This window comes from Ochotona curzoniae, unplaced genomic scaffold (genome assembly GCF_017591425.1).
Source record: "Ochotona curzoniae isolate NIBS_2020 unplaced genomic scaffold, NIBS_Ocur_1.0 contig_291, whole genome shotgun sequence".
In the NCBI taxonomy this organism is placed as follows: domain Eukaryota; kingdom Metazoa; phylum Chordata; class Mammalia; order Lagomorpha; family Ochotonidae; genus Ochotona; species Ochotona curzoniae.
Window position 1 is genome coordinate 955,162 of NW_024465649.1, and position 144,179 is coordinate 1,099,340.

A 144,179-nucleotide genomic window follows, 5' to 3' on the forward strand; every position below is an offset into this window, starting at 1 on the left:
CTAGGAAAAGTGCACTTTTATGTTGTCAGGTAGAACTAAAGAATGGGGGCAGGTCGGGGTTTATCCCCAAAGGCAGACACAGAGTGAGGCAGACAGCAAAGCCAGAGCAACGCTATCCCTCCTAGTGACAGTAGGCAAGGTGTTCAGTGGGATGTCTGTGGGCTAAGAGGCACTGTGCTTGGGTCTCGGAGCAGCCTGGCGAAGCCCCTTCCCCTCATGCACCTTACTGTCAGGATGTACTGCTCATGCAAAAACCCCAACAGCACCTGTGCTTACTAGATTTCGTTAACAGAACTGTCAGACCACAGTAATTCTACCACTCAGAAATCACAATCACTTTGGGGCTATGTCCTTCATTATTCTCAAAAATATTCTCCGTTACTCAAAACAGGCATCATCTTGCTCTTTCCTTAACAGTATTACCACAACTTTGATCTACCACAACCTTAAGTGGGCTTATTTTTTTTTAAACTCAGTATTAGCATTAGCCCTTTAAGTTTTATAGACAGCACAAGTGTAACCTCAGTGTTTTTTATTTATCTTTTTTTTTTTTAATTATTGGAAAGGCGGATATACAGAGAGGAGAGACAGAGAGGAAGATTTTTCGTCTGATGATTCACTCCCCAGGCGGCCGCAACGACCAGAGCTGAGCCAATCCGAAGCCAGGAGCTTCTTCCAGGTCTCCCATACAGGCACAGGGTCCCAAAGCTTTGGGCCGTCCTGGACTGCTTTCCCAGGCCACAGGCAGGGAGCTGGAAGGGAAGCGGGGCTGCCGGGATAGAACCATAGAACCGGCGCCCATATGGGATCCTGGGCGTGCAAGGCGAGCACCTTAACCACTTGCACCACCGCGCCGGGCCCCACAGTGTTTTTTAAATGAGAACTTCTATTAAACACTGGAAGAGCGAGGAGTAGACCAAAAGGTCACATGGTAAGTCAAGTTATGAAACTAATTCAAACTGCTTGAAAGCTCAGAACCACCAGCCAACCAAAATTCCCTCAGCTACATTCTCACATGGAATTAATCGAGCATTTATTTCTGCCTGTGTAAGAGCACTCAGAATTCTGAACAAAACTATACCTGCAAGTTCCCACTCCTACCAAGAAACAGCCTTTATGAAACTCCCACAACCAAGGCACAGCTGGCAAGAGGGGCAGACCAAGAACCGCAAAAGTCGCTATTTTTAAAACAATTCACTTCCTTAGATTTTCTGGTGAGCAATTTTAAATGGCTCATGTTAAGGTTACCCGGATGCCATTCACTTCTTGATCTCCCTCAGTTTCTGAAGAAACCATTTCTAACTCTGGAATCGAATCTTTTTTTCTCATGGAAAGGCCTGCTGCTCACTACATGGCCAATGAGAAGATACAGGGGCAGTTCTGACAGCTGCTCTGATATCATAAGTTTCACAGTAAATGTTAGAAATGTGACGTTTAAGGAAAATTACGTTGTTTAATTTTTCAACAAATGAGAAAAATTTTTAGAATTTAGAATTACATGCCTGAATTAAAAAAAATCCTCTTACTTGATGCCTCTCAAAGAGAACATGTAACATTTCTAAACCCACAGTCAAGCACAGTAATTGTGAAAATAGAGGTCCAAGTATTTAATGGCCAACAGGCATATAAAAACATAAGGAAAATATCTAAACTTCAAGCAAATCTCAGTGTCAATAGGATGAGTTAAGTATTTAGAATTTGATCAAGTTTCTATAGCAAGTTTTCCACAGGACAGGTCTTAAGTGTTAAATCAATATCCGAGATCCCCGTATCCCATCAGAGTACTTGGCTTCGTCTTGCCTTCACTTCTGATCCAGCTCCCTGCTGGTGTGCACCCAGGAGAAAACAGGTGATGGGTCTAATTTTGCACTTCTAGAACTAACCCAGAAAACCTGGATTCAATTCTGGGATTTGGCATGACCCAGCTCTGCCTGGTGTGGTCATCTGAAAAGGCACAAGACATCTCTATCTACCTTTCATGGAAAATCAATATAAACAAACTAAAAAAGGTCAAGACAATAATGAAGAAACGAGTATTGAATAAATGAGCTTATGGAAAATAGGATTAACTCAAATACATGAGATCAGCCTCCTCTTACAGGAACTTATTATTATTTTAAAGATTTATTTTTATTATTTTTTCATTGGAAAGGCGCATATACAGAGAGAAGAGACAGAGAGGAAGGTCTTCCGTCCGATGATTCACTCCCCAAGTGAGCGCAACGGGCCGATACTATGCTGATCCGAAGCCAGGAGCCTCTTCCGGGTCTCCCACGCGGGTGCAGGCTCCCAAAGCTTTGGGCCGTCCTTGACTGCTTTCCCAGGCCACAGGCAGGGAGCTGGAAGGGAAACGGGGCTGCCGGGATTAGAACCGGCGCCCATATGGGATCCCGGGTGTGCAAGGCGAGGACCTTTAACCACTTGCGCCACCGCGCCAGGCCCGAACTTATTATTATCTTAAAGATTTATTTTATTTTTATTGGAAAGGCAGATATACAGAGAGGAGAGACAGAGAGGAAGATCTTCCGTCCAATGATTCACTCCCCAAGTGAGCACAACGGGCCGAAACTATGCCAATCCGAAGCCAGGAGCCTCTTCCGGGTCTCCCACGCGGGTGCAGGGTCCCAAAGCTTTGGGCCGTCCTCCACTGCTTTCCCGGGCCACAAGCAGGGAGCTGGATGGGAAGCGGGGCTGCCGGGATAGAACTGGCGCCCATTTGGGATCCCGGGCGTGCAAGGTGAGGACCTTAACCACTGTGCCACCACGCCGGGCCCAGAAATTTGATTTTTAAAGAGTCGATTTCTGTGATTTAAATCTCTGTCTCTCTCTCTCTATATATATATACATACATACACATTAGAAGTCTGTCATGCAAAAAAGTCGTTTTAGAGAGCAATATGCTAAAATTTGGAAATCCCTGTCCCTACACTATGAATTATAACTGGGAAAACATTACCTGATTGATACTCAGTGATGACACACAGCCATTAGCACACATCTAACTACTGCCTACAATTTCATCAACCTTCAGTTACTTAAAGTTCAAAAGGAAGAGGAACAGTGTGAATGGAAGGCTAGAAACTGAAGGATCTTTTGAGTGGAAAAAAGATGAAAAAATACATCATCCAACATGAGGTGAAGGGGACCAAGAACTACCAGAAACTACTCAGAGACATGTGCAAGAGGAGGGAACAGAAATGGTACATATCTGTGTTATAATTAATGTGCATCACACAAATTTAAAAGCCTAGAATTAAAATCTAGCGTGTGGGGAGCAGTGCGCTGGGAGCCGACCCCATGTGTATGAGGGGCTGCCGCAAGATGGCGGCTGGTCCAGGGCCAGGTGGTGGGATTTGTCCCACCAGCAGGTAAACAGGAAGTCACAGGGATAGGCTAGCGATTATGTCATTGCTACTGGCCTATCAGGTAACACCAAGTGGACCCACGGGGAGAAGTGATTGGTGGAGAACTGTATATAAGCAACCCGTTTTTCAGCAATAAACTCTTTTCGTTCGCCTGCCCCTTTTCGTTTGTCTCTCCTTTCTTGTTCGCCTGTTCGTTTGTGTGTGTGTATGTGTGTCCATTCAGTGTGTTTGTGCCGGTTGTGGTGGCTGTTCCAGGCCCTCGAGATTCATTTTAGTGCGGCGACACTAGTGGTTTAATCTAATGAAAAACATTCACACAGTATAATGTAGGCAAATTTATTTAGAAAAATATTTTAATAAGCATATTCAGAATGGCAGACAAGGAATGGGAGAAGGGAATTATTTTACAGTGCAAAATTAGTATGCATAAATTTAAAAACATCTAATTCATAATTTTAAATGCCTATTTAAATATTATTTCAAATACATTTTAAAGGTCAAGAGATTTGTATTAAACTGAAGTGCAGATTCTGAACTGTTGGAAAATGATAGTGCCTAGCCTAGGGTTGCAAATGGGGTGGCAGTCTCTGGAACTATTAACAAAAGCTCATTTCCCCAATACAATTTGACAAGTTACGAAGTGTATTAAATGTTAAGCAAGTTAAATTCATGATATTACTAAACATTTCAAAATAGTGCAATGACTTATCAAGTTCTAGTGGCTGCATTATGAACAAAGTACTATGTAAAATATCGGTATAAACAAAATACAATTAAATATTTCTTTCTGAAAAGCTCAAAAGCATAATAATGTATAATAGTGGAATGTCTTTAGGCATACTTTAAAAAGATAACAAAGTAAAATTTCCTAACATTTATACATGTGCCATATTTGCAAACATGCCTGAGAATTTACTTAAAACATTCCTATAATAGTTTGCAACAATTTCAAAACCTGCAAACAAAATGCATCTTTTAATGAAAGTTGAAAATGGCATTTGTAATATTGCAACAGTCTGAAAAGTACAGCATCACCATTCTTTTGAAACATTTCTGTAGCTATCTTTGACAAGAGCTAGGATGCTTTGGATTCATTTAATAAAATTCAATTTAAAAAATGGACTGTGACCATCTGCTAAAACTACTGCCATTCTGGATAAATTAATGTTTTAAGTAAAACAAAACAACAAAAACTCAAACTTCTCAACACTTCAAACACTTCCACCCCAAACCTGGATTCACTTGGATATGCATGTAATAACAGTGAATGTACACCTTACAAAGTCAAGTGTTACACAAGTGGATTTTAACACTGCTTTGGAAAAATAGTTGTTCACATCGTGAAGGGAAGCAGTCTGAATGTATGTTAACAGTAATACTTCATGGGGGGGGGGGTAGGTCTTAACAATAACTTCTCAGTGCAAAAAAATCCTCTACTAAGTTGAATTACATAGTTGAGCCATTAAAAATAAGACCAGCAAAGATTTATTTCAAAAAGGTAGTGGCTCTTGAGTTTGTAGCCAAAAGCAAATCAAATAAGCATTAGGGTAGGTCTGTGTGAGAAAAACAGGGGCTAATAATCTTTTACACGTTTGGATGTAGATCGGTCTTTCAGCTGTGTACAACTAGATTTTTTTTCAACAAGAATTCTATGCTAGAAATAAAATGGCATTATTATAGGGCTATAAAGATGGACAATCCTATTCATAATCACACAGAGCAATGGTTGCTGTAAATCTTATTTTTGGAAAAACAAATCTGAAAAACTGGATTGTAACAAACAGCAAAGTCTGCACACTCTTCAAACGTCATCCCATTTTCTTCATAAAAATCAGTGTTATCTGCCAACAGTTACTCTTTGTGCCAATATCTAAATATCACTTGACCTGGTACCTTTGTCTAATGCAAAAAGTCGGGAGATTTTATAATGAATATAAAAATAACTGAACAGGATCATGGTGTGACACATTTAACTTCTTAAAGCTGACAAGAAACTCTTGTTTCAAACATGACTGAAAATTATGGCAAATGCAAAAGAAAAGCTGCAATCTAAGCATCATGCTCAATTTCCAAATTCTCAAATTATTTGTCTTTACATACAAATTAAAAAAAATTCACAATCCTTTATGAATGCTTTTACCACCTGGATAAGAAACATGACTTATTTACTACACAAACACTTAAAAATTCATTAGAAAAACCTTAGCAAAATAAAATGAAAGCTGACAGACTCAGAGTATCAATTCCTCTCATAAAAGTTTACCAACTGTACAAGTTAAGAAAATTATACAAGCTTTGTATTAAGAAAGGACAGCTCAGTCAAGACATATGTACTGTAAAAATCTTTCAAAGGCTACAAAGAATCTGGAAAAATACAGAATGTATTTCTTAAGCCCAGATAAGAATATGGAAAGACATCATTGATGTCAACAATTTTACATATACAAACCTGACTTGGTTTATTTTTAAACTTCTATATATAAAAAAATCATGCTAGCATAACTTTCAGGATTCATAAGGGTTTCCTTAAATAATAATGATCATTTTGTATGGTGAGAAAAATGTCTATGAAGACATTTTAAGAAACTCAAGAGAAGTTGGTGTTATGAAGAAATTTGAACTTGGCTTTTGCCCACTTCGTATCAAAATAAGAAATTATCATACAGCAAAATTTTAAAATATATCAAATTAGAATATACAGATAAATTTTTGGTTCAAATACCCTAAACTATTTTTGATATGCTTAAAAGCTTCTTGACTGTTTTTAGATGAAAAATTCAAAAAAGGCAAAATGATGAAATCTTATTTTCTAAAGTTAGTACTTAATTCAAATTTTTCTATTTTAAAATAACTGCTTCAAGGAAATCAACTTTTTAAGGTAACCCATAAACCCTGAAAATTTTAGTCACACCAGAATTTACTCCAAAGAAAGTAGAACAGATTTAAAATTTAGTCATCTGTGTTTTCAAGTTCTTCAAATTTTCCATGTGAGATCGCTTCTTGGAAAAATTCAGAAGAACCTGGACTTTCTTTTCCATTGCTGTTTATCCTTCGCCTTTTGGCGGGTCTCTCACTTTTCTCATCAAAATCATTTTCATTTTTTGCAGTTACATGAGCAAGTTTGGGGTCAGTGGTAAGATTATCTGTTTCATAACCATTAGTATCCACATCTGTGTGAAGTGGCTTTTTATTTCCACCTGTTGGTCCATTAATGTGTAACCCTTCCACTTTTACTTCTTCTTTGTTTAGTATTTCACCTGGTCCATTAGATGACAACCCTAAATTGGAAAGAAGGTAAATAAAATTGCTTAACATAAAACTGTTTAATTGCAAACTGTTACAAAATAACTACTGCAAAAGAGCTTTCAAAAGAAACTTCAAAAGAGCTAACAAAGCAGTCACAAATTTGCGCATACATAATACATTCAATGTGAATTTTGCCCTGTTAGCTCTGACGCTCAATTTCATTACACACATAATGAGGACAATAAGATATTTATCCTGCAGGGATAAATATAAGTTGCTAAATGGAAAGAACAGAATTTGGCAAATATAAAAGCAGTATTAGGTATTATGTGACAACAAGAATTCAAAAACAGACAGGCATAAATTATTCAGATTTAGCCAAAGATCTGTGCCTTTTAAAACCATACAGAAACAAAATATCTCAAGTTTTTTACTGCCAAATAAAATCAATGCCATGACTTTACTCTTAATGTAAATATATAGGTACAATGCTTTTAAAAGATCACTCTATATTTACCTACCTAAGTGGACTTCAGTCATCTGTTATGGCATTAAAAAGTTAATGCTGCAGTGTCCAAAAATAAATTTCAAAGTGATGAAAGTGAATACAAATTCATCCAGGTGAGCAAAATAAAAGTGATTTACAATAACTAACAAGGAGGGAGGCAGTGTGACGACTCAGATGGCTAATCTTCCACCTGCAATCACCAGCATCCCATATGCATGCCAGTTCTAGTCCCGGCTGCCCCACTTCTCATCCAGCTCCCTGCTTGTGCCTTGGGAAAGCACTGGAGGACAGCCCAAAGCCTTGGGACCATGGAACCCATGTGGGAGACCTGGAAGAAACTCCTAGCTCTTAGGCTGTTTCAGCTTAGCTCTGATTATTGTGGATATCTGGGAAGTGAATCAACAGATGGAAGACCTTTCTCTCTCTTTCTCTGTAAAATCAACCTTTCCAATAAAAACAGAAAAGAAATCTTAAAAAAAATTACCATAAACAAATGAAACAGGAATAGATTATAAAAAAATTAAAATGTAAGTACCTAGAAAATATTCAGTAGTTGGATGAACCTCAAATGCTACATTTTGGTCAAAGAAAACACTGTAATTCCATCAAATCAAAAATACTCAAATCATGTATGCAGGGCTTATACAGCATCTGACACCGGACACAATTCTGCAGCAGCAAGCCCCACACAAGCTAGCTGAGACTGTGATTAGGGCAAAATAATCTGCTTCAAGGCATGAATCTTTAAAAAGCACTGAGTTAGAAGCCCAATCTTTCTTGGAAAGTTTGAAATTCTTGACTGTAATACATGATATAAGGTAGGTTCTCATCAAATAGTAAAAAAAAGAAAAGAAAAAATAACATCATGTCAATGAATCTTCTTGGACCAGGACGCTAAGCTCTGTTTGACTTGGAGGAGAAATAGCAAGAAAATAGAGGGCTCAAGGAATGAACGAAGTATAGACGTTACACTAGCAATGTTAATGCTGAGACTGAAGTTCAGAACAAGAACCGGCACTGTCGGTTAAGCCAATACCTGCAATACCAGTATCCCAAACGAATGCCAAGTTGAGTAAAAGCTATTCCAGTTATGATCCAGCACTCAGCTAATGTTCCTGTGAAAGCAGAATAGGGCTCAACTACTTAGGCCCTACCAACCCACCTGGGAACTCAGAGGAAGCTTCCATTTCTGACCTGGCCTAACCCTTGTGGTTATCGTCATTTAGACGTGGAGGACCAGTGGATTAAGTACCTCTTCTTCAAATAAATAAAAAATAAATCTTTTTTTTAAAAAAAAAAGAAGCTTTCATTAAATCTTCCAGTTTTTCTAGGGTTAGGTTAGCTCGACACCGACTTTCCCCTCTCTCTGGCAGTTTTCTCCTATAAATCAGAGCTGAGGACATGCGGCTTATTTTTCTGTTTTGCTCCTCTCTTAAGTAGGATGACATTTTAAAGTAGAAATCAAAATGATTTTTTGGCTAATTCTTGCTTATCAGCAGAATGATTTCTGGTCCATTGTATATTTTAAACAAGAAAACTATCTGAACCTCAAATACATGGGTATGCTTGTTGCTGCTTTTTCATGGAGATAAAAAAAATCAAGTGATCCTGAAGAATATTAATGCATAGTGCTTTATCTTCGCTCACTCTTCAATGCTACAATACTAACAAAGAAAAACATTCAACACAGCGTCTTTGTTATCTACTTCTTTTCAGCTATGTATACAAAGTAATTTTCTGATGAAGTGTTAACAACTCAAGGTATTTCATAAATACCTGTGTTTCGCACATGAAATAGTTGGGATTTTCATACAAGAACATAGGTACTTGTATCCATATACATCCAACCACTTGAAAAAGAGATGCTACTGAAAAAAACAAAGAAACACCTTCCTGAAAAAGGATGACTGCTAAAAGTAAACATAATCAAAGTGACTTCGTGGTGATGAGCGTCAGACAGCAATCTTTCTAATCCCTTTGTATTTGGTCGGCGTATAAATGCACGCTGATAACGCGCTTCATCCGTTACCTGAGAATTTCTATTTTCCATCTGAAAGCATTGAGATGCTGGGAGAAAAGCATCTTTAATCAGGAAGACGCAGAGCACTGCCCTGACTACTCACCATTCTGACTGTTGCTGTTGACAGTGCCATCCTCCTTCTCAGACTGGCTGTTGCTGCTGTTCGAGGCAGTTGGGGGAGGGGATGGTGCTCGGCTAGAAGCAGCACTTTCACTTTCATCCAGGAGCCGATCCATGTAATCCCTTAAAATTATATTAAAGCCAATTATTTTCTCACATTAAAAAAATTGAAAACTGCAACTAGCTGAGATAAAATACAGACATAATTAATAAATATGAGTGTTATGGATCTAAATATTCTTGCAACCAAATCTCATGAACTTTCTGACATATACTCTGATGCTTCGTCTATCGCACCAGCATCTAAACTATAAATGGAATATACTTTTGGTTACACACTTACAGAAGAAAACACATAAAGGCTTTTTCAAACCAGCAAATTTTAAAGACCTACGTAACGTTTAAAAACATTTTTAAATTATAGGCACTGGGCCTGGCATGGTAGCCTAGTGGCTAAAGTCCTTGCTTTATACACACCAGGATGCCATATGGTGCAGGTTCTAATCTCAACAGCCCTGCTTCCCATCCAGCTCCCTGCTTATGGCCTGGGAAAGCAGTCCAGGATGGCCCAAAGCCTTGGGAACATGCACCCATGTAGGAGAGACCAAGAAGAAGCTCCTGGCTCTGGATCAGTTCAGCTCTGGCCATTGCGGCTACTTGGGGAGTGCATCAGAGGACAGAAGATCTTTTGCTCTGTCTCTTCTCTCCTCTGTATATCTGCCTTTCCAGTAAAAATAAATAAATCTAAAAATAGATAGATACATTGTGGCTGTGTGATCAGTGATCCAACTAAAACCAGAAGGCCTGTGTAAGTGAAAAGATAGGGATGATGTCAACAGTATTACAAAGCAATTTCTAAGATGCAGATGGGCATTACCTTGAAAACAAAGGAGGGCCTAAAATCCTTAATACATTGTACACTACCTTTGTCAAATTTGAGCTACAATAAGCTAAATTCCTGCGCATGTTTACTGGCCTCATCCTATCAGTATCTCATCAGAGATGAGCTCATTCCATCCTCAGTTACTCCAATGGAACTACTTAGTTGTACTGGCTTTTGGCTTAACAGCAGATCTGTGCCAAATACTGCTTTTATTTAGCGTTTTTACCCATACAATGTAGACAAATTACCTGTCTTGTGTACTACATGGTTGTAGTATTAGATATGTGTACGGAAAAAATAGTGCTCCTAAGTCACTAAAACAAAGATCAGCAAACTATGACCTGTGGGGTGGCCACCTGTTTTGTTTTTTATTTTTAAGATTTATTTTTATTATTTTTTTATTGGAAAGGCAGATATACAGAGAGGAGAGACAGAGAGGGAGATCTTCCGTCCAATGATTCACTCCCCAAGTGAGCACAACGGCTGATGCTATGCCGGTCCGAAGCCAGGAGCCTCTTCCGGGTCTCCCACGCGGGTGCAGGGTCCCAAAGCTTTAGGCCGTCCTCGACTGCTTTCCCAGGCCACAGGCAGGGAGCTGGATGGGAAGCGGGGCTGCCGGGATAGAACCGGCGCCCATATGGGATCCCGGGCGTGCAAGGTAAGGACCTTAACCACTGCGCCACCTGTTTTTATAAACAAAGTTTTATTCTAATCTGGTTTCAAGATGTATCACTGCTCTCATAGGAGAAATGTTCATCTGAGTAGTTTGTAACAAATCTTAAGACCTGCAGAGCCTACTATTTACTTACTACCTTTTTACAGAAAAAGTTTGCCCATACCAAGCAAAGTGAACTTGCTGATTCTGTGTACACTGTGCTATTTGTACTTAAAATGTACGTGATATGATGAACAATAAAAACTGCACTACAGTTTAAAATTCCTTCAGAATACGCATGATAGGATTTTAAGACAAATTTTTTAGAATTTTCTAAGCATGAAGGGGTAAGAAACAAACAGTGGCAGCTCTTGAGACTTTCCTGCAAGTAGGTTAATAGCCAACAACACAATGTTAATTTGTAAGCAGTATCTCAAACTGTACGATCACTGGTCCCTGGATTATGGCGATTAAAAAAAAAAAAGGCAGCACAGTCCCTGACCTCAAGAAACTTCCAATCATCTGAAGTCTCAAAAACATGAAATGTATGACAGTGACCTATCAATTTGACATTTTAGGCTTACTTTCCTCATTAGCAAGTGGAGAGAATTAAATCTGATGGTTATTAAGACCCCCTTGAGCTCTATCTATTACAAATGTAGGATGATTACAGACAAATTTGAAGAGTACTTGAAACAAACGACTTTGTTGAATGTCAAAGGAACTTCAGAAGCTAAAGTTAATCAGAACATGCATGATGAAGAACTGTTGGATAAAAAGCATGGCATGATGGGAATGGATAATGGTCAATGCTAAAAGGCCAAAAAAAAGTTGGAGTCGATAACGTAGTAAAATTATTTGAAATTTTTTTAGCAGTAATACTGTGAAAGTACCACAAGAACTATTTCTTAAAAACTCATACACCCAGTTAAACTTAGGACAGAAACAGTCATCAAGACTATCCAGAAAGTTGGGGCAACATTCAGTTAACTGGAATCTTGTAGAGTTAATTTTACCTCCATTCCCATTAAAAAACAAACAAATAAAAAACAAACAAAAAAAACATTTGAAGCCTGAATATTTTACAGTGAAATCTCCAATTTGCATGTGGTTCTCAATTCTTTAGGCAATGGTAGAATCTGTAGAAGGATCTTTGAAAGGTTGTTTGTATTCAAAGTGGTAAAGGTCCTTCATATGGTAATAATTGGAATAGAAAAATGAACAAGTAGCTTTCAGGATAATTTGATCTCAACCATGGATCTTGATTTTAGAAAGATATAAAAAAAGACTCAAATTGGTCATTAAAGGCATCAGCTTAATTTTTGGTGCAATTACTGACAGTGCAAATATTAATAGAAAATAGCAGAAATAAGCCAAAAAAATTACTCCATTTATAGAAGTTTATGATTTCTTGCTATGTTGGGGAAAAAAATGCCACAATTACACAGGTAAAACACAACTTCAGTTAAAAAAATCCCATTAGTTAAGAAAAAATAAAAACTATTTACGAAAGACATAACTGGTATTTTTGACTAAGGGGAACAACCCATTTGTTCACCTCATACCATTATACCATGGGACCACTAATTTTTTATGACAGACAAGATATGTATTATGTTAATTCAGGCTACTCCATCTATAGAATACGTAAGAGAAATCAGAATTACAGAGTGAAGTATTTCCAAAACACTGCCAGCAACTATGGAGAAATTTATTAGAGAAACTAGAAGTTTTGGTGGTACATCCCTACCTAACCTGTTGAGCTTCACACATCTCAGAGGACCAACTAAGCCAGCCCACAATACTTCCCTTGGTGACGCTTTCTGAAAAAGAAAACTGGATGAACCATGGGTCTGACCCAACATGGCAATTCTTATGCTATTACTGCTGATGAAGACAGAATGACTACAGTTTATGTATAAACAGTTCTGAAACAAGTGAAAAAAATGAAGGATGTTACTACTGCTTTTCCCTATTGAACAGACTGAAAACCGTGACTATTTTAAGATATACTCTGGAACTGGATTGCTGTTATCAAGTTCCACATCATTAACTTTTAACACCAATGAGTAATCCAGAAATATCTTCTGTAACATTAAGTAACATTAAGCAATTACATAAAATGTGGAATACTGCTATCCATGAAGCTCCACTCTAGCAATCAGTAACTCTGAATGATGGGGGACACTGAGCACAGGGAACTGTCACATGATTCTCAGGGGCCAATCGTATTGCTTTATTCTCTCTCATATTATTTTGCTTTAGGTTTTGGAGCATGTGATCCTGCTAGGCCAGATCCTTGAAATCCAAAGATCCAAGAAATAGTCCCACCTAGGAGTTTGAAAAGTACAATCAAGAAAATAAATAAGGATCTGGCATGGTACCCTAGTGGCTAATTAATTATATTTATGTGCCAGGATCCCATATGGGCACTGTTTCATGGCTGCTCCATTTTCCAAACAGCTCCCTGCTACACTATAGCCTGGGAAAGCAGTCAGGGTCAGCTCAAAACCGTGGGACCTTGCACCTGCTTGGAGACCCAGAAGAAGCTCCTAGCTCCTGGCTTCAGATTGGCTCAGTTCGGGCTGTTACATCTACTTGGAGAGTGAATCATCAAACAGAAAATGTTTCTGTCTCTCCTCTCTATAAATCTTCATTTATAATAAGAATAAATAAATCTTTTAAAAATTATTTAAAAGAAAATATATAAAAGCATATCTTTTAAAAAAATAATTTGGACAGCACCAAGAATATATTTATTGGTATATATTGACCAAACTGAATCACAGCTTTGTATTAGTCTGTAATTAGAGGTTAAAGATAAGGACTGCATAGTTAATTCCATTCTCACATATAACCATTTGAAAGTATTTCAGTGACATAAAGGATTCAACATGCTTTATACTGAAATAATCAGTGGCTGAATGAGGTAAAGGCAATTTTGATGCAAGGGAACAAGATGCAAGATTTTCATGCAAAATATTTCACATAGATTGAATCTTATTTTGCATGTGTTACTAGTTATTAAATGTTGCTTATGTTAAAGAAAATGATTTTGGAAAGTAGGAAAAGGGAAATCATAAGAAATAAGGGAAATAACAAGAAAGAAGACACAATCTGAAAGATGTATTCCTTTTTATCCTTTTGTTATCTTCCACACTCAGTGCTCAAATGTGACTTTGGTTTCTGAGAGAAAAATGGTAATTAAATAAACAGTATTAGCTACCCTTCCATTGAGTATATATGGCTCTGTAGTTTCACCAAAGATACTCTTTCAATGCTCATGGCTCCCAAAGTGATTTTGCTTCAACAGAATGGAACAAAACATGATTTCACAGCTGTGCTATTCCATTTCTTCTCAGGAGCACCTAATACATAGACAAAGCATACTTTGACAGTATGTTTATTGTCTCTAATAATATGAAATATGATTTAAAATGTTGAGACAACAAAAAGTCTGCCCTATGAAGACATGTAAAAGGTTTGGTGCAATAACCTAGAGGCTAAATCCTCACTTGCATGTGCCAAGATCCCATACAGGTGGCAGTTTCTGTCCTGGCTGCTCTACCTCTCATCCAGCTACCTGCTTGTGGTCTGGGAAAACAGTATAGGATGGCCCAAAGCTTTGGGACTCTACACCCAAATGGGAGACCTGGGAGAAGCTCCTGGCTCCTAGGTTTGGATTAGCTCAGCTCTAGCCATTGCAGCCACTTGGGGAGTGAACCAGAGGATGGAAGATCTTTCACTATATCTCTCCATCTCTTTGTAAATTTGCCTTTCTAATAAAAATAATTTTTTTTAAAAGACATGGGAACATATATTCAATTTAAATTAACGTAAAGTCTACCATAAAGGTAATATGTATTATTTTTTAAAGATTTATTTAGTTTTTATTGGAAAGTCAGATTTATAGAGAGAAGAAGAAACAGAGAAAGATGGTCCATCTGCTGGTTCACTCCCCAAATGGCTGCAACACCAGAGCTGAGCCAGGAGCCAGGAGCTTATTCTGGGTCTCTCACGTGAGTGCAGGGTCCCAAAGCTTTGGACCATCCTCTACTGCTTTCCCAGGCTACAAGCAAGCAGCTGGAAGGGAATGGAGCAACCAGGATACAAACCAGCACCCATATGGGATCCTCGACATACAAGGCAGGACTCATAAAGGTAATATTTTGAAAATCTAATTCTCCCAAGAAAATCCAGAAAAGCCTAACAAAAATTTTTGAAATTTAAAGAAATGAACTCACGTCACACCAGGATGAAGATTGTATTTCTTTTTTCCAAATCGTGTTTGCTGAGCAAAGAAATCATAGCGTTCAGATTTTTTCCACATGTAATAGAATGCCACACACTCACCAACTGATCTTGTTCGAACCTATAGGAAACAAAACACTTATTTTTAAGAATTACCTATTCTTTTACAGAGCCATTTCATGAAAATCTCCTCAAATTTGAAAGCAACTCCTGAACTCACACACTGTATTGTGTGCAAACTATAATACTCCAGCAGCAATATTTATGTTATTCTTCCTAAACTTCCACTGAGAAACAATAGACTACCCACTATCATCTTGATTTACCATACAGATAAATACTCCCTATTTAAAATGCTTGGAAGTGTCATTCAGGTAAACAAGAATGTCAATTCGAGTCTGCAAATACTTTCTGACTCATTGAGAATGTAGGGAATCTAATTTCCTACCATTAAGATCCAATAACAATACAGACTGAATCAATTTACTTTCTAGGAAGTCAGAATATGTCACAGTGAGCAAGCAGCTCTTATAAGGTGATGCTCTGCTTTCTAAGTTATCCCTGTGGCACACCATGCCATATCTACTTGTACAACCGAATGGCTCAATGTGGTATTTAAAAAAAATTTGTTAGATCGCTTACAGAACTGGTAGGGTTGATGAATAGCACCACTAAGAGTTTAGAATGGAAAAAGGTTTTGAATGAAAACTGGAAATGCTTAAACCCCCAAAACTTCTGCACTTGAAATAGGCTGTATCCTGTGGCACTGATCTGACCTGAAAATAACTGTTGATGACATCCTTCTTTACCTGACAATTACTTTTCTTTCTTCCTCTCTGCTGCAATTGATAATTCTGGCCCGCGTTGCTCACAGACTGATAGAAATCAAAGTTTAAAAAAATTCTCTCAAGCACTTTGTCTATTAGAATTTTATTTCTAGATAGATTCAAGTCAAGTCTACTGTGTCTTACTGAAAGTAAAATACATACTAGAACTTAGGATGAAGATGTAAAGTTTATGCATTAAACAACATCTTGATGTTTTTACTGGGCAATTCTTGTTAAATACTGCCCTTTCCATTTTTCAACATGACAATGTAATATACATGTCAACGGATTTCTACTCTGTAATACTAGGTATCACCATACAGAAAATTTGGAAAGAAATTCAGGTCATGTTTTATTAGCATGTTAAGTATGCTGTTTCTGTTTGTTTGTTTTCTGGTTTATAATTTCAAGTCACCCAGTTAAGTTCTTACTCCTTTAAAAATAAATAAATAAAAATAACATTGTTGAGGCAAATTACTGCTACTACAATCCAGCCCCAGCTCTCTGTATTTAACCTCAAATAGATATATACCATGGCTTGATTCAATGCTATTTGAATCCAAACACACATTTTGGAAAAATCTTATTTTCCCCTTAGTCATGAAATGGTAGTGATAAGGTTGTAAGTGGGAAGACTCATGAATGTATGGCTAGACATCATAACATACAATACATTTTTGCTTTCCTGGAATTTTAACTACATTTAAGAGTATCAGACTGATATCACATTAGGGGCATACCTTACTGACATCAATGAAACTGTTCTAAGTTGTCCCAAAATATTAAAAACTGAAAACTTCTCTTTTGGTTATGTTTTATCTCAGCTACCAAAATCCACCAAGAGAATAAAGAACTAACATATAATATTGTCTGAAAAAACTAAGAAAAACAAACTTAGAACTACTTTATGCAAATACAAACTAAGACTAAATATTAAGTTAGGAAAAAACGTCAAGGGGATTCTAACAGATCACATGTACAAGTACAATTTAGAGTTTTACCTAACAACCCTGAACACAGTTCTAGATAAGCTGCACAAAAAGCTGAGCAGATATACTTTAGGAGCTACATGAAGCCAAGATGCTTTAGTAGTCATTAAAAATAATGTGATATTCATAGCCTAGGAATGAACTGTATTTGAGCTTTGATTATATCTGTTTTAATCTCACAAAGGTATAAAGAACTTCTCTATTCTAAATAATTGTGTATGTTCAAAATTTTACTTAATTTTGTGTAAGGATTAAACCGCAAATCAAATATACAAATAATTAATAGAAGTTTCAGTGCAGAACTGACATTACCAATATAGAATGGTTAAGTGAACATGTCAAATAAAATTTAAATTTATGACAATCCTTACTGACATAGATGCTTCCAGGACATTAAATTCAATCTTGATTAAAACCAGGTTAGACCTTAAGTATGTGATTATGGGTCAATTAAGACTCAAGTGCTTTTAAATTTCAAAATGAATTAAAGTCTACCCTTACAACACTGCCTACGACTGTGGAAATGCCTACTGGTAACTTCACGGCACACATACACAACCTACTAAACATCTCATCGACATAGCTGCAAGGGAAGCTCATTCCTGAATACCTCTAGTCACCTGGAAACTCTGTCAGGAAATCCAGGCATGGTTGTTATAATTTGCTATGAACTATTTCAATATCAGATGCGGAGTCTGTAGCACCAGAAAATACAACAAATATATAAAATATTAAGAGCCATTAAACTAAATTTCCCTTTTTAAGAAACAATAAATATTTTTACTTACTTTATTAGCCTGAATCAAATGAAAATCCTTTCCATAGGCTTTCAACCCTTGTTCAAAATTTCTGCACTCTTCCTCCGTCCACACAGACAATTCCTCTGACAAAATATGTGTGAGAAACTTTTAGAAATATTTTCCTCATGGCCATATGTGAAAAAAAAAACACCACTGCATATATTTAACTTTGTAGTAAAAATGAAGAAAGTATTTTATTCTTTAATTCTATTACTAATTATTACAAAACATAAGATGAAAAATTCTTGATTTCATAAAAATTTCTAATGGCTTGATCCCTATTTCCCCTTGGATGTCTTTCTGCCCAATTCTCCATGATTCAACTATAGTATACATCTTCTAATTTGTCTTTACTTCAAACTCTGCATGGTCTCCTCTTTGCCTGGAATTATTTCCTGCTTCCTATAATATTATACCTGCTTTCAGAGGTAAGTGCTTTATACCTGAGCAAAAATCCTCCTAAAGCCTTCTTTCTCTTCCCCAAATGAAGTGAAAGCCCAATGCAATAGATTTCAACAGTACTCAAATTCTCGGAAGAATTCATCATAACTTTTTTTCAGTGTCCTTAGCCACCTTCATCAGCACCACAAAGGCAGGGATTTTCTTTATATTTACACCCTGAAACTCAGGAGACTCATTTTTTTGGTTGAACAAATATATAAATATCATCTGTTAATATTTAAGAAGAATATTCTTTATGATGCAGGATGGTAGTCAGAATTATAGTATAAAAGGAAAATCAAGATTATAGTTTTGGCTTCACAGTATATGAATTATGTCTGCTTCAACCAAGTCACTTTAGTTCAAAGTCTTTGCCTCAAACATTTCTATAATATTACTCAGCTTACAAGACTGTTACTAAGATCAATTAAGAGAATATTTATACACGTGTCTTGAAATTTGAAGACATTAATGTATTTCTAAATATTTGCTTAAATGGCTTTATTTCCTCCCTAAGATTTATTTATTTGAGGCACAGAGTTAAGGAGAGCAGTAAAGACAGGTCCTGCATCTGCTTCTTCACCCCTGGCATGGCTGCCAGCAGTGAGGGCTGGGCTAGGCCAAATCCAGCAGCCAGGAGCTTCGTCCAGGTCTCCCACATGGGCGGCAGCCATCAGCCAACTGCTTGTCCTAGGCACATCAGCAGGCAACTGGATCAGAAGTGCAGCAGAAGACAAGAAGCATCACCCATATGGGAAGTCAGTGACACAGACGCTACAACACAATGCCAGCCCTGGCTTTTTATTTTATCACAGAAAGGTGGCCTTTAATTCCATTCTTCATAATGCTTGATACAATTCTTTCATTTTACAAATATTTATGTGTTTTAAAAGATCAATATTACTAAACTTATGATGTGTGCAGAAAAATTACAAACATTAATTTCACAAAATCTTGACAAGGCCCAGCGCAGTGGCCTAGCGGCTAAAGTCCTCGCCTTGAACATGCCAGGATCCCGTGTAGGCACTGGTTCTAATTCCAGCAGTCCCGCTTCCCATCCAGCTCCCTGCTTGTGGCCCGAGAAAGCAGTTGAGGACGGCCCAAAGCCTTGAGAGACTGCACCCACGCAGGAGACCTGGAAGAAGGCTCCTGGCTTCTGGTTTGAGATCGGCTCAGCTCCAGCCGTTGCGGCCATGGGGAGTGAATCATCGGAGAGAAGATTTTCTGTCTCTCCTCCTCTCTTTAAATCTGAGTTTGCAATAAAAGTAAATAAATCAATATTGCAGACAAAATTTAATATATATGTGCTTACCCCTTGCTGCTTTTACATTGAATCTTAATCTTCTCAATGCTTCTTCGGTATCAAAATTGCATTTGACCAATTCATATAAAGCCTAGAAAATTAAAAGGCTTCATATATATGACTCATACTATGAACAGTTCAATACTACAATCTCATAAGGGAGTAAAGGTTTAAGAGAACAGAGGTTTTTTTGGTACCCAGTATTTGGTTTAATCCCTTCTAGACAATTTTCCTGAATGTAACATATGGAATACAATGGAAAAAGAACCAGACATTCACTCTCGATAATTAATTACCTTTAGATATATATCAAGAAGGGAAAGTAAATATCCATAACTTTGGAGCCATAGTATTTCAGGATTTTAGAAATAAAAAGAAATTATTGTACATAAATCAGAATTTCCTATTTCTGGCTATTTGAGCTATTACAGTTTTAAACAAATTACAAAAGAAAAAAAGTATGAATTTGTGACAGACACTAGTTTTTCCAAGAATATAATAAACATTACCGCAGATGAATAAGTTGATAATAGCCAGAGTCACAGTGAAAGCCAAAATAAAACTACATATAGGAAAATGAAACATCAGTGGGGGTGCTAACAATGAGCATCTTTCACTGATTTTAACCTCAGATTCTTTGTCAATTTCATTACAGGAATTCTGATAGACAAAACATAACAATGAAATGACAGCACTAAAATTTATAAATGTGTATTGTATTGCTTGGAGAAATTCTAACAGTCATTTGTCATTTACATACCTGTTCATTGTCTTTTATGTGAGATCCTTCAGGAATGGCTTCTACTCCTTTTTCATCACCTGTTCTTCTAGATGCATCCATAAGAAATACAATTACTTTATCTTCTGATAAATACTCAGGGTCCCACAGGAGCTGATCATCATTTTCATAAACTAAAATAGTAACACATAATGTTAATAAAAATTGCCAGTTTTTGCAGGAATTTGTTTAATGTATCACTGAACAAGTAACAACTTAATAACTTAATGCTAAAAAACAAGTGGTGAAATGGGGTTCCACCACCTGCATGGCTTATTCCCAGTGCAACATTTATTGCCTTTGTTGGTTAAGCATTCTGAACTGTGACTGATACTACTCCTATTTAGAATTGGTCTCTAGTTGGAAGTTGATCACATTCTAAGCTTTTTGGTTTGAGTAGCACCACTTACTACTGGTATGACCTTGAGCCAAGTGACTTCCTTTTTCTCTGCCTCACCTGTGAAATGGGGGATAACAACTCCACTTAGTTTTAGGAATCTGATGCTCATTAAAATAATTACAACACAGAAACTGAGGTCAAATGGATATTAGTAAAAATAACTATTTTGAAAAATGTCTCAAGAAATGTACATCATAATTAATGCTGCTCATTTCCTGGTAGTGTGGTTTGAGGGCAATTTTCGATTTCTTTATATTTTTCTGGGTTGCTTGAAAATGTACTTTCATCTGTAAGATTTTCATTAAAAGAAAAAGCCATATTTCACAAGACAAGTTTTATCATAATTTCTATAATGTTAAAGCTTAAAACTCACCAAAATTAAAAAAGGCAAAAAAAAAAGAAAATGACCTAGGACAGAGTTTGTAGAATTCTAGACTACAGGAAGATAAAAACACATACAGTTAAGAAGGAACTGACAAAGTAGAAGGACCACCAAGAGTGGAATCACAGAAGCAAAAGCAACACAATTCTTAGAACAGTGATTTAAAAGACAGTTTAAAAGCTGTTAATTAAGAAGCTGGCATTGCGGTACAGTGGGTAAAGCTCTTCTGATGCCAGCATCCCATCTTGGCACTAGTTTGAGACTTGGCTACTCCACTTCTGATCCAGCTCCCAACTAATGTTTCTGGGGAAGCGGTGGAAGATGGCACAGAACGTGGGCCTCTGTGGGGGACCCAAAGGAAGCCCCACAGTCCTCGCTCCAACCCCAGTCACTGTGGCCATTTGGAGCGCACACTAGAACATACAAGATCTTCTCTGTCTCCCCTCCTCTGTAACTCTTCCTTTTAAATAAATGAATAATGATAATTTAAAAACATTTAGGCAATTAAGAGGAAAGCTGTGCTGAATTTGCTGATTTAGAATTGAACCCAGAAAAATTATTTTTTGTTTCCTAAAACAGATATTCCTAAACTATAGTTTCAAAGATGGTATCTAGAAAACTTTCCGTAACGGTTGCTACTCTCTTCCAAACTTCCTCGTGCAATTCTAAATCATAACTACAATAAAACCTTGCTGACAGGTGAATCTGGGTATACAGCTTTTGACTTCTGCCCTGTGCTTGCCTGGCCCAGCTAACTGTAGTTTTCATCTTACAATGAGTATGGGATGAATAAGACCATATAAAAAGCCCTACCTACATCTGGCCCTATGTAACAAGCATAAACTACTTGGCAGATATAAGAATTTCTGAAGACCCCAGTAATTATAGGTTACAAATATCGTTACTTAAGCCTAGCCGACACCCTAGTCAGATGTCTCAATTAACAAATCAAATCCCTGGAATCACGGTTAGCTAGACATATAAGACTAGCCCTGATTATTCTATTAACCTCAGAATATTTCACTGAATTTTACACAATTAATAATAATCACAACGTGGGAACAACTAGAACAACACAGAGTAACCCTAACCCTGCCTTTCCTGGTTCCAGCAGATCAAACTATTTTCTAGTTAAACCTTCACTCTACATAAAATATGGGTATTATGCCTTTAATCTAAATAGGCAGTAGCTGTTTTTAAATCTGTTATGGAATCACTAGAATATTAAGATCATAAAAGCAGCTATACTGTTATGATTAGACCAAAAAAAGATTTATATATATATATATATATATACACAAATAAGTATATATACGTATATACAAATATATGCATATATAAAACAAAATTAAAACTAAATAGTGGGGTCTGGCACCATGGCATAACACATTAAGCTACCACATGCAGCACCAGATAGAGTCCTGCTTACTCCACTTTCAACACAGCTCCCCATAATGTGCCTCGGAAATTAGTGGAGGATGGCCCAAGTCCTTGGAACCCTGCACCCATGTGATGACCCAGAAAAATCCATCAGCTCTTTGCTTTGGAATGACCCATTTCTGGACACAGGGAATGAACCAGCAGATGGAAGATCTGTTGGTCTCTCCTTTCTGTAAACCTGCCTTTCCAACAGAAATAAGCAAACCTTTAAAAACTAGATAGTAATAGAAAGATAATGCAATGATATAAAATGGCATGAAGATGCTGAATTTTCAAAATCTCAATTACTAAAATGTAATGAAATGTTCTGAAACTATGTCTTTTTAAATCCATTTCCAAACCAAAATTTTAGAACTTCTGGGAAGCAATCACAAATATACCCTCCTCATATTACTGGATGACAATTTATATGTGGCTCCAAGAAGAGTTAGAATGTAGGAATTCAAGAACAAGGAAGTGTTTCGGTATCTTGTTAAAGACTGCTTCAGCACATATAAGCTAGGGTCCCGATGATGCTCATCTGGGGAGTACACATAAGCATCAAAGCATCGATACATCTTTCAGCTTTCTACTTTAGGATCCAGAACAGAATTAGAAACATTAAATGGAGCTTGTCACCTTAATAAAATTATTTGTCAAAACAATTTCACTGGATCCATTCTATGTATCTAGCTGCAGGAAACCTTTAAGGAGCTGCAGGTACGAAGGAGGAGAGGTGTGTTACACATGGACCAGAGGAAAGAAAAAAATGACATAGGAAGAAGCTGAGACCATACCATAAAACCATAAAAAACAAAACAAAACCAAAAAACTTTTCACATACAGGAAATTAATTCCCAATGAATAAATGTTCACTTATTAGCTACCAGCTTTACAAATGCTTAAGGAAAATTCTCTGACCACTGTATCAGGTTGTTGGGTCTCAGGACACCGGGTGGGAAACCAGGACTGTGTTCCTGGCTCTGGGACTGGACTTGGCCTACATAGGTCCAGTCATGGTGGGCCAGCCGATGACAGATCTCTGTTCATACTTTAACTTTTCAAATAAATAAATGAAGATTTAACGTAAGGATCAAAATACTAATGTTTAATTAACAACAAGGTACAATGATTGGGATGACAAAAGTTATCTGCATATTCTTAAACAGTCATTCTAATCAATGACACAGCCTTTTTAACCTGCCAACCACAGTTTTTCCCATATAAGTTAAATGACTTTTGCTTGTTTAATTAGTACTTTCACAGACTGAAATCTGAAACCTTAAATGCTCCAAAACTGAAAACACCTCTGGTCTCAGCTTTTGCATAAGGGATGCTGAATCTGCACTAACTAACAGCACTTGTTTCTTTTTTTTCAATTAAGATCTGTAAGAATTAAAATAACTTGCCAAAGGTTCATTAAAAGTACTCAAATAGCCTTTTCTATCCACCACTTAATTTCCAGCAATTACAAATTTATGTCACACAAGCATAAAAGTTTGGAAATATGGGCCAATCAGGTGTTTTCCCTTGGCTTTTTCTTTTTTACTCAAAATAACTCATCCAGTTCTCACTTTATGCAGTACAGGATTTTCAATCTTGACTTTACTGAGCTTTCTGGTCAGATAATTCTTAGCGGTGATGACTGACAAGGAGCTACTCTGTGCATTGTAGTCTCTTGACCAGCATTCCTTCTGTAGTCTAGTTACAAACTGTATTAAGTACGTAAGAATAAATAAAGCACAAATAGAACTGAAAAAATCAGTTGCCTTAAGAATCAGGCTGCTTGGGCCCGGCGCGGTGGCGCAAGTGGTTAAAGGTCCTCGCCTTGCACGCCCGGGATCCCATATGGGCGCCGGTTCTAATCCCGGCAGCCCCGCTTCCCTTCCAGCTCCCTGCCTGTGGCCTGGGAAAGCAGTCGAGGACAGCCCAAAGCTTTGGGAACCTGCACCCGCGTGGGAGACCCAGAAGAGGCTCCTGGCTTCGGATCGGCATAGTATCGGCCCGTTGCGCTCACTTGGGGAGTGAATCATCGGACGGAAGATCTTCCTCTCTGTCTCTCCTCTCTGTATATCCGCCTTTCCAATAAAAAAATAATAAAAATAAATCTTAAAAAAAAAAAAAAAGAATCAGGCTGCTTTTCACTTGTCTAGTATCACTATGGAAATTAAACCCCTTCACAAATGGTCTGGTTGGGGTGAACACAGCTCAAAAAGTTCCAGTAATAATTATCAAAACAACTCGAGCAGGACCCTGGGAGCATGCCCCACGTAGGAGACCTGGGATGGGTGAGGCTGGGTGGGGCTTCTCCCTTTATCTCTCCCTTTACCCCAGATACAGGAAAAAACCAAAACCAAAAACAAAAAATGTGAAACAATAGTCTTATCTACTTCCCTGAAGCCCTTGACCCTTTATGGCCTAATCAACTACCAAAAGATTGTCAAAATAAAGCAATTTAAAAAAAAGTTTCAGTAATAAATAAATGAGCCACAGCAAGTCAGAGAACTCACATTTCTGGTCAGTGACTAGATGGATAAATTGTAGCCATTTGGAGAGTGAACAAATTGGTGGAAAATATCTATCTCCCTCTCTCTTTGGTTACTTCAAAAAAATGTTTTTTCAAGAAAACATATGGGGGAAATTCTGATTATCAAGTAATTCTTTTTAAGATTTATTTGTTTTTATTGGGACAGGCAGATTTTTAGAGAGAAAGGCCTTCTTTCCACTGATTCACTCCCCAAGTGGCAGCAAATGGAAAGAGCTGAGCCAATCCAAAACCAGGAGTTTCTTTCAGGTATCCCATGTGGTTGCAGGTCCCAAAGCTTTGGGCTGACCTTGACTGCTTTCCTAGACCACAAGCAGGGAGCTGGAAGGCAAGTGGAGTAGCCAGGATACAAACCAGCACCCATATGGGATCCTGGGGCATGTAAAGAGAGGACTTTAACCACTAGGATACCACACTGGGGCCCTTATGTCATTCTTCTAACAAAAACATGAACACTTACTCCTGTAGATTTTTTTTATTAAAAAAGTCTGTGTTTATAAAACTGATACAAAATATCCTCTGAAAATTTTCCCTAAGAATGTTTACTAATGAGCAATCTTCCTTTGACAACTTTTATTGCAAACAGTAGAGTTTACATACGAACCTCAAAAGTTTGTTTTATATGGGTAGAGTATCTCAACTGCAGATTAATTCTGGGTATCACGAAAGCAACTATTGAAAAACAGTATCTTTGCTAAGACAAATCTGCTGCTCTTTACATAATCAAACTTAAATTCTCAAATTCAATCACACCACTTTCTTTAAAAAAGAAAACACAAACATTGCTTTCCCAAATGATGTTAGCACTGAAAACTTAAACCAGAATTAATGGGTGCTGTGGTGTAGTGGGTTAAGTTGGAAATGTAGTACCACCATCCCAACTAGCTTGATCTGAGTCCCAGTTGCTCCACCACCAATCCAGCTTCCTGGTAATGGCCTTTAAGAGCAGTCCAGGGTGGCCCAAGTGCTGTGATCCCTGTACCTAATGAAAGACTTACAAGATCAGCTCCCGGGAGAAACAAGATGGCAGAATAGGGTAAGGACACGTTTAAACTCTCTTGCCATTGTCCATGCCCACAATAATGAACATATGACTGTATATGAATAACTATACTTTAGTAATGATATAAGGGAACACAGTGGCAGGGGCGGGGAGGGATTTGGGGAGGGGATAAGGGAAATTCCAGGGACCTATGGAACTGTATCATAAAATAACGGTGATAGTAAAATAAATAAAAGATTAAAAAAAAAAAAAAAGATTAGCTCCTGATTCCTGACTTCAGCTTGGCCCAGACCCCATACTGTGGGCAATTTGGGGAGGGAACCAGAGGACATTAGATCCTACCCTCTTCCAGCTCCTTCGTGACTGTCTTTAAATTAAATCTTTTAAAAATTAAAGAAATCAAGACTGTGGTAATTTACATTCAGTATTATATTTGAACACACAAAAAGACAAAAATTTCAGTGGTATAGCTATTAAATTTAAACATACAATTTTTCAGATAAACTGTTTATAGCCATAATATTTGCTAAGTAACTACTATATTTCCCACCCAACTACTAAATAATAAACTGTCAGGATAGGCACTACTGTCTTTCTTGTTCAAAAATTTTAAAAGGAATAAAAGTCTCTTAGTTCTTCATTTACTTTTCATAAAAGAAATAACTCAATAGTTAAATTCTGCAAAGCATAAGGGAACGTTTTCTTAGAACTGCATGAACTTACACTGAATTTGCATTCCTTGCATTAATATCACATTAGCATTAAAAAGTTGAAAATGTGGTTTATTTCTCACATTTTATCTAGGTTGGAGACATAAAAAAAGTAAAACACAATAAATCTTAACTACAAAAGAGACAAAAGCCAGCAGATTATTTTTGCATTCAATTATAAAATGTCCAAAGAGGGCCCAAGCGTGGTAGCCTACTGGTTACAGTCCTTGTCTTGCATGTGTCAGGATCCCATACAGGCACTGGTTCTAATCCCAGCAGTCCTGCTTCCCTTCTAGCTCCCTGTTTGTTGCCTGGGAAAGCAGAAGAAGGAGACTCAAAGCCTTGACCCTGCACCCGCATGGGAGACCTGGAAGAAGCTCCTGGCTCCTGGCTTCAGATCAGCTCAACTCCACCTGTTGCAGCCACTTTGGGAGTGATTCAGCAGATGGAAGATCTTTCTCTCTTTGTAAGCTCAAGCTGTTAAGTATCTTCTGTTGCCACAAAAATTTATTGCCTGTGTTTTCTTGCTGCTTCTGACCTGTTGTTTGTCCTAAGAACAGGTGTATCCTTACAAAGTAAGATATAGGAAGGGAATGCTAAAAGCAACAGAAGATTTATACAACTCCAGAAGTTTTTGAACATATAAAGCTGAAATGTGGAGCAAAAAATAAACATCTCCATCACTGCATGTACGACACTGCACACACTCTTTAAAGAAGGTGAGTAGTTTGTTTTTGTGCACAAAAGGTAAAAAGATGCTTTTGTAGTTGACACCATTCCTTATCTGCTAGTTGGTTTATCTGCAACCTACCCCAGCATCCTGTATCAACTTCTCAAACCCTACAGCCAAGGGTCATTTTGCTCACAGAAGGGTGCCACATTAGATTCTCCTGCAGAATTTTATCAAGGATAAAGGCAGTGGAAGATGAATCTGAATTCATTTGTCTCCTGAGTTCCAAATTGCCTTATTTTATTCTTTATCTAGCTTCTTATAATATTTTTAAATTTTGTTAAATATTATTATTGTTTTGGGGGGGAGGCAAATCAGATTTACAGAGAAGAGAGACAGAAAGATCTTCCATTCAATGGTTCACTCCCCAAATGGTGGCAATGGCCAGACTTGAGCTGATTTGAGCTTCTTTCACGTCTCCCAAGTGGCTACAGGGTCCGAAGGCTTTGGGCCAGAGAAGCAGGGAGCTGAACAGGAAGTGGAACAGCCGGGATACAAACCAGCACCTATGTGGTATCCTGGTGCTTGCAAAGTGTGAACTTAGCCACTGAACAATCATGTCAAGCCCTAGCTTCTCCTTTTAACTACCTAACTTTCAGGATCAAACATCAGGTACTGATGACAAATCTACAGGAAAAGGCACAGTGGCTGGCCAAGATGATCCAATGATCATCTCCCCATTAAGAAATCAACTTCAATTATGCATTAAAGGCCCTAAACTCCAAATCTAGTACCAGACCTGTCAAGACAGAAATCTAATCAGTGTCAGGCAACACCCATAGGTCCCTATCCCTAAGTCAGTACAGACTGAGCCTTCTGATAGCCAAGCAGCTCAGAAGAGTAGCTTCATCATTCCCTCCTTCACCTCTGGCATATAGTGGACCAAGATTCTAGTAGTTGGGAAATCAGTCAGGGAAGGAATTTGGGGCATTTTCCTTGCAGATCAGAGGCAGGCCCACCATGGCGAGATGCAGCACAAGGTAAAGCCTAGATGGGACCTCCAGACATCCCCTGCATGAAGTGCAGACCTGGATTGCACTGGGATAGACTTTTTTGGTGTGTATCATTTCTATTCTTACATGGACCCTAGGGCCCCACTACAGATGTGGGGCCTAATGACTATGAGATGCAACTTCCTGACAGCCTTTAAGAACCGGCTACTTTTAAAACCCTTTCCAAAAACATGGGCAGAAAGCAAGTACTATGTCGGGACTTAGTGCCAAGCTGGCAAAACTCAACACTGGGTAGAACTGAATGACTTCCTTCTCGTGCCAGTGCCTGAAAACAAAGCCTCAGGAACTGCTCCATTAACCAAGTGGAGTCCCATGGCCTCACATAATTGGAACTGTGCATAGCCAGCATCACTTGTGCCTGTCGGGCAGATTTGGACTGTGAGTTCACCTCAGAGGCCAACAAAATATTGGACTACGGAGTTACCCCTTGTGATGCACTGATCTTCGTGGGTTGGGTGAATTGTAGCACTGAAGGCCGCATGACTAGGTATGTTGAACTATTCTGCCCCTGGAAGTGAGGACAGATTACTCCTTTTCAGACATTTCCAGTTTATTCTAAACAACACAAAAATGGCATATCTGAAACGAATCTGAACTTTAGATACCCCTTTAAGGCCTGACACAGCAACAATCCAACTTCAAACAATGGCACAGTGCAGTGCTCAATAGCAGAGTGTTCACAGACTGGAACAAATAAATCACTTAGAATTTCAATAATAGGCACAAAATCAATTATGATGAGTAGGAAAAGTTAATCCTTCTTTGCAGAAAAGACACTGTACTCCAAGAAGCACCAAAAATTTGCAAGGAAAAATGATCGGGGCCAGCTCAACAGGCTAATCCTCTTCCTGTTAGCATCAGTATCCCAAAGGGGTAGCAGTTCATGTTCCAGCTACTCTACTTTCAATCCAGCTTCCTGTTTACAGCTTCGGAAAAGAGTGGACAACATCTCAGGTCCTAGGGCCTCTATACCCACATGGGAGCTCCCAGCTTTGGACCTGCTCAGCCCTGGTCATTGTGGTTATCCAGAGAGCGAACCAGTGTAAAATCTGCCTTTCAAATAAAAATATTAAAATCTAAAAAAAAAAAAAAAAGGAAAGAAAAAGAAAAAGGTACCATAACCTCACCTTACTAACAAAATGAGTGCTAAAACCAGATAATAACTGACATTTGCAAATTGTTGGATTAAAAAATTCAAAACAGGGCTCACTGTGGTATCCTAGTGGCTAAAGTCCTATGCCAGGATCCCATATAGGTGTCAGTTCATACCCTGGCGCTTCCATTTCCCTTCCAACTCCCTCCTTATGGGAAAATGGGAGAGGATGGTCCAAAGCTTTGGGACTCTGCACCTATGTGGGAGACCCCAAAGAAACTCCTGGTTCCTAATTAGCTCAGCTCTGGCCATGTGGACACTTGCGGAATGAACCAGTAGATGAAAATCTTTCTTTCTGTCTCTCTTTCTCTGTAAAATCCGACTTTTCAATAAAAACAAATAATTTTTAAAAATCCCAAACAGCCACTTTCATGAATAAAATGAATTTCAAAACAAAGAGAAATAATTTAGCACTCTGTACAAAGATTTAAGAGGGAAGTAGTTATAACAAACTCAAACAGAAAGAATGGAATAAAACATTCTATGAACATGGAACCAAGAATAAAACTGAAATAACTATATTTGTATTAGATATTTTAAGTTACAAGCAGTAAAGACAGGCAACAGATGTCATTATATAAAAACAAAGGGTTCGACGAAGTAAGATAAAAATAACAATTCTTAGTATATATATATTGGGTATATCAATATGAAAGTACACAGAAACATAAAAGAATACTAATAGCCCTACAAAATCAGACGTCCACAAAGCAGTAATAGGGGACTATTAACACTGCATTTTCACAAATGGACAGATCATTCAGCCAAAAACAAAGAAACAGCAAATTGCTCCTTAGATGAACTAGACTTATCAGACACCTAGAGTGTCTCATCCAAGAGCTACAGAATGCACATTCTTCAACAGCACTGACAACAGTCTCCAAGGCAGAGCATACGTAAAACAAGAAAAAAAGCCCCAACAAACTTAGTACAACAAAAATCATAATGAACTTCTTTTCAAAAGACAATGCAAACAATGGAAAGCAGCCACAAGAGAAACTATGGGAACTATTTCCTATGACAACTGAACAACCTACTCCAGAACAACCAATTAATGAAGCAAGAAACTAAGGATATTAAGCGTATTCTTGAAATAAGCAGTAATCCAAATTTAATATCTGTGGAACACAGTGAAAACAGTGCTCAGAGGGGATTTTGTAGCAATCATGCTTACATCAAAAAGGCTGAAAGATTCCAAACATGAATTAGTGCTGTGACACAGCAAGTAAGAATGTTACCACCTGCACAGGACTCTCATAAGCCAGTCCTGGCTTCTCCACTTCCAGTCCAGCTACCTGCTAAAATGCTTGGGAAAGCAGTAGAGAGGGCTGAAGTACTTGGAGACCTGGAGGAGGCTTCTGGTTCCAGACCAGCCCAGCCCAGCTCTGGCAACTGCAGCATTTGGGGAGTGAATCAACAGAACTCTCTCTTAATCAACTGTGTCTCCCCCATCCTCCTCCTCCAACACTTGAAAATAAAAACAAAACCTAAACTTACAACTGCACCTTAAGAAATGAAGAAAAATAATCAAACATAAACAAGGAAGGCAGAAGAAATAAACTGGAGAAAAAAAATTAATGAAATAATCACGCTCTTTGAAAACATGAGCAAGACTGACAAAATGTTATTCAGGTCCAAACAAAAAATGAAATGGAAAAAGAAAATATTACAATTGACACTACAGAAATATAAAGGATTTTTAGAGATTCTTTTGAATAAGGCTATGCCAAAAATTTTGATAACCTAGAAAAAATGAACAAATTCCTGGAAAAACAGACCTTATCAAGGCTGAACTGACCAACAGGCAAATAGTAAGTAACAATATTACAACAATAAGACACAGTCTCCCAGCAAAAAAAAACAACAACAACAAAAAAACCTTAGGATCAAGTGACTTCATTTTTTTTCCACTGTACCAGACATTTAAGAATTTATAAAATAAAATTTTAAAAGGAAACAATATTAATTCTTAGATTGGCCCACAAAATAAAACCCAGGAAGTTGATACCAAATACAAATAAAACAACAAAAAAGAAAAGTACAGGCCAAAATCCTTAATCAACATTGAAACTAAAATGCTTAACCAAATTTCAATGAGGTGAATCCAACAGCATACTGAAAAGGTCATTTATCATGATCTAGTGAGACTCATCTCAAAGATCTAAGAATGGGACAATGTGCATAAATCAATCAATGTGATATACCAGATAGTGCAATCTTTCCAAAAAACATGTAATGGGTATCTGATATAATACATCATCCTTTGTGACAAAAAAACTGAATGAATCAGGTTTACAAAGAATATACCTCAACATAATAGCTAATATTTATCGGATATAACAGGCCCAAAGTCAACATTACACTCAATGATTAAAAAAACATTACACTCAATGGGGAAAAATTGAAGGTTCTTTCTCCCTAAAAACTTAGTAACTACAGTAACAATGTCTATTTTCAGTTCTACTATTATCCAAGATAATTTAGAACAATTAGGGAAGAGAAAGAAATGAAGACCAGCTGAATTAGAAAGGAAGAAATCAAATTATCTTAGTTTTCAGGTGACATGATTTTAATGTAAAAAGTACAAAGAGAGGGTCAACATTAGCCAGCTAAACTAATGCCTGCAGTAAAGGCAACCTATTTGGGCAACCTATCTTAGTTGCTTCACTTTCTATGAATTTCTTTGCTCATGTGCTTGGGAAAACAGAGGAATTTGGACTCCCTGCATCCACGTGGGAGACACGGATGTAGCTAATGGCTCCCAGCTTTGTTCTGATCCAGCCTTGGCTGCCTGTTGCAGGCATTTGTAGAGTGAACCAGGTGATGGAACCTAAGAAGCTAACATAATATTGAACAAAAAGAGTAAAGCAAGAGACACTTACACTACCTAACTTGAAAATGTATTACAAAGCTATGTCATTAAAACAGCATGGTATCAACATACACATAAATCAGTGGAACAGAATAGAGATCCTATAAGTAAACCCACGCATGCACTGACAGCCACATTTTTTGATTGTTTTGAGGATTTATTTATTTTACTTAAAGTCAGAGTTACAGAAAGAGAGAGAGGTTAAAAACAGAAAGAGGTCTTCCACCCACAGGTACACTCCCCAAATGGCAGCAATAGCCAAAGCTGGGCTGATGCTAAGCTGGGAGCCTGAAGCCTCTTCTGAGTTTTCCACATAGGTGCAGAACCCGAGGCCTTGGGCCTTTTTTCTCACTGAGGATATAAACAAGGAGCTGGATTGAAAGTGGAGGAGCCAGAACTGGAACTAGCACCTCTACGGATGCTCATGATGTAGGCAGACAATTAGCTGCTCCACCATAAAGCCAGGTTAAGCACATAAATTGAAGAAAGGACACTTTTTTCAATAAATCGTGCTAGGACAACTGGATACTACACGTAGAAAAATGCAATCAGACCCCTGTCTATCACCACGCACAAAAATCAACTCAAGACCAATACATAAGACCTAAAACTTGGATATTATAAAAAGAAAAATCTTCAGAACACTGGAATGGCCAAGAATTTTTTAGATTAAATGTGAAAACAAGGCAAACAAAAGCAAAAATAGACAAAGGGGGTTTCAGCAAACTAAATAGCTTTTTCACAGAATAACGGAATAGAATGAAAAGACAATCTGCAGAAAAGGAGAAATTAACCTATGTATCTGACAAGAGATTAGGAAACACCATTTACAGCAAACACACACATTCAACCATACTCAACACCGTTTAGAAACTGTCAGCTTTAAAAACATACTTTCCCATTGGATCCATACAAATGACCAACAAAAATAGGAAAAAAAAACCACCTCTCACTAATAATTTGAAAAATGCAAATGAGGGGGTGGGCATTTATTCAGGCTACCAGTCGGGATGCAAGCATCACAGAAATGTGCACTCTGAAATGGCTGGGTCTCTGCCACCCACATGGGAGACCTGGATAAAGTCCAGTCCAGCTATTGCTACTGCAAACATCTGAGGAGTGAAGCAGCTGATGGGCAATGTTTCCACCTTTAAACCAATAATATCCAAACAAAATAAAATACCTCACACAAGTTACACAGGCTACTATAAAAAGACAAAAAGATATAAGTGGTACTGGCAAGGATGAGGAGAAAATGGAACCTTTACACATGATGAATAGAAGTATATGTGAGAACAGGCATTGTGGAAAACAAAATCAAAGTTCCTCCAAAACGTAAAGAGAATTAACAGATGACTCAGCAGTTCCACTGCTGGATATACACACAAGGCAAATAAAGTCATTCTGTCAACAAAACATCTGAGCATCCATGGTTACTGTAGCACTGTTTACAACAATCAAGAGAAGTAAACAATCAGAATATCCATCTGACTGATGATGGATAAAGAAAATGTGGTATACAACAGCTGCTTACGAGGTCCAGGGATCATGTCTGAATGCCAGCTGGGAGTCCCAATCCCTCAGCTTCTGAGTCAGCCTCCTGTAACTGCATTCTGGGGGACAGCACATGCTGACCCAAGTGTGGGGATTGCCACCAGCCACATGGGAGAGTGGAATGACGCTCTGCAATTCTGACTTTGGCCTGAAGTAGTTTCGACTGCTGCAAGCATTTGCAGAGTAAACCAGGAAGCAGCTGAAAGATTCTCCCTCTCTATGCTTTTCAAGTAGATAAGCATAAACATAAAAAAGCAATAATAATAAAAAAAAATCTTTCAGGTTACTCTCGTAGAAGTTGAGAAAAGAAGAGAGGGTTATCAAAAGGGAGGGGTGCCAAGAGTAAAGTGAAGAGGGAGAAATGGGGAAAGGTTAATTAAAGGGTACTTAGGTTAGAGCTGGACAGAGTAAGCAGCTCTGATAGTCTACTACAGGGTAGGATAACTATAAATGACACAAATACAGTGTGCCTATTTCACAAAAGGAAAACACAAGCTGGCAGAAAGGATTCTGAATATTTTATCAAGAAAAAATAGTAAATGCTTGAAAAAACAGATATGCTTAACAGGACTGGACATTATACAGTGTATGGAAACATGTGATAATCAATAGCACATACAATCTCTGTCAGTTAAAAATTTTAAAACACCCAAATTATTAAACCCCAAGCATTCTTTCTAAGCCTCCAAGCGGGGAATATGAAACACTTTTTAAAAAAATCTTCAAGAAGTTTCTTACTTAAAGAATGATTTACCTTGGGACTTGCAGATTAAAGTAATTTAAAAAATTATGTCAAACTTAAGTTGTGTTTACAATTTATTTTAAAAATATGAAAATAAAGGATTTTTAAAAAAGTAAACTAAGTTCAAAAGCAAATAACTTTTTATTATCAGTTATTTACTCTGAAGTTTGTTTTTAAACCTATTAATGGCAATTTGCTTTTAAAAACCAAATTATAAAGATTAGAAAGCAGTAAAAATCAGAGCATTTTAAAAAATGACGGAAAAACAACGAAAAAAAGCAAGATTTCTTTTTTGACAGATACAATGTATGGTTCACTTTCATAAACCAAGAGTTACCAAATAGGCTGTTACATTCTTATTTTGTTGTACAAATAAAATACAGTTCTCATTACTTCAGAAGTATAGGTTCAGCTATGTTAACTACTAAAAACCCACCTTTTTCATTTTCTTTGTATCTACAAATGCCAACTGGAATCTCTGCTTGAAACATGGAGCCCACCATAATCTCCTATTTTAAAAATAACATAAAACATTATTAAGATCTAATAACACATTTTACATCAATTTTCTAGATTTACCATCCTCATGGGCTGTCTCTGGTTCCTGTCACAAATGCAAATACAGCCAAGTAACTACCTCACAGAAGTATTGTGAGGATGAATGAGTCAATAATAGATAAGAGCATGGATATGATTGGATGAGAATATTACTGATGCAAATGGGATGAAATGTAATGTGGACAATGAATACAAACCTTATTTCAAATTATGGAGAAAAATAAAGAGTAAAATCCAAAACTTTTACTAAGATAATTGCACAACACTCTGAAAAACAGAAAGTCAAATTTAAATACTTTCAGGGTATCTAATCTTAAGACACGGTGGTCTTAAAATATACTCCCTGCACTGGCAGTATCAGTGTCATTCAAGAAACTTTAGAAATGTAAATGCTCACTCAGGAGGTTATCCCAAACCCACTGAAAACATGATTCTACAATTAGTATTAACACTCCAGGCAAATATGACACTGAAGTCAGAGCAGAGCTATAAGGTAAGGGAAGTAAAAAAGTTCAACAGAGACAAATGGGTATAACTTGAAACCAAACAGCTAAACAGATTAGTTCTTCACATCAGTCAAAGCAACATAAAATAAAAAAGGAACCCTTCTGTCCCCTCACAAGAACTGCAATCTGGTAATCTAATCCATTTAAGCAAATCACAGCTGAGGTCAAAGTGGCTATTGAGAAGGCAACTGGAAATCAGTACTGATAATATTTCAGGGGACCACAGTTGAAGCACAGGGTTATGCTACCGCCGGAAATGGAAACGTCTGCACTGAGTTTTGGCATCAGCTGCTGCATTTCCAATCCAACTACATGCTAATGTGCCTGTCAAAAACTGGTCCCAAAATTCCCACCTGTCACCCATGTGGGAAAGCCCAGTTAAGGCTCCTGGCTTCAGCCTGACCCAAAAGGGGCTACTGTGAAGCCATCTGAGGAGTGAACCAGTGAACCTCAAGATACAAACTCGGTCTCTCTCTTTCAGTCCCTTGTACCCTCTTTAAAAAAAAAAAAAAAAAAAAAAAAGATTTCATTCCACATGAGAATCAGGACTACATGGATACTCTTGTATGGTGGCTGTTAAGAACAAATTTACTAGGGGCTGGCACAGTGACACAGCAAGAGAATCCTCTCCTTGCAAGCATTGGTTGGTGTCCTGGTTCCTGTCCTAGCTGCTCCATTCCCACCCAGCTCCCTGATGGTGGCTTGGGAAAGCACTGGAGGATGGCCCAAAGCCATGAGCCACTACATCATCCAAGAGGCTGAGAGGAAGCTCCTGGCTGCCAGCTGCAGATCAAGTTCCCTCAGCTCTGGCCATTGTGGTTATCTAGAGAGTGAATCAGTGGACAGAGGATCTTTCTTAGCAAAAATCTGCTTTTCAAATAAAAACAAATCTTTTTGAAAATTTCTTTTACTAGCACATTTAAAATAAAAACCTTGACATAAGCAGCACAAATCATGGCCTAGGAAGGTTAGATAGCTCTTAGGATTTGAAAAGTTCCTTTCTCCTGTTGTTACCTTACTATACCTAGACAACTTCAAAAACAAGCTGGAATAATAGTTATCACTGTCTGTATAGGAAAGGCAGTGTTGACTGGCAGGTTTGATTTTCTACGATTAGCACTACAACCAACCAATCTTGTCCTTTCTTCAATATTCATTTCTTTTATGACTTCCACCATAAAAAATCCTCTATTTTGTTATTCCCTGTACAAAACCTCTTTTAATTTTACTCAACCAGTGACTACCAAAATGTGACTTTAAAAGTATCAATGCCTAAGGTCTGACATGGTGGGCTAGCAGCTAAAGTGTTCGCTTTGAATGCGCCGCAATCTCATATGGGTGCCAGTTCTAATCTCGGCGGCACTGCTTCCATCCAGCTCCCTGCTTGTGGCCTGGGAAAGCAGTTGAGTATGGCCCAAAGCCTTGGAATTCTGCACCTGTGTGGGAGACAAGCAAGAGCCTCCGGGCTCCTGGCTTCAGATCAGCACAGCTCTAGCCGTTGCAGTCACTTCGGGAGTGAATCAATGGATGGAAGATCTTCCTTTCTACCTCTCCTCCTCCTCTCTGTTTATCTGACTTTCCAATAAAAATAATGAATAAATCTTTTTAAATAGGTATCAATGTCTAGATCTATTCCAGACCATTTAAATAGCAGAGATGAGTATTCTTCAACTAATGATAATAAGTAGGCATTTCTTATTCCCACTGAATTCAGAACCTTCTTATCTGCCAATGTGTTCTGTAGTGTAGAGCAGGAAATGGAAAAATCATTTTTGATTTTAGATGTTAGTTATCTCACAAGGAATTTTCATTTAATCTTCATCAAGTCCCTTCAAAAAGGCTGACACTCTAATTCCCTTTATGTGAGCTAAATGTCAGAGAATTGATTTTCTGGGACTGGCAATGTGGCACGGCCACTCAAGCCACCTCCTACATTACAGGGCTCTTTTGTAGGAGTTTTGGCTGCCCCGTTCCAATCCAGCACCCTCTTAACACATTCCAAAAAGCAGTGGAGCTGGCTGAGCCCTGGCTTTCGAGGCCATCCACGGAGTGAACCAGTGAATGCAAGGTGTCTCCACCAGCCTCCCTCTCTATAACTCTGCCTTTCGAATAAACTGCTAAATAAATCCTTTAAAACAAGAAAATCTTCACAGAAGAGTTTACAGAAAAATTTTCTCAGAAAGACAGACTAAGAACATTCTAGGACCATGACTTACACACTACAAGAAAAATCACACTAGAATTTTTTAAGAGGTTGTTTCAGTGGATCTGTCAATAATACTGTATCTTCCATATGGGTTTCTTTTAATTTTACACGTTTTGATAGTTTTCTTAAAAATCAAGTCAACTCTGCAATAAACTTAAAATTATCCTTTTAACTTGGGGTCGGCATGATTGCTTAATTGGTCAATCCTCTGCCTGTAAGTACTGGCATCACATATGGGTGCAGGTTTGTGTCCCAGAGGCTCCATTACCTATCCAGCTCCCTGCTTATAGTCTGGGAAAGCAGCAGAGGATGGTCCAAGCCTTGGAACCTTTAACCCACACGAGGGATCCCGGAGGAAGATCCTAGCTTCTGATCAGCTCAGGCGCAGGGTCCCAAGGCTTTGGACCGTCCTCTTCTGCTTCCCCAGGCCACAAACAGGGAGCTGGAACAAAAGTGGAGCAGCTGGAACATACTAGTGCCTGTATGGGATCCTGGCACTTGCAAGAGGAGGATTAGCCAAATAAGCCATCACACTGACCCAGATATAATTTAAGAATACTGCCAATGTTATGTAGACAACCATTTAAAATTTTACTTAACAATATCCTATTCTAGAGAGCTCAAATTTCTTAACATATATTCTTATCATCTGCCAACATTAAATTAAACCACTTTGAGTTTTCCCATCTTATACTGTAAGATGGAATGAAAATCCTGTAATCTGAAGTATTAAGCAAAACTCACTTTCATATTAAAATCAACCATAACTGCACCACTCCAAAACTAAACAAAATCACATGTGATGCTTTTTTACAAAGCAATGAAAGTCTAACTCAGCACCAGTATAGGGTTAGACCAAAACTATAAATTTCTAATCTTGGTTTGAGTACTGCCAATTTACCAAAATCAGCTCTTTTAATACCATTTTACAGAAAGATAAATATTTATCATCTGAATGCACTCGAGGGGAATCTGAACATTCACAAGGGAGCTTACAGCAACTTGGCAATACACAGTAACAACAAATATACCTGTTATTTTATACATCAATAATATGTTTCTAACTACCTTTTTCCAGTCTTCAGACGGAATATAGTCTTCATCTTCTTCAGATTCTTCTTCTATTTCACTATCTAAAATAAATAGGACAGGAATATCATAAAATCAGTGCTTGTTCTGCCTACACACACACCTACACACACACACACACACACACACTATTATATGTATATTTTGTTATGTCTACCACTAAATGTTGTTATATGACAAAAGGTATCTGGAGTTAGATCAAGATACACTTAATTAAGCGTCAATACTTTATGTTATACAAATAAAAAGAAAAAAAACCTTTAAACTAGAAAAATACATGTGGTTGGTACAGTGGTTAATGCACTGCTTGGGACATCACATCTCAGTTTGGATTCAAGTCGCAGTTCCTCAGTTTCCCATTCAGTTCTCTGCTAATACACCCTTAAGATTCAGCACATGACGGCCCAAGTACAGGGGACCCTGTCATTCATGCAGGACTTCCACCCTTCCTGTCACAAGCATTTGGGGGGAGTGAACCACAGGATAGAGCATATCTGCCTGTCAGCCTTTAACATAAAAGAAAATCTAACAAACACAAAAAAAATTAGGAAAGAAAATGTATAAACTTTTTAGGATGATAGAATTACTACCAAATAACTTTCTTTAAAAAAAGGGGAGGGCCTGGCGCAGTGGTGCAGTGCTTAAGGTCCTCGCCTTGCACGCCCGGGATCCCATATGGGCGCCGGTTCTAATCCTGGCGGCCCTGCTTCCCTTCCAGCTCCCTGCCTGTGGCCCAGGAAAGCAGTCGAGGACAGCCCAAAGCTTTGGGACCCTGCACCCAAGTGGGAGACCCGGAAGAGACTCCTGGCTTCGGATCGGCATAGCATTGGCTGTTGCGCTCACTTGGGGAGTGAATCATCGGACGGAAGATCTTCCTCTCTGTCTCTCCTCTCTGTATATCCGCCTTTCCAATAAAAAATAATAAAAATAAATCTTTAAAAAAAAAAAAAACTTAAGGGGAGAAGTTGATCTAAAGCCAATATCATGTTTTTAACCTTCACCTCTCAAAGCTTATTAACAGGATAAATTATATTTCAATTTCTTTATAGCAAATTAGGGCTTGGAGAAAACCTCATTTCCAAACAGTACTCTGAAAATACTGGAAATTTTGCAGTACTGCTTTAAGAGGGAAAAAAAAGAGAGAGAGGACATAAATCCAAGGACCTTCATTCTTCCTAACCTTCATTTTATCAGGGCAAGCAGAGTTGTTGTTTACTTATATTCTGGAATAAGAACAAATTTACTTGTAAAAAGATGGAAACCTGAAAGCTATTAAGATTGTCAGTATTTTCTCAAAGCTAAAATTGGTGGCTCAAGTTAAAAATGACATTATGCATAGACAATTTTATGGAAAAGCTAATATAAATGGCATATGTGTAAATATGTACATGACACATTGTATAATATAGATATTGTATGTATGTCTAGCTTCCACACATATACATAAATACATCACAAGTGCAATACTAAATTAGGAGTATAAAACAGTGTTTCAAGAGGCACAGTAGTCACCTGGCATCTACTTCAAAAAAATTATTTATTCAAGAGGAAAAAGTAGAGGTTTTTATCTGCTGGATCACTTGTCAAATGCTCTAACAGCTACAGGGCTGAGGCCAAAAATCAGGAATTTAAACCAGGTCTCCCGAACAGGAACACAAGTACTGGAGACATTACTACTGCCCACCAGGTCCCACATTTAGCAAAGAGCTGCCTAAGCTGGGGACTGAACCCAAGCACTCCAATGCGGGATTGAGCATCCTACGGAGTAGCTTAACCAGCAGCCCAAACCTCCACCTCCAAATTACAATTTAGAGCAAACTTGGCAAGGGACTTGCTTCTTCTCTAACTAAAGAGAAAAATACTAGCACAACTGCTCCAAACTTAAAATTAACACATTTCAATAACTAATCTCTCTTTGTACTAACACTAATACTGTTCAATTGGATAAAATATTTGATCAAAACTCCCATTTATTATACAAAAATTTTTATTAGTGGTACTACATTACCGTCAATATTTCGTTACAAATCATTCATACAAATAATAGCCATATTTACAATCAGCTATTACTTTACATTTCATAAAAGGTTATTGTTTTCAAGATTTTGTTTCAAGTATAGGAAATTAGATAATAAGTGTAATTATTAATACGGCTGGCTACCTAGTTCTTATTAAAGAGTTTCTAGGTTAACAATTCATGCTTATGATAGTTACAGGGTTAGCAGGTGAAATGTGCAAACATTTAATATATGTGACTACTGGGTATTTCTGAACAGATGCTAAACTATAAGAAATCAGGGCAATTCTTACTATGTATATGAGTTTCTTCCTCAAGAATCAACCTCTTCTTTATACAAAAGACACCGATTAGAGAAATGCTTATGAATGTATTACTGTACAGTGCTCACAATGTTTGGGGCAATAATGAATCGCAGTTATGATGGTGGTCCAACAACTATTTCATCTCATGAGGTCGTAGAAACACTAATTCATACATTACAATGTTCCCATAAGGTGTTTTAAGTAATTGTAATTTAAGTAATACATAAAATAGTAAAATCATATCAAAACTAAGCAAACAACAATACTTACTTGTATCAAAATATTTACACCGACGTGGGCGGATGGTTTCCTGAGCATCCTGCGACGCAGCAGGCTGTGATGGGTCATCATTGGAAGACTGAGTCTCATCCTCCTGACCAGACGAATCCTTCACAGTCTCTTCCTACGGAATAGCACATTTATTCAGGATACAGAGAAAACTGTTACAAAGTGCTACAGTATTCAGATTTCCTTTAAATATCTAAAACACCAGAAATGGATTCATTCAGTGTAGCATCATGCTATGGGCTGGTTCCTAAAACATGAAAAAGGTTATTGGAGGTGAATCTAAATAGTGTGTAGATTAGATAACAGTACAGTATAGTGTGGACTTCTAAACCTTGATAAATAAACCAAGGTTACACAAGATGCTAGCACTAGGAAAAGATAAGTGGGGCGAAGTATTAACAAAAACTTTGTACACCTGAAATTATTTCAAAATGAAGAAAAATGAACATGGAAGTGTCAATTACAAAAGCATTTAATCTTTTAAAAAGTTGGTATAAACCATCTGGAAGAGACCCCCAAATCTGAGAAGACAGAGACCACACCATCACCTGTACTGGGAGATTTCCAATCGTTAGGATATATTTCTAAGATACCTTATTTTTTTTTGACAATTAAATGTAACACTTTCAAAGAACAAGTAATGATTGTGGAAGTAATCAAAATGAATATATTAAGAAATCGTAACTTGAACAAGAATAGCAGCATGTTCTAAAGCATACATTAGCCCCACTTTCTGTAGTTTAGTACCTCAAGTCAACCACAACCTAAAAATGCTAATATTTGTCATGACTCTTTCAACAGACTATTCCACATAAGTTTCTATTAAATTATACTGCAATAACTTTTTATTTCATTATAGTTGTTGATCTCTTCCCATGTTCAATTTATACAATAGGCTTTACCATAGTATGCATGAAGATATTTCAAAAAGTTCATCAAAAATATAACTAAAACTAAATTTATCTTAAATCATTTTCTTAAATCCTTGTATACTTTATTTCAATAAGCACTTTCCACTAACTTTTTTTTAAGATTTATTTGGTATACAGAGGAGGAGAGACAGAGAGGAAGATCTTCCCTCTGATGATTCACTCCCCAAGTGACCACAACGGCTGGAGCTGAGCCAAGCCAAAGCCAGGAGCCAGAATCTCTTCCAGGTCTCCTGTGTGGGTGCAGGGTCCCAAGGCTTTGGGCCGTCCTTGACTGCTTTCCCAGGCCACAAGCAGGGAGCTGGATGGGAAGCGGGGCTGCAGGGATTAGAACCGGAGACAATATGGGATCCTGGAGCTTTAAAGGTGAGGACTTAAACCACTATGCTATTGCACCAGGCCCTTTACTAACTTTTTAAAATGGCCTTATAGCTGCAAGAATAAACACAGCACATTTAGTGTTAAATACTAGTATCTGTGGTTCCAGATATGTAGTGAGGGTCTTGGAGCCAAAATCTAGACCTAAAAGTATCTGCCATATATATATGCATATAACTTTACTTTATTTTCCCCGCTACAGCCACTGTTGTCATCATTATCAGCATCTTCATCATCTTCCCCTTCTTCTTCCTCTTCTTCTTCCTCTTCATCTTCTTCAGGTAAACGAACAGTACTGTCATAACCATAAAGGCTGAGAAGTTCATGAATTGGCATGTCGCCTTCCTAAAGATGAAAATAAAAGTGCATTTTTAAGTCAATTATTTCATATTACCAAGTTGTAATTCACAAAAATATATTCATTCTACACATTTAGAACTATGGCAAGAATGCTCAAATCAGAAAATAAAAATTTTTGAAACTTGGGAACTTCCCAATACTGTATTGCAGTGCCTAGGTTAAAGCCCCAGTTCTGCCTCTGACATGAGTTTCCTGGAAATACAAGTCCCGGGAGGCAGCAAACAATGGCAAATAATGGGATTCTTGCTACCCATGTGGGGTACTCAGGATAATTCCCCAGCACTCAGAATTGGTCTAGGCCAGTTCCAACAGTTGGGGCCTTCTTTGAGGGAACCAGTGGATATATAACAGGTTTTTTGCCCTCTCCATCTCTCTGCCTTTCAAGTAAATATAATCTAAAATTTATTTTGTTTTACAACCAATATATGTACATGGACAGTTACACGTTGATAATTAAGAATGCCACTCTTACTTAAGCAGAAAGTATAATTATAAAACAGACTATAAACTAAGTTAACAAGCCCATGGAGATGATGCTTGCAACCCAGCTCATACAAATTAAAAGAAAAATTCAGGTGATATCCAGAAATGATACTGAGTTATAACAACAAAACTTTTCCCACCATGGCTATTTCCCATTTAAAATCACTTCATGTGATCTTTATCATCTGTCTTACAGAACAGTTATATCCTCCATGTCACACATGACGAAACAGGCTGAGAGATAAAGCAATTTTTTTAAGTTACACAAGTTATTAGTAGTTGAGTCAGTTTAAACAATCGAACTCCTACACTGTCATCAATTTACCACAGTGCTTCTCAGCCAGGAATCTCTTCCAACCTCTCCAAAATACATACTGCCTACATATGAAATAAATACCTATATGTAGTACAAAGAAATCAGGTTTCTGAAGAACGTACTCATCCTATCATAATCAATTCATGCGAAGTTCCAGGGAAGTGCCTTAGAATTTTTTATACAAACAAAATTCAACCAACATCATCTGTACATATTATATATATGCACACATTACACACCACAAATAAACCCATGCTCTGAGGAAAAATGTTGGTAAATTTAGGACTTGAAAGTACCATAATCATGAACTAAGACATAATTTCTCCAGCATTCTGTGCCTTATCAAGGACAGAAATCAGTCTAGTCCATGTGTTAAATAAATCATTAAAATGGAGACGAGCACAATAGTTGCAAAATATAATTTGATGGCCCTATCATTTAGATCGTACTAGAAATACTCCCATGATTATAACTTGGAAAATGTCCTTATAAGAAGAAAATGCCACTCAAAACATTACAAACAGATATTCTAGTATTATATCAGTAAATCTGGGCCTGGCACAAAAATTCAGTGCATACATTATCACCTGCAAGTGCCGGGTTTCTATACGAGCACCAGTTCATGTCCTAGCTGCTTCACATCCAATTCAGCTCCCTGTCTATGGCCTGCAAAAAGCAGTAGAAGGCGTCCCAAAGTCTTGCGACCCTGCACCCACTTGAGAGACCTGGAAGAAGCTCCAAGCTTCAGACTGGTTCAGCTCCAGCCACTGTGCCCTTTGGGGAGTGAAGCATCAATCGAAGATAGTTCTCTCTGTTTTTCTTTCTTTCAATAAATCTGATCTGCTTTTCCAATTAAAAAAAAAATCTTAAAAAAAAAAAAAAACTTACAAATCTGTTTCTGAAAAATAAATACATCTGAAAGCCCTAATGATCTGTATAGCAACAATCCAAAGAGCAGCATCAGGGCATATTTAATTGACAGCTCTTATATTTGGATCTCAAAATAAGCCAACACTAAATCAGGTCGTCAAGAATCTATGCATCGCACTAAATTAGAAACTGTCCATATTTAAGTACACAAATTCAGACAGGAAGAGTATTAAAATGATACAGAAAATAGCAAGTTTATACTCACAGCAGCAAATGGCTGTCTAGTATCTATCTTCTATGTGCTGAACTTTCATATGTGCTTTGGTTTCACTGACTTATTCTTTCATAACAGCAAAAGCAGTCAGAACATTATAGTCTTATTAGATCTCTGGAAGTACCAAACCACTGCAACTTTTGTGTTCAATTAAGGAAACCAAACAGAAAATACATATTTTAAAAGACGTTCTACAATGTACCTAATTCCAGCCCAGATTAAATTTCCTTAAGCTCATCCTGTACCTCAAATTAGAAGCAAGTTTAACAAGTCAAGACACATTCATGAATATGGGCCATTCCAGAAAAAACACTCGAGCATTAACAGCTTGCTGCTCATGTTTACAGGCCTTAAAAATGTAGGAAGAGTTAGTTCTGCATTTATTCCATCCTCAAAACTATCTTATTATGTGTTGTTATAACCTTTAGTTTTTTTTTTCCAATTGAGCTGACATCTTGAGATCATACTACTCAATAAATGGGACTGCCCTACATTGACAGGTCATCTTCTGGCTAGACCAAAGCAAGTACACACCAATTACATAAATGTCCTCAGTTTCTCCACTGTTAATGTCTAGCTAATTCAAGGGCATTAGAACACGCAGAACAGCCAATCTCATCTTGTTTGTAAGATCTACATTAAACATAGTTATTTTAAAAACTCAAAAAAAAAAAAAGAATTATCTTGGGTTTTTTTAAATACATATACAAATATATATATATTTTTTTTATATATTATTTATATTATTATTTGAAGGGAGATCTTCTATCTACCCATTCATCTCCACACCAAAAGGGTACAATGGCCTGCCTTGTGTCAAGTCAAAGATAGGAGTCTGAAATGCCACCCAGGTTTTGCACATGGATGCAGAGGCTTACATACTACGGTCATCTTTCCACTGCTTCCCAAGTGCATCAGCAGGGAGCTGGACTGTAAGCACAGCAGCTGGGACTTGAACTGAAACTCCAGTACAGGCTGCCAGGATCTGGTGTCAGCCGGGGGGCTTACTGAAACAAGGTACTAAAACTTACCTCTCAGTTTCTGATCTAACAAGACTCAGATGTAGCCTAAACATTGCATTTTTTTTAACAGTACAAAGTGATGCTAATGCTTTTACACAGCCACTCAGAGAACCACCAGTCTCAAAGACATAGGTTAAGATTTTTATTAATCAGTGTTTCCCAGTGGAAAGTAATAAAGCTTCAAAATTATTTTAATAAGGCTTATCACTAATGACACCACCAGCTTAGGCATTTGTCAAAAACAGTAGAAGCCAGACTGACTACAGGCAAAGGCTTTTTTTTTAACCACTATCACAACATCTGATATTCACGGTTAAATCAAAAATTTTTCCCTGTTGAAGCACAGATCAGAAAAGTGTGACTCACTTTATAAAAATTCCCTTCTCAAAGAAAAATTCAGCAACACCTCCAATACTACCAACAGTGTCAAAAGCAACCGAGTAACAAAGTGCATTTGGAGAACATTAATTAAAAGAAACAGTAACAGAATTGGCAAAGAAAATCCATTCAAGTGAGAGAAAATGACTTATTATAGTAACAATACTACTACTTATTACAGTAGCAATAACCAAATCACACTGATTATAGCTGTTGATGCTGCCTGTTTTAGCCCAAATGAAATATAATTACAGAAGTCCATTACTGAAAGATTACAAATTACTAAAACTTTGGTTTTTTTTAAATCTAATTTCTCTATTACCTAGTTTCCATGGAGATATGTTATGTTCTACTTTATACTCAATTTGAAAGCAGCTACTGAGCAGCTTCTGGGACTATGCAAGAGCTCAGGGAAAATTATATACACAAGAAAAATAAATGCTTAATGTAAACTCATACAGAAATTTACTTTTTTGCCATAAGCAGGGCGCTAGATCAGAAGTGGAGCATGGGTCACAAACCATCATCCCTATGTGATGCTAATGCTATAGGTGGAGGCTTAGCCCACTATGCCACACTGCCAGACTCAGAATGATGTGTCTTAATTAGGTGAAAGCCTGGTTCCACACATTCGTTAGAAAGAGGAGTACTGCACTTTTAGTCAGCTTACAATAAATTCTTATCAGTCGAAGTCATCTTCGAGGTGAATTACATTATGTGGAAACAATATACTCTCCTATCCCATCAAAGAACCACTTGATTAATACTAAAAACAAGTAGTACGTAGCAGTATTCTGCTTTTGTTTAGGTATGATCTTCTTTAACTGCCATCAATTATTATGAAGATATTAAGCAGAGGCACAGCAAGCTAATCCTCTACCTGCAGTGCTGGCATCCAATACTATTGCCAGAGCATGTCCCAGCTGCTTTGCTCCTCTCCAGCTCTCTGCTGGTGTTGCTGTACCCAGTGGGAGATCCAAAGGAAGCTCCTGGCTCCCAATTTTGGACCAGTCCAGCTATGATTGTGATGGCCATCAAGGGAGTGAACTAGCTGATGAAGATGTTTCTCCCTCACCCTTGCCATAATTTTGACTTGTCAAAAAATCACCCCAAGTATACAGGTCAGAGCTTCGTAGTAGTAAGAAAAATTATCTTAGTAGATGCACAAAGTTGACATTTTGGAGGAAAAGCTGGGCTACAACAAAAAATCAATTTTCTTGAGAAGTTTTGTTTCAAATTCAGGCAACATCTTCTGCATGCCTACTTTACAATAACTGAAGTTTTCAAATTTTGCAAGCATAAACAACTACTAAGTAAAGATCATTCGTTACAATCTGTCCCAACCTATTCCTAATGTTTTCTACTTCTGTACTCATCTTTCTTTAGATATCCTTTCAAAGACTTTTTTTTTAAGCAGTAAATATTAGGATCTGAGAGCACCGAATGTACAACATTATCTGAAAAAGGAAGCCAATCCAGATGGAGATATGGAAAAATGTATTTTAGTGGCACCTGAGTCCCTGATGCTTGGGATATACCCTTACGTTTAAACATATTCCAGGAGAATTTATTTTGACTAGGTAATTCAAGATGGATTTCTGTTGTTACACATGCAAATTCCGATGATTTAACAATAAAGATGTCCTGTAAAACAAATGTTATTTCCTTCAAAACCAAGGTATGAAAAAAACTCAGCCAACAGTATGTATCATACAAGGGCCTGTTAGTCACCGCTCAGAGAATCTCTCATTAGCTCATATTAATCGAAGTCTGCACTCTACCAGATATCAAGAACCCTTCAAGTTACACTGCAACATCACAACAAAGTAACAGCATTTTATTGAATTCATACAAGCATTAAAGAAGAGCAAAGTGAAATTAAGAGTCAAGTATAAATTTCCAGTTTTGAGTTTCACATTATCATTGAGGTTTTATGAATGATATGAGTTTTGATTTAGGGCTTATCATGTGCCAGGCATTGTAAAAGTGCTTTATATATATTATTTTTGTAATTAGTTACCTAACCTTTTATTAAACTTTAGTTATCCAAGGTTAAACCTGGTTAAGGAGTAAAGCCAGACCACAGACTTTGGGCTGTTTGAAATCACTTTATGCTGCCTCTTCACTGAAAAAGGAACTTCAAAGGTTATTAGAAAAATGGAATTAAAAGCTTATTTGGAAATGGGTATTTAGCCAGAGGTTAGAAGCCCACACCCTTTATGATACTATCAGAGTTGAGCCCAGCTTTTTTCCCGATTCTAGCTTCCTGCTGAGGCACACAGGCAGGCTTCAGTGAAGGTTCAGGTAACTGAGTTTCTAACTCGGTTCCTTGGGAGATCCAGCCTGCAACCTGGGCTCTGATCTTCGGCTCCCGCTGCTGCGGGCATTCGGGCAGAGACAGTGGACAGAAACTCCCACTGTCTCTCTCTCTCCCCCTTTCTGAGTAACAAATGTAAATATATTTTTTAATAAAGTCTATTTTGGTGTAAAAACCCAGTTTCTTTATATTGTGCTTTTTGATAACCCCTAATATACCTGGATTTCAAAAACTTTTTTTTTCAAAGGTTACTTTTTAATTCCATTTATTTAAAGGCAGAGTTTTTATTTAAAGAGGAGTAGAACAATAAAGAGAGATAAAAGAGATGAGAGAGCTCTCACTCTTCCATCTGCTGGTTCATTCCCCAAAAGGCAAACATGACCTTGACTGGCTCTGGGTGAAGAAAGGATCCTGAACTCTATCCTGTTCTCCCACATGGGTGGCAACAGTGACGCACTTAGGCCATTTTAACACTATTTTTCCAGAGCACTAAAATGGAGCTGGATTAGAAGCCAAGCACACAGGAATTGAATGGGTGTTCATATCGGATAGCAGCAGCAACTTCACCTTTAACCTGGGCCACGCCATGGTGGCCACTTCTATAAACTTTTTGAAGTTCCCTCTTATATGTATATAAACTGCCATCTTTGGACATTGACTTAAGGTTAAGTGTGTAACATCTGATGTAACATGACATAAAACATGCTAAACATAGGCTATAAGGAATAAGGACAATGGACAAATTTCCTTATTGTACTAAAAGAAATTAAGTTGTGTAAGCACTATCACTAAAAGGTTAATCATGTTGCCATAAGCTAAAGAGAAACTAGCAACAGGTAGAAAAAATGAAAAACTCAAATATTATACCTGAAATTCAATCTGTACTAAAAGGCAAGTGACAAACCTATCGGTGATAGGTAACTATTTGAAGGTGAAATTTTGGGATATCTTCATAAATTCTACTTTCGATCAAGATCCGTGATGTTTCACCTAATGTAGAGTTTTTTAATACACTTTGTTACAAATTTCAAATATTCCACCCGTAACGAGATCAACTATTTCAATTCAGATAATATATTACGCAAGTCTCCCATAAAAACATCAAGTTAGAATTTCAAATATTTCCTCTTTTCACCAAATTGTAACCACTTCATCTTCTACCTCTATTTAACATTATTTACCCTTGCAAGATCCTCTATTTCAGAACTGAAGTTTGTTTCTCCTTCCATCATTTCTTCCTCTTCTAATGTTCGTTCATCATCAAAATCATGTACCAGCATGTCAGCTGATGGATCAAATTCATGGTCATCTGATGTTGCTGAACCTCCTGGTAAAGAATATTTTAAAAAAAATTTTGGTAAACTAAATTAAATGTCTTATTAAATATTACCGTATATGCTTTACTTATTTGAAGCTGGATATTAATCACAAGCAGGAAACAAATAATATTTATTGATTTTTTTTAAAATCCTTGCCCTTATTCATCACTGCCAATAGATGAAGCAAAACACTACTTAGGATTTATTTTTGCCTCTCTCATTCTTATACACTCAGAAATGCAAAAATGAGACAGCAAAACCACGGGACAGTTTATAGCTTTAAGGTGTGCTGCAGTCCTCTATACATGACGGGTAAGGTATAAATAATGATCATATTAAGTAAGAATGGACTTTTGAGGAAAAAAAAAATCCTGAATTTCCAAACATTTGTTGACTCCTAAATTATGAACTCCTGTGATCCCTAAGGAAAATAAGAGTCATGTGAAATTTATAGTCACTTGTACACTGTCGTGAGTCACAGCACAACATTCTTCTCCAGTGATGGACTACACATACGACAGTGGCTGTGTCATCCAGGAGCTCAGGTTTTATTTAAGTATTTTCTCTGATGCTTATACAACAAAATAACTTAGCAATTCATTCATTTCTCAAACCATGTTCCTGTCAACAAGTGCTGCATTACTACACTGAGGACCTTCAAAAAGTTCATGGAAAATAGTTTTAAAAAATGAATCATGTATTTCCAGCTTTTAAGCATTAAAAATAAATCGATCTTTTGATTCCATCTTTCCATGAACCTTCTGAAGAACCTTTGTACAAAATAGTGAAAATGGAGACGCACTCAAATTGCATCCCTCTACCATGGGTATCTGTTTTTAGTTGTCACGTTAATTCATTCAAAACAGGATAAAAGCAAACTTTAAAACTACATACTGAATTCTTATTGAAAGCATTAAAAATAAACTAGTAGGTAACTGATGTGCAAGCTACTCTAATCTACTTTCAGCCTGGTGGTCGCGGATTACCGTTTTGATAATTGAGCAGATTGCCAAGGCTGGGCATACTAATGCATAAAATGTTCTCTGTTTTGACAAACACTAAATCTAGCTGCAATTTTGTAAAGGCATTATTTACTAATAAGCAATGAGTTACTTAACATTAAAACATTAGCTAGAAATTTTAAATTTTAACTTTTGTTTAAGTTACATTAAGAGATGAACTTCTATCTTTGATTTTACTGAAGAGAATCAGTCAATAAAACAAAGAGGTTAAAATAGGCTGACTTTCTAAAAACTAGATTAATAGAGATGACAGTGTTCAAGACACACTTTTCTTTAGTCACTTTCAATAATTTTCTGGGTAAAACCACATTATGAGTACTTATTCTGTTCCAGACAGTATGCTTAAGCCCGTTACAAACATCTCAATCTTCAAATAAACCTATGAATACAGCTTCACTTTATTTAAAGAAAAAAGGTTAAAGGCTGAATGAGCTGAAGTAACATGTCTTAAACTCACACACAAAAAAGTATGTAGCAAAGATAGAATTTGAATGTTAAGTCTGTTAGTTCCAAATTCCAGTTCCTATGCTTTCACTGCACTGCAAGCTTCCTGTAGGTCTCTGTGAGCATCCTACCTCAGAGTATCTCAGCAGTTTATGTGAACTGCGACTGGCAAAGCACTTAATAGTCATTGTGCTCTTTGAGGAATATACATACACAAATGAATTTTACATTAAATTTTAAATACAAAATATAACATAACTACCTACCAAATCACATGTAATCTTCCATTATAGTGAATATAAGTTCTTAATAATTATCAAAATTAAAGAATGGTTTACAAAATACTTACAAATATATAAGCATATCACTTTTATTTTTCCTGTAACTAAAAAAGCAACCTAATACAACTTTAGCGGAGCACTGCAGTACTACTTGGGGATCTGAACACAAGGCATTGTGTAGGCTCACAATTTGAGAACCAGTAAGTTGGCTATCACTTTTTGCAATTGCTAACTGCTTCTTTTTGAATTTTCAATGGAAATTTCTGAAAATTTCCAGTTTGTTCAGGAATCTTCTGGGACTTTCAGTAGTCTGTAACTGTGTATTCCTACAGAAGACACTCTATATGTTTTCTTCCCCCTTTCAGCAGAAAACCATTAAAAAAAAAAAAAACACCTTTTATCTACTACTAATTATCCTTTATCAGCTACCTTAACAATTCCAAGGGTTTATTGGTACGCAGCATCAAATCATGAGTGTTATAGATGCCGTTTTTAAGATCTCCACAATATTATGTACAAAGCCAATTATATTTAATGCTAGCCACTCTATAACCCCACTATTTGAAACAATAAACATAAAGAACGTGTTTTTTTGTTCTCATTATAATTCCTTCCCCTGACAAAAAAATGGTACGTCTCTCTGTAATCATTCAAAAATTTTGCCATGCCTTAATTTGGTCTCTGCTTATTCTGACCGTAATTTTTTCTTTAGGCCCAACTAACCATTCTATTCCTTTACAATAACTGTTAGGTCCATTGTTACACTTCTAAGGAACAAAAATAAAATCCTAACAACAAATTATTACAAATATAGTATTTTATATATCTTGCTTCAAATACTTGCCTCACATTACTAAAAGGTCTATCTTTTCAAACATTCAAAGAAATTCATTTTATAATACCAGCTACACTCATTTAATCTTCCTCTGCTTAATCTACACTCTAAAGGTTACTACTTACAGATATAAAGGTCTTGTATTATGTGTCCACTACTACACTTTACGTTGGCAGGACCAAAGACAAATTATTTGGCATGGTCATGTGACTACTATTTCTACCACTGGTTCCAAAGTACAGATGCTACAAAGGGCACAGCCTTTTACCAGTTATATAAGCCATTTCACGGAAAGCCTCAACTGTTTCATTTTCTTCACCAACTTTTACAGCTGCCTACACTCAGCATTACTTGTAAGAACAAGTCCTTGAGCAAAAGCCTGATATTATAAATTCTAACTCAGGAGATTTTGCTCAGTCTGAAAACGAAGCATAAACATACAACCTATATTGTATAAATATTCAACATGCAGAAGCAATGGTAAACATATCTGTTACTTCAAACTGCACTATTTTTGTAGTTCCTAGGCTGATTCAAATGCAATCAAAACTGAAAATGTTCTTTAATAAAAGTATTACTTTTGAGGTACTTATTTGTATATATTTATGCATCAGCTGATGAATGCCTCAGAAACTCATTGGAAAAAACTGCAATTCAGCCCATCTGCACTATCACAACACAACAAAAACAACAATTTTTTTTCCCCAAAGAAAATGATTTCACTGTTTGAAAGGAAAATACTATGAAACAATTCCATCCTAATTGGCATGGTCCTGAAAAAGCTGTAATGATCAGATTACTTCCAACCTCAGATTACTTCCAGCCTCAACCACTGGGGCATACTTATAAACCAGGAAGGTGAAAAAAATACTGAGTTTCAAAAATGTCACAAAGCATAACATACTTTAATCTTAACCATATTAAAAAGACTTTAGTTAGCTCTGAAATACACAAAAAATTAACTATCAGGTCTGGCGCAAGAGCCTATTGGTTAAATCCTCGCCTTGTAAACACCGGGATCCCATATGGACGCCTGTTCTAATCCTGGCAACCCCACTTCCCATCCAGCTCCCTGCTTGTGACATGGGAAAGCCGTCAAGGACAGTTCAAAGCCTTGAGACCCTGTACCTGCGTGGGAGAGCAGGAAGAGGTTCGAGGCTCTAGGCTCTTGCTTTGAATCAGCACAGCTCTGACCATTGTACCCGCTTGGAGAGTGAATCAACGGATGGAAGAATTTCCTCTCTGTATAGGTGACTTCCCAATAAAAATAAGTAAAATCTTTCTTTAAAAATTTTTTGAAAAAAGTAATTATAAATCCAGCACTAGTCATCTAAAAAAGATAGGGTGGCGATTTTGTTCAACCCCCAGAGTACAAAATGATTTGTGTTATGAATAGGATTCTGAACCTTATAAAAAGATTCATACGGGCCCGGCCCGGTGGCGTAAGTGGTTAAGGTCCTCGCCTTGCATGCCCGGGATCCCATATGGGCGCCGGTTCTATCCCGGTGGCCCTGCTTCCCTTCCAGCTCCCTGCCTGTGGCCCGGGAAAGCAGTCGAGGACAGCCCACGGCTTTGGGACCCAGAGGCTCCTGGCTTCAGACCGGCATAGCATCGGCCGTTGTGCTCACTTGGGGAGTGAATCATCGGACGGAAGACCTTCCTCTCTGTCTCTCCTCTCTGTATATCCGCCTTTCCAATAAAAAAATAATAAAAATAAATCTTAAAAAAAATTCATACTATATCGAACACTTTTTTCCCTAAAACTTAACACAGAGAGGCAATGATTCAATGATTTGGTTAAGTTCAGTGATGCAAAAAACACAATACCTAAATATCCAACATACAAAGCATATTTTTGAACAGAACTTTAGTATGCCTCAATGGACTCACTTTTCAACTTGCCATAATGGGCTGTTTCTAAACCTGTATACTTCATGCAGACAGCTCTACTTCTGCTGGTAAAATCTGGAAACGTAGGCAAAAAGACCTAGTACCTGACTCTTTTCACTGCCACACAACCCCAACTAATTACTGCAATGTAAAACATGCCATTTTCAGCGCTGTCAATGATGGACTTTATCACAAAATCCTAAACCTCGATGTATACATAAGATTGTTTAACTTTTTAAATATCATTGGAGTGGTCAAACAAAAATGCTGTGGCCCAGATTAATCCAGAAATCACTAGTCTGCAGTATAAATCACAGAAATATAACCGTTGACTGAACCTGCCCATATCTGAGAATAACTTCAATCATTTATCAAGATCATTATTCATTAGTTGAGTTTTTATTCTTCTCTCACTTACTAAATGAAACTTTTTCTCTCAAAAATGAAAACTTCATTTCCTAGACAAGCAGACATTACTAAGCTGACTGCTTTAAAAAAATCATATATATTTCAAACCAAGCAACAATTTTAGGACTGTAAAAAAAAAAATACATGACAATTCACAGAAAAAAAAATAAAAAGAACTCAGAAACAGTCACGACGGTGAACAGCCTCACCTGTACTTTCATGGGCAGTCAAACATTTCATCCATTTCTTTATCCCCAGAGAAAAGAAGCATTCAGAAGAAAAGCAAGTCAGATGAAAGTCTAATGCCTCTAGCCTTTATGCAACTAATGACAAATGTTAGCCAAATATATATACATATGTATATACATACATACACACACACACACACACAAACACACACACACATACATACATCTGTATTTAAATAAATAGAGAGAAATGCTTACCTGGACTTGAAGACTCAACAGATGGCTAATAAGGGGAGAAAAGAAGAAAAGTTAGCATTTTCGTATTGTGTATCTTCTTCACAAACAGTACAGGAATTAGCTAATGCTAACATAAGACCAAGCATTACATTGGAAGTTTTAGTGTCTGAACTGGGAAAGACAAACTCAAACTTCTACATAGCTTTCCCTTTCATCGCTTATAAACAGAAAAACTCAGGCACTTCTAAATTTAGAAGATAATATAAAATTAAGAAGCAAATTAAAATATTAAAGGCAAACAAGATGTCCTTAAAGAGGTGTGATTTTAGATCTTAAGAAAGAACTTTTCAAAATATTTTCTCCTAACAACTTACACAAAACTGCACATAATTGCAATTAAACCCTTCTGTGTATCAGAATGGAGGTGGAAACAATTTGAAGAAATCATGTCAACTAAAAACTAGGTTGTAAGAAAGCAGATGAAAAAAATCAGAATGTTACTTAAGCACAACACTAAATTAAGGTTAATCTTCAGGATAAGCAGCATATTTTTAACTACCATGAACAACCATCCAAGCCAAAGCCTATAGAGATGTTAGACAATACAATAGAAGCTTGTACAGATACCTGATTTCAATGTTTCCCCCACTACTGTGCCATTCTATTTGTCATAAATGCAGCCAAAAGCAACTGGAAAATTTAAAAACTAAATTGATACCAACCTATTTTATTGACTACCACTCTGACAATGTCTCATTCTGTTTTAACCTAATTCAGGGTTATAAACAAATCAGTCACAAGCACAAACACCTTAAGGACAAATTCAGTAACTGGAAAGATGTTTCAAATGACATTAGCCTTAGAAATAATATGTTGCCAGTTCATTCAAAGCTATCTATTTCATGCTTATTAGAAGACAGATATGATGGGAGGCCAAAGCACGAGCAAAGGGATTAAAGGATATTACAGTATTTTCTTTCTGAAGCAAGAACAAAACAGAAATGAGAAAAATGCCCAATTCTTTGAAAGCTAAGCATCCAGGTCAAATTCCAATGTAGTAAATTTCCATTTTCAAAATTGTCTGCTATGATATTACACAATGAAATATGTAATGTAATACAGTAAGAATGGCATTCTAGGTTTCACATGGTAATTAACATCAGGTTCTATCGAGACACTTTTTCAAAGGTCCTATCTTTTAATTCTTAACTAAGAATGATTCTGTCTTATAACATTGTGATTCTAATGAAACAGACAGCATCTAATGCTGTGTATTTCCAATGTGATATCTCTATCATTACTTAAGTTACTCTGTCAGAGCACAATCAATATATTACTTCTTTTTAATTAAAAGAAAGTAATGTAACCATTAGGTATTCCAGGTTGCTTAACATCTTTTGGGCACAGCTACTTACTGCAGGCTCAAAATGGATTTAAGCAGCATAGAAATTATTACATAGCAAATCAAGATTTCAAAATAATTAACTTACATTCCATGAAGTTACATTTTATTTCCCAAGTGTAAGCAAAACCTGTGCCCATGGTTACAGCAATGCTAATGACCAAATCTTTTTGTTTTGGTTTATGTTTTTTAAGACTTATTTTTTTTTTTTTGGAAAGGTAGATTTACTGAGAGACGGGGAGTCAGAAAGAATGATCCTTTGGCCTTGGGTCCATTCCCCAAGCAGCCCCAATGGTGAGAGCTGAACCAATCAGGAGCTAGGAACTTCTTCTGGGTCTCCCATGTAGGTACAGGGTCACAAGGCTTTGGGCCATCCTCTGCTGCTTTCCCAGGATACAAGCAGGGAGCTGGATGGGAAGTGGAGCACCCAGACACAAAAAGGTGCTCATATGGCATCCCAGTATGTGCAAGGCGAGAATTTAGCCACTAAGCTATGGCACTGGCCCCACTAAGCCATGGCACTGGCCCCTGCTAATGACTCGCTTCATCTGCCTCCAAATTCACCATCCACAGAAAGTAGCTTTACAATATTGTTTTTTTATTTCATTAGAAAATAAAAAGAAAAAAAAAATTTTTTTGAAAGATGAACAGAAAGGAGAGAAATCCTCCATCCACTAGTTCATTTCCCAAATGGCCAGGGGTAGGCCAGGCTGGAGCCCAAGAACAGGTGTTTTATCAGTCTCCCAACTTGGGTGCAGCAGCCCAAGCAGCTAGCTCAATTTTGCTGCTTTCCTAGCCCATCAACAGTAAGCTGGACTTGAAACGGAGCAGCCAGGACATGAACTAGCACTGATAGAAAATGCCAGCATTCCCAGCATTGGCCAAACTCATTAAACACAGGCACATTTTTCCTTTTTAATAAACTTTTAGAACAGATGCATGCCACCAAAAAAAAAAAAAAAAACAAAAAAAAACCCACCAGCATTTTTTTTTACAAATTAAGAGCTTAAAAGGCAGTTTTTTGAGTATTTAATTTTTTTCAAAACTCCAAAATTATCCCATTTAACTAACATTCTTCTAATTATATTTTAAAAAAACTTTTTGATTAAAAATAAGTGAGTACTGGGTAAAAGGTATGCTTGTAAAAATGTCAGGAATTAGAAATAGTTGATATTGAATTGCATATGGCACCTATATGCATCAGTCTGCATGCCTCACGGGACTAAATGCCAATAAATATCATAATGATTTTCATTTTATTGGGAAACAATTACCACTGAAATGTTCTGGAAAAAAGCCTCAACTGCTTTCCATTCATTATGGTGTCAAATGTTTATAAAACTGGTAGCACTTCTGGGCCAGTGAAATGGCTTAACTGGCTAAAGCTGCAAACCCTGGCATGTAGCAAAGATGGTTCAAGTAACCGGGTCCTTATCATGCACGTTACTTCTGTGCTCAGGTCCAGGCCTGGTCACCATTTCAGATGTCTGGAGGCTAAAAGAGTAGACAGAAATTCTCACTCTCTGTCTCTTAAAAAAAAAAAAAAGAAAGAAAGAAATAAAATGAAGGAATCTACTGTCCTATTGTCTGACATACAGGGATGTTTCAAAGACTGAAAACTGAAAGTAGGGGGAAAGAAATGAAAATGTATATCTATAGATACACTCATAGATAAACACTATTTATGTTTTTGTGTTCCAAAATAAAATTAATTCTATCAGTAGGGATATAGCAACAAATCAAATTTTCTTGAAACCTAACTATACCCAATTAGTGAACTTCTGCAAAACTGACATTTGAAAGTGGTCCAAATTTTAAATATTACTTTGTCAAACTAGAATACAGAATTTAAGTTTAGCTATTACAACAGGAAAGGTTTCAAGGTACAATAAAGGCAATATTTAGGTATAAAATATAAACAGCAGCAGCAGCATTGGCTTATATGAAGGCAGTGCTTCTCATTTTCAAATGCATATAGTTACTGGATCACAGAACTGGCAACAGCATCTGCCCAACTCCCCCACCTTGTAGATCAGTAAACCCAGGGAGATAAAGTAATAAAGTGAAAGTACATCTCAGCTCAGAGCCTCTCACTCCTCAGGGTCCCTCTATTACTTTCTAGAAAAACAATGTAATTTTTTTCCCCTCTGTACTTCTCACCTCTTTTCCATTTTCTTTCTTTTCAAAATGGTTTTCATCTGTCCAAAGCAGGTTTAAAAAGTGAGTCCAAGTTACTTGTCATATTACAGGTTATCTATCTCTTTTGAAACTGATATCCTTCCAAGAAGATCAGCATATCTACTACTAATTACTACAGTAAACCAGAAAGGGAGAAAAAGAACTAAGAACAAAATAAAAAGTACTCATTTATAACAGTGGTTTCTCCTCTAAAAAGACACTACCTCAAACTTAAAGAGTTTAAGCAGGAAAGAAGGTTAAAATTTGGGATTAAAATGAAAAAGAAAAAAGAAAATGTATCCAAGAGGCCAGCATTGTGACACAGTGCATTAAACCACAACCTGCCCCATGGGCATCCTTTATCAGGGTGCTGGAGGACTGGCCACTCAGCTGCAGGTCCAGGCTCCTGTTAACGTGCCTGGGAAGACAAGATGGCCGAAGTATTCAGGTCTCCCCCACCCTTGTGGAAGACTCAGACAGATAAAGCTCCTGGCTCCTGACTGCAGCCTGCTCCAGATCAGGTTGCAGCAGCCATCTGGGCGTCAATCAGTGGACAGAAGGAAAGATCTCTGATTCTCCCTCTCTGCCTTCCCCATAACAAGAATAAATAAATAAATTCGCACTCATATAGCATTAGAAGAAATCTGAGTTGTTACAACAACTATGGAAATAAAAAATTTTGACATGAATACACCTAACAAAGTATAGCAACATACATGTACAGTTCACCACAATCCTGTCATGGCAAAAAGGTGAAAGAAAAAAGAAAAATCGCTCAAATGATTTAGAAATGGTATTTATTTCAAATAATGGAAGACTATGAATCAATTAAGAATGAGAAAGATATTAACATTTTAAGAAAAAACATAAAAAATTAGCAATAAAAATATATGATCAGGGAAAAAAATTAAGATAGAGTACATATAAAACATTTCCTTCAAACAGATACACAATATGTTAAGAGTTACCTCTAGGGAACAAGTCAGGGTGAGGTGACTTTTTTCTCCAATTGTTACTCCTTTCTGTACTGTCCGGATTTTTCTAAACATGCTCATACACATTTTCTTAAAAAGGGCCCAATGTGGTAACCTAGTGGCTAAAGTTCTTGCCTTGCTTGCAACTGGATCTCATATGGCTACTGCCCCACTTCCCATCCAGCTCCCTGCTGTGGCCTGGAAAAGCAGCAAAGGATGGCCCACAGCCTTGGAACCCTGCACCTGCGTGGAAGAAGCTCCTGGCTCCTGGCTTTGGATTGGCTCAGCTCCAGCCGTTGTGGCCACTTGGGGAGTGAAAACAGCAGACAGAAATTCTTTCTCTGTAAATCTGACTTCCCAGTAAAAATAAATATTTCTTAAATTAACTTATTGGGCACACTTTTATCTCAGATGGCAAACAACACTGCACAGAATTTATCAACAGATAAATTCTAGTCACTTTACAGCAAGTTAAATTCACCCATATATCTGTATCATCTAGTTGATAAAAGCTGTCAACAGTTCTAACATTCAATATCTCTTACGTGCTCAAATATTTTACATTTTTATAGAATACGATGTGAACTTTCTTATAGAAAAGAAATCTGTAATTTAGGACAGAGTGAAAGATTAACTAGAGAGTATCAACATTATTTTTACTTCCCCTTACTCCACATTAAGGTAGTAAAACCACAAAGTAATCAGGAGAGCCTTTTATTCTGTGCAATCCAAAAGCTAACTGTCAGAGCAATTTCTTCCCCTAAACGGCTGTAAACAGTGCTTGCGCCTACTGTAAGGCATATTCCCACAGCTAGGGCACTGGGGAGAGAAGCCAGGAAGGAGGGACCCGAAGCTATGGCGAAAGGTGAGGGGTACCGTCCAAGGGGCTTCCCATCACTCCCCCACTGCCCCCATTCAAGAGTGTCAGTTGGCCGTTACGCTTAGGAAAGCTAAGTATAAAAAAGTTAAGAATGCAATGGAGCTAAGATTAGCAAATTTATCAGAGTCACTGCTGCAATTTAGAGGCTACAAGGCATTACGGAAAATAGGCACTGAGAATTCAGAAGTCTTAATCATGTCACACACTAACTGTGCAACTTAAGAGGAATTACATAAACAGCTCACTTTCATTGTCCCTGCGATTTAAAAAAATTAATTTTTTCAGGATTAGTTCAATTTTCTTTGAGACCTATGTATTAAACTTTTATTGTGAACTGTTCAAAAATCAAAACACTACTAACTAAATGGGAAGGATATTTTTTCTAGCGCTGTAAGGGAAAAAAAAAAAACAATCTGAACTTGCAGCAAGCCTTGTGGGGGTCTACTTTAGATTCCACATCCTCAACTGCAACAGTCCGAGGCACTTCAAATCAGAAAATAAGTCAAAAAAAAGGACTTTCAAGGAGGACTGCTACTTGAGCCAATTAGTTCTCATAAAGATGTGTTTAAACATTAATGGTAATGTTTACTTTTCAATTATTTTGGGGAACCTGATTAGACTCACCAGAATTATTGTATCGTATTTTATTACTATACTTCTCCAACTACCTTTTCCACCTTTTTTTATACTTTTTAGTGTGACTCAATTTAAGCTTTTCATGGCTCTCACAGAAGGGTATTTTTGAGTTTTTGTATTAAAACCTTATTAATTCTGAAATATATAAAAATACTAAAAGAAGAAAACCTATTACCAGTGTAGAGAATTATTAAGAGCTTAAATTCACTGCAGTGAAACAAGATTTGCTTTGAGTCAAAGCATTCAATAATAACATTCAACACTTCCTATTTCCTTCAGGAACAAACTCCAGATACATTCAACAAATGCTAGGGAAGGAGTTTGTTTTAAGGGAATAAGTAGACTATTACTTTTAGAAATATTAAAAAAAAAATCTTTAAATGATTATTTTAAACTAATCATCTTAATTAGAAACCATTCTGTTGTTTTTCCTTGGACCAGAGACTGTGACCTGGAAAGGCAGGGCCTGCACGCTACTGTGACTGTTAAGATTAATTTTTCCTAGAGAATAATGTCCTTCACATGTTTACAAACTCTGAAATCAACACAAATTGTTCATTCCCCAATGTCCCTATACCACATTCCTTATAAGACCCAAAGGACCAACTATTTCTTCCTTATTTTTCCTCTGAAAATTCTGACTACTCTGTAATTTTTTTCTCTTAAGTGGGATTAGATAACCTTCTTTTAGAAAATCGATAGGTTAAAAAAAACACTAAACAATGAGAAATATTACCTGAAAGTATTAACAATGTGCATTTCTGCTAAGCATAACCAATAGTTAACATTACCACAATTTAAGAATCATTAAATAATCATGAACTAAAATGACCAAATAATCTACTTAAACCTAAAGCAGTTTGTATTCAAAACCTAAAACAATTTTTTTTCCAGAAAAACACAAGGTCAGGGTCCCTCTCTCACAGAACAAAAAGCAGAAAAAAAAAAAACAAAACAAAACAAACAAAAAAACCAGAAGCCTAATAACTTTTCTCTGGAGACATGTTTCTTCAATAAGTGTTTTTTTCTCCTCAGATTTAGCGTGAGAAGCGTATGACCGCTTTGGTTTTGCTGTCACTTCACCACTGGCTCAGATCAGGTCCGGTTGATGCAAAGTGCAACCGCTGAGCAAAAGAATGCTTTTGCTCCATGCTTTCCAGTGGCCTGGCACGCACACGCACACACGCACACACAGACATACACACACACATCTACGGAGCGTGCTCAAGGATTAAATTAAAGCACTGTTACAAACCAAGCATTATTTCTGCAGCTGGTTTTCTTAAATAAACTGGCTTTGAAAATCATTCTAATGACAAGAGCATTAAGAACAGGGAAATTATAAATTAATTTTACTTTTTACCTCTTCACCAATTTTAGTTTTTGGTAGAATGCAGAGCAAGAATTTATGCTTCTCTTCCTCCAAATTCAATACAAATAAAAACACGTACAAGTAACTTAAGGACTCAGAAAATGAATTAAGCTTTGACACCAAACAAATAAAAGTCCTAAAAGCAAAGCTCAGGTTTTTCCTCTTTCAAATTGAGCTAACAACGAACACGTTTCTATAAAACCCAAAACCTCATTCTCTACGTGCTGAAATATTAAAGTAAAAAAAAAAAAAACTAAGATACAAAAAAAAAAAAAAAGAGGAATTATTAGTGACCTCCAGTACTTTCTTCCTTCTGTCTTACCCTAATGTCAATGCCCTTGGTTTCTAAAACAAGAAAAATATATTAATAATCTAGTACTCTGGGCAGTTATATTTGTGGTGAAGTTTTCTGAAACGGATATCTGACTGCATTTTCATACACTAAGTTGATTTCCCTTCAAGCATATCTTGCCTTTATACCTAGTGCAATGACTCACAGCTAAATCCTTGTCTTGCAACCACCAGGATCCCTGTGGACACCAGTCTGTGCTCCAGCTGCTCCACTTCCCATCTAGCACCCTGCCTGTACCCCAGGAAAGCAGCAGAGGACTGTGCAAGGCCTTGGTACCTGCATTTGGATTCTGCCACTGCAGACACCTCGGGAGTGAACCAGTGGACAGAAGATTTTTCTGTCTCTCCTCTTCTTGCTTGTAAATCTGCCTTCCCAATAAAAATAAACAAATCTTACAAAAACTAAAAAGTGTCTTGCCTTAGAATGACGACATAACTGAAAGCTCACATGCCTGTGAGTAAGCACCCTGAGGGGACACACGCCACCTCTGTGGCCTTGGCAGCTGTCCAGTGCACGTCCACTGGACACATGGCCTATCCCACCCAGACTAACAACATGGATGCAAACCCAGCTCCGTCCTATTCCTGCCCCTCAGGTCAGAGAGACACCAAGAACAGGAGCCTCATGAGGACTCCCATCAAGCTGCTGACTCTCAAAACTCCTGAAAGAAGTCCAATCACACTGAAACGCCACAGCAGTACAATCCCCCAACTCACACGCCTCCTCCTTTCGCAACCACAAAAAGCCACCTCTAAAACCCAATTTTAAAGAATATTAGCAACAATCTGCAAAGGTAGAACTTATTTCTCCTGAAACAGCAGATACTCCAGGACACAAACATAAAGCAAGTAAAAAATAGTAACTCCAGCAAACAGCAAACCATTAGGTCTCTCCACGGAAGAACAGTAAAAAGGCTTCCATAACTAATCATGCCTCTGTTTCCCAAAGTTTAAAAAGGCTATCACTGTGTTGACAAAAGCAGTCATCACTGACTTCACTAAACTGGAGGCCCACTGTAAATAAAATTACCAACTTCCTGTAACTGTTTTGGGTGCCTATGAAACCATGAAAACAGCAATTCAAACAAGAAATATATTTACAGTGCCTTATCTCATAGGAGACAGAAAAGTCCAAAGAGGTAATTTTCACTTTCACTGCATAGAGAAAAATGAAATCCTCCCACGAGACAAGGGAGACAAAACCAACTAACCCCCACAAAACTTCCTATATTTACTTAAAAGCTTAAATCAGAGGTCAGAATTTTGAAGCTTTAGTAGCACGTACAAATTCCAATGGACACATATACCAACACTGTTTTACCCCCCAATTTGAGGGCAAAATGTCAACCTGCTTACCCCCGAAAGAAAGGGGCTTTGGGCACTTGTCTAAGACTAAAAACAGACAGAAAAAAAAAAATCTTACGGAAAGAAAACTTTCGAAGAGTAAAAAAAAGGAGAGTTTTGACCTGGAAGAGCGAAGAACGTGAAGAGGGAAAGATGGGAGGGCGACTGCGCTCACACCTTCGCGGGGGAGCAGGGGAAGATGAACCCGGAGCAAAGGAGCCCCCCCCCCAGGAGCTGGCTCGGGCTGACCCTCCATCCTCACCTCCCCTCCAGGAGCTAAGTCGGCAAAGGCCGCTCTGGGGCAGCCAACGGGTGGGGGATGCGGAAGGGCGCAACAGCATCTCAGCCAGGCAGGGAAGAAAACTTTGCAAGAGGAAGCGGCTACTTGGCCGGCCAAGTTGCCGGAGCCGCAGCCCTGCCCCGACGGCCCACGGAGCTGCGCAGCGCTGTCCCCTAGCGCCCCGTCCCGCAGCCTGCCCCCGGGGGCCCGTCCCCCACCCTGCCCCCAGCACCCCGTCCCCCAGCCTGCCCCCGGGGGTCCGTCCCGCAGCGCCCCGTCCCGCAGCCTGCCCCCCGGGTCCCGTCCCCCAGCACCCCGTCCCCCAGCCTGCCCCCCGGGGGCCCGTCCCCCACCCTGCCCCTGCGCCGTTCCCCAACAAGCCCCCCAGTCCAGTCCCCGAACAAGCCCCCAGCATCCCCCCAGCGCCCAGTCCCCCAGCCTGTCCCCAGCGCCCCGTCCCCCAACAAGCCCCCCAAGTCCAGCTACGCTTCCTTTCCTCATCTCCCCGACGCATCCCAACTAAGTTCCGAGCAAAGCTCGCGCCCTCGGCGTGGCCCGTCCCAGACAACAGGTGGGCAGCGGCGCCAGCAGGGCTGGGCCTCTCCCGGCCAGGCCCACTCCAGCGCTCCCGGCCCGAGCCCGGGGGTGCCCGGCTCTGGGACAGGGAGGGGAGCTCGCTCCCTTACCTCCGCCATATTTGCCGTACTGCCGGGTCACATCTCCGCGGCGGCCGCAGCTGGGTCACGGCCAGAACCCGGATGTGAGAGTCGGCGACGGGACTCCAGCCGCTGCTGCCGTCTCGGCTGCTCCCGCCGCGGCGGCCTCGGCGAGAACGCGCAGGAGCCGCCCGAGCGCGCCCACCGCGCTACACTCCGCCCCCTCGCGGCGCCCGGCTCGGCGAGGCTGGAGGGAAAGGCCGGCGAGCGCGCGTGCGCGGCCCCGCGGCCAGCCCCCGCGCGGGGTGTGGGGAGGCGGGCCCGGGCGCAGTACCCAGCGGGCCCGCGGGAGGGCGCCGCACCTCGGGGCGCCGGCAGCAGAGTCCGCTGCACTTTGAGAACCACTGTCCCCAACAGGCAGATTCCGGACAAGAAACGTCAAATCGCCAGTTCCGAAATCTGAAGAGGGTTCACAGCCAAGATTAAGAAAGGGGATTTTTTTTTCTTTTTAGGTCATCTGTCTCGTTTGCTTTTCCTCACGTACTTTCCTTGACGCCAGTAGCAAAATCGTTGCGCAACACACAAGATTTAAAACTGAGCTTAAAATTTAAGACTGAAAAGCTTGCTTTTTAGTGAGTATAAGAGAATGTCCTGCTTGACTGTAACTATTGGCAAGGCCTGCAGTTTTGGAGTTTAGTGCGCTGGCACACAGTTCAATTGTCTTGATGCTAACACAGCCAACTGGCCCCGACCAATGATTTCAAAGTTACAAGATGTTTCACTTTCAGTACTGGGGCAGATCCCGGCGAACACAAAACTGATACCAAAACCAACACTACAGCATATTGTACTAACCCAGGAATCTAATCAAAAGATACTTTTCCTTTACAAAAAAGATCTTCCTGGCCTCTTCTTAATTTCGAAAATGACTACAACAATCAATCACTCAAATATGAGAACAACTAATTCCCTCCAAATCATGTGATGACAGGGCTACAATATTGTAGGAATGTCTACATATACAATTTTTCTTAGAATTCATACTTATACTGCAATAAAGGGTAGGTTATCTTCAATTACTTGTGTTTTCAAAACTCCAGATGCCATCACACATTATCCTATTTCCAAAGATTTAACATAAACTTCAAACTCTGGCCAGTAATAATTTGCGCATTAAAAAACTGCATTTACAGGAATATGAAGTAGCTGCTAAGTGAAAGGACATTACCTGGTAATTTGACAGGAAAAGAGTCCACAGACAGTCTGTAAACCAATTAAACATAAACATCTGATGCACATTTTCTACTGAAAGAAAAGCAAAGGAAAGAAGAGAAAGGAAAACTTTAAGGTTCCCAAGTCTACAAACAATTTTTACTATTAACTGTACTGTTTTATTAACTGCATTTTCATTTTATTAATTAGAAAAGTTTTTTTCAGGATTCCTTTAGGGGATAAATATCCTAGTATAATAAAACAGTTTCTAACAGTTACTCAAATTATCTTAGTCCTTTCGATTTGAAATAAAAATGCCTTTTTAAAACTTTCAGTTCGTATCTGGTTTTCACTTGATACACTTGTTCGAAGACCTGAAGGCAGAGAACAACAGACACCCATGGACCTGAGATGGCTACAAACAAAAATGGTCAAGGGGCCCAGAGGTTACAGAAAATCAGCTTTATGCTAAGAGGATGGAGGAGTAGTTTCCATTAAAATACAAAAAGCTAATACCTAAAGTACACCTTGCCACCAAAAAGAAAAAGAAAATGTTACTACATGATACATGATCAACTTGCTTAAGTCCAATGAGTCTCTATTCTTCACTTAATATCAACAAAAATTCCAACTGCAATAGAGAGCGGAGAGAGTGCTGGGTCCTCCGGCTGCTCAATGAATCCCAAAGCTGTCAGGACAACTGAGACCTTAGACTTTTTGTATGACTATCTATCTTACTATTAAATGACTTACACATGTACTGCCTGTCAACATTACTAACTTCAAATGGCATCTTTAAAAGCTTCCCTCTACATTTTTCTCTTCCTCTTTTTAGGGAATGTGGGTTCAGTGATTTTCTTAGATTCAGATACTGTGACCAGTAACAGCTCTGACATGTAAGTCCAAGGCAGACATTATTACTCAATTTGTATCCATCCACTCTCATTCTACTGCAGTGACATATTTATCTTTCTCAAAACTTGCTTACCTTCTTTAGTAGCACCTACGTAAAAAACCGGGCTGGGTATTTGATCTAGAGAGGTTAAGCCTGCGCCCCACATCCGGGTACCTGGACTCAGTTCTCAGGCTCCAGCTCACACACACTTAGGAGGCAGTGGGTGATGGCTCCTAGCAGCTGGGGTCCTGTCACCCCACCAGGGGCAACCTAGACTGAGGTGGCCATCATATCCTGGAGACGTGAATTAGCATATGGGAAACCTCTCTGCCTCTCAAATAAATACATTTTTTAAATAAAGAACTATTAATTAGTCATAGAAGCTTTGTGTTACATGGGCCCCTAGGGGTCTTCCCTTAGGAATCCTCACAATGATTTACCATCAGGCCTGTCTACGCTTAACACTTCCTGCTGAGTTACTACAATATATGAATGAAGAGGCTGTTCTTTAAAAGAAAAAAATGTTTGGAGCAGTTTTCCTTTCTTTAGTAAGAATCTACTTCCTTGTTATTTCCATCCATTACCCTTCATTCTTCAGCACTTTGGATTGATATTTTATTTGTATTCAAATGCAAACAGTCAATATTTATGCTTAGGCTAACAAAAACGCATCTTAAAGTGATACAGCTAAAGCTATAAGAAAATTCACCATTAAATATAATGTTTCAAATGATTATGCTTTGTATTACTCAATGATATTCAAGATGGTAGTTGCTAGACTGTGTAGTAAAATGTTTAAAGTTGAACTACAAAATGTGGTTAATTCCAATTTTATATGAGGTTTGTGGTTAATGTCCCGGAACAAAAAAAAAAAAAAAACCTCACTATACAAAGCCTAAATAAATGCTTCTCTAGCTTACACTTGCCACCTAACAGGCTCCTGGTTTTTTCTTTCAAGCAAACTAATACAAATTTTTATCATGTTAAACTACTCAAACTGCTACTATATTAGAAAATTATTCTTAGGTAGTTACTGAATTCTCCAAAAATCATTAAACAGTTTTTAACGGTTTTAAGGTATACACACACATTTGCACACAGGCTTGCTTTTACCTTAAGCACTTGCACTGATCAATAAACTTCTTTAGCACTGCACATACAACCAAGAAAAACAGCCTTCTATTCTGTCCCAGTAGCTGACTCAAATACTAGTAACATACACATCTACACTAAATAAACCCATTATGCAACTCAGAAAGCTACCTCTCAAAGCATACTTGTACTTTTCACAATTTAAACTCTGAGGCTGGTTGAAACACCGAAAGCCAATACGCTAAAATCCTAAAATCTGCTTCTATATCTCATGATTTTCAGGGTCCATGAATCCCCTTTTAAGGTTGTTTTGCAAATTATTTCCTAAAAAAATTTTTCTTTCAAAAGCAGTCTATACTATATCTTTATAATGTGGAGGTTAAAATGTACAGGTAATTATTAATTTGGTTTGAAAAAAGCTTAGGCATCAAAAACGCTGTTTTTAGAAACGACATTTTAGGTAAACTGGATTGACCTTTATTTTAGTAGGCGGAATGCAGGTTGCAAAGCAGCAATGCGCCAGGTGTGGAAGACGCCCACCTATGCGGCAATCAGCATCACCCTGTGGTTAGTAGTGTTTTTATTATTAACAGCACCCCAGAACACCTTTTCACTCTTTCAAGAACAGCTTTAGCTTTTGTTTCCACGGTTTTTACCAAGTTTTATTCACTGGGATTTTTTTTGTGTCTTTTAGCAAGTTTTGTCCATAGGATTACAAACTGACGTATTCACAGTTCTTACAGTAACTTACAGGTAACTGTCATCTCGCCCCAAATCTGAACGTTACTGGCCCATCCACAGATCGTAAACCCTGGAACACCTACGGCTTGAGGGAGTCCGGGATTTCCCTCCCTTCATCTCCAGGTGCACCCCTGCCTACCAGCATCACATCCGTCTTGTCTGCATTGAACCTCAACCAGTTGGTTCTTAACCACGTCCGAAACTCAGCCAGGCACTGGGAGAATCGCGCCACCACACCATCTGGAGCAAAGGAAAGAGAGCCTCAGTAGCATTGGGACCAGAACCGCTGAGACCACAAGCTCAGCATTCACTCCACCGCACAGCTTGGGGAAAACACGGCCGAGGACCAGGACAAGGATCCCGCCAGTTTCCTAAAGAGACATGAACGAGCTCTGAGTCATGCACATCTTAACCGACGGCCACCGTAAACGGGGTACCTCATTCCGCCCGTGAATAAAAGGTTCACGCAACTTTCAGTCATTTCGGTAACGTGGCCACTATAGCCAACCTAGTCTGGTGACTTGCATACACATTTCCACATTACAGTTTTAGCGTCGGAAGCTTTAAATCGTGGGAACTGACACCCAGAGACGTGTAGTGACTCGCCCAAGGTCACACTGCACGCCGAGGACCGGGGCTGGGTTCCAAGCCAGAAACCTGTCCACCACAAACTGACAACAAAGGGGGTCGGGGCATCTCTTCCGAGGTCCCGCTGCCTCACGGGGAAGTGATCCCCGAGTCTCTTCCCTCCCTCACTCCCTCCTCATTAAAGGGCACGGTGGCCCAGGCAGCGTGCTCACCACAGGGGGCTGCGGCGCGAGCCACGACTAAGGGATAAAACAGAGGTACAGAGGTGTAGCCACGCGGCGGTGGTCGGCTTGGTCCCTCCCCGCCCGGGACCGAACCGGGCCGAGCCACCTCCCTCCGCAGCCGGCACGCCACGCGCCACCGAAGCCGCCGCCGTGCTGCCAAAAAGACCGGGCGGCGAGGGCGGGAAGGAGGCGGGCAGCGGGGGCGGCGGCCGGCAGCTGCGCATGCGCCACCCGCGGGCCGGGCGCCTTCTGCGGGAGCCCCTCCCCGGAAGTGCAGGGTCTTCCGGGCGGTGCTGCGCCGTGGGGGAGGGGAAGGCGAGAAAGGGGACTGAGTGTCCTCTCGAGTCCCTCACCCCAAGCAGGACTAGGAGGGGGAGAGATGGTGTGTGGAGGCTGCACTTACAGCCGCTCCCGCTGCTGCCGCCGCCACCTCCGCTGCTGCCGCCAGCGCCTGAAGCAGCCCCATCCATCCGCCTGCAGCCGGGGAGACTCAGAGCCTGGGAGGGGCCTGGGGCCCGGGCCGCCCGCCTCCTCCTTCTAGTCGTCGTCCGGAGCTTCCTCCGGCTCCACCAACCCTCTGCCCTCCCCTCCGCCTCCGCCCTCCTCCTCGGCCCCTTGCCGCCAGCCAACCGCGCGGCCGCTTGTTGAGCCCGAGCTCCGCCGTCTCCATGACGCCCGGCAAACATCCCGGTGCGCGGCCCGAGCCGCCGACGCCGGGAGTGTGGGCGCAGCCAGGGCCGGGGTGAAGGCCCGCTCCGCTGCCGGCCGCCACCATGTACGTCTCTCCCAACACCAGCGGCCGCAAGCAGCCGAACGTGGGGCTGTAAGTCTCGGCGCTGACACCGTCCCCGAGGGGCCCGCAGCGACCCACCCCGCGATCTGGGGGGAGGGTCTCCTTTCCGCACCCCTCCCACGGCTTACCAGGGAATTGGGGGGGGGGGAGGACACCGTTTCGGCCGTGCTTCCTCCGAGGAAAGCTTGGTTCTTGGGGCGGGGTGCTGGCCTGGCATGTTTGATGCCTTCGGACTGTGCTGAGACGCACTGGTCCGGCGTGTGCGGCACCAGACGGGACGGTTTGTGCCGTCTTTACTTTAAAACTCATCTCTGCGCCCAGCGTTCTGCTGCTCCGCAGCAGTTGGAACGAGGCCAGAGAGCGCGCGGCGCCGGGGTTTGCCTCCCTCACCAGTAACTGTAGCGGGTTCCTTCACTGCCCAGGAAATCGCGCCCAAGCTCCCTGTTGAGCTGCTCCCCCACCCTTCGAGCTCACTTAGGATCTCAAACCCTCAGCGCCTCTCTAGGCTCTCCCGGCTCCGTCTTTTCTTTGCGCATTTTATTGAAAACCCTTGAGAGAACTTTGTATTCTCTAAGATACTCACTCAAGCTTTTGTCCATCCTCTCCTCCACGGAAACGGCTTTTGTGGAGGTCCACAATGGCCATCAGCCAAGTGCAGTGGCCAGTTTACGGTTTCATTGTGCACGACTTTTTTTATCTCATTATCACTAAGTTTTGAAGCACTTCATTCGATTTCAGCAACACTAGTCTTTCCCTGGTTTCCCTTGCTGATAGTCCTTCATCTCCCATAATTGAATACTGCAAGTATTCACAGGGGTTAGTCCTTTAACCTATTCCTTTCACTACGAGGCCTTTGAAAATCATCTTCACCGAAGATTTTACAAGTCTTGAGCTCAAGACAAAATCTCTCCCAAGAAAACACTTAAACATTCAGACATCTGTTTACACAAGTTAGTAAGCATCTTAAAATTCATACCCAAAATTGATTTGTCTCCTTCCCCTTCAGTTTTTTCCCCCCATTTCAGTAAATGGCAGAGTCCACTGTAACTTATGCAGGTGAAAAGCCTTAGAATTACCCATGACTGCTTAGATCCCACTCCATCAGGAAATACTTTTGGGCCTGGCGGCATAGCCTAGTGCCTAAGGGCCTTGCCACGGGGATCCCATATGGTCGCCGGTTCTAATCCCGGCAGCTCCACTTCCTCTCTCTCCTCCTCTTTCTGTAATAAAAATCTAACTATATAAAATATAAATAATAAAATATCTGACTTTGTAATTTAAAAATAAATCTTTAAAAAAAATACTTTCTACCTGCAGCATCAGTTAGGCTACGATTCCTCAGGCAAGTCATTAGCAAGGTGTAGTTGCTGCCTAAGTATAGTCTCTTGCCAAGGCCCTTCATACAGTAATCGTGGTGGCTTCTCTGCTCAAAACCCTGGAACCGTTTCTATTTGAGTAAAAGTTCACATTCTTAAAAGGCCCAGCAGAAGCTGACTTTGAACTCGTCACCCTTGGCTAATTATACTAATTGACAGCATATTGAGCCTGCTGTGTTCCTATTTTGGGGTTTGTGCATTTGCTGTTTATAGATCCTGGAGACTTGTTTTCCGAAATCCGGGACTGGATTGCTTCTCACTCGCATGAATACCCCTGGCTTGTCTTCCTGTTGGCCTGTGGTTTCTCTCCTTGGCTCTATTACCTTCTCTTTATTTCTTTAGGTTTTTATTTTGATGCCGGTTCCTTTATTCTCATCTTCACACAAACATTATCAAATCCAGATCTTCAATTTAAGTGTTCCCTAAAATTCACTTTACTCATGCATTTTCAGTAGATGCAAGACCACTTTGCCAGGGTAATCCTGTGATGTTTAAAATCAAAGATGTCTACAATTTAACCCATTATCACAGTGCAGAAATTTTATCAAGCCTGCTTAATCATTGAACTAACTCAGTTTACAGATTGGGATAGAAACAGAGCAAGACACTTGTCCACGTATGTATTTAACCAATACATTTAGGAAATCAAATTGAACTGTTTGAGTTCAAGTTCTCACACAAGATATGACCATTACACTGGGGGCTTCAGGCAGTTGGTGGAGGGGCCAGGACTGTGGTGCAGAAGGCTAGAAGGGTTCATCCTGCTGCATCAACACCCCGTAGAGGCACCAATTCAAATCCTGGCAGTTCCGCTTCTGATCAGCTCCTGGCGGGGATAGCAGCAGAGGAGGGCCCAAATTCTTGGGTCCCTGCACCCATGTGGGAGCCCCAGAAGAAACTCCTGCTTTAGAATTGGCCCAGGTCAGCTATTGCAGCCATCTGGGGAGTGAACCAGTAAGTAGATTCATTCTCTCTCTTTCCCCTCTGTAACTCCCAGCTTTCAAATAAGAACAAAAAGAGTTCATTGAAAATGAACAATGGCATAAATGAGGGGCTCCGCTTTTATTCCCAGCAATAGGTACTTGGTGATTTCTCAAGATGGCACACTGCAGTCTTACCATCAAGTTAGTAAGCCTATATGCGCAAAATAAATTTATCTTTTAATTCCATTTCCCACAAAGACATCTATGTTCTCTTACATATCTCACATATCAGAAGAAAACTTGAACTGGAAACTGGTACTAGTTCTTTGTAATCTAAATTGTTAAAGGTGTTATCTGAAGTTACCAAGTCCTATTAGTTTTATCGGTTTAAGTGTGTCTAGTGTTTGTTTTCATCAAGTATGGTAAGGAAATTGAAGGAAAAATGATTTTTTAGTTTTGACACGTACAAACTGCTAAAAATAGGAGGCAAGACATGGGGTGAGAGGCAAGAGGAAGCACCAGAATTAGGAGGCCCAAGGAGAGGGCGAGAGCCTTATGGTTGTTTTCTGAGCGATAGCATGGGCAAAACAGTAAGCACTTTCAAAATTGGCTGGCTTGAATACATTTTGTTTAAGATTTATTTTTTATTATTTTTTCATTGGAAAGGCGGATATACAGAGAGAAGAGACAGAGAGGAAGATCTTCCGTCCGATGATTCACTCCCCAAGTGAGCGCAACGGGCCGATGCTATGCCAATCCGAAGCCAGGAGCCTCTTCCGGGTCTCCCATGCGGGTGCAGGTTCCCAAAGCTTTGGGCTGTCCTTGACTGCTTTCCCAGGCCACAGGCAGGGAGCTGGAAGGGAAGCGGGGCTGCCGGGATTAGAACCGGCGCCCACATGGGATCCCGGGCGTGCAAGGCGAGGACCTTTAACCACTTGCGCCACTGCGCCAGGCCCTTGAATACATTTTGAATGGGTTCTGAGAGTAGGCTTCTGAATTTAAGTGTCTGCCTCCTGGAGTGATTAAGGCAGGTGGAGAATGCTCTGGAATGTGAGAACTGTGTGGGTTGCTTGGGTTGTTTAGGAAAGGTATGGATGAAAGCTGGGCTATACTTACCTGTAGAAACACATCTGCCTTGGCAAGGAGATGGAAGGGGCAGTACCTCAGGGCCTCTAAGAACCAAGCTATCAAAGCATCAAAATCAAAACACAGCCAGACAGGTTTAACATGTGCTGTATCTTATATTTGTGTTATTTGTGCATTTACCACAGCATGTTAGTCCTTGATTACTAATCCGTACTAGTATCATGGCATCTTAGTGGCACGATGCTTCTGGTGTGTCCTGTACGCAAGTATATTTTTCTGCATCACAGTTTTGATTATTCTGCTTTAAAAAAAAAAAAAAAACTCAACCTTGCATGTTAATTAAATCCCAAAGGTTTACCTTATTTTTTCCAATCTTGACTTTTTCTTCATGTACTCATTTTTAAGTCTTTTAGAATTTCATGGGTATATTACATTTTTCTACTTTGATTTTTTACAATGATCTTTGGATGCTTTGTCCTGCTCATTACTCCTATTTATCCTCACTTCTACTTCCACTTGCACCAGATACTTACATACCATAACTATACTAATTTTAAAATTGTCATTCTAGGGCCCTAGCGGCTAAAATCCTCACCCTGAACGTTCCAGGATCCCATATGGGCACTGGTTCTAATCCTGGCAGCTCCACTTCCCATCCAGCTCCCTGCTTGTGGCCTGGGAAAGTAGGAGAGGATGGCCCAAAGCCTTGGGATCCTGCAATCATGTGGGAGACACGGAAGAAGCTCCCGGCTTCGGATCAGCTCAGCTCTGGCCATTAAGCCGCTTGGGGAGTGAATCATTGGACAGAGGATCTTCCTCTCTGTCTCTCCTCTCTGTATATCTGACATTGCAATAAAAGTAAAATAAAATCTTTAAAAAAAAAATTGTCATTCTAGGCCCAACCAAGATATTACCATTGTTTCTCTGCTCACTCCACTTGCCATAAGTAACCTAATTGATATATCTAGCATCCTTTTTCATAATTTGTTCATTTCTATTTGGATGCTCCTAAGAAAATAAAAATGAACTGACTTATGAATAACTGTGTTAAGGTTCCATTGTGCACCTTTTTGGTTTGATTATGCCTGTGAGGCATTCCGCTGGATCCACCCAGTAGATTACAACATACTCTTTGACACAGTATATGTTTCACTTATGATGTAAAATTAGCTGTTTCTCCTAAAATCTAATAATAGATTAAAGGAACTTAGAACTGTTTTGTTTTTCTGTTATATCTCAATTGCCAGCAATTGTACCTAACACATAATAACTAATGCATTTTAAAGAAATAATCTTAAGTCATTATACCTCACGCAAAAATTCTGTCTTATTCATCAGATTAAACATATGTCATAATTTAGGAGCACAAGGGAAAAAAAGGAAGCCAAAGAATATGATGTATTTGACATTTTAGATAGGGAGCTAGGGATGGCTTTGATGAGAAATGAAGAAAGTATCCTAAGCATATGATTATATGAGAAATGATTGCAGGCAAAGAGACCAGCAAATGCAAGGGATGTGATAGAAAAGTGTGCTTGGCATAAGTGTTGAGGATGCTAAAATGATTGGCATGGAGCAAATGAAGGCTATTTGAAGATGAAATTGAAGACCTAACTGGAAGCAAATAGGGCTTCTTTGGACACGGTAAGACGTTAGGGTTTTACTCTGAATGGGATGAGAGGAAAATGAAGGGTTTCCTGTAGAGCAAAGGTATGCATTTTAGAAGGTGGTTGTGTACATGACAGACTTCAGGGGATCCAAATGTGAAGATGAGTGAACGTGAATGGCAATCCATTGGTGTTATGATAGTTACTAGACTAGCGCGATGGCTGCTGGGATCGGTGGTTCTGGCTGTGTTTTGAAAATTTCTTCTCTTAGGCAGAAAAGTTTAATTACCATTAACATGTAAGACTGCAAAGGGAGTGTATTTGCTGGACAGAGTGAAAGTGATGAGGAGATAGTGATGGAAGTTAGTGTCAGCAGCCCAATTGTCAGCATGCTGTTTCTGCTAAGAAGGTCCTATGTGTGGGTTTTGAGTTCAGAGAGATCAAATTAGAAATACAAATGTAGGAGGAATACGAATGTACAAATGTTAGAAATACAAATATATGTATTTTCGCATAGATGATACTTAAATCACAGCGCTGACGGGCCCGGCGGTGTGGCCTAGATATACAGAGAGGAGGAGAGACAGAGAGGAAGGACTTCTGTCCGATGATTCACTCTCCAAGTGACTGCAACGGCCAGTGCCGTGCCAATCTGATGCCAGAAGCCAGGAACTTTCTCGTTCTCCCATGCGGGTGCAGAGTCCCAAGGCTGTGACCTGTCCTCAGCTGCTTTCCCAGGCCACAAACAGGGAGCTGGATGGGAAGTGGAGCTGCCAGGGTTAGAACTGGCGTCCATATGGGATCCTGGCATATTCAAGGCAAGGACTTTAGCCATTAGGCCACCGTGCTGGGCCCATCATAGTCCATTCTTGAAGAGCTATGTCCAGGGAATTATGTCACTGCAACCTGTTTGTTACTGACTGGGAAAAACAATGATTACCTTTAGGATTAGGAAAGAAACAAAGAGAGTCTACTCAGAACTGTAAGATATATATGCAGTGATTTCTTCTTGAAATTCTCACAGAATTGCCTTTTCTGATGACAGCAGTGATCAGTAGCAATGAGGCAGAAGGAGTATCAGGAAATTAGTCATTTTCTGATTAAAACGTTGGCTAGTATCACCATAATACTCTTACAATAAGCATATATCGTCATTGTTTGTCCCCGCAGAAACTACTAACCAAAATACTTGGAACTTGGCAAGCAATTGTTGCCATGAACTCTGCTCTGACTAGTCTGATTTTGTTTTGACTGGATCACTTCTATCTCTTCGTAGCCAAATAGATTGTGCTTTGTCTTCAAGATGCTAATAGCACCGCCATGGTTAATTTTTTTTTTTAGTTTAATTTTTTCTGTATCTAAAAGGCAGATTCATGCATTGACAGTGATCTTCCATTCTGTCATCCTCTATCGCTTTTCCTACCATAAGCAGGAAGCTGGATCAGTAAGTGAAGCAGCCAGGACATGAACCTATATAGGATGCCAGCATCTGCAAGTGGAGGTCTAAGCTGTTGAGAAATTGTGCTGACACTGATTTTTTTATAATTTTTGAAAACTCCTTCGGATCTTGATCCCCCCTTGTTTGAAATTTCCATAGAAATCTCTGACCTTGTCTGCAGCTGATCTGGGTATAATAAATTGGCATCCATTCAACAGAAAGTTTGTTCCATTTAAAGTTTTCAGTCTTAATTGTGTACCATCTGAAATATCCATAGCACTAGCAGCTGCTTTTGATGTTAAACATTGGTCTTTAAGAACGGCAAGAGTAAGTTTAACATCTTCCAGTATCATCACATGCCTTGAAAAAAATGAGCTGATTTCTTTGGGAGATTGTCCCATCAACTTTCTGTAAAACATAAAAATTTCACCATTCTACCTGTTTTTGTGTAGAACTCATGTTATTTTAATGTAGCTCTTAATCCAATGTCTGATGCTGCTGAGTTCCTAAAACTGGATCCTGCGTAGACGTAGCCAAAAAATGCTTGAAAGGCATACAGTTACTTCATGAAACAACATTCTCCTTCAGCATGTTCACCGCCTCTTGATTTGTGGGTCAAAGAGTCACTGTAATTACAGGAAACCTAAGTGATTGGTAGCTGAACAAATGAAATGGCATTATGTTTGCTGAAAGGAACAAAATCTTCTGTGAGAGAATTTCCTTGAGTAAACAAAAAATATGGAATTGGATTTAGAGAGAAATAGAGAATTTATCCAGAGTAACCAGACAGAAATTATAGACAGACACATGCATACCTATATATAACAATGAGTACATATGGAAGTTACCTGGTAATTTCATTGTTCTCTCTTAATCAGCTGAAAGTAAAACTGGGAGAAGAGTTCTCAATTCTCAAGGAAAAAGGAGGTATAAAATAGTGATCTTAGAGTATGTAGTAAGAAATGAATTTGGAAAATACAAATTGATGGCCTATTAAGAATGTAGTATGTAAATAAAGTGGACCTACTTGTAATGGCTGGGTGATATTTTTTCTACTCTCACTAAATTAAAATTTAAGATATGATTGGAGGTTAGGTCTAGAGATGATTGCCATAGCAAACAATAGTTTATTACAGTTCCCAGAAGGCATAGTGCAACACAAAACCTCTCAGGGCAGCCCTGGCTTCTTTCAAGAGGCAGAGGGACAGAGTAAAAAAGGTGGCGTAGGGGCTTTGATTTCTGCCAGAGGGAATGTGTGTAGCAGTTTGAAAATATTTGAACTTGTCTGCTTTGAATAATTTTAATAGGTCTGGGGCATATGGGTGAACCTGTTGGACTGGGTAGGCAGATGTCAGCACCTAGAGAATCCCGTGAAGCAGGTGGATGAAGGTGCAGACGCTGGAGTTTGTTTGGTTTGTATTTGAGATGTGCGCCACTGAAAGGAAGACTCCCATATTTCAGAAGGAAGCAAAGAGGGAGGCAGGAAGCCAGAGGAACTTAGGCATACTGTCAGAAAGAGGCATCAGTGACTTACCATGCAGATTACGTGTTAAATCATCAAATGTATAGAAACTGGAAACATGGTTAATACACAAAGGGTCAAACTAAGGAAATAATTGGTACTAATCACACTTTTGGTTTTACCAAGCATAGTGAAAGAAAGAACAGAAAGGAACGGTAGTATGACTTAGGGCTGATTCTTAATTACTCTCTGGGCTGGATTTTGTGGTGCAGCATGTTAAACAACTGCTTGGTAGGCCCACCTTCCATATTGGAAGTCCTAGTTACTATGCTTCTGATCCAGTGCCCTGCTAGTGCTGCTGTGAAGTGGCAGATGATGGTTCAAGTACATGAGTTCCTGCCACCTATGTGGGAGATTCAGAAGGAGTTGAAGGCACCTGGCTCATCCCCAACAGTGAGGCCATTGGAGGGTGAACCAACATGTAAAAGTCTGTTTCTCGGTATCATTTTGCCTTTCGAATAAATATATGTCTTGGTAAAGGCCAACATCAAGAGCCTAAAACTTCATCTAGTTTGCCCATGAGGAGGCAGAGACCCAGGCATTTGAACTGTGCTTTGTTTGCTACCTTCCAAGACACATTCACAAGAAGCTAAGCTGAAGCGGAACAGCCAGGGCTTCAAGCACCACTGCCAGCTTCACGTATAGCAGCTTTGTTCACTGTACCATAATGCAAGCTTCAGTAGTTGATGATTTTAATAACAGTATCGCTATTTAATAGGAGAAGAGAGAATGGATTGTAGTCAATTATGGAGCGAACAAGGAGTGAGAAAGTAAACAATATTATTGGCTAATTTTTTAAGACCATGAAAGGAAGGGAAGATACAGTATTAGGCAGATGTATATTGGATTTTTGTCATAATGAATACCTGAGAGAAGCTACTCATGAAGGATGGAGATTTCTGTTGGCTTCTAGTTTTGGAGGCTCATTCTCCAAGATCAGGTGGTTTCCATTGGTTCAGCCATCTGGTAGGCTAGGGGATGCAAGAGCAGAGTTCATGTGAAAGCATAGTGGTGAACTCAGAAACAGAGAATGGCTCAGCCCAACCCTCAGTGTTATAAGGACCTCTTACTAGAATCCCTTCCAAAACACTTAACTGGATCAAGTCTGCACTAAACTGACACCACTAACCCATGATGGTTCAGATACCTGCATGAGTTGGGTAATCAAATCCTGTTCAAATCATACCAGGAGGACCTAGATACAGAAAGAATTTGAGGACCCAGTGTGGCAGCCCATCAGTGTGGTAGTGTAGTAATGCTCTGTCTACAGCACTGACATCCCATGTGGGCACCATATGGTTCCTGGCTGCTCTATTTCTAATCTGGCTCCCTGCTGATGGCCTGAGAAAGCAGTGGAAGACGCCCAAAGCCTTGGGCCCCTGCATCCAAGTGGGAGACGTGGAAGAAGCTCCTAGCTGCTGCCTTCACACTAAGCCAGCTCTGACCATTGTAGCCATGTGCAGAGTGAAGCAGCAGATGGAAGATCTCTTTCTCTGTCTTCCTTCTCTGTCTCTTTAAAAACTTGGCATTCTCACAAAAATGGAATGAATTTGAAGTTTAAGGTTTGACTACAGTACAATTATGTATTTATGGTGAAAAGACAAGGACGAAAGTTATAGGAGCCCTGTAATGATAGAAACCAGGTTCTAAAATGCAGGTAACATATTGGAATTGGCTAAGAATGGTAATTCTTTACTGAAATAAGAAAAAGTAGGAGATGGATTAAGATGAATTTGAAGGAAGTGAAGGAAAAATTTTAAAAGGTAGAAAAATAGTTTGAAGGATGTTTTACATAATCAAAAATTTTCTTTGTTAAATGCTGGGAATAAAGTCCTTCAGAGGCAAATGAAGGAGGATCGGGTAGTATATTAAAAATAGAAAAAATTTTAAAAGTACACAGATGAAATTTTACAGATTTATTTTTTAAAATAATAAGTTAATGTCCACAATAGTAGCTATGCTGGATGCCAGGGATAGAGCAGTGAATAAAACAAACTTCTTGCTGAAAACATGTTTATATCTTATGGTGCAGTTAGCAACAACAAAAAAAAATACCAAGTAACTACAAGAGACAAAAAATAGAACACAAATATTTTAATTTTAAAATATTTTTTTAAATTTTTATCTCAGCTTTAGTGATTTCAAACTGAAAATATTGTTAAAAAGGTCTTATTTTGGAACATATTTCCTTTTTGTGATCTAAGAGTGTATCTTCGTCATCTTATAGAAATCCACAGTATAAAACATTACAATGAATAGGTGCTAGATTGTTCTTGTCTGAAGAGACTTACAGAGTAAACCTGATAGTAATTTTCCCTCACTCTTGGATGGCGTTATGGTAAAGCTGCTGACTGTGATGGCTGGCATCCTACTCAGGTGCAAATTCATGTCCTGGCTGATCCATTTCCTATGCAGCTGCTAGTGCCCTGGGAAAACCGTCAAATGCCAGATACTAGGACACATGCCATTTGTGTACGAGACCTGGAAGAAGCTCCTGGCTCCTGGCTTTAGCCTTTCCCTTGTAGCCATCTGGGAACTGAACCAGTGATGGAAAAACTGACTCTTCTTCTCTGTATAATTTTTTTAAAAGATCTATTTATTTTCATTGGAAAGGCAGATTTACAGAGCTGAGGAGATACAGAAAGATAAAGAAAGATTTTTACTGGTTCACTCCCCAAGCAGCCGCAACAGCTGGAACTGAGCTGATCCAAAACCAGGAGCAAGGAGGTTCTTCCAGGCCTCCCATGTGAGTGCAGGATCGCATCTCTACAGGTTTCACAGGCCACAGCAGGGAACTGGGTGGGAAGTGGAGCAGCCGGACATGGCCCCACATCCATTTGGGAATCCAGCACATGCAAGGTAAGGATTTAGCCACTGAACTATCATTGCTGGACCATGTGTAATTCTTTCAAATAAGTATTTTTAAAGTAGTTTTCTCTTACATACAAATATTTTGATTTCGTATTCCTAACCTTATGAATAAATTAACTTATATAACCTATGAGTTGGATACTGTATTTCTTCATTTTACAGAAGAAAGCTAAGATCTAGTTAAGTTGGGGTGTTCTTTGAATCTGACTACCTGAATCAAATATTAACTGTTAAAATGTTTCCCTTTAGGTCTCTTATTTAACAACCTATTAGAGTTTACAAAGGCAGAAATGACATAATGCATGTAAACTCTTTAGAACTTTACTTAAACACACTTGCTGATGGGTGGAACTGCTTTTCTCAACCTGACCAACACCCAGGCCTGAATCACATGATTACCAGTGGAAGCTGCGGCCCACAGAGTTACACACAGAGAGGAGGAACACACAGAGAGATGCATCGACTGGTTCACTACCCAGATGCCTAGAATCTCTAGGGCTGGGCCAGGCTGAAGCCAGGAGTCCGAAGTTTCTCCAAGTCTGCCATGGGGTTGAAAAGGCCCAAACATTTGGACAATCCTCTGCTGCCTTTTCCGGGCTGTTGACTGGGAGCCGGAAACAGGTGCACATATATGAATGTTTGGCATTACAGGCTGTGGCCTTACACATTACACCACCTCATCCCTCAAATAGCTATATTTCAGGTTCTGTGTTTAGATATTGTTCTGGTTTTTAAATGAAAGTATTCTTTTTTATTTGTACTGGACTTTTCAATCTTGCTTTCTCTGTATTTCATTTTCCTTTTCTAGGAGCAATGATTCACAAGCAAAAAAGTCTATTAGCTTTATTGGTGCAGGAAAAGGAGTTCCAGCAAAAGGATATGCTGGTGCAAATCAAAGCAAAATGGGCATGTCAAAAACCACGCTTACTCAATCTGATGCAAAGGCTGTAGAAAAAATGAATATTCCCACCACAAAGACAATACAGGTAATATTCCTTGGAGTTCTGAGTGTATTTGAAAATGATTCCATGAACAACCTAATTGGAACCTTAAAATAAAAAAGTGCTGCTTTGAATTAAGCACTGACTTCTAATAATGAAAAGCTGATTTTTTTTTTTTACCACATACAACTTGTTACCGACAAAAATATTGAAATATAATGAGGAAAAATCTTATGAACTTAACTCTAGTAATTTATGGTATTAATTAAGGCTAACACAATATTACTATCCACTCTTCTCAGCACTATATGGATATACCATAAGATCAATACTCTAAGAGTTTGTTCTTTATCTTATTCAAAAACTTATCTTTGGGGCCAGAATGATGCTAATCCTCTGCCTGTGGCATCCCATATGGGTGCCAATTTGTGTCCTGGACGTCCCACTTCTTTTTTTTTTTTAAGATTTATTTATTTATTATTGAAAAGTCAGATATACAGAGAGGAAGAGAGACAGAGAGGAAGATCTTCCATCTGATGGCCGCAATGGCTGGAGCTGCGCTAATCTAAAGACGGGAACCCAGAGCCTCATCCAGGTCTCTCACATGGATGCAAGGTCTCAAGGCTTTTTTGGGACATCCTCTACTGCTTTCCTAGGCCTGAAGCAGGGAGCTGGATGGGAAGCAGGGCTGCCGGGATTAGAACCGGAGGCCATATGGGACCCCTGTGTGTGTGCAAGGCAAGAACTTTAACAGCTAGGCTACCATGCTAGGCCCAGCAGCTTACTTTTTAAAGTTTTCTATTATCAGAGCAAAAGATATACACAGAAAAGTACATATGTACACTAACATCATAGTGAATTTCACACTGAACCCATAAATGTGCCCAGCAACTAAATTCAGAAACAGAAGAGCATCAGAACTTCAGCAGCTCCTTTTAGTGCTGCAGCTGTCATTAAGCATCACAATTATGCTGTTAAGTTTACTAATCTACAGGATTAAGAATGAACAGAGCCAAATGAAAATGACAACTTGGAAAGTATTTCTTAATAAAACATTAAATGTAAAGTGGTGAGTATTTAAGAAAGCTTATACATGAAACAGTGAGAACATCAAAACATAACTCATCTGTAGGAGTTGTCCCTTGATCCTTCTTCCCTGAACTTAATACAGTTATATGCTACATAACGATTTTAAACCAAAGGTAGGCAGTGTTTATGGCACATTCCTAAGATTATAATGGCTCTGGGTTATTCCTGTTACCTAATGATATCGTGGCCATTGTAATATCTTAGTGAAAAGCTTTACCTGTTTGTGGCGACTCCAGTGCAAACAAATCTGTGCCACTATACAATAATTATACACATTACATAAAACTTAATAATGACAATTTTTGCAGACTTATGTATTTGCTAATCTGTATTTTCTCATCATTATTTTAGAATGTGCTAATTTTATATTATGCCAACAGCAGCCTAACACATCTCATGCTTTATGTGTCTCTTCATTGCGTTAAAAGGCTATATCAAGTTATTGACATATATAGGTTTAAGTATACACTATGATATTTAAAAAATGGTAAAGTCACCTAATAATGCATTTCTCAGAATGTATATATAGTGTTATACAAGGCTTCATTGTATTTCTGGTATGAAAGTACTTTGAGGGCCCAGCGTGATGGCGCAGTGGTTAACATCCTCACCTTGCACGCCCGGGATCCCATATGGGCGCCGGCTCTAATCCCATCAGCTCCACTTCCCTTCCAGCTCCCTGCTTGTGGCCTGGGAAAGCAGTCGAGGATGGCCCAAAGCTTTGGGACCCTGCACCCAAGTGGGAGACCGGAAGAGGCTCCTGGCTTAGGATCTGCATAGCATCGGCCGTTGTGCTCACTTGGGGAGTGAATCATTGGACGGAAGATCTTCCTCTCTGTATATCCGACTTTCCAATAAAAATAAAATAAATCTTAAAAAAAAGAAAGTACTTTGAAAATTAATAAAAAATAATGGAGTTAAAAAACATTTAATATTTCCCACAGACTCTTTAAATACCCTCTTTTTTTTCTGGGGGAAAAATCAGGAATGATAAATATATGTCTAGTGAAGAAATGAGGGACTGCCATTTTGGGACAGTGAGCTAAGTTTGCTGCGTATAAACTGACATCGCGTATCGGAGCACAGTTTTCAGAACTGGCTGTCCAACACCCTGTTAATGCATGTAGGAAAGCAAGAAGGGAAGGCCAGTGGTACTTGGGCCTCTGCTGCCCATGTGAGAAAACCTGAATGGAACTTCAAGCTTCTAATTTTGTCCTGGACTAGCCCAGGCCATTGCAGCCTTTTAGACAATCAATCAGTAAATAGGAGATTTCTGTCTCTCCTCCAGCTAGTTACCGTCTCCACTTGTCTCTTTCTGCTACAAAATGCTTATGTTATTGTTTTACATATTTGTCCTAGTATTGGAGGATTATACTTATTTTTCCCTAGTAATTTCTAGTTTTCAGGATGTGTTGTTTAGAAATCTCATCATTTGTGGCTATTTCATTTTCAATAATTTTCTCTTACAGGTTTTTGATGTAAATGGAGTTGATGTTACTCCCCGGCCTCTTTATCATCCAGATCCACATTCTGGTGCAGCAAAGCCAAGTAAACTATTAACATCACAAGAAGGATCAGTTGGATCAGACTTTATAGCTTCATACAGCCTTTATCAGAATACCTTAAATCCTAGTATGCTAGGACAGTTTACAAGGTAAAGAATATAGTTCTGTAGTTTTAATATGCGAATTTAATATGCACATCATCTTTTGTTTAAGTTGTATATGTGTGACTTAGATATCATTTGTCTCCAGCCTTGACAATTTTTGTTTTCCAAAGGTGCCATTTTTAGGTTCATCTCATGCTTCAATTAGATGCAGAGCTCTACACGTTTAAGAGCTCCTCTACTCTCAGAGTAATCTTAGTTTATACACTAACGTTTAAGATAGCTTAAGTTAGTATATACACTAGCATTTCCCAAGGAACCAAAAGATGAGACTAACATTTCATATGCAGAATTCATTGCAAATTCCCATTAGGTGTTTTCTTCAGCTTCATCTGTGCTCCGTATTTTTCATTGTTGTTGTTGTTGTTGTAAGGAAATACCCTTTACTATTTAAGTCCACGCAAATCTTTGTACTTTTAGAGTTTCAAGTTTTTTTTTTTTTTAATACTGGATGGTTATAGTTTGCTCTAATGCCTGCATTCAAGTTGTATGCAATACACTGAAGTGTTCTGTCACACAAAGAATATTTCAGTATACTTGACCTCTACTTGGCCACCCTTTTAATGGGCAGTACAGAGTATGAATAGAGAAAATGTATACAGTTTTGTAGGGTAATATTAAGTTTGTAAATTTAAAGACATTCTTTTTGAATTCTTCTACTGATTTTTTAAAATTAAATATTCAGAGAACCTTTACAAAATTGAACAAAGTACATTTTTAATATGGATTTGAAAAATGAGCAAAATCAGTCGGAAAAAAAATGAAAGAAAGAGGATTCTGAGTGGAGGTCCAAAAGTAATAGCTCTAAAACACTGAGGAACTAAACATAAATAGATAAATAAAATGTTAAGGGAAGAATTATATTGCAGATGAAGTATCTGCATAGGTAGGCTAACTTGTGTTTTGTATTTTCAGTTTGTTATGGTTTTTTGTATTTTTTGTTATTATTTTCTATAATATAATTTTGTGGAGTTTCCCCTTCAGCTCCACTTCCTCCCCATTTTCTCCTACCCTCCCCCACCACCATCATTTTCCTCTTTTTTACAAGCAACAGCCACAGGTCCAACATTCTGCTATTTAAGTGTATCATGGCATTGTAAGTATAGACAATGGTGGAAAATCTAGTATCATATTGTCAAGATATATTTAACATTTCATTCAGAGTCCTCCTTTTTATTTGGGAGTAGAGATGCATACTGCAATGTATTTTCACTTTCCAGTATGCTAGTTTCTATTATGCAGTTCATCTATGAGAATAAATGTTGTATATATGTTTGTTCACCTTTGAATCCATTTGTTTTATATTTTGCATGAAGTTTTCCTTATATCAGAGAGAACATGTTATTTGGGTTTTTTTGGAGGAGGGTGGGGTTTTGGTGTTGGCTTATTTCACTGAGCATAATGATCTCCAGTTCAGACCATTTTGTTGAAAATGATAGAACTTCATTTTAAAATTTCATTTCTAATGGCTGACTAATATTAGATAGAGTGAATGTACCACTATTTCTTTATCCATTCCTCTTTCAATAAAGTGTGGATTGTTTCCATGTATTTGTATTGTGGATTGTGCTGCTGTAAAGATAGGGTTGCAGGTCACTTTCCTAAATGCAAATTTCATTTCCTTTGGATATATTCCCAGGAGTTGGATAGCTGGATCACATGGTAAATCAATTTCGGTTGATTTAGCACTCTCCATACTGATTTCCGTTGTTGCTACATTAGCCTACACTGTCACAAACAGTGGAGTAGGGTACTTTTCCTCCACATCTGTGAGAGCAGGTGTTGGTAGTAGACCTCCAGATGTAGGCCAGTCTCGCTTGAGTTGGGTGGAACATCAATGTGGGTTCTATTTGTATTTCCCTGATAGCTAAGGAACCTGAGCATTTTTCATATGTGTACTACCCATTTGAATTTATTCTTTTTTTTAAAAAAAAATGCCTGCTCATTTCCTCTGCCCATTTTTTTTCAAGAAAAAAAAAAAACCAGGTTTGTTTGTTTTTCTGTTGTTGAGTTTCTGAAGCTGTTTGTAAATCCTAGATATTATCCCTTATCTGCTGTCTAGAATGTAAAGATTTTGTACCTTTTTTTTTTTTTTTTTGCTGCTGCTTTATTTCATTGATCATTTTGTTTGCAGTGCAGGAACTTCTTAGATTGGTGTACTCCCATTTGTTTATTTTGGCTCTGACTACCTGTGCTTTTGGTGACTTTTCTAAGAAGTCTTTAATAATGCCTATATTTTGCAGAGTGTTTCCTATGTTTTCCTCTAATAGTTTGATGGTTTTGAGATTTAGGTCCTTGATCCATTTCGAGTGATTTTTGTATAAGATGACAGTGGGGGTATATTGTTTCTTACTTCTGCAGGCTGCTGTCTGGTTGTCCCAAAAGCATTTTTTGAAGGGACCGGGCTTTTTCCTTGCATTATTTTTAGTTCTCTAGTGGAACATTAGTTGGCTGTGCACATGTAGGCTCACTTCTGGGATTTTTGTTCTGTTCCATTGATCTTCTTCTCTGTGTCTGTACCAGTACCAGACTGTTTCGATGGCCATTGCTCTGTAGTATGTCTTGAGGCTTGAAATTGTGATTCCTCCAGCTTGATTTTTATTCTTCAGGATAGCTTTGGCTATTTATGATCACTTGTATATCCAGATGAACTTTTATGTCACCTTTTTTTCTGAGAAGGATGTTGTTGGGATTTTTATTGTGATCACATTGAATCTGTATGTGACTCTTGGTAATATAGACATTTTGATTATGTTGATTCTGATGAACTAGGAACATGGTAAATTTTCCCATCTTTTAATGTCTTCTATTCCTTTATAAAAAGGTTTTTAAATTTTCATCATATAGGTCTTCCACATCTTTGATAAGTTGTATTCAAGGTATTTTAAATTCTTGCCTGCTATTTTAAAGGGAACTAACTGTACATGCAAGTTTTTTCTCAGCCATGGAGTTAGTGTATCCTAACACCATTGATTTATGTTCGTTAATTTTGTATCTGCTCCCCTGCCAAATTTTTTATGAGTTCCAATAGTCTCCTAATTGAGTCTTTTGGTTCTCCTTTGTATTGAATCATCTCATTTACGAACAGGGACAATTTTCCTTCCTCTTTTCCAGGTTGATTTCCTTTAATTTCTTTTTCTTGACTAATAGTTTGATCAAGGAATTCCAGTACTATGTTGAATAGCAGTGGTGAAAGTAGACATCCTTGTCTAGTTCCAGATCTTAGTGGAAAATCTTCCAGTCTTTCACCAATCAACATGTAACACTGGCATTGAGTTTTTTGTATATTACTTTGATTTTGTTGTAGAATGTTCCTGCTATACCCATCTTGCTAAGGGGTTTTAGTATGAAGTGATGTTGGATTTTATCAAATACCTTCTATGTATATATTGAGATAAACCTATGGTTTACATTCTTCAGCTTGTTGATGTAAAACAGCCCTGCATGTTAGATAAATACCATCTGTTTTGGGTGAGTGATGTGTCTGATGTATTGTTGGGTTCTGCTGGCTAGTATTTTTTTGGCAGGAGGTGGGGGGAGATTTTTGCATTTGTGTTCATCAGAAATATCGGTTTGTAGTTCTCTTTCTATGTCTCTCTCTTGCTTTAATATTAAGGTGATGTTGGCTTCATAGAAAGACTTTGGAAGAATTGCTTCCCTTTCTATTTTTCAATTTTTTCGAAGATTTCATTTCATTTCATTGGAAGTCAGATATACAGAGAGGAAGAGAGTCAGAGAGGAAGATCTTCTGTCTGATGATTCACTCCCCAGGTGGCCCCAATGGCTGGAGCTGAGCCAATCCATAGCCAGGAGCCTGGAATCTCTTCTGGGTCTCCCATGCAAGGGCAGGGTCCCAAGGCCCTGGGCCATGATCAGCTGCTTTCCCAGGCCATAAGCAGGGAGCTGGATGGCAAGTGGGGCTGCCAGGATTAGAACTGGCACCCATATGGTATCCCTGCACGTGCAAGGCAAGGACTTTAGCCACTAGGCTATCATGCCAGGCCCTCCTTTTTATTTTGAATAGCTTGTGGAGGATTGATGTGAGTTATTCTGAAACATTTGACAGAATTCAGCAGTGAAGCCATCCAATCCTGGGATTTTCTTTGTTGGGAAGAATTTAAGTATTGATTAATTCTCCTTCCTGTTTATACTTCTATTTATATTTTAATTACCTCCTGATTCAATTTTTTTTTTTTGATTAGTTGGGTTAGTGGGGAATCTATTTTGTTGATTTTTTCCAACTAGCTCTTTTACTTATATATTGTTCTTTTGATCTTTTATTCATTTTAAAAGATTTATTTATTGTTGTTGGAAAAGCAGATCAGATTTTTGAAGAGGAGAGGCAAAGAAGTTGTTCCATCTGATGATTCACTTCCTGAATGGCTGCAACAGCTGGAGCTGAGCTGATCTGAAGCTAGGATCTAGGAACTTCTTTCAGGTCTCCTTACATGGGTGCAGGGTCCCAAGGTTTTGGACCATCCTCCACTGCCTTCCCAGACCATAGACAGGGAGCTGGATGGGAAGTGGAGCAGCCTGGACATGAACTGGCACCCATATATGGGATCCTGATGCTTGCAATGTGAGGATTTAGCCATTAAGCCGTTGTGCTGGGAGCTCTTTTGATCTTTATTCAGTTTATTTCCTCTCTTTGATCATTTTTTTTTCTATTGCTCTTGGGATCTTTTGCTGTTGTTTTTCTTGCTCCTTCAGATGTTTGGTGAAGTGCCTTTCTAGTTTCTTGATGTAGGCACTGACAGCAATGGACTTTCCTCTTTGCCCTCTCTACCCTGTCCCACAGCTTTGATATGTTGTGTTGATGCCTTCATTTGTTTCAAGCAATTTTTGAAATTTACTCTGATTTCTTTTATAGCCATTGTTCATTAAGCAGCATGTTGCTCAGTTGCTAAGTATTTGCATATCTTCTGGGTTATTTTGACTTACTGGTCTTAGTTTAACTCCATGATAGTCTGAGAAGATTCATGGTATGATTTTGATTTTTAAAAAATTGTTGAGGCTTGTTTTGTGGCCTTTAATATGAGAAGTATCCTAGTGATGAAAAAATTAGTATGTTCTGAATCTGTAGGATGAAAGATTCTGTGGATATCAATTAAGTGCATTTCTTCTGTTGTCTGGGTGATTGCTGTTATTTCTTTGCTGAGTTTCTATCTCATTGATGTGACTGTTGAAGTTAGTGGAGCATTAAGGTCTTCTACTATTTTTGTATTAGAGTCCATTTCTCCCTTAAAATCCATTAATATTTTCGTTATGTTGCTAAGTTCCTGGCATTTGGTGTGCCTACATTTATTGTTGAGGCTTCTTCTTGCTGATTTGATCCCTCAGGCTTTATGGGTGTCCTTCTTCATCTTTTTAAATTTTTCATGTGAAAGTCTATGTTATCTGACATTTGAATGGCTACACTGGCTCATTTTCCCATCCATTAGCCTGGAATATCCCTTTTCCATAGTTTCATTTTCAGTTTCTGTGCATCTTTGTTGGTGAGATGTGTTTCCTGTAAACAGATAAGTCCTGTTTTTGATTCACTAATCTATATCTTTTGATTGATGCTTTTAAGCTTTTTAAAATCAGTGTTACTTTGATGAGTAGTGATTTGTTCCTGTCATTTTAGCATTGGGTTGCCCACTGTTTGAGTTAGGCTGCTTTTGTAGTTTTATTAAGATGTTCTCCATGTTTGTCTTTGGATTTGGTAGGTGCTAATCCTTTTTCTCTGATTGTAGCACATATTTAAGCATCATTGGTAGAGCAGGTTTGGTAGAGGTGAAGTCTTTTAGTTTTATTTACTTTGGAAATATTTGATTTCATTTTCAAATACAGAGACAAGTGTGCAGTTTGTGTTGTTCTGGATTGACCCAAGTCTTTTAGGACTTGTAATATGTCACTCCAGTCTCATCTAGCCTGTAGAGTTTCCTCTGAGAGGTCAGCTGAAAATCTGATTAGGTTACCTTTATAAGTTAATTGACTTTTTTCCCATGCATATTTAAGTATAGTTTCTTGAAAGCTTGATTATGATGTATCATGGTGAGGATTGCTTCCTGTTGAATTTATTCAGGTTTCTCTGCCCTTCCTGTGTTTGGTTTTCTTTTTCTTTCTCCATGTTGGGGAAGTTTTCATTTATTATTTCATTAAATACATCTTTCAATCCAGCTTTTCCTGTGACTTCAGGAATACTCATACTCCATATGTTTGACTTTTTGATGGTATCACTTAATTATTGTATCATTTTCTTAGCTTTACACAGTTCCTCTTCCAGATTCCTGTTTCAGCATTTTCACATGTGGAATCTTCTAGATCTGAAATTCTTCCCCCTCACTCATTCTGTTATTGAGGGTTTCCATTAAATTTTTTTTAGAGATTTGTTTATTTTTATTTCAAAGTCAGATACGCAGAGCAGAGGTGAAACAGAGAGGAAGATCTTCTATCTGATTATTCACTCCCCAAGTGGCAGCAATGGCCAGAGCTGAGCTGATCTGAAGCCAGGAAACTCGAAACTGGAACCTCTTCCAGGTCTCTCATGCAGGTGCAGGGTTCCAAAGCTTTGGGCTGTCCTTGATTGCTTTCCTAGGCCACAAGCAGAGAGCTGGATGGGAAGCAGGGCTGCCGGGAACCTGTATGGGATCTGGGCGCATGCAAGGCGAGGACTTTTTGCCACTAGGCTATCACCCCATCACCCCATGCCCGCCATTGAATTTTTAATTTAATGTATTGTATTCTTTGTTTTTAATAATTCAGTTTGACTTTATTTCAATGCTGCTATTTTCTGCATAAAGTATTCCTGAAATTCCTTGAACTCCTGTGTGTGCTTCTCATCTTTAAGAAGCTTGTTAAGCATTATTTTTTTCATTTTTAAATTAAAGAAAAAGATTTGTAGCCATTTTTTAAAAATTGTATCCGGCACTTCCTCCATGTCGTCTTCAATTAATTCTGAGTTTGAAATAGTTTTTTGTTTCTTTGCGAGGGAACACATTGGTAACCCCATTTATTTTGGTTGCACCTCTTCTTTTGCCATTGGCCATTGCAACTCAGATTGGCAGATTTTTCTCCTTTGGCTGGTTTCTAAGCTGTGTCATCCATAGCTCTACAGGGTGACTTTAACTAATCCCATTCAGTGCCTGGTTTTCTTTTTGCCTCACTTGCATCATTGATGCCAGCAAATTTCAGTCCTGGGCTTACATGCTACACTTCTGCCCCAACCTCTGGAGCCTGGACTCCCTGGTTACTATTTTCACCTACTGTGATCTCATGTTGTGGCTGCACCATTGTCTGCTCAGCCTTTCTCCCAGTCTCGGTCCAACAGTAGCTGGGATAGGAAGACACAACCTGTGACTTTAAACTAGAGCTCAGGGCTTTTAGCAGGGCCCATCATAATTTTTTTTTTTCTGACTTCTTGCTGCCAGAATCTGCTGGCAATTAGATGGTATGGCAACCTGGACCTGTTTTGGATGGGACTCATGGGACAACATGTTGGTATTATTTTTTGTTTGGTAGGATCAGTGCAATGTGTTTAGCTGGGAGTGAGTTCTCCCCTGGCTTAGGGCATGAACAGCTTGCTGTTCCCTCAAAGGCTTTGCCCAAGAATTCAAAATAGCAGCCAGTGTAGCATTTGTCCTGCTCTGGGCCTTGAAATTTATCCTGTTCTCACACCCATCCAACAGGGATCCACCACTCTGCTTCTGCTCCCAGTGGGATTAAAAAATTAGCAGACTCACAGCTCTATGGCTTGATCTCCTGCGTTTCTGGTGATGTCCCCTTCCCGCCTGCCCACCAGCAGAGCTGTGCTCACTGCAGCATCACTCCGCTGTCTCTACTGCTTCCCTATGTCCATGGACTTCCCCAGTGTCTCTCCATTGCAGACCCCTTACCTGGGATTGTGCCTTCTCTGCTTCTGCTTGGCTAACCCTTCTCTGTCCGTTCATATGTCCTCACCCTCTTTTGCTATCTTGCTTTCTATCCTAAAATTTGGGTTACTATCTTAAATATATATGAAATGTCTTTATGGACTTCAGACAAAATTATTTTAGGCTCGACATATCTTACTCTAAAGTCTATTTTAACTTTTTATTTAAAGAATACTAAAAAAATCAACCCATTGTTTAAAACATGTATTTTTATCTGTGTTACCTTATTTATGATTATAGTAATTTGATTAGTCCATATGATAGCATGTTCTAATTTATTTTAGTTGCTCATAAAGACATTTAAATGAGGAAATAATGATATTATTCATTGTTAAAGATCAATTTTAGGAAGCAGTACAATTTCTAAGTCAAGTGTGTCAACAACAGAGTCAATAGCTGAAGACATAGAAGAACCGTCCTTCAAACGAGAAAGACTGGCTAGTTTTACAGGTAAGGAAAATGCACTTGCTGGTTTCACTAACAGTAAATTAGTTACTTAATTATTGTAATTATTTTGGTAAAAAAAAATATGACAGTGATTTCCAAATACTGAATTATGGTATGGCTACATGAGCATTTCTAGTTTTTAACAAGAGATTTTCCATGATGGTTCTTTTGAACTATCATCCTGATAAATTACTGGTACTGTGTTAGGACTCAATTTCAAACTAAGCAAATAATTCTGAAAATTTTACTATTAATGCCATAATAATATTTATACAGAATATGATAGGCATGCTTAGTAAAAAGTGATCAAATTCTTTGATACAAAAAGACTTAATAATTAACATTACTGACTTTTGAGAGAGAAAAACAGGTTAAGTCTAATCCAGACAGAGGGTAAAACATGGGGTAATACAAAAGTCTGTGAAAGTTAACACACCAAAGATGAAGAAAGAATAATAATCAAAAGCACTAGTAGAAATAGGTATGTATTTGCAGTAAGTGTGTTTTTTCCTGTGTAATGCGGGATTGGTGAAGACAGACATAATATGAGAAGAGTGCTGGCTAGTTTGAACTCTTCTTTTGGTGTTAAGACAACATCTTATGTAGAAATACTAGATAACAAAGCACAACACGAATGAATCTTTAATAGGTTAATCTGCAGATCTAGTGAGAAAAGAAGCAGTCGAAAATCAATCAAAAAAAAAAACTTTCCAAACTTAAAAATAAAAGAATGAAAAAAATAACACTAAAAAAACCCAGTCATTTATTTTTTAAAATATTTATTTTATTTTTTTTATTGAGAAGTCAGATATACATAGAGGAAGATAGACTGAGAGAAAGATCTTCTGTCTGAATTTTCACTCCTCCAGCAGCCCCAATGGCCAGAACTGAGCTGATCCATATCCAAGAGCCTCTTCTAGGTCTCCCTCGCCAGTGCAAGGTCCCACGGCTTTGGGTAGTCCTCGGCTGCTTTCCCAGGTCACAAGCAGGGAGCTGGTTGGGAAGTGGGGCTGCCAAGATTAGAATCACCATCCAAATGGGATCCCGATGCATTCAAGGCAAGGACTTTAACGGCTAGACTACCATGCCAGGCAAGCACAGTCATTTAATATCTATGAGATAACATCAAAAAATATAACATGCATAACTGGAATATTGAGAGTGCATAAAAATATTTGTGGTAACATTTTAAAAAAAAATTCTAAAATTAACTAGACATCAAACCATAGATTGATGAAGCTGAGACAATACCAAACAAGATAACATTAAAATAAAACAAAAATATAAAAATTGACATGTTGTGTTTAAACTATAGATGAAGACAGAATATCAAAGGAATCCAGATGAAAAATACACCTTAGCTATAGAAGAACAATGATATAATCAACTTCTCACTAGAAATCATGTAAGCAACAAAAAAGTGCAACTAAATTATTAAATGTTGGGCTAGTGTTGTAGCACAGTGAACTCATTTGTCAGGTTCAATTAAAATGAAAATGTACTAAAAAATTCATAAAATTACATCAGGCTATGTGTTTAGGCGTGTATATATATATGAAACCAAATAATAGTATATATGAACATATAATGTATAATATGTATGAAGATGAATCATTATATAATTATAATTGAATCATAGAGAAGAAATCAATGAAATTAGTGATATAGTTTGTAAAACTAAAAGCTGATTCATTTAAAAGCTCAAATGATGGTAAATTTCACATAGGCTAACCAAGAAAAAAATGAGAGGAAAAAAGAAAGGAAAGAAGGAAGAAAGAAAAAACAACCTGGAATGGAAAAAATGAAAGAGATGTCATAACTACTATGGATAAAAAGGGTTTATTAGGAAAAATGTGAACCATTCTATATCAACTAATTTTTTAACACACATGAGATAGACCAATTCCTTGAGAGGCACAAACTATCAATATTCATCTCAGAAGAAATAGATAATCTGATTGCTCTATTTTAAGAAGTTGAATAGTAGCTTAAAACTTTGCAAAACAGAACCCCCCAAAAAAGATAAAACAGGGCCAGATATTTTCACAGATTAACTCTACCAGATAAAAAGAATTTTTTTTTGTAGTTAAATAGGTGAATGGGAATAGTTTTCAGCTAATTTTTTGTTCAATAGCAAAATGATGAATGCTTTCTGTAAGATTCAAAGCAAAGGAGAAAGTATTCTTTCTCATCATTTGTATTCAGCATTCTATGGAAGTTCTTATTAAATGAGAAGTCAAAAGGTAAAAGAATAGAATGTCTCATGTTGCACTCTTCCTCACAAAAATGTTCACTAGCAACTATGCACAAATGAGAAGATCTCTTTGAAAACTGTGACTCTTGGGAATAAGTCCGACTTCCAGAGAGTCTGCAGCGTGAATGAAATCTGAATGAGAAGGTTAAGAGGAAGCTCTCTGTGCTAACTTTTATTATCATAATAAATTATCTGAAGCATGCTACTTTAAAAAGAAAGGGGTTTTTTTAGTTGGTTTTTCTGAAGGCACAGAGTTTAGGAGCCTCATCTGATAGCAGCGTTTATACTGTAATGGTCCTGAGGTGGCATAGCGCATCACATGTCTAGAGAAGAACTTGATACACTCCTTTACCTTGTAAATTTCCTAGGCTCAGGTGTTTTGTTATAACAGTGCAAAACAGACTATGAGTATCATAGTATCATCCTAAACTGTAGAATAGCTTAAGTGTCCATAAGCATATGGGTGGATAAAGAACTTGTGATATTTGCATAATAAAATACTATTCATTCCCTGAAAAGGACATTAAGTTGTTTGTGATGAAATGGATAAAACTGGAGAATTCTATAAAATGAAGACAGGCACAGAAATACAAGTCCTGCGTATTCTTACTTCAGGTGTCAAAGAAAAGAATGGTAGTGCAGAAGGTTGAGGTTGGGAAGAAAGGGCTGCAGATAATATTCAAGAGTTACAAAAATCTTAGGGAGAATATTTTTGATACCTGTTGCATAGTGTGAATGTGGTTAATCATAGAATGATAGCTAAGAGAGTAGCTTTCAAATATTTTCGTCATAGAAATATTAAGCATTGAAGGTTATGAAAGTGCTAAGTAGCCTGATTGTTCTACATTATACTCATAAATTATAACATCACATTTTATCCCATAAATACACATAATATAGTCAGTTTATAGTAAGACTGTGCATTCATATGAAATACATGCTCTTTTAAAACATTTTTTCAAAATACTTAAATATAAATATGTTAAAAGGATATAAAATATCACACAGGCATAATGAAAGTGATTTTATATGAAAATTTATATATGGGCCCAGAACAATGGCTCAGTGGCTAAATTCTCACTTTGCTAAGTGCTAGGATCCCATATGGATACCAGTTCATGTTCTGGCTCCCACATGGATCTCCCACATGGGTGCAGGATCCCAAGGCTTTGGGCCATCTTCGATTGCTTTCCCAGGCCACAAGCAGGGAGCTGGGTGGGAAGTGGGGCTGCTAGGATTAGAACCAGTGCCCATATAGGATCCTGGCATGTTCAAGGCGAGAACTTTATCCACCAGGCCCGAACAAACTAATTTTATAAATTTACTGAAAAGCAAAGGATCTGGAAAAACCAATGCAATTCTGAAAAAAGAAAAAGATGATTTGCATTAGCTCATTTCAGAAATAAGTATAACATTACTGTGATTTAGTATTGGTAAAAGAGTAGACATTGAGCAATAAAACAGAAAAGAGAGACTAAAAGTAGATGCAGTAATATAACCAATTCATGAAATACACAAAGGCACTTCAGTGGGGAAAAAAATTTCAGTTCAACAAACTGTGATGGGAAATGGTGAAAAAAATTTTGCCTAGACAGGGACTTTACATCCTACCTAAAATGGATAACAGAACTGAATGTAATATGTGAAATGACAGCACTTCTGAAAACAAAAGTATATGCATTTTTGACTTTGTTGATGAGGTTTTTAAGTAATATCCTGAAAGAAAAAAAAATGATAGACTAGGCCTGATTAAAATTAAGAATTTTTTTCTAAAAACAGCAGGGTTATGTGAATGAGAATACAAGATACAGTGGAAGAAAATATTTGCAAATCACTTATGATAAGAGAATGCTAGAATTTGTAAAAAATGTCTGTTTTATTTGTTTATGGGTCAGAGTGCGAGTTCTCAATGACTCACTCTCCAAATTGTGAATAATGGACTTAACCCTTAAATTCAACAGACTAATAGCAAGGAAAAGGGAATGAAAGATTGAAATTGGCATGTCACCAGAAATGATATGCAGATAGCAAATAATGATATGAAAAGTTTCTCACTATTGGTTGTCCTTTGGAAGCACAAAATACACCAGCAAAGAGGTACTGCTACATAATGACTAGAATCCAGAAAACTGATAACAAAAATTACTAGTAAGAATATGAAGCAATTGGGGTTATCGTTCATTTCTTATGACAATATACAATGGTACAATAACTTGGAAAATAACTTGGCAATTTTTTATAAAATTGAATGTAGTCTTACATATGATCTCAACAGTTACACTCATTGGTATTTGTGCAAATGAGTTGAAAACATGGTCACACAAAAATGTGCCCTTAAAGTTTTCTAGCAGCTTAGTCATAAATGCAGGAACTAGAAGCAATGAAGATAACTTTATAAGTGAAGATATGAATGATAAATTATTTGCACAGCTATATAATAGAATCTTATTAATGATAAATAAGTGAGCTATGTATCTTTGTAACAACGTGGATGAAACTTGAACACTCATTGCTAAATCAAATAAGCCAACTTGAAAAGAATGTATACTTTATGATTCCATTTACATGACATCCTAGAAAAGGTGAAATGTCAACATCATTAGAAGGGGAACCTTAACACCTCTTTCTGTGAGAGCTTTTCATTTTGACTTTCTTCTAGAGAGTGTAGCGGTTAAAGTGGAGAGAGGAGGAATTTAAAAGCAGAGGAACCCTGCAGATGCTACCTCAGCCGAGTGGTGAAGGTCATACACTTGATGTGATGATAAATGCTTGTTAGCTCGGCAGTCTTTCTCCTAGAAAGCTAAAACCATTGTCAAACATCAGACAAACTCAAACTAAAAGGCTCTCAAAATACCTAGGCAAGTAGTCCAGAAAATTAGCAGAGTTTGAGAAATTGTCACGGTCTAACATGATGACTAGATGTAACGTGGCAGCTTAGAAGGGGTTCTGGGACAGAAAGATGCTAAAAACTAAGGAAAAAGTTAAAATAAAATACAGAGTTTAAATGCTATCAATGAATGCAGGCATATAAAAACTCTGATTTTCTTGAAGCCCTCGGTACACCAAAAACTATCCCATAATTATAACTTTATTAAATGTTAATTAAAAGTCTAGATATAAGTCAAAAAAGTTTACATTAATAAACTACATGAACAATGTTGATGTATACTAAAGTTTGAAAGACTTTGCTTGACTGCGTAACCCCAAGGAGGATTATGCTTAGAGAAGCTTTTGGTTTTAACCGCAAAGTAAGAACCAAGCAGCTGTTCAGTTGGAACATAGTTTTTGAATGGTCTCAGCAAATAAATGAATATGTAATATGTAGATGCCTTTTAAAAAACTCATCAAGAATGAGGTCAGTTCAAAAAGCTCATCAACAATATGATGAAGCAGTAAATTTATCTTGGTGCAAAAAATACCAAATCCATGTATGAATACATTTTCATGAACACTTTGAAGATACTGTATATGTAATCACTCTCATATTTGTGTATATGCTTATATATATAAAGATATGCAGTTTGTATAAAATCCATTGGAGTATGGATGAAAATAAACTGCTTTTTAACTCAATTGTACTGCAGCATAACACACTGTAACGTGTAAGAGGAAGTCTTCCTAGGTGGCTGCCTATTTAGGTCTCTGATAGTAACCATACAACAGCATCCCATTCCTAAATCCAGTTCTGAATTAATTGAAAACTATGATGACTAGATATGATAGCCTGAGGTCAAAACATCATATTAGCAATGAAAATCTTCTGTTTAAACTCTCTAAATGACAGAATCACCCACCCAGTCATTAAAGATTCTAGACCATCTCTAATGTTTCCCTTTCTCTACCCTTTCAAGGGACTTGATGAGTTGGATGTGTAGAGCAGCTAGGAATGTCAGGCTGGGTTGGAGCTCCCTCTTCCTAGAAGCACCACTGGGACTGAAGAAAATTGTATTTCCTCTTTCACTGTCAGTAAAGCGTGGCTGGCAGGGCAGATTGATGTATTTCTGATTCTGTTTTAGGTGGAGTCTGAGGTATAGATAAGATCTGCAGTAAAACTTGCATACTGCTAGGAAATCTAATCAGGGAAATAGATTGTACTGCTACAAAGTAGTTTGAAATGGTTTTGCAATATGTCTCAAATTTAAATTGCATTCAGGAAACAGAGATACAGACAAAGACCTGTTTGCTAATGTAGTGCTTTGTCTACCATTGAGAAGGATGACTAGGGTCTGGTGTTAGGGCACATTGGGTCAGGGCACATTGCTTGGAACTCCAACATCTGTCATGGTGCCAGTTCAGGTCCCAGCTCATCTGCATCTGGTCTGACTTCTGGAAAGGCAGCAGATGATGGCTCAAGTACTCGGGCCCGTTTCAACCCAAATGTGAGACCAGGGTGGAGTTTCTGGCGCCTGGCTTCGGCCTGACCCAGAAAGCAGGTATTGCAGCCATTTGGAGAGTGAATCAGAAGATAGAGTATCTCTCCCTCTGTCTCCGTCATTCTGCCTTTCAAGTAGATAAAACAAATTTTAAGAAAGAGCAGAAGATTGACTTTGCTGTGGCTTTCCCCAACCTTGATAGATAACTTTTACATATATGCTGTGCCCAAAGTAAAATTATTTTTATAATTAGCATATCTGTGTCACTGTGTTACTTTGAGGTACATAAAGCTAAATCATAAATGAAGAAAGTTCAGATATCAGAATCATGAATTTTTTGTCTCAGAACTGCCAATATTCTTGTTTGATGCTAGACTTCTCACATAATCTGATTCTCATTTTCATTATAATAAAAATATCCAGACTAAATGTGCCTCCCATTGTGTTCATGTGGATAATTTTAAGTGTCCTGTTTATCATAGCCACATTTCCTTGTACAAATTAAAACTTTCTCTTGGGCCCAGCGTGATGGCCTAGTGGCTCAAGTCCTTGCCTTGTACATGCCGGCATCCCATATAGGTCCCAGTTCTAATCCCAGCAGCCCCGCTTCCCATCTAGCTCCCTGCTTGTAGCCTGGGAAAGCAGTCGAGAATGGCCCAAAGCTTTGCGACCCTGCACCCAAGTGGGAGACCTGGAAGAGCTCATGGCTCCTGGCTTTGGATCGGCGCAGCACCAGCCATTGCTGTCACTTGGGAAGTGACTCATCAGATAGAAGATCCTCCTTTCTGTATATCTGACTTTCCAATAAAAATAAAATAAATCTTTAAAAAAAGAAGGAAGAAGCAAGCCTGCATTGCTTTAAAAAAAATTGTCTCTTATTTGACCAAATAATGAAAATTGATGATTACTCTTAAAGAATCGCCTATGACTATAAGTTAACAATTGAAAATTTTCCATTTCCCAGTCTTGTCTATCTGTATGTTATTTTATAGTGTTACAAACATAGTATGGAATTTTTCTTCTGTACCATTCTGTCATTTAACATTTTATCTAAACAGTTCATGTTTTATCTTGTTTAATTATTACATTCACATTCATAGCTAAGTATTTTATTTAGCCTTCACAAATAGTGATTGGTTAGGAACTTAGTAGGTTTTGTTTTCGGTTTTAAGGAAATGTTCTCAGGCTATGGACCTTCTTAAGACAGGACAGACCCCTCATGTCTAGAAATGTTATATTCTTTAAGATTTTCTTTCTTCTTTTAAGAAAATTATTCATTTTTGTTTGAAAGGCAGATTCTACTGAGGGAGAGGGAGAGACAGAGATCTTCTACTCACTGGTACATTCTCCAAATGACTGCAATGTCCAGAACTGATCCAATATGAAGCCAGGAGCCAGGAGCTTCCTCCAGAAGCAGGGACCCAAACATTTCAGGCATGCTTTGCTGATTTCCTGGGCCATAAGTAAAGGCCTGGGTTGGAAGTGGAGTAGCTAGGACACAAACCAACACTCATGTAGGATGCTGGTGCTACGCACAGAGGATTAGTTTGTGATACCGTTGTGCTGGTCCCAACAACCTTATTTTCTTAAACCTTCTCAACTTTGCCTTCACATTCTCCCTGAGTAATGCTGTCATTTGCCTCAGTCTCCCTGTAAATGTGTGGAAGAGTTATAAAGGGGATATTCTAGAAAATTTGGCGGTAGTTATGAGACTGTGGTAGACTAGACATGCAGGAAAAACTTCAATTATGGGCTTTCATATCCATGATGTAATCTGTTCCTTAACCATATAAAGCCACCTGCAATGTGTGATACATCATAGTAGTTTGGTTTCTTGGAAAAATGCAAATTTTAAAATAACAGTTAGTACATGATTTTAATTAAATCGTTTTTAGATTTACGAGTTATGAGGGCAGTGCATGAAACGGTTATAACAAAAGAAGACCTTGAGAAAAATGTAGATATAATACTCACCGAGACAGAAACACTGAAATTGTTTGACCTTCCAACAGTCGTGATCTCGGTAGACTCTGACGAAGCGGAGGAAGTGAGGTATGTACGGTTCAACTGTTCACACTGTGTGTGTGATTCAGATTCTTTTTCCTTCTTTCTTTCTTTCTTTTTTTATTGATTACATTGCATTATGTGACACAGTTTTATAGGCACTGGAATTCCCCTCTCCCCTCCCCTAACCCCCCTCACGGTGGATTCTTCCACCTTGTTGCATTACCACAGTTCAAATTCAGTTGAGATTCTTTCCTTGCAAGCATCTACAAAGCACAGAGTCCAGCATCTTATTGTCCAGATAAGTTCAACAGTTTCTTGGGGAGACCATCTCTGGTCTGAAGGTACAGCCGACAGAGTATCATCCCAATCAATTAAAAGCCCCGGCATTACATCAGTAACAATTTATAACATAATGGAATTAGTTGACGTGGTATTGTGTAACCAGCATGTTAAAAGAGAGGGAGAGAGAGAGAGAAAAAAAGAGTGCAAGTTCTGAACCACATCCTATCACTTCTACATTGACATTACAATTATTAGTTTATATACAGCTGGGTTCTGTACACCTTAAAATGGCTATAGATTACTATTCAGCTGGCTCATGTCTATTTTAATTTTAGTATTTAGCAGTTAATAGCGTTGAAGCATGATTTTACAGAACCTGGATGTTTTTCGGGTAGTCTAACTCTATAACAAGACATATGTCAACAGTTTAGTTGAACAGTTTTAGGAGGGATGTGCAGAGAAATCTTCAATACCCCAGTGAGGAGTAACTAATCTTTGTGTCGCACCCAGTGAGTTATAAGTGCATCCTCACCGCCCGTTTCCTGTTTCTGAGCTTTCCTTGCTGTTCTCTAGCTATTCTAGTTTTTTTTTGTTTATTTGTTAGTTAGTTTTGTTTATTTGTTAGTTAGTTGTTTATTTGTTAGTTAGTCCTGTTCCTTCCTTCAGTGAACGATCCTGACAGAGTCCTAGATATGCACAGAGCATGTGTACACCCTGTGAGATTATATGTCAATTTGTAATTGTACCCTGTGAAATTATATTGAGAATGTTTATGTTACATGTAAATTTGGGGGCGGGGAGGAGAGCCCACAGCTCTATTGCATTCTTTAGTAAGTAGGTGAATGTTAAGGGAGAAAGGGGAGACATTGATCAACAAGTAGAATGTGTTATACTTGGACAGAAGGAGTATGTTGTTGGCACCATGGGGCGACTCTAGTTACTAATAACATACGTTTCGAGATAACTAGTAAAAGGATTTTTTGAATGTTGTGAGCATAAAGAAATGATAAATGGTTGAAGTAGTGTATATGCCACTTACCCAGTTTTAATCATTACAAAATGTATGTGTGTATCAAAGAACCACATTGTACTCCTAAATCTAAATGTTTACTATTTTTCAATTAAAAATAAATTTTAAATTATTGTGATGACCTTCTAAATCAAAAGCAGGCTTTCCTCTTCCTCTGCTTTCATAGGCCATAAGCAGGGAGCTGAGTGGGAAGTGGAGCAGCCAGGACATAAACCAGTGCCCATATGGCATGCTGTAAGGTGGAGGATTAGCCAGTTGAGCTGTTGTGCGGGCTTTCAGACTTCTTTGTCAACCTTGATTATTTTATGCATATAAGTTTTTTTCAGTTTTAAAAGAAAGCACTGACATTTTTATATTTTACATTTCAAAAGGTAAAAATATACAAAAATAAATACATTTGCAATATTAGAGCAGACTTTAGCTTTCTATATTAATGAACATAAATGTATTATTAGCTCTTGCTTCATGTATTTTGACACTGTTGTTACAGGACTACATAGTAAGAATTACTATATCTTCTTTAGTGATTGACACCTTTATCATTTGTAATACCCCTCTTGTCCCTGGTGATTTCTCTAAGGCCTTTTTTGTGTGAAATTTGTAAAAAGAATACTGTTATTTATTTATTTAAAAGGTAGAGTAAGGATCGGGGAGGGACAAAGAGATGTCAAGATCTTCCATCCACTGAGTCATTCCCCAAGCAACAGTTTGAGCTGGACCAGTCTGAAACCAGGATCAGGAACTCCATCTGGACCTCCCACACAGGTGCAAGGAACACAAATACTTGAGTGACCATCATCCCTGACATCATCAGGGACCTGGAGTCAGGAGTGGAGCTGATCACTGCATCCGGACATTTGCATCTTAACTACTAAGCTAACATCAACCTCTGATAACTTTTTTTCTTAATGTCTCATTTGTTTAAACACTTAAATGTATGTTATATTGCATATGTTATAATAGAATTATCCATATTCAGGGCCAGCCATAGCAAGCTAATACTCCACCCTGAGAAGTCAGTATCCCAGATGGGTGTTGATTTATATCCAGGTGGATCCTCTTTTGATTCAGTTCTCTGCTTGTGGCCTAAGAAAGCAGTATAGGCTAGCCCAAGTCCTTGAGTTCTTGCACCCATGTGGGAGACCTGGAAGAAGTTCTTGGTTCTTGGCTACAGATCAGCTCAGTTCAGGCCACTGTGGCCATTTGGGGGAGTGAAACAGGAATGGAAGACCTTCTCTCTATATCTGCCCTTCGTTCTTTGTAAAATCTGCCTTTCAAATAAAGATAAATAAATCTTAAAAAAAAAAAAAAAAAAAAGATCCATGGCCTCAAGGTGTAGATCCCGTGCTTGGCGTTTCAGTTTTTGAAGTAGCTTCATATACTGAGTCGGAGTTCCAGGAGTACAGAATAATAAGCATAAGGTAAGAACTTAAGCAAAGAATGAGAAAAGACTACAGAATTATAGAAAGGCAGAAATTCCTTATTCTGTAGAAATAGGAAAAAATTAAAAAGAAATGCATGGGAATAAATTCACTCCACTAGTGAATTGTGCTGACATCCAGAATACAATATTAAAAAACATTTAAAAAAAGGTTTATTTTCCTTGAAAGTTAGTATTGCAGAGGGAAAGAGAGAGAATCTTCCCTCAACTCTTTCACTTCCCAAATGGCTACAATGGCCAGCGTTGAGCCCACTGAAGCTGGTAGCCAGGAGTTTCTTTGGGATCTCCCATGTGGGTTCAGGATCCTAAGGCTTTGGGTCATTCTCCACTGCTTTGCCAGGCCATAAGGGAACTGGATCATGCTGTAACCAGGACATGAACCCATATGAGATGCCAGGGGTACAGGTGAAGTTTTTGCTTGCTGTGCCATCACACCTAAAAGGACAATTTTAAAACCAGGAGAAAAAATATAGAAAACAAAATCATCTACAGATAAACTGACAACATTATTAGGGATAAAGTAATTTCACAATGATTAAAAAGGTATAATAATTTTAGAAGTGAACATTACCAATAAAATACAAAAATATGACACAAAATGTATTCTAAGTACCTTGTTAAAATAGAAGATTTAATGACACTTTTATTATTAATAGGTAAGTCAGGCAACAAATTAATAACAATATTGGGAGTTTAAACAAAAATTAATGGTTATGAATAAGTCTTTGCACTCAATCACTAGAACATATTCTGCCCAAACACATATGGAGTATTATAAAAATCTTCTGTGTGCAAAGCCATTAGGCAGGGTCACAAAAATCTCAAATGAAATCATACTGAATTCTCTAGTAACATACAGTGAACTTAAGCATTAGTAACGGAAATCTCTGCAAAGTGCACTATACTTTCACATATCCATTTGGATGATAAAAAAAATAAATTCATCAAGTATCAGAGAAGAAATAATAATGGAAATTTTAGAACTTTTTAGTGAAACAATTAAAAATAATTATGACACAAAAGTGGTACTGTAAAATAATTTATAGCTTTGAATGCCTATGTCAAGGTTAATAAAACCTGTGGAACCAGTGCTAGCATTCTGTTGATAAGCACTGAACAACAATTTAACTAAATTATTTGAAAATCATTCAACATTGTTTTTTTCTCAAAACTTTTTCTTTAGCTTTCTGTTTCCTTTTCGATGTAATCCCCATTAACAAAGTAATTGAAAGGAAAAGAATATTGTAAAATGTGGCAGTGTGGTAATTTATTAATTAGTGGGGTGTATTTTGTTTTTACAGGAATAAAAACAAGAATTATGAAATGCTTTGTAGGAATAGATTAGGCAATGACTTATATGTTGAAAGGATGATGCAGACTTTCAATGGAGCACCAAAGAATAAAGACGTTCAATGCGATAGAATTGTCATGGAAGACAAAGGTAATTTATGTTATTCTGCTTGATAAGCTACCATATTTTATATTTGTTCTTAGAGTCTGTTAGTTACATTAAAATAAAGAAAAATGGAAAATCTGTTATTAAAGTCTTTTCAGATTATACCTGAAACACTGACATTGAGTACTTGTTTTGTTACTGTTTTCTTTGGACAAATTCAGAATTCTTTGTTTTCAAGATTTATTTATTTATTTATTTATGGAAAGGCAGATTTACAGAAAAAAGGAGATACAGAGAAAAATATCTTCCTTCCACTGGGTCTCTCGCCAGATGGCTGCAATGGCCAGAGCTGAGACAATCTGAAGCCAGGAGCCAGGGATTTGTTATAGGTCTCCTGCATCAGTGCAAGGTCCCAAGGCTTTGGGTAATGCTCTACTGCTTTCTCAGGCCATAAGCAGGGAGCTGGATGGGAAGTGGAGCAGCCAGGACAGGAACCAACACCTATATGGGATCCTGGTGAATGCAACTGGAGGATTGCCCAAGTGTCTGGAGCCGTAACTACTCACATATGAAAACAAGATGAAACTCCTGGCTCTTGGCTTCAGCCTTACTCTGCCCTTTCAGCCTTACTCAGCCATTTCAGCCTTTTGAGAAGACACTCCAGATGAAGATACCTCTTCTTTCTATGTCTGTCTACCTGAATTTTTCTCTCTGTAACTCTACCTTATGAATAAACAAATGCAATTTTATTTATCTTATAGGATATTTATTTATCTTTAGAATAGAATCTGTGATTTGCCCAAAAAGTATATTCTTTCCGTATAACAGATAAATTGGCAGTTCTACTTGATAAAAATGGAGTCATATTCTTGCAAATAAACAGATCTTCAGAATACAACATGTTATCTGCTAGCTATAAGTAAAGGAATATAAGCATCCTGTTATAGCGTGATTGTCCAAATCATGACAGACTTAGGAGATTATGCTGCACCGCTTGGAGCTGAGGGCGAGTAAGTGTGGGTTCAGAAAACGCGGACAGGATAATCTGGAATTTTTCCTCAAACCCTAAAGCAGTTGTATGTGCTGGAGTACAGTGACGAGGGATCTCTAGAGCTGTCCCATAATTTATTTCTTTGATTTCATTTAACTTCATAAGCAATAAAAGACTCTTAGATTTTGTTATCATTGGTTATGTATGAAGCTAAAGTATTGAAATCTGATTTAAAATAATTCGCACCTTTGTTTCTCTCTCTTTAGGCATAATGTCCACTGCCTGGGATTTGTATGATTCTTACAATGCCCTGGAACGTTCAGCTTCATCAGTAAAACACCCTGCCATGGAATCAACTAGCAAAGCAAGTGTCCATTCTAAAGAACGGGACCAAAAATTGGGGAATACAATGGAAAAAAGTAAGATTATACTTATTTCAGGTTCTTTAAAACTAGGTTTTAATATGAGATTTCAGATTTTTTTTTGGAGATTACAATATTTCATTTCTGATGGGACAGGAAAATGACAGCTTTTACTCAAAAAAAAAAAAAAAAAGAAAAAGGCTGCTACTCTTTCACGCTGTCATGGACTCTCTGAACTGAAAAATTCTATTTCTTTGATGCCTGTCAAGAGTGTTCAAAGATTTTCCTGTGTCTAGTGCTTCTTTCCATGCTCTTAAAGCTCTGTTATTTTCCATGATACAGTTTAATCTAGAGGATCTATTTAATGGAGCCAAGTATGCCATGAAATGGACATACACTGCAGTAAACTGTTAAATATATCTTGGCAATAGAACAATAGAATGCTAGACTTCCTACCATTCTCTATATCTACGTCAGGATACACTTAAATAGTAGGATGAGGAACTTGTGACTGTTGTTGAGGGACTGAATTATTGTTACCGTTATAGGGGAACACAGCATGGGAGAGTGGGATGAAAGGCAAAGGAGAACTCCCTAAACCTAAGGAACTGCATCATGAAATATAAAGAATTTTTAAAATCCGCAGCTGTTAGGATTACCCCTCTTTCCTTCCATTTCTCCTTCCCACTTTCCTTCACCTCTCCCCCATATTATTACAGCAGTATGATCTTTTACTCTTAATATTTCTCCCTGCAAATTATATTAACTTCAAAGAAAAGGGCTGAGTGTTACTAGCTACAGTTTTCACAGAAAAATGAAGGTATATTAGCAACACTGATTCTTAATTGGGATTTTATCTTCACAAAGGACATTTAACAATGTCTAATGATGTTTTTGGTTGTTATGACTGTGAGCAACTTACATGCTGCTAGTTTTTTCAAAACTCAAGTCAGTTCCCACAACAAAGAATTAACCAAACCAAAATGCCAGCACTACCAATGTTAGGAAACTCAGCACTGCAACTTGCTTTTATTATAGGTTTTAAGATAAAGTATTATAGATTAAATAACACAAAATTATAGCTTTCCGGAAGTTTAAGTTTTACTTTTGAATACTTTATCTAATTTTATTCTCCCTATTCTGAAGTTTTTGAACTTTTCCATTATAAATTACTACACTTAAGGATTAGTCCTTATTTCAACATAACTATAACCTGGTGAGTTTTTGTGAAACTTTGGCAAATTTCCATAACTGAAACTGAATCACTTTAACTGATTTTGACTGAAAACCCCTATTTAAACATTGAGTAAATCAGTAAATATTTTGATATATGAAATTTAAAAAGACATGATTATTTACAGAAAATTGTCACTCAAAATTGACTATATTTCCTTTGGAGATTATAGGTCCACAGACCTTCTAAGTTGTCTTTTTTATGTCATTTAATACTCTTTAGTTTAGTATTATATCCAGTCAAAGGCATAGATAATAACAAATTTAGGAAGCAAGAGAAAATAAAACTGCAAATAGGGCTAAGGGTTTCTAGATTGTAAAACAGTGCCTACCCTTTTAAAAAACGACCAAGTTGTCTTCCAACACATCTATATGATGTTTTATATCTTGGAGAACTATTGACTTATTTTTTTTAAAACCTACTTTCTCGGGCCCAGCACGATGGCCTATCAGCTAAAGCCCATACCGTGAATGCACCCAGATCCCATATGGGCGCCGGTTCTAATCCTGGCAACCCCACTTCCCATCCAGCTCCCTGCTTATGGCCTGGGAAAGCAGTTGAGGACAGCCCAAAGCTTTGGGATCCTGCACCCGTGTGAGAGACCTGGAGGAAGTTCCTGGCTCCTGGCTTCAGATAGCCGTAGCACTGTTCATTGTGGTCACTTGGGGAGTGAATCATTGGACGGAAGACATTTCTCTCTGTCTCTCTGCCTCTCTGTATATCTGACTTTCCAATAAAAATAAATAAATCTTAAAAAAAAAAACCCTACTTTCTCTTTAGGTGAGTTTTAGTAGTCATTTTTAGTGAGTTCAAGTAGCTGCTTATGTGAGTATATTTCAACAAATTCATCTCTTATAACATTTGCGAACACAAAGTTGTCCACAATATTTCCTTATTCTTTCAGAAGGATGGAATCAGTAGTAGCAATACTTCTATTCCTCACATGCCTTCTTATGTCCTTTTCTTCTTGCTTGATTTCCATTATAGATGCAGATAGAAGGAGGGGAGGCTGTAGGGAAAGAGTGCGTGAGAAGAAGTCATCTGATTTATTCTACATATGCCTGCAATAACTGGGCTAGAGTTAGGAGCTAATCCATGCTTCGCTGCAGATGGCAGGATCTCAAATATTTTGGTTGTCATCTAGCGCTTCCCAGGGTAGGCAGTAAGCAAAGTGTCTTAGCAAGTAAATTAAACACTAAGACAAATGCCTGCCCCACCCTCCCTCCCTCCCTTCCTTCCTTCCTTCTTCCTTTCTTCTTCCTTCCTTCCCTCCCTCCTTCCCTCCCTCCCTCCCTCCTTCCTTCCCTCCTTCCCTCCCTCCCTCCTTCCTTCCTTCCCTCCCTCCCTCCCTCCTTCCTTCCTTCCTTCCCTCCCTCCCTCCTTCCTTCCTCTTTCTTCCTTTGTTTCTCTCACTCTGTCACTAGATGAGACCTCTTGACTTTGTTCTTTTCAGTTTTCAGAACTGTAAGAAACAAATTTCTTTTTAAAATAAATATTCTTTTATAACATAAAATGGAGTAAGATGTATACAAATTACATTGTAAGGTTATCATTGCTTATCTTCTGAAAAAAATTTGTGACAATTTTTAAAAATGACAGTTGTGCCTGTGATGCCAGCATCCCTTTGAGCACCAATTCCAGACTCATTTCATTCCGTTTACAATTCAGTTCCCTTCAAATGTGTCTGAGAAAGCAACAGAGCATGGTGTAAGTGTCTGCACCTCTGCTATCTGCTTTGGAGATATGGCTGAAGCTCCTGTTCCTGCCTTCTGCCTGGCTCTGTCCTGGCCAATATGCCATTTGATGAGTGAGCCAGCACATGGGAGACAGTATAGTTTCTTTCTCTATCTCCATTTCTGGCTGTATCTCTTTCTCTCTCTCTCTTTCTCTCTCTGTATGCTTATCTCTAACGTTGTCTTTCAAATAAATAAATGAAGCAATAAATAAATAAATACATAGATATTTTTGTTCATTTTTAAATTATTATTTTCCATGATATAGCTTGTAAATATAGGATTTCTCTTTCACTCTTACTTTATTACTGCCGCATTTTCACTTCCTATGATTTTCCTTCATACTATTACAGTAGTATAGTCCTGTAGTAAAAATTACAGCTTTAACATTCTGCTATTTAAGTGTATCATGGCATTGTAGATATAGGCAATTGTAGAAAATTAAGTATCATACTGCCAAGGTATAGTTAAGAGTTTCATTGGGAGTCTTTCTTTTTTTTTTTTTTTTTAAGATTTATTTATGTTTATTGGAAAGAAGGAAGAGAGACAGAGAGGAAAGATCCGGTGATTCACTCCCCAAGTGACAGCAATGGCCGGTGCTATGCCGATTCGAAACCAAGATCCTGGACCTTCTTTCTGGGTCTCCCACGCAGGTGCAGGGTCCCAGTGCTCTGGGCCGTCCTCCACTGCTTTCTCAAGCCACAAGCAGGGAACTGGATGGGAAGTGGAGCTGCCAGGATTAAAACCGGCATCCATATGGGATCCGAGCGTGTTCAAGGCGAGGACCTTAACCGCTATGCTATCGCGCCAGATCCAGGAGTCTTTCTTTTTTATTTGGGAGTAGAAATGAACATTGCAATATTATCTTCTCAGGATGCTAGTCTCCATTAAGTAATTCATCTATGAGAGTATATGTATATGTATATACTTGCTTACCCATATATTTATTTGCTTTGAATTTTCATGAATGTTTGCCTTATATCAGAGAAAGTGTATGACAGTCTTTTTTTGGGATGAACTTATTTAACTGAGTGTAATGGTCTCCAATTGGAACCATTGTGTTGCAAAGGGTAGGGTTTCTTCCTTATTAACGGCTAAGCAATATTCCACAGAATAGATATGTCACAGTTTCTTTACCTTTTCCTCTTTCATTGGGCATCTGGATTGTTTCCATGTCTTCATTATTGTGGACTGTGCTGCTTTAAATACAGGGATCCAGGTTGCTTTCTTGTACAGATTTCAAATCAGTGGAGCTCACAAATCTATGGCCTGATTCACCTCCTGCTCTTCCCACCTGTGTGTGGATGGAACTCTGGATGGCCTCAGGGTGTCTGTGGGCTGCACTGCCTCTCTACTGTCTCTGTGCTTCCCCAGGTCCACGAATCCCTGGTGTCCCTGTGCCATTGGCCTGCCACTCTTATTACCTAGGATCACTTCCTCTTGGCTTTTCCTCCACTAATCCACCTCCATCCATTTTATTTCACTCTATTCCACCATCTTGCCTCTGCCAATAAGTACATCTTTTTTGAAGTAGGAATAAAAGAATGTTATCTTTAATTTGTGTGTGAAACATCTATTATTATTTAGATGTGTTATTCTGTCATGTTTGTATTCTATAGATAGTGAAGCTAGTTCTCTAATGGATATAGAAAATGTAATTCTGTCTAAAGTCCGTGAAGATGAAGAAGACCACTCAGAAGCAATATTAAAATCGGACAAGTTTCACCAGGACTTATTTTTTATGGAACGAGTGGTAATGGCAAATATATTTCAGCCAAAACTTGCAGCTTACCGTCAGCTTCCTATTTTGAAAGGTACTCTTAAAAAATAATTATGCTCAGACAAACTCAAATGTTTATTATGTATCTCTAAATGTAATCTAAATAATTGGATATCTCTTTTCAGGGGATGTATTTCTATAAGCTTGGCACTAAACAACCGAATGGCAATGAGTCCAGACTGGGAAGCTTTGATTCAAACCTTCATTAATGCCCATGGTTCTTTTTTCTCCATTGTTCCTACATTTATATAGTTAATCATTTTGACTGTCTCATATTCAATGTCCCTTTTTTCTTTCAATTGATATTGTCCAGATTCTGGTTTTTATTACTGCTCTATAACATGACTACTATGTTCAGGAGATATTTTAAAGAATTTTGAAAATTCTTTAAGACAAGGTGGTTTAAAGGAGAAAACTGGAAGGCATATCTGGGGCAGGGCCAAGGCACCTGCCCACGTGGGAGACCTGAACTAGGCTAAGTAGCATCACATGCTGCCCACTAGTATACATGAAAATTGGGGCTGGGGAGGCCTACCTGGCCAGACTAGGCTGAGGAACCCACTCATGAGTGATATGGCAGGATTGGGCTGCAGCATCAACAGGAATGCAGGAGAACCAGATCTGGGGGCAGATTCTGTAAGGGACGTGTGGGCTTGCCTCTGTGGGACTACAGAACCCTCAGGTATGCCTGGTGAGTTGGGAGGTGGTGATGGGCTGAGCCAGGCTGGATCACAGAAGTCACCTGCGTACAGAACCCATGGGTTTATATAAGAATTGGGGGTGGTCACATGCAGGAGCCAGGTCTGGGAGAAGGCCGGAATGAGCCAGGCTGCAGCACTTGCTGGCATATGGAAAGGCCAGAACTGAAGGCAAACCATGCCAAGCAGAGGCATAGCACTGATGACACATGTGTTTCAGGGTTTAAAGCAGACCTGGTAGGAGGGAATCTACCCTACTAGACCACAGCTTCCTCTGGGGAGCACAGGAGCTGGGAAAGAGAGTGGGCCAGGCAGGCTGCAGCAGTCAGCATTCTTGGTTATTTGGGTTTGGGGCCAGGTTGGGCTGGTCCGGGCCTCAGAACCTATTGGCATGCAAGAGAGCCAGGATAAGGCGTGGGCTGTACCTGGCTGGATAAGACTGCAACACCTACCAGTGAGAGCTGAGACTGCGGGCACACCATGTCAGGCTGAGTCAAAGCACCTGCCAGGACACACAGGATCCATGGCTGGGATGAGCATGGTAAGGGTACTTTAGGGACTCGCCTGCTAGGCTACTGTTCCCGCTGGTGAGTACAAGAGCTATGGGCAAACCAGGATGAGCAAAGCTATAGCACCTATAGACATACATGTGAGCTGGGTCTGGGGACAAACCAGAATGGGCTAGGCTCTAGCCACTGCTGGTACTTTCAAGAGCTAGAATGGGTGTGGGACAGGCTGGCCTAAACTGCAGCACCTGCTGGTTCACATGTGAGCCTGGGGTTAAACCAAGCTAGTCTATGCTGTAGCACCCATTTGTGAGGACCAGAATGGGTGCAACCAGTCAGGCTAGGCCACAATAGTGCTATTGAGTGCCAGTATTGGTGGCTAACCATGTCAGGTTGGGAAACAGCACTGGTGGCACTTGCGAGGTCCAGGACTGGATGCAAGTCTGATTAGGGGGACTTGGGAAATTTCCCTGCTAGACTGCAGCTTCTATTGGTGAGAACAAGGGCCTGGGCAAGAGTGGACTATAGCACCTTCTGGCATATGTGTAGGCTGGATCTGGGGGTGGGCTGGGCTGGGCCAGTCTAGATATAGAACATGCTGGAACAAGTGAGAGCCAGGATGTGGTACAGGCCAGGCTGGGTTGCCTGCCAGTCCACATGAGGGCTGGGGCTGGGAGTGAACCAGATTCGGCTAATGCACTTGTCAGCATACAAGTGGACCATGTCTGGGGAAGGTCAGGCTGAGCTAACCTATAGCAAATGGTTGTGCTAGAGAGCCAGATGATATGTGGGATGGTCCAGGATAGGCCACGGCATATGCCAGCACATGCAAAAACCAGGGTTGGGCACAGGCCTGGTGGTAGATTTGGGGGATATGGCCCAAGGCCTCATGTGGGAGACCTGAAAGAAGATCCGGGCTCTTGTTTGTAATCTGGCTCAGACTTGGTTGTTGCAACCATCTGGGGAGTACAACAGCAGATGGAAGATCTCTTTCTGTGCTTCTTTGTGTGATTTTGACTTTCAAACGAATAAATTGTCAGAAAAAAGTTGTGATTTAGAGTTCTGTAAACATTGTAACTTTTGTAAACTGGTGATATATAAATTCCTTAATGTTATTTAAGAATAAAAATACCATAGGAAATATTTTTATCAACTAAGATTTACATACAGTGAATTACATGTGCTTTTTTAAAAAAGATTCCTTTTTGTTTATTGGAAAGGCAGGTTTATAGAGAGAAGGAGAGAGACAGAGAAAGATCTTCCATCCATTGGTTCAATCCCTAAATGGCCACAGAGGCCAGAGCTGAGCCAATCTGAAACCAGGAACTTCTTCTGGGTCTCCCACACAGATGCAGGGTCCCAAGGCTTTGGCCTATCCACTTCTTTTCCACGCGACAAGCAGGATGCTGGATATGATATAGAGCAGCTGGTACAGGAACCAGCATCTGTATGGGATCCCGGCAGTTGCAAGACGAGGACTTAGCCACTAACATCATGCTGGGCCCTATGAATTTTATTTGGAAAGGCAGATTTTTGCAGAGAGGAGAGACAGAGAGGTCTTCCATGTGCTGGTTCACTCCCTGAATTGCTACAACAGCTGAAACTGAGCTGATCCAAAGCTGGGAGTCAGGAGCTTATTCTCAGCCTCCCATATGGGTGCAGGGGCCCATGGCCTTGGGCCAGACTTTTCTATTTTTCCTGGCATTGGCAGAAATGACCAGGAAAATGGACTGGAAGTGGGTTAGCGGGGACACAAATCAGCACCCATATGGGATGACAGCACATGTAGGTGGAGGATTAGCTTGCTACACCACTGTGCTTACCTTTTTAATGTATTTTTAAAATGTTTTGAAAATGTAAAAATAAACAATATTCTAGTTGATAGAACATACCCAATCTACCCTAAAATTTACCCCTTGCTACTTTCCAAATAAATTTTATTCCACAAACAGGCATTTACCTGATTTCTGTCACCATATATTAACCCTCCCTGTTCTACTACAACATGTAAGTGGTTCGTATAAGAAGATTTTTGGTGAATGGGGCTTCTTACTCTCAGTATTAATGTTTCTGAGATTCATCGAAGTTGAAATGTATATAAATTATTTTCTCCTCTGAATGGTATTCTAGTATGTGTATCATAGTGATTTATTTATCCATTCAGCTGTTGCTGGACATCTGAATTGTTTCAGGCCTACTGCGAATGAAGTTGCTATGGGCATTTTTGTCTCACTCTTTTGATAGACATATGTTTTCATTTCTCTTGTGTGAATAGGAGGAGACTTGGTTGGTCATTGGGTAGATGCATGTGTAGCTTCTTTGGAAAGCATTAAATCCTTTCCCTAAGAGATGTATCATCTTGCATTCCTATAAGCAATGCACAAGCTGCACAGTTGCTCCACATTCTTAATTAACACCTGATGTTGGCAACGTTTTTAATGATTATGTAAGCTTAACTGGTGACTTCAACTGAAGTTGCTGACTAGATGTTGTTTCATTACCTAAGCAAGTCAACATGCATCAATAATTATACACTGGCATTTGATATTTATCTGTTAATCTAGAAAATGCCTTTTTCGGCAGGCCTGTTGCTTAGTTTTGATATTAGTTTAAGTTTTATCTAAAGACCCAAATGTTGAAGGTTTGGTCCCCTAAGTCTTTTGTTAACAGTTAACAGATCAGTCCCAACAGTTAACACATTAAGGGTGGAAATTTCGTTCAGTGATGGTGCCTGCAGTTGACACTTTTGAAAGATACCAGATTAGAATGTTGCAGTGGAATTCCATCTGATAAAATCACAGTTGTTTTATAAGAAAATACACAGAGAAGAGACCAGTGCTCAAACTAAACTTTCTTATTTCATATGTAGATCTCTCAGCTATTGTAGTTTCAGTTTTGAAAGCCTAATTCATACACCTAGCTTATAGGCCCATTAAGGAGAAACAAGTTGCATTCAATTGCCAAGGCCAGCTATATTACTAGTATTGCCTTATCTCAGAATTATATCAAGCCCTATGTCATAATTTATTTCACTGGAATTTTAATTGCTCTTTTTTTCCATGAAAAACCACACTGGTTCATCATACTGATGACATATCCTGATTGTATCTAACAAGTGAAAAGGAGCAACTACTCTACACTTACAGGGATTACTTCTGCATATCAGAGGGTAGAAAAAGAAATATTACTAAAATTCTGTGTTCTTCTACTTCATTGAACTGTTTGGAATGATACTGTTTGGAACCTTTAGCAACCCAGACAGGTATAACAGACAATGATCATTTTGTCTGATTTGCTTTTAGAACCAGAACCTGAACAGCTTAGAGACATTTTAGCAGGGGAAAAGCATGAAGAGGTGGAAGAAGAAGCTAAACAGGAAGAGGAAGAAGAAATTGAAATAAATGCAGGACAGTCAACAATACCAGCCAACTTGGAACGACTTTGGGCTTTTTCCTGTGACTTAACCAAAGGTCTGAATGTGAGCAGCCTTGCTTGGAATAAAATGAATCCAGTAAGTTAATAAATATTTTAAGCATTTAAGGGCAACTGCAAAATTCTAACAGTCAAGGTTGTTTTTCCTCTCAGATGGGGGAGAAGAAATTGGCCTTTAGTTTAAATGTCCCTAAAACAAATTCATGTTTCAAAAACTGGAAAATATGAATAGTTAGAAAATAATGTTTTCCTTCCTTAATGCAAAAATGATACCATTTTTATTTTAGCATATACTTGAAATATGACACTCCATGTCAGATATTGCAAAGTAAAGTAGAAGGTGATGCATGATTGAGTTTTGAAACATTTACCAAATGTTTTAACTTTTGTGTTCTCAGATTAATCATGTTTGAAAGTATGTATTTAATTCAGTGACCTGTAAATATGCTAATTTGTAGATTCCCTAAAATACTCTTATTGCCAATGTTAGCAGATACTTAAACAGTGTTTACTGTATACCAGACACTGTTGTGTTTGCCTGCATTAACACAACCACCCTAGGAAATGTGTATCATTATTTTTGTTCATTGTATTGATGAGGAAGCTGAACACAGAAAGGTTGAATCACTTGCCCAAAGTTCCACAACCACTAAGCAAAAGAGCTAGAAATCAAGCTCAGTACCTTTCTCCAGAGTTCTTGCCTTTTGCTGTACTACCCAAAGTCTTTCTGAGGCAAACAAGATGAGTAGTCAGCTGGGGGACTGTGTATTTGCTTGTATAAAAGAGATAATTTATACAATAATGAAACTTGTCTTCCCCAGGGAATTATCAACTGATTCTGAAAATATTTTCTAATCAGCAATCAAACGATTGTTTGGATAATGGCAATATGTTTGGAATAAATACTTAGTGTATTTTAAAGTGGTTGAAGTTAATTTCTTTAATAATTAGCTTTATTACCTTATTGCCACATCCCATTAGGTGATATGTGTAAACCTAATGGTTTTTCCAATTATTAAAAAATACAAAGTTGGGAGTCAGCATTGTGGCACAGCAAGTTAAGCCACCATGTGCAACACCAGCATCCGTATCAGAGCACTGGCTCTAGCACAGCTACTCAGATGTTGCTCCAGCTCCCTGCTAATTAACCCTGAAAGGCAGCTAAAGATGGTCTAAGTATTGAACCCCTTCTACCTTTTGTAAGACACCAATGAGTTCCTGGCTGTTCTTTCAGCATAGCCCAGATCTGGACCCATCGGGGAGCAAACCAATCAAGAGATGATGGCTCTCTCTTTCTCTCTCCATCTCCCTTTCTGTGCCTTTCAAACAAGTAATCTTCTTAAAAAAATACAGAACTGAAAATATTTTTGTTGAAAGTTAATAATACATTATTTCAATTATGTATATTTCTTTTATTAAAATTCTTTTACTATAGATTTATCTTTAGACAACTATAAATGGAAGCATCTTATAAAAAAGTAGAGCTCAATAAATCAGTGACAGACTATATAATAAAGATACACAAAATATTTGTAGAATTGATATGCTAGCATTTTATAAATTCATAATTACAATTGAAATTAAATCATGTTGCATGAGATAAAATAAAAGCATGTTTCAAAATCAAACTATAATATTTATTAATTCATTCTACAAATATTTATTGGACATTCACTGTGTGCCAGGAATTCTGCAGAGGAATTACAGATTCTGATTACCAAAAGGAGGCTGTATTTAATAAATTCTTTTTTCTATATGCATGTCAATATTCATTTCTTGAAGGAACTAGTGTGTCGTTCAGCTTGGGCTACTGAACAAAGTTGCCCAGGCTATGTAGATTAAACAGATATATGTTTTTACAGTTCTCAAGGCTGAGAATTTCTAGATCAAGATATTGGTTGATTTGGCTCCTGTTAAGAGCTCTCTTCCGACGACTCCCAGCTATGTGCTCACATGGGAGGGAAGGAGGAAAGGATGGGGTTGGGGGAGAGACAGACAGGGAGAGTCAGCTCTTGTGCCTTTTCCTCTTCCTGTAAGGCCTAGAATCATATTGAATTAAGACTCTGCCTTGAAAGCCTCATTTAACCTCAGTACTTCCTTAAATTTCAGTCTTAAAATTCGGTCATAATGGAAATTAGGGCTTCTACATGAATTTGGGGAGTATAAAATTCAGTCCATAGCATTTCTACCTTTATTTTAAGGGGCTTTCTTTGTCACTTGAAATCATTAGACTATCCTCCAAAACCCATAAGATGTAATATGGTGTAATCTTGGGAGATTTCATTAATAGGTAAAAGAACTTGTTAGCAATTTGTTCTTTATAGGTATTTATTTTTCAGTCTGAAAATGAGAAACATGATACTGATTAATTTAATTTACATATAAAAATGAAGGGAGAGAGTAAAGACAGTGTACTGATCATTTTTGCTCATAGCTGAAATGTTCTATCGTTATTTTCAACAGTCTACTAGGTGTCCTGTTACATACGCCATTTTGTATTGTCTAATCTCATTTTAAAGATTTATTTTTATTATTTTTTTATTGGAAAGGCAGATATACAGAGAGGAGAGACAGAGAGGAAGGTCTTCCATCCGATGATTCACTCCCCAAGTGAGCACAACAGCCAATGCTATGCTAATCCGAAGTTAGGAGACTGTTCCGGGTCTCCCACACGGGTGCAGGGTCCCAAAGCTTTGGGCCGTCCTCAACTGCTTTCCCAGGCCACAGGCAGGGAGCTGGAAGGGAAGCGGGGCTGCCGGGATTAGAACTGGTGCCCATATGGGATCCCGGGCGTGCAAGGCGAGGACCTTTACCACTTGCGCCACTGCGCTGGGCCCTCTAATCTCATTTTAAATACGTCTTTCTGGTTCCTAGGATCTTTTGGCTGTCGGCTATGGGCACTTTGGATTTAAGGAACAAAAAAGAGGATTGGCTTGCTGCTGGTCAATAAAGAATCCTATGGTAATCCACCCAGGAAGAAAATGACTTTTAAATGGTTAAATGTTGATAATTTTCATGAAATATGACATAATAATTTTACAAAGTTAAGAAAATTTATGGGGTTTTTTGGTTAGTTTAAATCCATAGCAAATATAATTTGTTCTTTTTAGAAGAGAATAGTGGGAATTCATTCAATAAATATTTATTGAGCAAATACCATATTAGATCTGAATTATTCTTGATATCACAGATGATTATAAAGAAAAATGAATCTTCAAGTGAAAATCATTAGAAAATTGTATATTTATTTTTGTACATTTTTTAAACACGTGAATATCTCTGTATCATTATCTGAACTTCACTCTCCTCAAGAGATATAAAATAGATAATATGATCTTCTTAATGACATACATTTTTCAGAGAACAAATAAGAATCATAATATTTTTCTTGATAGACTGAATTAGTTATTTTACAATTTTATGTTTAGTTTTAATTCAAAACTACAATATGTAGTGGGAAACTTAGAGAATGGCTAAAAGCGCATATAAAACTAAAGTTTTTTTAAATAACCCCAGTGATTCAGAAATCTGTACTTGTATAGCATAAAGGAATTTTAAATGTAGGATTGACATAAGATTCATCACTTAGTAACCTGTCTTCTTACTTCGTAGCTGGTTAGAAAAGGAGGGTTTAGATTAGACCTCATGAGGTTGTAGAACAGAATAACAGAGAATTTGGAGCTTTTGACATCCAGTGTTTAACGGTGGTTAGATAGCCCAGGCATCTGAAACAGAGAGAAAGACAGAAATACATTCTAGACAACTTGTAGCTTATTAATGAATTCCATCCTGCTTAAATATTATTTATTAGAGTATTATAATTACTGTAGCAGACCATGATGTAGTTCTTAAAGATATTGAGTGCTGCATTCTCATGGTTTTGTCAAAGTCAGGGACATAAATAGTTGAGATTTCATTGTCATCTGTGCTGCAAGGCAGAAAGGCAAGAGTAACTGCATGCAGGCTAATTCTTCTCACAGACTTGTTGACACCAGGAGAGTATCAGTTACCAAAATACCTTTTCTTACAAAAGCAAATTAAAAATGATTTATGTATTTCTTTGAATTCAGTGGCCAGAACGTGTTTATCAGAGTTCATCAGGAGTTATGGCTGTGGATTTTTCAATTGGAGCACCCAACCTTTTAGCAGTTGGCTATCACAGTGGTACAATTGCAATTTATAATGTACAGAGCAATAGTAACACTGCTGTTCTGGATAGTAGGTAAGAATCCAACAAACAGATAAACATTATAACACATGCTTTTTCAGGGAGATTTGTTCCATTATTTGATTCTGAGTAAGTATTTGTGTTATGGAGAATAATGCTATTATTTGTGAAACTTTTAATAATTCTTCATATTATCTTTTCAGCTGAGATTCTTATTGTCTTTTCTACCCACTCCATCGAAATTCTTTCCTCAGCCTGGTACTTTATGCTTAATATTACACTGTTGCTTTGGTCTCATCTTTTCCAGGAGAGCTCTTTCATTTCTTCTCTGCATTTTGTATATACTCATAGCACAAATTACACTGTATATACATTTTTTTTCTAAATATGTAAAGCATTTGTACACACTCACACTTTTCTATCTTCTTGAGGAGTATATAAGTTATGTAAGAATAAGGGTTGAATCTTACTTTTGTATCCTAAGTATGTTACATATTACTGGGCATTTAACAGAAATACTGAAAATTTGGCATTGATAATGAGTAAGTTACATGAGAAAACAAAGAGTTAAAGGTTATAGACATTCAAGTTGGGTAAATTTTGAAATAGATCAAATCTCAAGGAGTTTAATATCAGGTAATATATTTGTATCAATGTTTAAACTTAGCTACAATGGAAAATAATTGTTAAATCAGGTCCTTTGAAATTATCTACATAGTTTTAGAAATATAGGTCATTTTGCTTGTTTGTAAAAGAAGGTCCATAAATAATCAAAATATCCATGGTTTTTTAAGTATTCATAAATATTTCATTGAACTGTTTGCGTGAAAAAAATAATCAAGAAAATCAGTGCTGTGACCAGAGAACGGATTAATCTAGTAGGAAAAGCATAATCTAGGAAGTTTGTTTTTAATTTATGGAAGGAGAACAGATTTAATTTATTTATATGTACAATTTTAAGCACATAATAATGCTTCCCCCACTCCTTTATTTTTAAATTTCAATATTTTCAACAATATAATTTCAAGTTACTTTGTAATCTCAGGCTTAATCCTTCCCTAAATAAATAATTCAGCAAACAGAAAGACCCTGCTCCACGGGAGTATAGATAAAAGGCTATAATAACTTAGCAAATCTTAAAATGTCAATTTCATGCATAGATATTACATTTTTTGTATGCTATGTTAGTTACTATGAATTTGAGAAGATATATATCACTTTTTAGGTCTGGCTTATTTCACTAAGCATATTGGTTTTTAGATTCATTCATTTTGTTGAAAAATAAAAGATTTTATTTTTTATGGCTGAGTAGTAGCCCATTGCATATATATATATACTGTATTTTTTTTATCCAGTCATCTGTTGATGGCATCTGGGTTTATTCCATGTCTTAACTATTGTGAACTGTTGCCATAAACATGGAGGTACAAAACTCTTTTATATGCTGCCTTTGTCTCCTTGGGTAAATTTCTGGGAGCAGGATGGCTGGGTAACATGATTGATCAATTTTCTGATTTTTGAGGAATCTCCATACTGTTTTTCTTAGTGGTTGTACAAATTTATCTTCCCACCAAGAGTTTATTATAGTATCCTTTTTTATCCTTACCAGGATGTATGTGATGTTTTAACTGGGATTTATTGAATCTGTAAATTACTTTGGGTTGTATTGACATCTTGATAATATTAATTCTTCCAATCCAAGTCTATAGGAGAGCTTTCCATTTTTTTTTATCTCTTCTTCTGTTTCTTTCCTTAATTTTTTTTTTGGTATTTAATACAGAAATATTTAATACCCTTGGCTAAATATATCTCAAGGCATTTAATTTTTTTATGGAAATCGTGATGGAACTAAGCTTACAAGTTCTTTCTCAACAAGGTTTTGTGTAAACAAATGCTAACCTTAGAAATGATACTTAAAGATTTGATTCACAAAGCAACACAGAAAGATAACCACATCATAAAAGAACTTGAATACAGAACACTTACTAGTAGAAGTACAAACAAGTTCCCAAACAAGCAAGGAATATTTATGGAAAATTGTCTGAACCAAGTCATTACTTACCAAACATAACCTTGAGTGTAAATGGATAAAAGTCTCCAATTAAAAGTAACAGCCTGGCTAAATGGATCAAAAAGAAAGTGGATTTACAAGAAAAGCAATTCCAGCAAAGATTACATACAGACTGAAAGTGAAAGAATGAAAAAAGATCTGTGCAAATAGAGAACAAAAATGAGCAGGAGTTAATCTCCTAATATCAGCAAAATAGACATTAGGACAAAAACTATTAAGACGAAGAAGGGAATTAATGAAAATAAAGAAGACAAAGAAAGGATCAATTCAACAGAAAGATGTAACTTTAGTAAATGTATGTGCACTCAATTGTAGGGTGTCTGAGTATTTAGCAAAAATATGAACAGCTCTAAGGGAAGCATAGATTCCAGTATAGTACTGTTGATGGACTTCAACATCCCACTCTGCTCAGTGGACAAATAAAGTAGTCAAAAATCAACAAACAACTAAAGAGCTAATTTACACTATTGACCAATGTTTCTAATTCATGTCTTCAGAATATTGCATGCTATAGCTGCCAGGTGCGTATCTTTTACATCAGTGCATGGGGCTATCTCCAGGAGGGACCATATTAAGCCTATGAAGCCACAAAACAACTCTCAGAACAAAGAAACAGTTCATACCACAATTAAATAAAGTTGAAAATTAATAGCATAAGAAACTCTAGAAAATTTATAAACACTTGGGGATGAAATAATGTGCTCCTGAATGCACAGTAGATCATAGAAGAAAACAAAAGTGGACTAAAAAATTTTTGGAAATGAATGAAAATGACAACACAACATATCAAAGCTTATGAGATGTTGCACAAGCAATATGAGGACTAGCATTAAGTGCCTACATCAAGAATTTGAAAAGATATAAGTTTCTCAATATAATGCATCTCAAAGGCCTAAAACTCAGACCTAAAATTTGTATTAGGAAAATAACAAAAATTATAGAAAAAAAATTAAAATGATACAAAAGCTCAGTGAAATAAAGAGACTTTTTGGAAAAGTTAAAAAAAAAAAACAATTTGTCCACCTAAACCAAAAATTGGTAGACCCCCCAAAAAAACACCCAAATTAATAAAGTCAAAGAACTGAGAGATGGAAAGGAGGTATTAGAATGACTGTTACTGAAATAAAAAGAATTATCAGGAATTACTACATATAGTTATATGACAACAAATTATCGGTCTAGAAGAAATGGTTAGTTTTCTGGACACATACAACTATCAAAATTGAGGCACAAAGATATACAAAACCTAAATAGACCAAAAACTAAAATGGAGACTGAGTCAGAAATAAAGACCCTACCAACAAAGAAAAGCCTGGAACTGTGTGGTTTCATTTCTGAAGTCTACTAAATTAAAAAATAAATAAATAAAACCAAGTTCAATCCTTAAAAGCTTCAGAATCATCAGGAAAGGAGAGAACTCCCCCCAAATCCTATGAAGCCAAATCATCTAAATTACAAAACCAGAAATAAGAACTACAGATCAACATTCCTGATGCACATAGATGCAATATCCTCACCAAAATTGAATACAATAACACAGCATAATAATCAGCCCACTCAGACCAAGTGGGATTCATCCCAGGGATGTAGGGATGTTTTGACATAAATGCATCAATAAACATGACACATTAACAAAATGAGGAGTGATAACTATATGATTAGTTCAATTGGTTCAGGGAAAGCACTTGATAAAATATAGCATCATTTCATGATAAAAGGAAATTTGACACAGAAGACCAATCAAATCACAATCAATAGAATAAATGACAAACCACAGCCAGGATCATACTAAATGGGGAAAAGCTAGAATCATTTCCACTAAGATCTGTTACACAAAGATCATTTCCACTAACATGAGTAACCTTGTCTGGTTTCTATCATTACAGTTCAGTATAGTTCTGGAAGTCTCTAGCAGAGCCATTAGTCAGGAAAAAGAAATCATAGAGATACAAATTAGAAAGGAAGAAATCAAATTATGCCTGCTTGCAGATAACATGATCCTCTATACAGTAGAACCAAAAGACTCCGTTAACAGACTATTGGAACTCTTCAGAGTTTCACAAATTTGCAGGATGTAAGATTCAATGCACAAACATCAATAAGATTCATATCCTGGAGACTATCAAGATAGTGGTCAATCTGGAAACACAGGAGAAGGGTGAGGCGCAGGAGAAGGAATTATTTATCTGATCAAGATTTGACGAAAAGTTCCTTTGGGGAAAAAACTTGGCAAAGAAGATAACTTATATTTACTGTATTTAAAATGAAGTTAGCGATTCCAGTTTCTTTAACTTAGAATGAATGAATAATAGAAAACAAATGATTTTAGAAAAAAAAATCTGCTCTTGTTTTACTGTTTTGATCCCCAAAAGATAATTATAGACTAGTAAATTTCCCTTTTGTAAAAAATAGAAAAAGCAACAATGACCAGTGAATTACACTGATTGTTCTTATTTTTCAGAGTATTTAAGGTAGGCATACAATTTTGAATGAAATCGTCACTGTACTCATAAATAGGTCATTATGCTTTAGGGAGCTGTCCTTATGTATATTTCAATGTCTCTAACATTCTGTATTTAATATCCGATGATTCTATATATATAGTTCTTGCTTGTTTCAGTGAATCACCTCAGAAACATTTGGGACCTGTATGGCAACTACAGTGGATAGAACAAGATCGAGGAACCACAGGTGATGACAAAAGAGAAATACTGGTGTCAATATCAGCTGATGGGAGAATCTCCAAATGGGTGATACGGAAAGGACTGGACTGCCACGGTAAAAGGACTAAACTGGTGATCTTTCTCTTGTATATATTGAATTTAAAATCTTAAGGGAAACGTGTGAAAGAAGGTAAAAAGATGGTAAAAAGAAACCTAGGTTTGGTCACTGTTTTGTTGGGTATTTTTTTGTAAATGTGGGTTTTATGGTAATTGTCATTTGCAAAAGGTAACAGAAATCAATACTATTTGCAAATGAAACAAATATGTTTCCATTTTTTTTTACATGGTAAGTAGCAAGTGGCACATTTTCTTTTTCTTTAAAGATTTGATGAAATTAAGGCGAACAACTTCTGGCAGCAGCAAGAGAGGAATAGAAAAGGAAAAGAAAGGTGAAGCCTTGATATCGCGACAGGCTCCAGGAATGTGTTTTGCTTTTCATCCCAAGGTAAATCATCAATTCAATATTTACTATTGCATATAAAAATTTCCAAAAATTGGGTTGTATTTCCAAAATACTAGCATTCAAATTCCTGGCTTCTGGCTTCTGTCTGGCTCAAGCCCAAATGTTGGAGCCACTAGGGAATGAAACAGTAGATGAAATATAGCTCATAAGTTCTATATACATACTATGGAGTACTGCTCTGCCTCTAAAAAGAACAAAATGGAACAAAATGGATGCAACTGGAAACCATTTTACATTTAGTGAAATAAAACAGTCTCAAAAAGACAAATACCACATATTTACTGATGTTCAGTAGTTTATAAAGAACACACAAAAATATGCAGGAATGTGGGATAGCATTGTTATTTTAGCTCATGTTTACACTCCAGTGAAAATGTTATCTTCTGGGCCCACATGGTAGCCTAGTGGCTTAAGTCCTTGCCTTGTACACGGCAGGATCCCATATGGGTGCTGGTTCTAATCCCAGCAGTTCTGCTTCCTGTCCAGCTCCCTGCTTGTGGCCTGGGAAAGCAGTCGAAGATGGCCCAAAGCTTCTGGGGCCCTGCACCTGTGTGGGAGTCCTGAGAGAAACTCCGGGCTCCTGATTTTGGATCGGCTCAGCTCTGGCCATTGCGGTCACTTGGGGAGTGAAACATCGGACAGATCTTACTCCTTGTCTCAATTCCTCTCTATATATCTGACTTTCCAATAAAAAGAAATATATCTTTAAAAAAAAGTCTTCTTACATTTTACATCAATTTTATGATTAGCGGAAAATTACGCCTTGGACTAGAAAGGATCTTTGCAGGCCCAGCGCGGTGGCCTAGCAGCTAAAGTCCTCACCTTGAACGTGCCAGGATCCCTTATGGGCACCAGTTCTAGTCCCGGAAGCTCCACTTCCCATCCAGCTCCCTGCTTATGGCCTGGGAAAGTAGGAGAAGAGAAGACAGGCCAAAGCCTTGGGACCTTGCACCCAAGTGGGAGACCTGGAGGAGGTTCCTAGCTCCTGACTTTGGATTGGCTCAGCACTGGCCGTTGTACTCACTTGGGGAGTGAATCATCGGACAGAAGACCTTCCTCTCTGTCTCTCTTTCTCTCTATATATCTGACTTTCCAATAGAAATAAAATAAATCTTTAAAAAAATTGCATCTGTGCACTTTTGGAGAGAATGAAGAAAGGCAGGTGAGGTGGAATGGGGGATATTGGAAGTATGATTATCTTAGTACTGCACCCATGGATTGCATAAAATCTCTTATTTTATATTAATAAACATTTTTAGATTTCTTTTTTATTTTAGACCTAAGTTTTACATGTGCTTTTCAATTTCAAAAATGCATATTATTTAAAATTTTTTTTTACTAAAACAGAACAGATTTCACATATTTCATTGGCTTCATGTAATTTTTAGGTAGGATATTAAATATTCTCTATTCAAGAAAAGGACAAATTTAAGTTTATTTTAAGATTTATTTATTTTTATTGCAAAGTCCGATATATATTGAGAGGAGGAGAGACAGAGAGAAAGATCTTCTGTTCGATGATTCATTCCCTAAGTGACTGAAATGGCTGGTGTTGAGCCGATCACAAAGCCAGGCGCTCTTTCAGGTCTCCCACATGGATATAGGGTCCCAAGGCCTTGGGCTGTCCACTGCTTTACCAGGACAGAGGCAGGGAGCAGGATGGGAAGCAGAGCTGCCGGGATTAGAACCGGCGCCCATATGGGATCCTGGCACCTTGATGACAAGGATGTTAGCCACTAGGCCACAGTGCCTGGACCTATAGGTTTTGTTTTTTAGTTTTTTGGGTTTTTTTTTTTTTTGTTTTTTTATCACATTAGTTTTTTATGTAGCTTCACTATTTTAGGATTGTAACAGAAACAACAAAAAAAAACAACATCTTAAACCAAATTTAAGGTTTATTGGTTTGGTTCTTGAACTGATTTTAATGCTTCCTGAATTACAAATAGTATTTTTAATGTATCAAAAGTAGTGCAGTTTGATTTCTTGCTTTTACAGGACACAAATATCTATTTGGCTGGCACTGAAGAAGGTCATATTCACAAATGTTCTTGTTCATATAATGAGCAATACCTAGATACCTACAGAGGACATAAGGTTAGTTTCATTTTAGTAGGTATGAAGAATTTATTCTACAGTGTTTCTGAAAAAAAATACTGTTTTTACATAGTGTATTTAATAGCATGGCATACGGCTACAATCACAGTTAAAACTACTGGACACTTGGCTCAGTGGATCCGAATCTGCTTTGTATGCTTGCATCCCTTTTTGGAGTTCCTTCGTTTAGGTTCCATTTCTGCTTCTGGTTCAGCATACTAACAGTGCTCATCTTAGGAAGTAGTAGACCATGACTAAATGGGTCCCTACCACAAACATGGAAAACCCAGGTTCATTTCTCAACTTTTTGTTCAGTTTGGCGAGTTCCATCTTGTGGAAATTTGAGGAGTGAATAAATGGATGGAAAACAGGTTTCTTTCCCCCTTTGTTTTAAATAAATTTGAAAATAAAAAAATACTCAGTGAAATAATTAAATATACTGCAATAATATGATGTTAGATTTTCTGCATTTTTCTAAAACTATAATGCCATGGTGCACATGGTAACCAAATGTTGGACTGTTGCTGGAGTACTATATGCTGAAATGACATGCGGGGGGATGATGGGAGGGCATGAGGGGAGAGTGAGAGAGGAGGGAAAGAGAGGAATCCCTATACCTACAAAACTGCAGCATGCAAAATAATAACAATGATTTAAATAAATTAAAATTAAATTAATTTGCCAGTTATCACATTTTTAAAATATCAGTTTGAAATAAGTACTGTCTTGTAAATTAAGACATTTTATTTAGCTTCTTGATACCCTTGATTTTCTTTCAAGTCGTGGAAGACACAATTTTTATTTGTCTTAAAAAATGCTTTTTTTATAACATCTAATCCCAAAGTAGATATAGTCCATTTGTTGTACATATTCTCTGGTTTTATAATTTTTCCAACCATGCTTCCTTTATTTTCTCTCTTGTTTCTTTTTTCTTAGCATTCTTTATAATCCTTTATTAACAACTCTGTTTTTGTTGTATCTGAGATCATTCAAGGGATGATGCAATTTATCATCCTACTCCCAGATAAAATTATATCCACATGAACATGGATGCCGTATAAATCTTCTATAAAGTTTAGTATGTTTAAATGGAAGGTCAACTATAAAATATAAGACACGAAATATTCACCTATATTTTACTTTGTGTATTCCTACCTAGGGGCCAGTGTATAAAGTAACGTGGAATCCATTTTGTCATGATGTGTTCTTAAGCTGTTCTGCCGACTGGGGAGTTATGATATGGCAACAGGAGAACCTTGAACCATTTTTGAGTTTTTATCCAACTACTTCTGTTGTTCATGATGTTGCCTGGTCCCCGAAATCATCTTATATATTTGCAGCTGCAAATGAGAGCAGAGTGGAGATTTGGGACCTTCACATAAGCACGTAAGTGATGAAAATTAATGATTTCTGAGTAATAATTCTAGTAGATGCAATTGAAATGAAAATAATAAAACCTAACATTGGGTGGAGTATTGTATGAGTTTAAAATTGATTATGACAGTCTTTTATGAATAAAAACATACTTCATATACGTTAACATATATATTAATGCTAGTTAATTATACCTCATGTAGTTTTTAACACATATGATTGAAAATAATTTTTGCTATATCTTTAAAGTTTTATAAGCTATTCTTATTTATTGCCTGGTTTACAGAGGAATACACAAAGGCCTGATTACATTTTAGCTGCAGAATCCCTATTATAAGATAAGGGAGGGCCTGGTGCTGTGGCCTAGCGGCTGAAGTCTTTGTCCTGAATGCGCCAGGATTCCATGTGGGCGCGGGTTCTAATCCTGGCAGCTCTGCTTCCCATCCTGCTCCCTGCCTCTGTCCTGGTAAAGCAGTCGAGGACAGCCCAAGACCTTGGGAGCCTGCACCCGCATGGGAAACCCAGAAGAGCTCCTTGCTCCCAGCTTCAGATTGGCACAGCACTGGCAATTGCTGTCACTTGGGGAGTGAATCATCAAATGGAAGATCTTTCTCTTTATTTCTCCATCTCTATGTATATCTGACTTTGCAATAAAAATAAGTAAATCTTTAAAAAAGATAAGGGAAACATAGTAATTATTTTTGCAATATTTATTCTCTTTATTTCAAAACATATTTTAAGGAGTTTGTACTTAATTAGAAAATCTGACTTAGAATGTTATCCAGGGTATTAGAAGGTCATCTAGCTAATGTAGATTTAATGTGAAAATTGGTGTAACTATACAATAAAATGGTTAGTGATTCTACTTTCTCATTTGGAAATTGCCATATATCTGCTGGTTGTTAACAGAAGTAATAGGAAAGTAAATTGTTTAAAATACATAATTAGGGAGTCAACATAATGGCTCAGTTGGCTAATCCATCTTCTGCAAATGCTGGCATCCCATAGGTGTACAGGTTCATGTCCCAACTGCTCCACTTGCTATTCAGCTCCCTTCTTGTGGTTTGAAAAAGCAAAGAAGGATGGCCCAAAGCTTTGGGATCCTGTACCCATTTGGGAGACCTGAAGGAGACTCTAGGATCATGACTTTGAATCAGCTCAGCTCCAGCTGTTGTGACTTTTTTGGGGAATAAACCAGTGGATGGAAGATCTGTCTTTTTCTCTCTGCAGATCTACCATCCAATAAAAATAAATATATTTTTTAAAACTACTGATGTTAAATTCAAACCTATTCCTAGCGATAAAATTCTTTCCGATAAGTTAATAATTCAGTAAAATTTTATACTAGTTTATTCTATAAAATAACAGCAATCAGAAGTCAAATATTAGCTTTCAAAATAATGTATTCTTTAGTATGAGATGTCCAACTTAAAGATTTATTTCTTTTTTTTATTTTTATTGGAAAGGCGGATATACAGAGAGGACAGACAGAGAGGAAGATCTTCCGTCCGATGATTCACTCCCCAAGTGAGCACAATAGCTGACGCTATGCCGTTCCAAAGCCAGGAGCCTCTTCCAGGTCTCCCACGCGGGTGCAGGGTCCCAAAGCTTTGGGCCGTCCTCGACTGCTTTCCCGGGCCACAAGCAGGGAGCTGGAAGGGAAACAAGGCTGCCGGGATCAGAACCAGCGCCCATATGGGATTACAACCGGCACCCATATGGGATCCCAGGCGTGCAAGGCGAGGACCTTAACCACTGTGCCACTATGCCGGGCCCAAGATGTCCAACTTATAAAGCCATTGCTTAAATAATCCTACTTTTTTCCACTTTTTAAATAATGTACATGTTTGTAAGGTAATGGGAGAGAGGGATACTCTTCTGTTGGTCCATTGTTCACAACAACCAGGACTGTTTAAGGTGAAAACTGAGAGCTTGGAATTCATTCTGAGTCTCCCTGGGGTGGCAGAGACCAGGTGCTTACTCCATCATGGGCTGCCTCCAAGGGAGTGCATTTGCAGGAAGCTTGAGTCAGAAGCAGAGCTGGGACATGAACTTGGGCATAGCAATTTGCTATTTCTGATCTAATTTTTGAGGAAATATGTGGATTTTTCTCACTGGGTCAAGAAAATGTCTTGTTCAAAATATCCTTTCATGTCTCATATGTTCATTTCATTAGTGGTTTCTAGGGGTCCTTCTGGTGTCTGTCATAGAGCAGTAAGACTCGAGCAAGAATTGCTCAAGGGAAATTTACTTCTGTTAAGTAAAGGAGACAGTGAGAACCTATGGTTCTTTCCGTAATTTGCCTCCCTGAAAAGCTGCTTGCCAAGGCTTTTACAGCGAGGGATAGGGACTGTACTTGGCACAGAGATTGGAAGTAGAAGAACCTTTCATTGCCCAGTAGTATGTATCTTCAAATGTTGTATGTTCAGAAATTTGACCCAGGTTAGTCTCTTGCTTCTGATTTCCTAGCACAACATTGCAAGGTATGCTTTCCTAGAACATCCTTTGAAAGGTAGGTACAAAATCTTTACATTCTCTACCCATGTTTCTGTGCCTGTCCATTGCTGGGATACAATCAATATTTACATTGTATATGAGAGCATTCATCTGCTAAAAATGAAGTATTATTAAGACATTGTGTTAGCCTGCTTCTGTGATACAGAACCAACAGAATGTAGGCATGTGTGTTTAGGCCTGTGTCTATGTATGCATATTTAGAGAAATTTCCTTTTAAAAAATTAGTTCATACTATTATGGATCCTGCCAAATCTAAAGCTTACATGAATCTGGCAAGAGCCCTGTGGTGGCTTGGAGCCTCCAGGCATTCTACAAGTAGAATTTTATTTCACTTTGGGTGAATTAAGTTGTTACTCTTTAGACCTTCAGCAAATTGGATAAAATCTAACTATTTCTTGGAGAATAATCAGCTTTATTCGTGTTGTGCTGATTTAAATGTTAAATGGCATCTTAAAAATATCTATAACAATATGCAGAATGTTGGACTTAACAACTAGATATTAACGTCCAGCTAAGTTGGTGTACAAAACTAGTCATCAGAAAAAATTAAATGTACAAATTCACATCTTTTTTTCCCACATTTTATTTTATGATACAGTTCCATATTCCCTTATCCCCTCCCCAATTCCCTCCCCCCCCCCAGTTCCTTTATATCATTACTAACATATAGTTCTTCATACTCAGTCATATGTTCATCATTGCGGGCATGGACAATGGCAGAGAGTCCAGAATCATGTTGTCAAAATATAATATAAACAGATTCAGTGTAAGTCCATCTTTGTCTGGAAACAAATTCACATCTTAATTGTGCAGTGCTTTAATTTACCTTATTTAAGTTGGTTCATTGAAAAAAAAAAATGAAGGTTCTGAGTGAATAATGTGTGAATGAGAACTAGTTAATTTGAGTTTAGAAACCCTTAAAGACGTTCTTGGTTTTCGTCACAGGAAATAAAGAAAATGCATCAAGCTTTATTAGTCTGTGTTGTAAAAAAGATGGTTTTCAATTTTATAACTGATTTTACAAATAAATAATATTTCATTGCAGTTTGGACCCTCTGATTGTGAATTTTGCTAATCCTGGAATAAAATTCACAACTGTTCTCTTTGCCAAGCAAACTGACTGTCTTCTGGTGGGAGATAGTGATGGTCAGGTCACTGTGTATGAACTAAACAATATGCCTACTGCTGTGGGTTCTGGCCGGGTAAGACTGAAAGATGGAAATCCATACTCTTTTATGAGTCTTTTGAGTTGCAAAATTTTGTAGCATGCTAGGGCTTAACATGGTCAGGAATAGGTCAGTCACAAGAAGTGACCACTAAGTATAGCTTACAGTCCACCCCCAATAAATAGAAAATAAAAGTTATTGTTTAAAACATGATAGCATTCTCACTTATCAAATTAGCAGATTTAGATTTAAAATTTGTGAGACTTTTTAATATTGGCAAACATTTGATCAGGTCTCATATTGAAGATTCGAATACAAATTGTTAAAACTTTCTCACAAAAATAAGAAAATGTGGAATCTAAATTATAAACTGGATTTATAAAAATTTAAGTTTTAGTCATATCACGTGCTAGTTAAAACTGTAGGAAATCAGAAACTCTCATACTATGACCATGAGAATACAAATTATAATGGTCTGTTGGCGGAGCAGTTAAAAAAATAGAAAATTCAAATATATAAACTAGCGCTATTTTAGCAATTTACATTTTAAAAAATATCTTCTAGGAGACATGTATAAATTAGTGCTGAGAGAAACTGAATGGACAAAAACTTAGTCATTTATTCATTCATCTCACAAATAAATAATTATTGAATATGCACTATGTTACAGAATCTGTTTTAGACTCTAAGGATTCAACATTAAACAAATTATAGTAGTTACCTATTTCAATAGTCGGATTGAGAAGCATATTAAGATTAAAATCGATAAGACTCAAGCAGTATTAGTATTATTAAATGAAAATACAAAACTCACGTGAAAATTGAGAAATTCTACTATCTTGAATCACACATTTTCAGATTTGGAAAGGCCTTAAGATAGCATTTAGTTTAACAGATGTTTTACAGTTGAGAATGTTTAAGCTTTAAGTCTAAACAAAAGTTGCCAAAATTGCCCTGAGCCATTGTAAAATTATTTATCAAACTACTTTAAAACACTCTTTGATAGGAAAGAGCATGGATACTAGGAAGTTTCCATGACTGGTTAAACTTACCTTTGTTCCTTTTTTATAGTCTTATTGGGGCCTTTTATATGTATATCACTAACTTATAAATTTTATAGGACATCGTAAAGACTTATTTGTCTTTTGGTTACATATTATTACGTTGTAATTGTGACTTTTTTTCTTTCAGGGAAATATAATAAGCACTTTGCTTGGACCAAAATCAAACCAATCAGCATAATTCACTCTTAATATCTTTTTTGGTTGTTCCTTAAAACTAAAATGAACAGTGCCTAATATTTTCCAGGTTGTTTTATATGAGGCAAGGTGTAATTTTGATTTTTTTTTTTGAGATTTTGATATTTAAAAATAACTTCAATTTCACCTTAATGAAATTTTATTTCACAGATATGTAATTGCTTTGTACTATAAATTAACAATTACTCTTAGAGTTTTGTTAGAATTAAAAAAAATTTTTTTCTAAAGATGTTTCCACACTATTTCTTGGTCACATTGCAAGTCCACATATAAACTGTCCACAAAGGTTGGAAATTATTTCTTTATAAACAAAACTAAGAAATCACTAGTATACTTACACCAAAAAACTTTATGATAAATATTACACTGGCTTTTTTGTCTTCTGCTTTTTAAGTTGTTTCCAAGAATTCATAGTAATGCTGTTGGTTATTAGTGTTATGAGAATAGCAGATTCCCATACCTAACTTTGAGTCAAAATTTTATCTTCCTAGATCTGAGAACTGAAGCTTTTGTTAGATTGGGAAACATAGGCTATAACTGCAAATATCAGAATTACACTGTTTAGCCAGCAAGCATCACATTCCCAATTCAGTGACAAATTAATCTAGGTCACATGGGAGCACGCTTGTCATCAGGGCACGAATCTGCTTTGGAATTTAAAATTGGCTGAGAAAATATAAAGTCTGACGTACAGACCACTCAGGATATCATTTTAGGAAGGGGTCTAAAGAGAGGCTGGGAATAGGGAGCTGACTCCTCCAAATACAGATTGCTAGCAAAGCTATTCCACGTAGCATGTTTTAGGAGTCCTGAGTTTGTTAAAGGAGTCTGGAGGACCTTACAGTCTAATCTACAAAGTGTTCAGATTAGTGGGGAAGTGATAAGGCAAATGAAACTCACTCACCACTCAGGGAAAAAATATCTGTATCAGCAACTGAAATGGGATAATGTACTGGTAGAAACTTCTCCATTTCTTTGAGCCATTCTTTAAACAAAAGCAAGGCAACTTTTACATGACTCAGCTTTATCCAAGAAGTGCTGGAGGCCAGCTCCGGCCAAGTTCAGAACTCTAGAAGGGTGTGTGGAGTTGGCATTTTAAAAGAGGTAAAGAGAAAAGATGGACCACTACAGTTTCAGGATCATAATGGACGATGCAAGAGAGCTGTTCGTTTTATGATACAGAAGCAGTCACAAACTTTACATCATGGTCAAGTGGATGTTTCCAAAGATAATTCTGATATTTGTTTCACCTTAAAGCAGGGCATTATCCTTATTATCCATTCTGATCCTGCAGTCAGGAATTTCTTAGTAGACAGCACATATCAATCAGTAATATATTCTTACTACATTCCTCATTTTACAACTTTATCCTGTCAGTTAAAGGAGAAAATAGATCACAGAAGAAAAAATCTAAAGATCAAAAAACAACCCTAGATAAGTCTAAGAGTGTGTTGTACAGTGTTAGTGCAAACATTCTTGAGCTCTTCCAGCCATATGGCCAATGGGTGTGATTGAGAGTATGATTTATTAAATGCTTGTTCACCAAGATGTTATCAATACCATCAACTCCCAAGCTGACATTGGTTGTAAAAACCAACTCCCAGGGGCAAAAAATAGTGCCTCAACAGATTATAGAATTCTCAGTGGGGTAGTTGGGTGCCCATGCAAAAGGGGGTGAAATTGCTTTGAGGTCATTGGAGAGATATCTGCCAGGCCTTGCCATGAAGCAGGAAGCTCCTCCTAGGCTTGCCAGCAGGAGAGAGGTTATCTTCACACCTTCTTGTCATCCATACCTGTTTGGTCCAAAAGATCCCCAAACCACGGACAGACAAGTTCCACATGCAACAATGCAAAAGCAAAGAAACTTTATTGCTAGCTTGAACTAGGGTCTATGTCTCATCCATCGCAGTGGAGTCTTGACAAGGACCCTGCTTGTCTCTTGCAGACTGTTTTTATTCCCTCCTAGTCACGTACAACACATCTCGAGCAAGCAATTCTTATCTTGGTACTGATGTAGGCCACATTCCATTTGTGGACATGCGGATGCCCCTGATTGGCCCATCTCCAAGGTTGTTGCCCCCTGCCAACTCCATCACTCTGCGGAAAATGAAACTTTGAAGTGAAGTGAGACTTAGGCCTACTCACCAACCTTAGGCCCGTCATGGCGTTGATCCTGTTTTTTTATACAGCAAAGCCAAGCAACGATTACAGAAGCCAAATATAGTGGTTATGCTAACAGTTAAAAAACTCCCTTAACACTACTATTGTTAAGAGTAAATACTGCCTCCCAGCCTTGTACCCCCAACTACACATGGATCCCAGCAAAGAAGTAGTATGATGTAGGAAGGACCACAGCCTATTTTTTTAAGATTTCTTTTTTTGAAATTCTGTTTGAAATGCAAAGGTACAGAGAGAAGGACAGAGGGAGATTTGCATTGGCTTGCCCACAGGACTGGAAATGGAGCAGCGGGGACCTGAGCCTGGTGTTCATATGGGATGATGGTGCCACAGGCAGAGGCTTAATCTTCTATACAATGGTGATACACCACCACCATCTATTTTGTAACCTTCCTCCATGAAAACAGCGATATGCAAAAGCAGCAGAGATCCACCAGAATGGAAAAAGCAAGACAGCCACAGAAGCGTCAGTTGTGTTGATCAAGAGCATTGGCTCTGAAAGTGTGGCTACAATTACATTCAAGGAAGGAGAAAGAAACCAGGCCCAAGTTGAACTGATGTTAACCTATTTAGTACATTGTTTTTGCTAGTTGGGTGGAATAAAGACTTGCAATCAGAAACAAAACTGAGTTACAGAAAATATAGTTGCTTTTCTTGGATATGATTGAGTTTCTAAGCCAAGATTCACACTTGCTGTGCTAAATGATTTTATGGTAATTTGCTTAGAGCCTGTTTTGCTCCAGACTGAAAGCTCCTACTGGGTAAGACTGTGTTTTGTTCACTGTATTGTATCTCCAGCACCTAGAACAGTACTCTCCACAGAGTGCTAAAACTATGAATATTTGCTGAATGAATGAACTATCAAACAAATGAGAAAATTATGGCTTCCTGTTTGCCGTTTATTACAACACAGTCTAACACTTGAAATGTATTTTCCTTAATATTCTAACAAGGTATCTGAACATCACAGGGAATAAAACATTTTAACTGTGGGAAGTATAGAGAACATAGAATTAGGGAAGTTGATACGCATAGTCATGGATTTCTTATTTTGTAACAATATAAGATTGTTGTAGGGTTTTCAACCTGGAATACGGCAGCAACTTCAATTCTTGTCTCACAGGAAAGAAGAATTTTCATGCGGACACAGTTTAGTTTTAAAGCAAGATTTATTAGAAAAGCTGAGAAGAAGAGCTCCCGTCCTAGTGTTGTAGGGTTTTTGGCTGATACTTCAGATGGGGAATTGATATGCTAATTGTCACCCTTGTCCCTTGGAAGAAATGTGCTCTGGTGAATCTAAGACATAGTGGGGAAAACGTCATTTTATCTTTGAGAAGAAAATGGTTTGGGGGCCCAGAATGCCCTAACTGCCCACTACCCAGTCTAACTCCTCACACACTAGTGATGGGAGGGGGCTTCAAGAGAGAAAAAACCCTGCCATACATCCTGCCATAGTGGCAGAAGGAAGAGAGAAAACCCTAGACCACTGCCATAGTGGCAGGAGGAGAGAAAGAAAAGCCCAAATTAATAGTGGGGACATGTCTTTTAAAAGTTCACCTCCAAGGAGTTTCTCCATAAACAAAGGAGAATTCCTGGGTACCATGGTACCTGTTCTTGGGACAAAAGGCCCAAAAAGGTGTTACAGGTGAACTTCCTCAGTCTTTGTAATGATAAAGAGAACAGTCTGTCACTACCTCCTTGGCAATGGCCAAGAGATGGAATTGAGCTGGCGCTTTTGGTGGGGAACTGGTACCTTAATGTCACCCTTGTGTCTGTTGGGAGCTTGTTGTTGATATGTTAAATATGCACTTGTCTCTTGGGGAAAATATGCTCTGATGAATCTAAGACATGGTGGAAAAAATATCCTTTTATATTTGAGAAAAATGACTGGGGGATCCAGAATGCCCTAACTGCCTACTACCCAATCTGACTCCTCTCACACTGTAACAGACTGACTTGTTAGTTCAGGGTTTTGAATAATCAAATCTGCTTCGGATCCACAGAGCATTTACTAGGCTATTCACCTTCACCTCCTCATTTGGTGATAAAGCTAAAAAAAACTGAGAGTTTACATGAACTAATTATTGCATTAGAAAGCAAAGAATGGTCATTAATTGGGAACACAATAGAACATTATTATGAATCTTATAAACACTTTTTCTGAATCAATAAGATATGAATGTAACATCATCCAGATCAATTTGAAAAGTATGCTTTTGGGGATGGCATTGTGGGTATAACTGGTAAAGTTGCTACCTATGACTCTGGCATTGGGCAACAGGTTGATTCCCAGTTTCTCCACTTGATCCATCTCCCTACTAATGTGTCTGGATTGCCCACATGATTGGGCTGCTGAACTCACCTACGAGATCTGAAAGAAGCTCCTGGTGGGTCCTGGCTTTCACCTAGCTCTGCTCTGGCTATTGTAGCCATCTGTGGAGTGAACCAGCAGATGGAAGATCTCATTTTATCTCTCCATATATCTCTCAACACTTTCAGATAACTCAATACATCTTCCTAAAAATTATATTTATTAAAAAAGCGAAGGAGTTGCAGAAGCATGTGAGTGTCTGATTACAATGGAGAGGGTTGGAATTGATGGGGAGAGGTGAGTGAGATAAATATTTCAGTTTCTGGTAGCCAGCTGGGCTCGGCTAGGCTGTAACTCCCACAAGTGTGAACTGGTACTGAGGGTGGGCTCAGCCCAGCCAGACTGCAGAACCCACTGAAAAATGCCAAGGTGAGGCAGACCATGCCAGACTGGGTTGCAGAACCCAACTAGCACTCATGAGAACCCAGGAAGGGAGGGGAGAGGGGACAAAGCTGGTAGTGGGACTGCATGGATCTCTCCTGCTGAAACACCACTCCCACTTGAAAGTGTGAGTTGGGACGGGGGCAGACTAGACCAGGCAGGGCTACAACACCTGTGCGCCTCATGTGAGCTAGATCAGGGAAAAGCCAGGCTGGGCTAACTGTTCCTTACTGGTGCAAGCATAAATCAGAGTGGGTGAGGGTTGCTTGAGCTTTGCTGCAGCATCAGCTGTCAGATGCTAGCACTGGGAGCTAATTCTGTTGAGTTAAACTGCAGAACCATGTGGAGAGTGCATGATCTGGGAGTGGGAGTGCCTCAGTAGGGAAATAGTGGGCACCTCCCCCTGGGGTTATCATTTGCACAGGAGAGCATGAGAACCAGGACTGGGGCAATGGTGGCTAGACAGAATGGCACCAGTCTGCATGTGTGTGGGCTGACTGGGTTGAGCTAGGCTTTAAGGTTCATTGACTTGTATGAGAGCTGATTGGGATGCGGGATGAACGGACCAGTCTGCTGTACGTACTGGCAAGCATAGGAACCAGGGCAGGGGCAGGCCTGGTGGGGGTTATTGCTCCCACCAGTTTATGTGAAAGCCGAGTGTGTGCTGGACAGAATCAGGATGGACTGTAACACACATTGGTTCATGTAGAAGACATGGCTGGAGACAGAACTCACCCAGCAATTATAACCACCAGCATATGCATAAACTGATTGGGGCGACAGACCGTGCTGGACCCTATATTGGCAACCACTGACAAGAATCAGGTCTGAAAGAGCTCAGATGAAGTTTCTTTGGGGATCCATGCAACTAGACGGCTGATCTCTGAATCCCAACCTTGAAGAGAAGTGCAGGTTCCCTGGTCTGACTGTGGAGTGCATTTGTCAGAGCTGAGCCTCCTCAGAAGCTCAGACCGAGAAGTGGACAGCATATCCAGATGCACATGGAGGATATGGTAGCCCACTGGAACCTGCACAAGATACCTGGTACCACAGCAGAAGATGGAGGATAGACCAAATCGATCATCTGTTCCAGCCCAGTGTTGGCAGTGAAGATCTGGACAAATGGAGACTAAGGTGGACTATGTCAGCCAGTGGATTCTGGAGAGATTTCATCATGCTTGGAATGGTGAGACGCAGCAATTCAGAACTGTTGAACTGTCAAAACCACTTGAGCAAGCCCCTCGGAGCATGCCCCACATCGGGTACCTGGAATGGGTGGGAGGCTGCGTGGGACTTCTCCCTTGATCTCTCCCTTACCCCTGTTACAGAAAATAATAATAATAGTAGTAATAATAATGTGGAAACAATTGTCTTACTCATTTTCCTGTAACCCTTGACCCTTTGTTCCCTAATCAACTATGTAAAGATTATCAAAATAAACTAATTTTAAAAATAAATCTATAAATCCTCTTTCTTCTTTTTTCTTTTTCAATTTATCTTTTAAGAAAGATTCTTAGGATTTTAATTGGAAAGGCAGAATTACAGAGAAATGAAGAAACAGGGAAAAATCTTCCATTCAGTGATTTACTCCCCAAGTGGCCACAATGGCCAAAGCTGAGCCAAACCAAAGCCAGGAGTCTGAAGCTTCCTCTGGGCCTCCCACATGGGTCAAGGATCCTAAAGCTTTGGGTTTTCCCAAACTACAACCAGGGAGTTGGATGGGAAGTGGAGCAGCTGAGACACAAATCGGTACTCATATGGGAGTCCGGTGTATGCAAGGGTTTAGCCACTAGGCTACTGTGCTGGGCCCATTCCAATTATCTTTTTAAAATGTATTTATTTTATTTTTAATTTCCATTGTACAGTTCCATAGGCTATGGTATTTCTCTTTCTATCCTCCTCCATCTCCCTCCTTCCACTGTTTGCCCCTACCCATATTATTATAATAGTATACTCTTTCAGCAACAGTCACAAGCCCATTATTGTTATTTAAGTATATGCTGACATTTCATTTCTATCCCTTCTTTGTTTATTCTTCGAATGTATAAAACTGTGAACTTAAAAAAATTGTCTGAAAAGCAGAATTGCACAGAGATTGAGAGACAAGGAGAGAGATAGAGATCTGTCCACTGATTCTCTCCTCAGTGACCACTATGTCCAGGGCTGGGCCAGTCCCAAATCAGCAATCAGGAGCTTTTCCTGGTCTACAGCAAGTATGAAGTGGCCTATGGAATTGAGCCATGCTCTGCTGCTTTTCCAGGCACATTAGTAAGTAGTTGGATTGGAAATGGATTAACTAGAACTCAAACTGGTGCTCACATAGAATGTTGGCACTGCAGATGGCAGATTAATGTGCCACATCACAACAGACTATAAGGCAGGAATAAATAGGCTCTGTAAAAGAGTTTGAAATAGATTTATTCAGAGATGTATGTGATACGGGTTTGTGAGGCACAAGCCCAACAACTGAATGAGTCTTTGGAAATGTTCCAATCAGGTTAAATTCTACTTAGAATTTATATATTCCATTATAGGAATTTTTGATTTATCAGGCCGTAGTGAAGCTACATTGACGAGGTTGGGAAAATGGAGGTAAATACCTCCAGGGTGGCAATTATGTTTTTTAAAACATGGTTGGCTCCAAGCATCTTCGGAGTGTGAGGGACATTTCTGGGAACAGATAAGGAAATAACAGGTACGTAACAAAGGATTGTGCAAGGTTGCTGCAGATGACTTAGTTGAAACAGAACTAAGATGCACCTCAACCTTGTGGGCAAGATTAAAAGCACTGTGCAGACAGATGCTCCTCAGCAGAGCTCAAAAGCTGCTTTGTAGGCTCCTTCTGGGCAAGTTGCTCTCAGCACAAAATCTCCTTGGATGACTTCTACTTGTGCTTATGACCTGGGATGCAAATGAGCAAAGAAGCTATTCCTTAAACATTGCTTCAGCATAAAATGGTCAGCTCAAGTTTGGTCAACATTTTTAATGAAAACTTTTTAGATAAAAAAATGTTAAAGCACAAAAATATCATAGTAGAGTTTTTGCTATAAGAGGTATTTCCTTAGCAAAAATATGAAGGGGTAAGACTGGGGAAGTTAAACTCCTGCCTGGGAACCCACATCCCACACCAGAGAGCTTGGTTCAAGTCTGACCCACACTGCAACCCTGACTCAGCTTCCTGCGAGTGTTGCTGGGTGCGGTTGGACACTGGTCCAAGAAAGTGAGTGCCTTCCTTCCTTCTTCCCTCCTGGGCTTCCTGGTTCCTGCCTCTTCCTGGCCCAGCGTTTGCAGGTGTTTTGGAAGTGAAGCATCAGATAGAAAATCTCTCTTTTTTTTCAAATAAACAAACACATCTCTTAGAAAAAAAAAGAAGATATAGATATAATGTATTTTTGGACATATTTTTGTGATCAGCAACCTAGTTTGTTTTCTTTAGCTTCAAGATGAAACAATAGGTGTGTAAATTTAATACTTCTCATATGGTTTAGAAACAATCCCTGCCACCACACATACATAGCAATCCAAAAAAGTCCTCCCAGATCAGGTGGCTCTTCTGTCCCTTTGCCAAGCAGATGATCCTCTGATCACTATGGGGGCAGCAGCATCCTTCCTTTTTGGGAAGCTCAGTTCCCCCATCCCTGACCCTGCACTAGTTATACCAGTTATACTGGTTATGCTGGTTCTACTGGCTCCTGCTCTTGCTAAGCAGGAAAATAGCCAGCTGGTGGGTGGAAAACTACAAGCTTCAAGTTATATCTTGCCCTGAAAC

The 144,179-nt window shown here is 38.3% G+C and overlaps 2 protein-coding genes across 11 annotated transcripts; one reads left to right on the top strand and one right to left on the bottom strand.

Annotated features, from left to right (window-relative positions):
• Nucleotides 1–3,687: 3,687 nt before the first annotated feature.
• Nucleotides 3,688–71,053, bottom strand: MIER1 (MIER1 transcriptional regulator). 10 transcript variants are annotated; one of them, XM_040978399.1, is made up of 17 exons: nt 70,858–70,947; nt 69,782–69,882; nt 66,931–67,004; nt 55,651–55,675; nt 55,414–55,450; nt 50,187–50,332; nt 48,201–48,332; nt 43,169–43,330; nt 41,661–41,793; nt 39,048–39,112; nt 35,146–35,218; nt 20,169–20,320; nt 19,418–19,499; nt 17,653–17,747; nt 15,042–15,169; nt 9,243–9,382; nt 3,688–6,643 (listed from the first exon to the last, which is right to left on the bottom strand). In XM_040978399.1, the coding sequence occupies exons 1-17, from the start codon at nt 70,922–70,924 to the stop codon at nt 6,315–6,317; spliced, it is 1,941 nt and encodes a 646-aa protein (XP_040834333.1). In that variant the 5' UTR covers nt 70,925–70,947; the 3' UTR covers nt 3,688–6,314. The 10 variants fall into 10 exon arrangements, with proteins under 10 accessions (XP_040834333.1, XP_040834335.1, XP_040834337.1 ...); XM_040978401.1 differs by lacking the exon at nt 48,201–48,332 and having other exon boundaries at nt 70,858–70,944; XM_040978403.1 differs by lacking the exons at nt 55,414–55,450; nt 70,858–70,947 and adding an exon at nt 70,443–70,595.
• A 10,967-nt stretch (nt 71,054–82,020) lies between these two features.
• DNAI4 (dynein axonemal intermediate chain 4) lies at nt 82,021–135,463 on the top strand. Its single transcript, XM_040978596.1, has 17 exons — nt 82,021–82,058; nt 82,813–83,056; nt 85,570–85,754; nt 94,017–94,129; nt 102,649–102,805; nt 106,815–106,954; nt 108,167–108,319; nt 112,849–113,043; nt 117,516–117,724; nt 120,520–120,606; nt 121,716–121,867; nt 126,505–126,662; nt 126,931–127,052; nt 129,066–129,164; nt 130,324–130,550; nt 134,101–134,257; nt 135,413–135,463. Exons 1-17 carry the CDS (start codon nt 82,021–82,023, stop codon nt 135,461–135,463), a joined length of 2,487 nt encoding a protein of 828 aa, XP_040834530.1.
• The last annotated feature ends 8,716 nt before the right edge of the window (nt 135,464–144,179 follow it).

Excerpts from the sequence above, each read along its gene's own strand:
- MIER1 (XM_040978399.1), bottom strand. The coding sequence starts at position 70,924 with ATGGATGGGGCTGCTTCAGGCGCTGGCGGCAGCAGCGGAGGTGGCGGC. Across the intron at positions 50,333-55,413 it reads GACTGCCCATGAAAGTACAG|GAGGTTCAGCAACATCAGAT; the intron begins GTGAGGCTGTTC and ends ATTCTTTACCAG. Across the intron at positions 19,500-20,168 it reads ACATAAAAGACAATGAACAG|GCTTTATATGAATTGGTCAA; the intron begins GTATGTAAATGA and ends TTAATTTTCTAG.
- DNAI4 (XM_040978596.1), top strand. The coding sequence starts at position 82,021 with ATGGCCCCACATCCATTTGGGAATCCAGCACATGCAAG. Across the intron at positions 85,755-94,016 it reads ATGCTAGGACAGTTTACAAG|ATCAATTTTAGGAAGCAGTA; the intron begins GTAAAGAATATA and ends TCATTGTTAAAG. Across the intron at positions 129,165-130,323 it reads ATACCTACAGAGGACATAAG|GGGCCAGTGTATAAAGTAAC; the intron begins GTTAGTTTCATT and ends ATTCCTACCTAG.